Here is a 144,179-nt window from a genome sequence, read left to right on the forward strand (position 1 = left end):
TAGAGCCCGGAGGTAAGGCTGAAAATATAATCATTAAGACTGATACAGAGATGGCAACTGTGCTTTCACAAGCACACACCATGAGCTGTACCTTAGCTGTTTCTTGTCATGACTAGCAGTTTTCATTCTAGTATGTCCAACATATGGGACTGAATCCACGTGGCCACTTTTTTTTTTTTACTAAAGCTCTTCATTTTAACTAAAGCAAATATTGAATAAGTTTAATTAAATACATGTAATAGCTATTATAAAAATGTACTTATACACAAGTAATTCAATTTTTGTTTTATTGCTTACATATGAATTGCACAGTGAATTTTTACATTTGAAAAAAATTACTTCATTACATTTAATACATATATCAGCATGAATAAGACAAATAGTTCCATTTTCAGACAGGAAGAAGAGAAACATTTTGGGTAGGGGGAGTTAATTGCTGGTAAAGTGTAATATTTTAAAAGATAATGAGTTCAGAAGTATTAAGGAAGTATGTGTGTGTGTGCGCACATGTGTATTCAGGTAAACTTCAATGACGATAAAACTCTATATGGGCAGTCACAGACAACACAAGTATAGAAGGAAAATTTAAATGTTAACTGTTCAATGTCAAGAAAAAAAGAATGATATGAATAACTGTATATAGCAAAAAGTGCAAGATTAACAATTTATTAAGAGTTTTCTGTATCTACAAAAATATAGCAGTACAGTGACCTTCAACAAATCCTAAACTTTCAGTATTTGAACTGGCTACAACACAGTATGCAGAACTAGGTCCTACAGAAAGGACCCTCTTTCGACATGGACGGGTTAGCCAGACAAAAGATCCATTTCTTGGGAATCTTTGTCAACAAGACCGGTTCAGTGATCCAGGATATACAGAAGTCTACTGTGATTTAAAACAAAAACAACAAAACCCCCACAAAACCCAAATCAAAGGTTTACAAGGACCAAGAGAAAGGTGTGATAAACATTAAGTGCAATAGTTTTCCTTTACATGCAATACATGCAGTTTTAAATCACTGAAAAACACGAAATTTTGTAGAGCAAAGTTTGTGTTTCACATGAGTGCAAATGAATATATATCTTCTTTTCTTATACTATTAAATTATATTTTTCCATACAAAAGCACACAGTGTTAATCTATAAAATGACATCCAAGTGGATGATGATTGTTTTTGCATGTCCCCCTGCTTAGATTTTTAAAAATGCACAAAAAATTAATAGCCTTCTTTAAAAATACAGAAGGATAAAAGGGAAATTAAAAAAAAAACAAACATAAAACTTGGCTTATTAACTGGTGAAGCGTTTTACCTGATCAAGAGGCAAAGTTCCAGTGACAGCTGGAACCAGTGCAATGGGGCCATTTAGTCCTACAGTGGTGACTCCACTGTCACTCTGAAAACAAGGTCTTTCTTATCTACGTTTAATAAACAGCCCAGTATGTTCTGGTATCATTTTATAGGTTTAAATGATTAGATACTTTTTCAAGATGTTACACTTTGGTTTAAATATTCAAAAGTCTTTGGGTATGCGTGTTTTGTTCTTATTTCCTTACTTTTTTGTTTCTACTAAGGATGCCCAAATAACCACAAATGCAAAGTTAAAACATACCATTCTTGACTGCAATTTTAAAAAAGCAAAACAAACAAACAAAAAAAACAAACCAGAAGCTGAAAACTCAATTGTTTTTTGAGCCACAATTTTTGATATGTATACAGTTTTATGTAAAAAGAAATTGAATTTGAAAATGTATAATTATAAACAGGTGATTTTATAAAAATGTCCTAAGATAATTTTCTAAGAGTCAATAAAGAGAGTTATTCATTTTACCATGTGATGGAATTCACTAAAATGTACATAACTTTGTAAGCCTGTAAGTACATGTGTAGAGTGAACCTGTGAGCTTGGTAAATGAAATCAAAAGCAGCTTAAATTGACAAACCTTAGCACACTTGATTGCTAAAACATAGGCCACTCTTTTCAAATGTAATATAACTAATTCATAACAGAGATACATAAAAGTTATGGTTCAAATCTTACAAATTAAAAAAGTCTATCTGGGGAATTTTTTTGACTATGAGGATCTAAAACTGCACAATATAAAAATGTAAATTAATGTGCTCTCAATAGAAATCAAAATGTACGGATTCCTCACAGGTGAACTAGTAGCTATTTTAAATGTCTTTTTTCCCCTATACTAAATATATATCTCATTTAATTCATGGAGCCACAGCAAAATACTACTATAATTTCAAAGCACAGCCTGTAAACTAATACATCTTATGATGTAAAAAATATTGCACAGTTCGGTTCTCCAAGAGTAAGCTCTATGCCTCTCAAGCAGAATGATCAAACTCTCGGTAGGAAACACATTATTACAAGAACTAGATGCTTTCAGGTATGGCAATTTTTAGGATCATATTGTAGGAATGCTATTCAATAGATGTCTTATTACTGTGAACAAGATGAGGAATGCCTATCACATGTTATTATAGTAAATGAACAGAGGGACACCTATCACAACTTATCCAATGCATGGGGACACAAAGCCATAGAATAGTTTTGCAGGCCCAGGATTAGGAATATATTTGAACATATCTGCTTTTGCAGAGAACCAAAACCAAAAGCAATGCTATTTCTAAGCAGTTGTGTTGATGTTTAAGAAATACAGTAGACACTTGAAACATTTTCAATTCTCTGAAGGCTTACTTTAAAAAAAAAAAAAATTACATTTGTGAAAAGTTTAAAATATACTGTTTAACAAGGGAATAAGATCAATATATATTCAACTTTAAAAGCCAATAGGAACCTCAAAGCAAATTAACATGGCATAAATCTATCTTCAAAAGTACTCTAAAATATATATAGCTCCAAAACTTCTAATATGATATGCCAAGCATTTGGTTTAAAGGTAGGTTCCATCATAATTTTCAAGAAGTATGTTAATATGCATTAAGTAAATCCTGAAAGCTCAGCTTGGCCTTAATTTTAAGAGTTTCAAATCCGATGCTGAGGTCTCCATGAGCCACTCAGTACACACAAAGATCTGGAAACTTCATCTCATAGACTGGGACAGATTGGTATTGGGCATGCCCAGAAGTAATGGTCAGTGTTCCCGATGGACTGGGAGGAGGACTGCGAAAGAAGAACAAGGCATTGTTAATAGGTGTATTTAAAAGCTGTTCATTTTACAGAGCATTCTATCTACTGTCTGAAAACGTCAAAGTTAAGACTCTTTAATTGCAGAAATCAGCACTGTGTAGTTGCTGGTCAGCTACAAGGCTGTTGTCAAATTTACTAGCATAAAATTGTTTATGATATTCCTTTATTACCTGTAGAGAGGTCCCTCTTTCATTTATGATATTGGTAATCAGTGTTCTCTTTTTTTTCCTTGATTACTTTTACTAGAGGCTTATCAATTTTATCAACTTTTTAAAAAATAAACTTTTTGCTTTGTTATTTTTTCCATTGTTTGGTTTCTATTTCATTGATTTTTGCTCTTCATTATTTCTTCTATCTACTTAATTGGGCTTTATGTTGTTCTTCGTTCTCTAATGTCTTACAGAAGTTATTAGTTCACTGCTTTTAGATCTTTCTTCTTTGTAAACATAAGCATATAAAGATATAAATTTCTTCCTGAGAACTGCTTACTGCATCCCATAAAATTCTGATGTGTGCTTTCAGTATAAAATGTTTTCTAATTCCTCCTGTTAATGCGTCTCTGATCTATGGGTTATTTATATGTCTTTTAATTTCCCAATATTTGAAATTTTTCTAGATATATTAATAATTATAATTTCTTGTATAGCCAAAGAACATATTCAACATGTTATCAGTCTCATGACATTTGCTTATACTTGTTGTATAGCCCTACATTAGTCTATTTTTGTGAATGTCGTATGTATACTTGAAAAGAATCTATATTCTGCAGTTTAGTACTGTATTCTCTAAAGGCTATTTAAATATGTTGAAACTGTTCAAATCTTCTATATTCCTTTCTGAATTTTCATTTTCTTGTCGGTTATGCGTTAATACTTTTATGAGAGAAAGGTTAAAAATTTCAATTATAATAATGCAAAGAAATAGGAAACTATAGTGATAATAAATAGGCACCCTCACATATTTTCTCCTAAACTAATTAACATATATATCTTTTCCTTTAAATCCTTGCACATGTGTACGTATATGTCTCTGTGTACATATTGTTTTAAGGGACTAGTGTACCATTTCTAATAACGGGGTCATCTGTGAAGCTATTTATTCTCACTCTGTTTTATTGCTTCTTTGCATTTCTTATAATATTTTTTTTACCATACTCAGATCACAGTAAATGAAAGAACAGTGGGGACTAAAGTATAATATTGTTTGTTTTGTTTCTTTTTGCTGAATACAAACGCTTTCTCTGTCTGATGGTTGGGTAAAGCAAATTAACAATAAGAAACATTATCAGACAGGAACTAAAAACTCTGCAGGCACACTGTGAAGTCTGCTCAGCTTCACTGTATCATGTAAACTAACCCAGGACTGCTACTTCCTAACTAGGTGACCTTGGGAAAGCTACATACTTGTAAAATGAGAATAGTCACTGCATTTTTTTAGGTCTATTGCAGATATTAAATAATGTACTTAGCACAGTGTCTAGAACAACATAAATGTTCAATAAATGTTAATATTAGCAGTAAGTGTTCAATAAATGCTAAGTATGAGTAGTAGTTACAGTACCAAAAAGACAGAATTAGTTATAGTATTTATCCTAAAATATTAAATCTACATAGTTATGTTAGTGTGACTAAATATATAGCATTGGTGATCCCTGGCAACAATCCTTTTAAAAACGTGGTTTATGGATTTGAATTTTGATTTTGCCACTCACTAGCTGTCTGACCTTCAGCAAGTTACTTTACTTCTCTAAGCCTTGGTGTCTTCACCTGGAAAATGAAAAAAATTGCATCTACCTACTTTTCAGGGCTATGATGAGGATTAGCAGAAATAACAGATATAAACCCTACAGTATAAGATCAAGTACACAGTAAACATTTAGTATTACAACTAAGTAAATGCCCATACCCAGCAATTTTCTCTGAATCCCAGGTCTAGCACATTGCATATTTTAGTCTGATTCTCTGTCCTGAAATTTTGTAAATGAGTGATTCTTAATTTAAAGAGGGAAGTGCCTATAATAAGATGTGATACTGATAAAAATGTGCCTTGTGTATGAAAGCAGAAAAAAGGCTGAAATAAAAAGCAAGTAGACTAGAGCATTTTCCTGTCTCCTCCATTTATAAGATCTAGGGGTTGAGGCAAAACAGAATGAATCAATTTAAAGATATAAAAGATACAACTGATGCAGACAAAAATTCCAGAGGCATATATATCTGTGGCTCCTCTACTGGACCACCTTTCCCTAGGGCGATGTCCACAATGAAGTCAATATAATACTATGCAGGTCTTTCTTTAAGTGGAACCTAGAATGTGCCTCTCCCTCTTTCATGTGCTGCATTACTTAATAACAGACACGTGATAATCAAAGTATGTTAGACACCCTGTGTTTTGAAGCATAATAATTCATAACAGGACTCAAATGGATATGATGTAGGAAAGCTAAAGGAATGTTTAAGAATTCAAATGAGCCATCTGCATAGGTAGACTCACTACTATCATAAAAAGAACTAAGAGGCTGAAATGTAGTTTTTGTAGGTCATAACAGTTCAATAAATACAAGTAATTTTCTGGTTAAACTTAACGTTAGAATGTGGGACTTCCAAATTACCCACATGTCCTTATATGACCATTAGGAAAGATAAATGATCTAGAAAAGCTAGAAGACAACTGTACAAAACATGGTATCAGACTCCACCTAGTAAACAGAATGACTACTAAGACAAAGGGTCACCTATGTGATCTTGTGTTTATCCTAAATGAAAAGAACAATTACTTAAACATGATCAGCCACAAATTTACAGTAGTCTAATAGTTTCAATTTTGTTTCCGTTGTGTTACTGCTGTTGTAGTAACAAAACTCTTACCGTATGGTGAGTTCCAATATTTGAGCAAGTCTATCATGAAGCAAATTTGCCTGCAAACAAGGAAAAAAATGTTAATAAAGAATTATTTTCTAAATACCCATATGTAAACATACAAATGTTATTTAAAGGACAAAGCATAAGTGTAATTATAAAGCTGATGAACTATTAAGTACAGAATGCTTTAATGCTGTGGCTTGATCTGTCTCATTGGAATTTAATGTAAGGCTCCTCATTTTTTCCTTTCCTTGTCTCACTGCTAAAATCAAAGTGATAAACACACAAAATACCTGCAGCAAAATCACTGCAAAAAAAAGTATCAAAGCAACAACAATCATTAATATGGGTATCTGCCATTTCTATCAGCTTATATAACATAAAGAAATTATTTAGGTTTCACAGCTATGCCTTCAGAGTTTCCAGTCTCTATTACATTTCCTTCTGTTGAGTTGTCTAGAGCTTAGCTTGGCAACTCAAGCCAACTGATTAGTTGCCTACTAAAATCAATTACCAAGCAAGAGTTTCCATAAAACCATAGTCCTCCCCGACCCATCTTTACCATTTGTTCACTTACTTTGGATTCACACTGTGCTGCTATTTCTTCAAAAGGTGCTTTCTGAAATTTCTCTATCACAAGACGCCTCTTTTCCTTTTCTTGCTCTTCCATGCCATTGGTATCTATATAAATGTTTAAAAACACTTATTAGAAGGAAGACAGAATCTTATAGAATCCTGTTAATGATCGTAAGAGTCAATGATCTGTCAACCAAAACTAAGGGAAATTTACAGGGATACTTTTATAATGAAAAAAATCAAAAGGCATCACATCCTTGAAATGTCTTAAGGCTAGAAAGCACACATATAATAAGCTGAAAATATAAGGATTAAAACTGGACAGCACAAGACCCTCTTTAAGAGTATCTTTGTCTCTCTTACCAAAAAAAAAGCAAAGACAATGGGTAACTTCCTATAATGAAACTACTTTAAGGTCCTTCCTGAAGGATGATTCTTTTATGAATAACTATGCCTTTGCACTTTGTGGTACTAAATAAAATATTTGCTAAACTGAATCTTTATATTGAGTAGAATAATTAAAATACAAATGGGGTCATTTGGAACCATGTTGTCTTAACCTTTTCCAGTTATTTATCACAATTTAAAAAGGGATTTTTTTTGTCTTAATATGTTCTGACCAAAGTCTGTAAGATAGTAAATATGTGTTTTTTTGATAACACTAATATAACTGTGTCTATTTAAGAATATGACTATGATAAGATGACAATTTTAAAAGCCTAAATAATATAGCTAAATAAATGATATTTATATAGAAACAAACAGGGTTTTTTATTTTATTTGATTTGTTTTTTTGCCACGCTGCCTCTACTTATTCTGGCATATAAAGGCGAGTTGGGAGTGCTAAGAAGTGCAAAGTATCTCACCAATTGCTTTCTTCAATGCTTCAAAGGTGATTTCTTCAGTGTTACTAACCTAGAGAAAAGTAATTTAAAGTAAAAAAAAAAAAAAAGAGTTAGGAAAGTCAATATAAATAATACCTTCACCTAGTTATAAGTCATCTAAGAACTTTTACAAATTTGTTTTCTGTTTTATGTTGGCTTGAGTTGTGATTATATTTCACAATATCAAACCTCTACTTTTTTCATTCATTCTAACAATGCCTACTTACAGTGGTTTCCCAAAATAAGCCTATAGCTTAGTGTTAAACTGGCAAAATTAGCATCCCCTAGGCAACAAAACCATCCTTGAATTAGAACTCAGTCCTTAGTCATATGATGTGTAATAAGATTTGAGTCCCACTGACTGAACTATGAAGGCATCATAAGTAAATAATGCTTTGAGACAGTCAAGGCTGAAATTATATACAAATACATTTTAGCCATGTGATAAATAAGAAGTACTTACAGCCTCTATAATTTTGGCATCACATACAGTTTACAAATCAAAAATAAACTAAGATTTTAAATGGTTTAAAAGTAAGAATCATTACTTTGCAGTGTCCAATGAGTGTAGTTCATTAACATCTTAAAATAAGCATATTCTGGATCTTCTAATGTCAACCATTAATTTTTAGTCTCTGAAAATACCCTATAACTTGAGGCTCTCAAATCTCTCTCTTGCTTTGAAATATGTAAAAGGTATGAAATCAACTGGTTTATGATTTTTAAAAAAAGTCAATAATAGTTTTTGTGGCATCAGCATATTTCCAGAAGAAATAATATATCCAGTTACTATAGTATCTCTGAATACAAATTAAGAAACAATATATGAGTACTTGCCTGGAACTCTGGTCATCCCTAATTTTAGCTCATGAGCTTCTTTTGCTAAGCCTAAAGCAGCAAGACTAACGAAAGCAAAAGACTTCATGCTTTGCACCTTAGCTTCTCTGTAATACAAAGGCTTTAGCTGGAAGTCAAGCAGCAAGAGTTCCACTACCTCAGTTTTTCTACTGAGGGTTCATATTTCTAGTTGAAGTCAGATTAAACTTGGGGATCTTCAGTTCCTTTGTTCTAGATATTTGGAGCAGATATACAAGATTAGGCTCTGGCTGGTCAATTATTTGTACCTAGAAGCAATCTAGCACTTCAATGAAAAAAAGAACCTGCTGTTGTTCTTAGAATTGGCTAAGAGCTTTAGACTTTTGGGAAAGAACTACAGTACAGGAGAAAGAACACAAGAGAAGTTACAAAGCCAACATTCTTGTTACATACAATTTTTATTTATTATCTGTTCAATCTTGGGTAAATAAAAAGCTAAAGTGCCTTACCCTACTTACTTTTCTCTGTTTATTCTTATTTTAATTCAGATAATAATGATAGTTTCCTAGCATCAAGAACCTCCAAATCATTCTGCCTGTCTTTATCTAATCAATCATTCTGCCTGTCTTTCTAATCACAGTAGTTGTTATGTCGTGTCCACTGATACTTCAGTAATTGGACAGCATCTAGCACAGCAGGTTGTGACTAATATAGAATGGACGTTAACACACATACAGGTTTCTCTAGTTGTTTTTTGTTGTTGCTGTTTTTTAACCTCCTTTCTCAAATTCCCTGCAAGTCATCTGCTGGTCCTATCCATTCTATTCCTGACTAGTATACTCTTGCCCTCCCTCCAGCCTCGCTGCTGTAGTTTAGAGCCTCATTACATCACTTGTGGACTATTACAAGGATCTCCTAACTGGCCTCCACCTCCAGTTTCTTTGCAATTTAGCCTTGTCACACTCCAGAGATTCCTTTTATGAAAGCATAACTTTGATAATGACACTGCCTGAATTTCAGTGTTTCCCAATCTCCTACCAAATTACATATAAAGCCCTCAGCCTGGTGATAAAACCTTCTAAAATTTGGCCCCAATCTTATTTCCTACTCTTCCCTTTTGTGAATCTTTTTATAAAAAGACCAATTGCTTTATACTAGCATTTAATGATTCATATTTATATAACGCAGCTGCTAAATACAAGCTACCTACTATATTTGGTGTTTACCAAACTATAGTCTGTTCTAGTTCTAGAGGAAAACTTAGTCATGAGGCATTATAGAGAAATGGTGCAAAGACACCATCCTAAAAGACTTTCAACATTCCTTTTACTATCTGTGACTTTTGATTAAAGCATAATTTATGACTCTAACTTAGACTACAGAACACTCTTAGACCTGCATAAAATCTGCTATTCATCTTTTCTAATCAGAGTAGTTGTTATGTCGCGTCCACTGATACCTCAGTAATTGGACAGCATCTAGCACAGCAGGTTGTGACTAATACAGACTGGACGTTAACACACATACAGGTTTCTCTAGTTGTATTTAGGAAAAAGGTAGGAGTAGATATGCATGAAACAAAGGTCTTTTATTTGTTCCAGAATAAACAATCCTTTGCAGCCAATTAGTGACTTAATTTTGCATAAAGAAATTTAACAGGTGCTCCAAATTTAATATATATACCATCCTATCCATATCCCTAAATAATTAAGCACTTACTATACCTTTCAGAGAGGAGAATCATGTGTTGATTTCAGGTTCTACTCATATCTATTATGCTTATATAAGAAATCAAAGAATCACGCCTATAATGTTTTATTCTATTAGTCAAGGTGATAATGTTATCTCAGGAGGCAGGAATACCTCTATTCTATTTAAGCCATTTATCTTCTTAAATACCTTGATTTAATTTAGGTATCTTTTTATATGGAGTATGTGTATATACATGTGTATATGTGCATATGTACATATGCAGTTGACCCTTGAACAACACGGGTTTGAACTGCATAGATACATTTTTATGCAGATTTTCTTCCTTTGCTGCCACCCCTGAGACAGCAAGAACAACCCTCCCTCTTTCTCCTTTTCCTCAGCCTTCTCAGTGTGAAGATGACAAGAATGAAGACCTTTATGATGATCCACTTCCACTTAACAGGAAATATATTTTCTTTATGATTTTCTTAATAACATTTTCTCTTATCTAAGCTTACTTTATTGTGAGAAGAAAGTATGCAATACTTATAGCATACAAAATGTATGTTAGTTGACTATGCTATTGGTAAGGCTTCTGGTCAACAGTAGGCTATTAGTAAAGTTTTGTGGGAGTCAAAAGTTATATGTAGATTTTTGACTATGCACGGGAGTGGGTGGGCAGTGCTCCTAAGTCCTGTGTTGTTCAAGGGTCAACTGTACATGTATATGTACATCTCTTTTTATATACAGCCATTTTTAGAAAAAGTTTACCAAATGATTCTTGGTAGGCTAAGGTATGAATTGTGAATGTAAGAACTGACATACCACAAGTGGACCAGGTACTTCAATAGATTATAGTAACAATTTGAGTCTATCTAGGGAAAATAGAAATTTGTTACGGTCTCTATCTAAACAACCTTTTGACTGTCTTCTCTTTTTGTTAAGTTACAAGCTTTAAAGCAAATATATCTGTGGACAAACTGGGATTATGTATGTAAAATTTCAAATAATTTTGATAAAATAAAAGTAATTTTTATGAGCAATTTTTCTTATCTGATCAATTGTAAGCAAATAGTTTGATATTTTGCTTTTCACCATTAACTGATGAGTACCTCTTGTTCATGCTATGAAATTAATTAGTTTAGCCTAGTAGGTAATGTTATTCTGGTACTTGAACAAATATTTCTAACATGCAAAAGCAGATTCCACAATGGTAAATGAGTTTGAAACTCAAATGTGCTCAAGTAAATGTGACACTAAACTGTACTTAACTTTTCAGATGTTCAGTGTTATGCATATTTAAGTTAGAACTTATAGTAAACAGAAAACAATAGGACTTTAAAAAGTTAATCAATATATTAATAGGCTTTTGATGTAAAATTTGTGTCAAGAATCTTTCTCTTACATTAAGTCTTTATGCAATTGTTTTTGCAGGTCATTTTATCAAAATAGACTGATTCTTTGCAGTAGTTTCAAGTGATATATATATATATATATATATATATATATATATATATTCAAAGAGATAAAACCAGCTAACAAAAGGAGAATGGAAAAATACCAGTCAAAAACATACACTGTACTCTTGACAAAATTAAGTCTATAAACTAAGGCTGGGGATGAATTTCTTCCTTTAAAAGGTAACAGCAAATTCATAATCATTAAAAGACATAACTAGCAAAATACTCTCCTTACTATTAAGAAGTATATAAATTAAAATGGCTTTGAAGAGGTGAATTGAAGAAAGATGGTTTTTAGTAAGACTTAAATTGGTAAGACATTTTAAACCAGACTTAATGCCTTAAGTTTCCAAATGAGCACTAACTGCCTCTTCAACTACTCTTGATGCTCTGCTAATTTCTTGATAAAGAAAGTAAGTAAGTAAGTTGGCTATACCCTGGCCACCAAATAGTTTTAATACCTGAAGACAAATTGGAAGGTGGGAGAAGAAAGAAGGCTGATAAAGCATAAATCCAGACAACTTCTTTTCCCTTTATTCATGCACGTATTCTTTTACTTATTTATATTGTACCAGTGAGAAATAATACCTAGGAAGGCAATAATAGATAAACTAGGAGGTAGGGGTTGACTTGACATGCTGGCATTTTGGCAGTTTTAGTTGATTATCAAAAAATTCTTTGGTGATTTGTGTGGAATAAGTCCTAGAGAATACTGGCTGCTTTTTCTCCCTATTATTCAGGAGGGTACACTCTTGTGCTCTATTGAACCAGGAGGACAGCATTAAATCTATGATGTTTCAAATACACCATGTCTTTAAAGAGTATATAGTTCACCGATATGGCATAAGCTACATCCAATTCATTATATTTACTATTCAAAATGATAAAAACATTTTTCAGAGATGATGTTTTGAAATTTGTGAACATTTGATTTCATAGGTGGGTGTATAATTCCATTATTCCTATAATTTGTGTTTCATAAATTTTTAAAAATAAACAGGATCTAGAGGGCCTGTGAGACATGACAGGTCTCTTGTGTAACATTTCTTACAAAAAAAAATCTTGGTTATGTTTCACAGTTCCTTTGAGTACACTGAATTACAGTGTGAATCTGACAGTATCATAACACATGATGTTTTCAGTACCTTTATAAACAGCTGAAATGAGTTCAGTAAAATAGATTATAAATAAACGCAAGGCTAAATCAGATTAATTTCTACTAACAATTTACTTGATTTAAGGACGATTTAGAGCTGTATTTTCTCCTGTTTTAAAGTGTGCAAGGCAAAACCTTCTTTTAAATGGTATCTATCTCAAGACAGTACTCTACCACAAACTTTCAGCAACTTACCACATCATCAGAAGGAACGCTGTTGGATAAAATATCCACCTGAATGGAGACGGTGTCCACAATACTTTTTCTTCTAGAAAGTCGATCTTCATCTGAAATAAAAATTGTTTCCCCCATTATTTGTTAGAAATGTTATGTTGATTTTCATTTATAGACTCTATTTACTTCAGATTTCAAAATAATTCTGAAAATTAAGACAGTTTGTCATTTTTGCTCTAAATATATAAAGCAGTGTGTTCTCGTATTTTTACATCTCGTGAAGCAGACTGAAAAATAAAATTGATGGGGTAAATTGAAATAAAGTTATCAGTTTCTTACTTTTCTAAAAGGGGCATTTAAAATATCAACATCAATGACCACTACCTAATAGTTGAATAAAAAAAAAGTCAACATAACACTAAAAGGAGGAAATACATAATCTAAATTGGATATAAACAGCCTAACTGAAAGCTTATAATATTGCCCTTATATCTATAATACTTCCATAATCAGGGAAAGCTATTAATTAACTCTGGTTCTAGGATGGTAGTTTGGGAACTAATGTCTAAAAGTGTTCACAGTGTATTAAATTTTGTGTATTGAAATAATTTGCTGCTTTAATAATCTTCTCCACAATCTTTCCAGTCACTCATCTCCAATGGCTTTTGTTCTTCTGCTTTATAATTTGATCACCTGTCCAGAAAAACTTTCTCTTTATCTCCATGATCTAACTAATCTACTTTTCTGCCTTTTTTGCAAACTTGTTTGCATAGTCTGAACCAATGGCTCCGATATTTCACTACCAACTCTTCTGAAGCCCTGCAATTACAACCACTCTTGTAATAGCGTTTTCTCATAAAACTCTATTGTCCGCCAAATCACTACATTCAATAGCTATTCCTAGCCCATTTTCTGCTTAACCACTTCATAGAAATCTAAATTTGTTGATTAAAATGTCCTTCCACATATTCTTTTCTACTTCCACTTTTCTACTCTAGCATTTAATATTCAACAAATCTATTAAGAGACCATGTTAGGTTTAAGGACAGTTGCTGAATACATAGTCCGTACCCTCATGAAGCTCATAGTGTAACAGAAAACAAACAAACAAACAAAAACTATGCAAATAATAAAGTATAGATGGAGAAAGTATAGGGTGCTATGAGAACATCTAATAAACATGGTTACATCAGGAAAAAGGAAGACACTTTATGTATTCCAATACATAGAATTACAGGCTTATTCAAACTTTGGTGAGCTGAGTGAGTTAAAGGTGGCGAGCCATAAGACAGTCTCCTGCAGCACGGAAATGGGTCATGGACAAGAAGCTCTGAGAAGCTTCAAGTTTGGTGTCTGCCCATTTGGATGCCTATACCAGTCTTTGAAGGATAATAGTTTCTCTTCTTCTATTTTCAAAATTTTGTGTGAGTGCTTTTCATTTTAAGTCTCTAACTCAGAACCACATGAAGGAAAGGATTCTGGAAAACACAGTTCCTGATTTTTTCCTCTGTGATGCAGAATAAAATTTAGAAGGAGTGACAATGATGCCAAGCTGGCCCCTGTTCTACTCCCATCCCTGATCTTCCAAATCTCCCAGAGATTTCCCAAGTACTACTGGGGCTGCAACTGGCAACATGCAGGCACTCTAAAAACACTTGTGTCACTGACCAGGAGCAGGATTCTATCACCTCATTTTCTCTTCTGAGCTCCAGTTCAACATTTCCAGTTCCCTATTAATCAAATTAGTATTATTATTTTGTAAACACAGTCTCACTCTGTTGCCCTGGCTAGAGTGCAGTGGCATCATTATCGCTCACTGCAGCCTCGAATTCCTGGGCTCAAGTGATCTCCTGCACTCAGCCCTCTAAGTAGCTAGGTCTACAGGTGCATACTACCACACCTGGCTAATTTTTCTATTTTTAGTAGAGATGGGGTTTCAGGCTGGTCCTGAACTCCTGAGCTCAAGCACTTCTCCCTTCTCAGCCTCCCAGCGTGCTAGGATTACAGGCCCAGGCCACCGCACCCAGCCAATTTTATTTGACATGTTCTAAATCCAAATCCAACATCTCTGATAAGCCCTATTTATGTCCACACTGCCTTGTTTATATTAAGAGTGCCATCATTCAAAACTTTCATCTTTTCTTACCTAAACTTATAGGACTGCTTTCAAACTGGTCTTTCTAACATGCTTCTCCCTTCTATAATGTCATAGTTGTTTCTAAAATAAATCATTTTCAGTCCCAATTATAATTTTTAAACAAATGCAGCCCACTGATTAGACCTGAGTTTCCCTACTGTGAAGGAGACGTCCCTGGGTCAGATTGGCCAAGACCCAAAGTCAGCAGAATGGGAGCACATTGCTTATTCCCGGAATTGGCAAGGTGTGACTTGTTGACCAGCAGAGAGAACTGTTCCTCAGGGCAAACGGTCAAGGACCTGTGGTTTCACATGCGAGCCAAGGTTGTCTGTTATCTGCACACGGTACCAGACGGTAAAGGATAGAATGCAAACATCTTCCTCTCTCATGCTATGCAACCAAGCCAGGCGTCTTGTTATCCGCAAACGGTATCAGACATTAAAGGGCATCTCTTGTGCTATGTCTAGAGGAACAGCTCCTGCTGACATCTGGCAGTCATGTCCTGAGAAAACAGCTGCGGGACGCTTGCCAAATTGAACAGTATAAAAATAAAACGACTGGTGCTTTTTACGCGCCGCAGTCTTACTGTCTTTTGTGTCTGTGTGTTTTTTTGTCTGTCTTTCTGTGTTCATCCCCCGTCCTGCAATTGGGCCATGACACACTGTTTGGGGGAGCATTACAGGTGTGTCTGAGTATTGTTCTCTTTAGCTCTTCAAGTAGCTAGGCAAGGCCTGGGGCAATCTGAGCCTGCAGTATGAGCAGCATCTTCCATTTGTCACTATGTGCCATACATGTTTTATATGTGCAATGATGAGAAAAACTTTGGGAAGTTCTGTATTGATCAGTTCAAGTCTAGAATCTTAGCCTAGTATCATCTGGCAACACTATCTAATCCCATTTTGTGTCTACTGTAATCTTACTTTAGTGAAATGGGAAAGAATGAAGAACTAAGTAGAGAAATCACTGAGAACAAAAAGGAAATATAGTGGGCAGAGATTTAAGAAAAGTAATTAGAAATTTTAAAAGGAAAGAAAATAAAATTCAATGGGAATTTCTACCACTACAGTCTCAGAGCTTTTTCTTCTTCTGACCTACATAAACACTTGCTTAAGTGACTGCAAAAAAGCCCAGGTATGACTATAGTCAGACATCTTGTACATCTACACCAAATTAAAGTTTCTAAAATAGAACTTCCAGAAGATAACATCCCTGTTCCCACAGGCCATCTAGGGCTGTTCCTGATCTGCTTTTCCTCTGTGGGTTACACTGTTCTGGTGGTTCATCACCATCTCAGATGCCTCAGATGCACCCCTTGGGGATACCCTTGCTTCTCTTCTTCAAGTTGGGTTGAGTTAGTTCCAGACAACTAACCTTGCCCTTTCCATTTCCCATCCCTTGTACCTCTCTGCTTCGTATGTCTGCTGTTCACAATGGTAATCATCATTTTTTCTTTTTGTTTTTAACTATGCACAAAGACCTGAATTTTAGAAGCAATACGTCTAAATTAAGGCCGGCATTAGAGCTATGTCTATATTCCTTCAGTGATATTTTGCTGCCACCTGATATATCTGTATATAACATATGGAACTGCATTCAGATGGCCAAAAATAGAGAAAACAGTCTGAACAAAAGTATGGCACAGAGTTACATTAACTGACTACCAACATAAATTTTATACAGCTATCTATAGAAAATAAGATACAGGAACTGACTTAATTGTATATAATAAACATAAATGTATCTGGGGTTACTATACCACCTAGATTCAGTTAAAAAGCTAACCGGGACACAAAGGTGATTTATCCATACACAAAATTCAAAATGTCATGGTATGATGCAGATACTACTCATATAGATATTTTTTGGTCCTATACAAAAAAATTATATAGAGTGCTAATGCATATTTATGAAACAAAAACAAACCAAAACTCATTTTACCATGGAATAAAAAAGTCAGAGTAATACAAAAGAATATCTTTATTTCTTGAACAAATTTAAAAATAGAACCTCTACTACTACCCCCTCCAGAAAGGAGAAGTAGCATATATATGTGAAAATATTTTGATAAGGAATTGGGTAGAAAACAATGGAAGTTTTGATAAATCAGATTAAGGCATCAGTGTGTTATAAATGCTTTTAATCAACAGGACAAATCAACACGATTCAAAAGCTAATTAGAAGATTAAGATGCTGACATAAATATCATTTTTATATTCATATAGGATTTTTTAGTTTTTAAAGTACTTTGATGCATATATTTCATCTGAGCTAAATGGCTTAGGAGCTATGGCCCTTGCTTTCTGTGGGAGGACAAGGGGCCACTGAAAGATTAAGGGGCATGCTCAAGGCCACGCAGCTATGGCAGAGCCAAGTTATAACAAACTTCTGACTCCAAGCCAACATAAATGCAAGTTTTTGTTTCCTGGCTTAGAGGAAAATCAAGTATACTGCTTCACCTACTGCAGATGGTTTTCAATGGCACAAATGGTTGGTTTGGAGATGTGCAAATGGCTGGATTTATATTAATAAATGAACTTATTCGTACTAATTTATGAATTTAGTACAAAAGGACATACTCTCTGTCCTTTGTCAGCATGTGTTTCAAAGACTGAGTTATACTAGTGCCTCCATTTAGCCTCAAGAAAAACAGCAAAAACAGAACAAGCAGCACAATGAAAAATTAAATATATGTATTCTGCTATTCCTTTTCAGCTCATTTTCAAAACTGTTGTCTCATAGGCTATCAATAATCACCTTCTAGGAAAATTCAAAGAAAGGCCTTAATAGTTTTCAATGTCCTTGAAGCTTCAGTAATCTGTGACAAGTTACCTTTTTCCCCTTTCTGAAGCTTCTTCCCTCTACCTGCCTTTCACTACCAACCTCCTAGCAGCCACATGACAAGCACTACCTTACTCTCCTTTTACATTCTAATTGAGACTTTTGGCTTTTAGGCTCTAAACTCCTTCCCAACATACCCTCCCTAAGAAAAAGAGAATTCTTTAAAGCAATTCTATCTTCTTTCTCCTCACATCTTCATTTTGAGAAGTCACTCTCCCTGAGGCTTTAGCAAAATCCCCCATATCACTCATTTCCAAATTCTCACGACAATCTCTCAACTCTCATATAATACCCAGCTCTGACTCCTAACTGCCTACAGGGCACTTTACTTGGATGGTTCATGGTCAGATATTCAATAACAGACTGATCTCTAAAACTAGCCATTCTTTACTATTCATTTTTGTTAATAAATACTCCATCTTTTTGTCATCCCAGATGTAAAATTACTTATACTTTCAGCTGAAATATATATTTCTTTCCTTCTTCACTTAAACCCAGTCATATCACCCATCCCTCCTAAAAACCAAAAACAAACAAATGAAGTGGCAAGTAAACTCTGCTCTTCCTCTAAGTTTTGCACCAACCTCTCAGGTGCCCAAGTCAGAAACCTAGACAAAGTCCCCGGCCTTCTCCTTGTCTCCCCATATCAATAACTGTCTATAGATTCCCTCTTGTAAATTTTTATGGAATCTATCTACTTCCCTGTGTTTTCACTAATACCTCTTTAGTATTTCACTGTCATCTCTCCTGGGATTTCTAAAGAACCTTCTAAAAGGTCACCCCATCTCCAGTTTGCTAAACTAAAACCAGAGTAATATTTCTAAAATGCAACTCTAATGTTATTCCCTGATTAAAATCATTCAGTGCCTCCACGTTACTTTCAGAATAAAGTTTAAACTACTTCACCCTGCTTTATAATTCCTAACACCATTCCCACAAGTCTACCTTCACTCCAGATAGACTAACTTTGTATTAATTCCCAGAAGAAATCATGTTCTGGCTTGCCTCGTTCCTTCACACATGCTGTTAACTTCTGTATGAAACAGTGCACTTGTCTACCAGTTGCTTCAGGGCTCAGCCTAAGAGCTTTTTCCCTCTGGAAAACATCCTTGGCCCATCAAACCTGGATCAAATACTCTCCTAGGTGCTATTAGAGGACCCAAACTTTCCTGATCATAGCATTTAAGGTATATTACAAGTGCCTAGTTATTTGTCTTGTTAGAGACAAATAAATAATAAAATTAACTTCTTTCCTACGCATCTGAATAATACTGGTAAAATGTCTTCTTGGGAGAACTGAAAGAAGAGACGTTTAAATTATCTGTGTTTTGTGGTTGAGATAAAGAACTCAGCTGAGAGACTGTAAGCTTTGTGAAAGCAGGTATCCTACCTGTCTTGTTCATCCTTGCCTCTGCACAGGAGCTAGCATGCAGAAGGTACTCATTAAATACTTCAATAACTGTGTGAGTTTACTGAAGCTACTGGTACCTCTGAATGGTCCAGCTGAGGAATATTACTGTAACTCCCCCCACCCCATAGAATAGCATTTAGCACATGCCTAGATATACACTATTTACTCAAATTCTAGCTTGACTGGAGATAAAAGTAAAATGCAATAATCAGCTAACATTTACTGAGCACTTATTATTATGTTAGACACCAGTAGTTCAATAAACTTTAGGCAGATCATTATTTCATCGTTCATCTGTCTTCCCCACTAGATTTTAATCCTTGAGCATAGGGAATGCATCTTAACATTTTTCTACCCTCCAAAAGTCATTAACAGTGCCTGATATATAGCAGGCATTCAGTAATGGTTTGTGAAATAAATGAAAAAAATCAATCTGGATCATTCCAGATGCCTGAACAATCTTTGAGCCCCTCAAAAATAGTTAGCAAAATCAAGTAATTCATTAGGCACCTAATTGAAGAGGCAGTTAATTCTGGTGGTATCATCAAATCATTTTATTTAATTTCAGCCTCGCTATCTCAATTGTAAACAAAGATAACACTACCTCCCTCACCAAACTATTATAAGGATTAAGTAAGAAAATGAACACAATGTGCTTATCAGAGTGCCTAGCACACAGTGCTAAATGGGAGCTATATTGTGATGATGATGGATATTGCATGATACACAACAAACTAAATATATTTTGCTTTATTTGACAATTGTTCTTAAATCTCTGTAATTTTTAAAACGAAGACCTATGGTTATATAACAAGAGAAAATTTAATAACCAACTGATTTAAACGGTGATTAAATATCACTGTTTCTTCTCACTGCTTCTGCATTAAGGTAGGATATATGTGCCACAGACTGGTTCCAAACCATCAAAGTCTTTATAAATCAGAACAATCTTATTCTAATTAGAGATTTCTATGCAGTTACATAATTAAGTATACACTCAAATATTCAGAATTCTTCCAATCAATGACAGAGGCATTATAGAGAGAATACATCTTTATTAGGAGAGGAATTGGGGAACAACAAACTACCTGTTTAAAAAAAAAATACCAGAGCTTTCATTAAAAAATTGTTAAAAGGAAAAAGGTAAAGGGAACTAACAAAAGGGTAAAATAAACTATGGCTATAAGGAAGACAGAGCAAAGTAATAACTAAACTTGTAACTATATAACATATACAGGCCACTGGCTCCATTCTCTAAAAGGCTCATTACATTAAGCTATTTTCCTAGAAGACAAGTGAGGGAAAGGGCAGGCCAAACTGACAGTTGGATTTACCTTTGTACTTGTGCCTGGGTTTATGAGGTTTTTTGCCTGAAGAAAAGAGAGCTAAATCCAAATTATAAAAGTGAAATATTGTAAATTTCCTCTAAAAAAAACCTTTTACATTACAAAGTTCTACCAGCGTTTTAGTCTTAGCATGTTTATTTCCTCAAGGAATTCCTGAAGAATGGAATCTTTGATAGTATAAAAGTAAAATGCAAAAGCCTTCACTGACATCCTATACTGTTATGAACAACTCTCACTGTAATAACTGTATATATTTTTGATTCACATTATAAAAAAGATATATATTTACAAAGATTGTGCTATTTCTTAGTGACCACTCCAGAAAACTAAGTGAAATCAAATGGTCCTCTTGTAGAGCAGAGTATCCCCAAAGGAAGAACTAGTTCTTCTACCAAATTTCATATGTATATAACCATTCAATGAAAACGAGAGTATAAGACAGAAATTCTTTGGTTTTAGTTTTCAAAGTAAAAATTGGATGTGTTACCATGCAGTTTTGTCTTCAAACACAACAGAATTATTTTGAGCAACAGAAAAATAGGAGGAAATATATAGTTCACAGAGGAAAAAAATATCCCTAACTTAAAAAGTTTTCAGGTTTCCTTATATAGCAACCAGTTTGTACTCTTTCAAATGACAAATGTTTGCTAATTCATTAAGCTTAATCATCACACATCACTAAACAATTTTCAGCAATTTCCACAAGTTAAATATAATCTTGTTTAATGAGAAAAGAGCTCACATGCCTTCTCTGTTTAAAGTATAATATTAAGTAAAATGATATATTAATATAATATTAAGTATAATAATAATAAACACTAAAGGACTTAATTTGCTTATGGTAAAATCTATTATGTCTTCAGAGATTTACTATAGGTTTTTAAGAGCAAAATTTAAAAATAGGAGTATAAACACTTTTAAGTCTTTGACAAAGGCTGTGCTATAGTAACTATATACATCAGAATTAATTTTCATTGGTAATTGGGTAATAGAAGTATTACTAGTATTCTCCTCTTACCTGTCACTTGTGGTACGTATGGCACTGACAATCTCTCAACACTATATCCGCTTCCACCTAGTGACTCTGCAATTTTGTTGGTCAGAAAGTACAAATTTTTTTCATGCTTCTCTAAAGATTTTGGAAGCCTGTCAAGTTGATCAAAACAACAATCATTCAGTATTACTTAAATTAAAAATAAGTTAATATGCAAAGCATTCTAGAGCAAAAGCCTCAACATTCTAAATATACACACAACTTAAACTGTAGTTAAAAACAGAAAAATCAGTATATTTTAGGTGACTAATTTGAGCTCTTTAAAAACACCAAGTAGGTAGGTGGTCCCACATTCTGCTGTGATTCTCCTCCAGGTATGTTCCAATAGTAAATTTGGCCTTAAATCACTCTTGATGTTTACACATTAAATGATGAAGAGCACTAAATTTAGGATTTTTTATGCTGATTAAAAATGAAAATAAAAATGTAGCTTACTGATTGTTAATGAAAACCGCATTAGCCAGCTTTGTATTAGGAAGTACTTGCCTAACCAAATAAGATTTGCTTTTCAAACTGCTTGTTATTTTCTTACATAGATGCTTCTCATATAAACTTTTTTGAGCTCAAACATTTGAATAAATACTCTTCATATACATATTTTTTTCTTTGGAGAGCAAGGAAGAATGTAAGGTATAACATCAATTTTTCTTAATACAACTTTGTCCTGTAATTTTATGAGTACTGTTACATATCATTGAAAGTCTTTAAGAGGATATTGTTTTCTCTTAAAGGAGTTCATTTATATCTGAGAACATAAAAAATGCTATATTTAAGAGACATATCCCATATTTAAAAAAATAGAATACATCTTTTTTTCTTTTTAAAATTTTTTTCTCCTTGTGTCTATAAGTCAACATTTATAATGTGTGAGAAGTTTTACAGCAAGGGAAAAAGTTAAAGGAATTAAATGACAAAAACACAAAACAATAATTAGTACAAAACACCAGAAAATTATTATAATTGTTTACTCCTTTATAATTATTACTGATTGGTTTCTCAAGTTAGTTCCCCTTCTAACATATAAAGAATTAACATACATGCACTTATCTCTGAAAATATGCTCTGGTAGAAAATAAGGGGCTTCCATAGTTCGAATTTCAATAACCTGAAAAATATCCAAAAACAAAAGAAAACAAAAATCAAAAACCTCACCTCTCAAGACCTTCCTATGAAAATTCTGAAAACTTAAAAAAAAAACCTTTTAAACATTTATAATAAATACCATTACTTTAGTTTTTAATTTAAGCTAAAGTTAGAGCTCAAATGCAAAGTTTATTTTATTTTCACATTTATTATTTTAAATATAGCAGATAAAATCATAAAAATATATAAATTAAAAAATGATACATTATATTTGATTAAACCTGCTATGAAGAAGTAAGAACATGTATTTTCTCAAATGCACTATTTCAGAAATCCCCTTACTAATCACCATCATCCATTTTCTGTACTATCTTTTGTAGCCCGTGCACAAGATCTCAACCCACTTGTGAGGTCTGGATCATCTACTGAACTGTGATCAACTTAAAGGGGGTACCCTGCTTTTATGATATTTATAACTCTACTGGTTGGCATCAAATATTCATTCAAATAGTTGTTTAATGAATAAATGAGTTTTATTTCTTAGAATGCACTAAAAACCTATACTTTAGTTAAGGACTAAAAGATGCACTTCTAATTTAATAAAAATGAGGTTCTCTCTTACAGATATCTTTAAAAGTAGACTTCTTCTGCCAGGTAAATTAGGGGCTCTAAAATGTTTCTTAAATCATATAAGTAACTATTTAAGAGTTATTGATGGAAAAAGCTAAATATACTTGAAAAGCATAGAACATATTCAAATTTTGAGATCTGCCTCAAGTAGATTAATGTGAACAAAAATAGCATAATTTAAGAAAATTTAGATATTAAGATTCATAATGGCTCAAAGGAAAAAATTATAGAATAAATCACATGACATATTCTAGAAGAAAACCATATATTATATTCAACCACTACATTAAAAAATTCTAATAAAACAATAGACATCTAAGAAAATATAACATAAAAAACACTAGCTATAATTTTAGCTGTAGTTTCAATTCAGTGGCTGTGTATTTTTATAGAATTATCTTAATGTGATACATAATCATTAAAGTTAACAATAACCATCACTAGAAGAAAATTAGCCATTTTTGTACAAAATTCAAGCTTAAGGACTTTTCTAAATACATTACCTTGCTAACATGCTGGCAAAATGCAGGGACAGCTATCATCTGACTTACAAAGTTGAGGTATGCTGCAACCAGTGCCATGATTCCACAACGATGGAACATTGGCAAATTATCCTCATTGATTATCGCACTGTCCTTTAATGAGAAACAGACATATCCGACAGATCAAGTTTTTATGTTCCATTAGCATTTTCTCTATGATTATACTGGGAAACTGCAGAGAGTTAGCAATGCTAACAAAAATGTTACCCTATCATAAGTTATTTTATATAAGAATTCTGAAAGGAGAATAAATGCCCATTTACCAGAGTTAAATATTTCAACTTAAATGTCTCTTCCTTAGGAAATCCTTTCCTGTTCTCATATATTAATATATACATACATATATATATTGCCATTGACAACTTTTCTATTTTATAACACACAACTCAATTAAACAACTATACATGTAATTATTATTTAATGACTTTCTTCGCCACTAGACTGGAAGTTATGAGTGCAGTGACTGTGTTTGTCTTTTTCATCACAGTATCACCATGGCCTTGAAGGATATTTAGCACACAGTCAATGCGCATTCAATATCCACAGAAAGAATAAATGAACATGATCATAGTCTTGAATATTTCTGATTTACAACCAGACACCTTCCTTTAAAATTCACATCCTTGGATAAAGGCAATAACACTTTAACATCATTGTGTCTGCTTCCTAAAAAATATTTTCTTCTGTGTAAGGTTATGAAAGCATACCTGTAAAGCAATAGCCAATCGAATGAGATCAATAACCACTTCTTCATTGGCCAGTTCAATAGTTATAAGAGCAAGAGAAGTATAAAGTAGCTCATAGTTTTTCTGAACATTGTCTTCCTCTTTACAGCCCAAATATATGTGCCTATATAGCTGTTGCCCATTCTAAGAAGAAACAAAAGGAAAAAAGACATGTATGTCTAAATTGTAATAAAGGCAGACTTCACATATATATATAACCTTCTACAAAGTAACTATCTTATTATACAACTTAACATGGAAGTGAAATTTGAGCTGATGATCAGATGATCAAATTCCAATTATTTACATCAACAAATATGCTAATTACAAATATAAACTAATGTTAGAGTTGAAGACAAACCTTAAATAAAAATAGCAAGTAAGATATAGTTGAAGTTTAAACAATGAAAGTGTTTTTTAGTAATAATTTGAAAATACAAAAGCAAATTATAGATTAATTTAATAAAAAAGTAAAAGAGATGGCACAATTCTAGGAGATATTTTTGCAAAAACAGTCTCAGTAATGGTAAGAAATATTTTGCTGAAGGGAAATGTACTTAGGCTTTCTTGTCTTGGAAACAATCCCTGCACCACAGGTTAGGAGCTGTTCAGAAAAGAGCATTTACAGTTCTGTTATATTTTGGCATGCAGTCGCTAAATGCTAGTCTAAAGCTTATATTTAGGGAAGAGGGTACAGAAACTTACTAGGGATTGCACAGAGGGTTTTCCCAAATCAGACTGACCTAAGTAGGTTAATAAAGGACAATAAAGCCTTTCCTACCTAAAGCATTTCTGGGTATAGAAGCAACAAGTGACAGCTAACAGAAATAAGAGGGTGGTTCCCATTTCCCATTACCATGGAGTCACTAACTTGGTACATTCTCAACTCTGTCAGCTAGAATTATTGGGCAACTGGAATGACCACCAAGCCCCTGCCCTCCCACCTTCTCACCACTGTCCTCCCTCCCATAATATGATTTCATTGGTCAGGAGTAAAGTCCAAGCATCAGGGTTTAAAGTACAAGGCTCTCCAGGTGATTGTAATGTGCAGCCAGGCTTCAGCACAATGGGGGACCACCCATTCACACATAGAGGCACTTTAGCTTAATAATGCAGGCCTGTTTCTCAGCAGGTTCTTCTGATTGATCAATTTAGGAGAAGGAACCCTGCAAGAACAGCACAGACTCTTCTGTTGCCAGCCTGTCTGTAATAACCATGCATTCTGCTCTGTTCTCTAACGGCACTAAGGCCCCATTGCAGTAAGGAGGCCTCTAGTTCTCCAACTGAGACAGTGACTTACTGGTTAAGTCTGTTTAAATCTGTGGCAAAGTGTTAGCAAGCCTTTTTTGGCTACAGATATAGAGCTATGCTCTCCTATCAGATTCCTTTATTTCTGAAGCTATTATTTTGCTTTCCACTTTTCCAAATCCAGAGTTTCTCTGTCTCTCAATGGCTTCTAAACTTGGGTTGGGGAAAAATGGTCTTATGTAGTGGGCCCTCTCAAACTCTAAGAACACTCTTGACTACTATGGTTCCTAAACATCACTGGTAAACATTAAGACAATGCTTACATATGTAGGAGTTTAGGCTTCAGGTTCCTTAATTCCAGTTTATTTTTAAAAATTACCGACAACATATCTACTATATTAGACAAAATTAAAATTTTTTATATATACTGTAACAATGTAGTGTAAATAGGTGTAATGACTTCACAAAGTTGTTTGGCATCATCTAGTGATTTTGAAAACAGAATAACCTATTATTGAGCAATTCCTCTCTTACAAAGGCCTTGACTTTATTTCAAGGTCATAGATCAATTAAAAAAACCACCTAATAATTTACATAGCTATAACTTATATCATACATTTATTTTTTAGATGATCTTACCTTTTTCATGAAACTTGTATCTTGTCTACAAATTTTTTCTCTTTTTATCTTTAGGTCAGCCACATCTGGTATTATTCTAGAGACAATCAATTCATGAGTTTTAATGAATAGCACATTTAGTTACAATATCATCCTACATGGAATATTATATTTATGGTTAGGAGTTTGAACTATTTAACACTCAATTCAATGAGCATATTTAATAAGCCTATACATAATACCATTGAATTACCAAGTTTAAGGGGAATTGTATACAGTAATTTTGACTCTTAATGCCATTCCTAAGTTTAAAGAAAAACAAAAATAAAATCCATGTGGCCGGGCGCTGTGGCTCACGCCTGTAATCCTAGCTCTTGGGAGGCCGAGGCGGGCAGATTGCTCAAGGTCAGGAGTTCAAAACCAGCCTGAGCAAGAGCGAGACCCCGTCTCTACTATAAATAGAAAGAAATTAATTGGCCAACTGATATATATATAAAAAATTAGCCGGGCATAGTGGCGCATGCCTGTAGTCCCAGCTACTCGGGAGGCTGAGGCAGAAGGATCACTGGAGCCCAGGAGTTTGAGGTTGCTGTGAGCTAGGCTGACGCCACGGCACTCACTCTAGCCTGGACAACAAAGCGAGACTCTGTCTCAAAAAAAAAAAAAAAATCCATGTAACTAGTTATTACTAGTAGATGAAATCTCTGACGAGTATATTAAATGACCTCTAAACATTTGCAATCTTAAAATATACAAAGAATTAAATGGTCTCAATATTACTTAAGTAAAAGTCTGGATTTACAAAACCTAAAACTGCTAGACTTTAAAAAAACACAATACTTAACTACACTAATTTAGAAATTTAAAAACATTAATATTAAGGCCTTTTCAAAATGGCATATTACCTGATCCCTCGGAGCTTTGCCCTATTGTCATGGCGATCCATGAGATTGTGCATTACTTCCAAGACTAACTGTCTCAGTTCAGAGTCTTCCATGAGAGACGGTGATAACAAAGGATCCAGAAAAGACCCTGGTAGCGCAGTAACAATTGTCTTTGCTTTGTATCCAGAGGTTACCTAATTATCAGTAGGAAAAAAACCAACCAAGCTTTGTCATGAATCCTTCTTTGGTAAATTCTCACATTGTTTTTTAAGAATCCTAAAATTAGGGAAACAAAGTTATGGACAGAAGCTTGAAGAAAAGACATAAAGTAAATGTGTAGGGTGATGAAAGATTTTACTGAAATTTATAAAACCTTCGTACATAGGGAAAATAAAATAACAGCACATATTTCCCATGTGCTAGTTAAAAATTCTAAGTACTACGTACATATTAACTTTGTTCCCCACATCCCTGAGGTAGGCATTAGGGTATCCCCATTTGATAAGAGAAGACTGAAGCTCAGACAGGTTAAGATTATAAGGAATAGGCAGTCAGTACAAAATAGATACAAGGAAGTTAGGTGGCAAATAGTACAGGTAAGACCTGCAAATTTTTAATTTAAATCTATAAATTATTCTTCCATTTTAAATTAGTCAGTTGGTTAATAGGAATACATTTTCTTTTTGGAAAGTTGTACTTTATTAGTTACTTGATTTGACATTTATGAGTATATCATTGTCTTCTAAATTTAAAGATTTTAAAGAGAATATACTTAAATGTTATTAAACTTTTTAAGCATACCACACAGATACTCATTCAGTTGACTATGTAGCATAATCAGGGTGAGAGGCACAGTAATTTATTTAGGAATTTTGTTAAACATCAATAAAGGCTCAGGACCAAATAAAATTTCAGGTAGGTCATTTCAACATATTTTCAGGATTATAAGCATATATGGAACATTTAACATTTATATTTGGGCACTTATAGGAGGATGGAGGTGATTTTATAAGTTTGTGGGAAAATTGGTAGGACAAGTGTCTACCCATCTAGGAAAATTAAAAATATATTCATAACTCACACTACATACACAAAATAAACTTCAAATTCAAGTTCTAAATGTGGAAAGCCAAATTTTAAAACTCTTATAAGAAAATATAAACAAATGAGTTTATATTATCAGAGTAGATAAAAAAGCACAAAACATATAGGAAAGGACTGACAAGTCTAGCTATATTAGAATTTAAAACTTCTGTATGACAAGCACTATGAACAGAATTAAAAATAAAACCACAGAAGATATTCCCGTACTTATCCTAGGTATGAGACAGTTCTTTAAAAGAAATGGGATCATGTATAACAAAGATTTCCAAAATAAATTTGAAAAACATTGATTTGGAAATGGCATACATTCCAAACAACTAGCCCTTACTTTGTTCTTGGCTTTATGCTAGGAGTAGTTCAATCAAAGATGAATACAATTACTATAAAATAACCAAAAGATCTCTCATTTGGGGTATGCTTTTCCTTTTGAGCTATTTATAGCCACCCCAAATTTAAAATGACAAATTTTCATTTTTATGGATTATTTTCCCAACAAGAAGCCATTATTTAGTCACTATGTAAAAGAAATAGTGTAATATGTTGAAAAGAACTTTGGATTTCAAGTTCTATTCTTTAACTCAGTGACCTAGTGAACCTCCTCTACTCCTTCCACCCAAAGTCTCTGAGCCCAGGTATCTTCACCTGTAAAATGGCAATAGTTTCTACCCTCTGTATGTTTCATCATTATGAGGATCAAACAAAATGCTAGGAGACATGAAGAATAAACAGTAAAAAAAATATACAATAAAAAATTTAAGAGCATAATAAAAAATCAATCATAAATAGTATCTTACTAAATAAGCAAAGGAAGCTGATAATATGAAGCTATCCCTTTAATCTTTTCAATAATTTAAGGTTAAATGTGTTAATCTGTTTTAAATACCTTACCATAAGTAAAGATCTCAGCAACATTATCTGAATCCGCCTGGTTCCCAAATCCCTAAAACACACAAAATGCTGTTATTATTACACTAATTTACATATTTTTTAAAGAGATAGGGTCATACTCTGTCACCCAGGCTGGAGTGCAGTGGCACAATCATAGCTCACTGCAACCTTGAACTCCGAGGCCCATGAGATCCCAAAGTGCTGGGATTCCAGGCCACCACACCTAGCCCTAATTAACATTTATATTACTTCATTTACTTATGTTACTGTTTACTGATTTCAAAACTCTATTTGGATAGACTAAATAGATTTTATTACCTTAATAGTTTAAGTCATGGCTCGCTTTATATGCTAAAGTAAATTTCATATGAATTAAAATATTTATAGGTAAAAAAATCAAATTCAAACAAAAATAAGTAAAGTTATTGGCTGTCAAAGAAAACAGATGTACTAAACACCACAAATTAAAAGGCATTATAAAAAGGAGAAAATTCTTACTACAAACATAGTTGATGAATATAGTATCTCTTTAATATACATCAATAAACAAGAACAGATAATTTTAAAAAGTATTAAAAAATGGAAAAGTGTTAATGATCAAAAAACATAAATCAAATAAGACACTATCAAATTAACAAAACAAAGACTCACGAAAAGCTATGATATGTTATAAAATCAATCCAAATGTATGAAATAAGGGGGCCAGAATACATGATTTTTAAAATCACTCTCAGTTCTAGAATTCTAGGAGTAAGTCAACACTCCTGACACACATTAATTTTTAAAATTTGTATGGGAAACTTGAAGGTTTACTCTAAATGTGTATGCATATACACAAACCTGCCACCTGGTCAGTATATGAGAATATTTGAGAATTTATGATAAGCTGAAAAATTATTTTAAAGGCATACAACTGTTGATTCAATTGCTTAGCAATCTAGTATCATAAAAATACTAACTAACTTCCATAGGACTTTTTATTACTAATGATTAAAAAACCCCAAAACTAACATTTTCTACATTTGTTTAAGATAAAATTTAACCCATGATTAAGTTCAAATTTATAGTCTGAGAACATACCCTAGTTGACTGATATCCAAAATATGGGTAGATGTTCCAAAAACAGGTACTTTACCCATAATGAACATCATGATTTCCGACCTCTGATAATCTGGCAGGTTACTTCCAAAAAATCCTATAAAAATATTAAGATAAAATTTTACAAATTGAAAAAGTTTATTTTTTTCCATATAGTACAAACATTTTTAACCAAAGTTCTCAATATATGGTAAAACAATGACAATCTTTAAGCTACATATAACACTAAAGATATTATAATTTCATTTGCCCAAAATCATTTAGTTATGTTCAATATAAGGCATGTATAATGGGTTAATAGTTAAATAAAATAACAAATATCTAAAAGTCTTTTGCACATAGTTAACAGAAGCAAGCCAGCATTGATTTAACTAGAGTTTTAAAAAAACGGAAAACAAATTTTTGGTAGTAGTTATGATCAAACTCTTGTTCGTATATCGTGAGCCTAAATTCTTACTCAAATAAGGAAGTCACTAAGTAAATGACACTTTGGTAAAGAAGTCAATGATTCAGTTACTATTCTGGCATCCCAGGATTGGCCAAATATTTAAAATGTCATTATAATGGCTAGGTTTACAGTTTAACCCTGTGAGTTAATTCAACATACATAATTCAACTGATGTAAAAAAATAACTTATTTGCTTGTCATTTTTCTCATGTATTCTTGGGTTTTGAGGATATTTTAAATTTATCTGCTGTAGCTTTTGATAGTTTACTTCCTGGTCATAAATAATTTATAACCTTTAATTATCATTTACTCAAGCTTTAAGCTTTCTCATATCTTTAAAAGATCAGAACAGATATTAAATCAGAACAGGTTTCAAATTTGTTCCTTTCTTATAATTCAATGTAATTGTTATAGAAACCTTCTGAATTTTTAATAGCTCTTTAAGAATAAATTGGTTTTTCAATTTAACCCTTCACCTTCTATTATTCGAGTTAATAATCTTATACAAATTCAAACTGTTCTATTCAGCATTTTAATTGGACCTAGAGGTAGAAGTCATTTCCCACAGTCACAGTTTAGCAATCAAAAATCTCATTACCTTAACTATACTCCACCTGCATAAAGTGTATTACTCTAGTTAACACTTATAGAGCACATATTTACGGAATAAGAAACTATTTTATATTTGGATCCTCACAATAACCTTATGAGTCTTGGTACTATTATTTGCATCAGTCTTCTCGTGTGGAATTGAGGATAAGAGAGGTTAAGATGCTTACAAAAAATTACATAGCTCTTATTAAGGCCTGGGGTAAGGGTTACTTATTTCCAAAGCCAATGCTATTATTACTCTATACTTCCTCCATATAAGCTAGTTTTAGCTTTCCAAGTATCCAATTAGATATGTTTCTCATCATTGCACAAAACTGAACACTGATTTTCTGTTCCAAACAAGTCAGTCATTACCATAAGCACATAATGCAACATGCACTTCTGTTTACCACAGCACTTAACAGAAGACTATCCACCTATACACAGAGTGTGGCTAACAGTTTAAAGAGGTAACAAGTACCATCATACTTCCCTGTATTCAACACCGCCTGTATCATTAATTTATGGTCATCCCTCTTGCTTTTCAAAAGTGTGAAATAGTTTACTCTAAGCCAGTGGTTCCCAAACTTTGCTGCATTTTAGAATGACCTGGGGGGAGCTTTTAAAATGCTGATGCACATGTTGAGTCCCACGGTAATTAAGTCATATCTGGGGTGGGAGACCAGGCATCAGAATATTTTTAAGATCCTAAGGTAAATTCAACAGTGCAGTGAGGTTAAAGAACCACTGCCCTAAGGAAAAACTTTTATTTTAGTCTTCCAAGAATATGGTCAACTGAGTCTACCATATCTGGTGTTAATTGGAAACAATAAGTTGCTAACAACCTAAAAATAATAATAGTAGGAAACAAATGCAACTCATTTATGCTTTATAATTGCTTTGATTTTTTAAAATGTAAAACAGGGCTGGAGTCTCCAACATCATCAACTGTAAGGATAGAGTCTTCAAAAGCATTTCATTCTCTATACCCATTGTTTGTATTTGAACTACTGAACAGAAATGCTAATGAGTCCAGAAGAAAAAACACAACAGGGAGCTATGCTCTTGATTATTTTATTTTATTATTATTATTTTTTTGAGACACAGTCTAGCTTTGTTGCCCAGGCTAGAGTGAGTGCCGTGGCGTCAGCCTCACTCACAGCAACCTCAATCTCCTGGGCTCAAGCAATCCTACTGCCTCAGCCTCCTGAGTAGCTAGGATTACAGGCATGCGCCACCATGCCCAGCTAATTTTTTCTATAGTTGGCCAATTAATTTCTTTCTATTAATAGTAGAGAGAGGGTCTCGCTGTTGCTCAGGCTGGTTTCAAACTCCTGACCTTGAGCAATCTGCCCGCCTCAACCTCCCAGAGTGCTAGGATTACAGGCGTGAGCCACCCCGCCTGGCCTCTTGATTATTTTAGAAGAAAGAAAAACTCCACCAACAGCTTCCTAACTTAAAAGTGCAAAAGCTACAATAGCCCTGTGCCATGGCCTATCGACAGGAATACCAACATGATCTGATAACTACCAGAATACTGAGAAATTTAAAAGGAAAATATTAAGGAAACCAGAAATGCGACTTTAAAAAAGAAATCTTACTCACTGTGCCACAATGCATTTCTTTCCTTTCATGTTTTAATTCTCACATGTTATTCTGAATGTGTTATATCACAGAAATATTGCTTGAGTCTGCTGTATTTACATTTTATAATAAAACACTTGAGAAACAATAAATTAAATATTATAGAGTGAAACAGTAACACTGAATTAATTAGGAGTCACTAAAGCAATTTAAATCAATTCTGTGAAAAGAAGATTAGCTGATTTATCATCTTAGAGTATCACAGAAAATCCAAAAATAATCCAAATAAATGTAAAAGTCACCATAGAAGCTAGGTTCACTACATATTAATACTAATTGTTTTAAGCAATAACTAGAATGTCTATGCTTTTTTGTGATTCCATGGTAATGTTGGAGTTTACTACCTTTTGTTTTTTTAGTCAATCCCAAAATCTCAAGCACCTACTATGTGCTACATAGTGTGTTGAATAAGACACTCCTCAGTCTTTCCACTCATGAGGACAATTTCTATGCATGTGATGAGACTGCAACTAGATGAAACAGAGGTACTGCTCTCAGTAGATCAATCAAACGCTTCCACAAGGTGAGAGCCACATGCGTCACGAAGCCCTAGCACAGGAACTCATGTGTGTACATGTCTAGCAAACAGGTATTGCTGGGGATACATAATGGATAATGCATATTTGTAAAACTTTAGACACAAGATGACAAAGATAAATCTGTATTAAATATCCCCATGGATTATTATAAATAAGTAGCCAGCAAGTGGAGAAATTGCCCAGATAAAAGGCATAAGCCAAATTCCAGAATAAACTTACATATGACTCTAGAAACTATTGGTAGATTAGAAACCAGGTACTACTGTAGAGATACAATCCAGTTGGAAAACTATCATAGCAATCATGTAGCTATAATAAATTATGTTCTGCTATTCTAAAGAAAACATTGGGAGAAAAAGGTTAAAGTAGAAGAACAGTTTGCTTGCTTTAATTTGTATTTATATATAGTTAGATTACTTCATTTCCAAAAAAGTAAATTCTCATGACTTTTTAAGGAAGCTCTTTGCCATTTGTACTTTGACCACTGTATTAAAAAGGAAAAAAAATTTTTTTAAAGGTGGGGAGGAAGGAAGAAAGGAAAGGAGAAAGAGAGGGAGGAAGGAAAGAAAGAAAAGGAAAAAAAAAGCATGCATTATTAAAACCCAAGATATCAGCATCAAGATCTTAGTCAGTAATTCCATTCCCCACTAAAAAGAACCACAGTTCCTTGGAAAAATGACTGATTCCAGGATTGGAGCAGAAAGTAAAAAATTAGTCTAGAACAGCTTACCTAAGTAAGGCAGTGCTAACAACAAAAAAAAAACAGTGGGGGTAGATATGTTGAAGGGGTTCCCACTGGTGAAATCTGGGACAATTTGAGCACCAAAATAATACAGCAATGAATTATAAACCATACAAATATAAATCTGTAAGTTTATACCAATAATAAATAAATAAACATATGCATTCCTACATACAAACAAAGGTAAAAAAATGGGATCTTGCTTACAATAGAACACTGAGTGCCAACTAGTAGCTGTGGAGGCGTGCTACAGTTTAAAAAACCATCACTCTACAGCCATCATAGTTAAGACTGGTTTAGGCAAGAATATGAATGGATGCTCAATTTAAGAGGAAGTTTGAATGAAAAGCAGAATATCTGCATGATGTAAAAGTGTCTTCTCAGAGAATGCCTATTACTTATAATGGAAAAAACTGAAATTATACAATGGAGGAATAGGACAATGACATGATTGAGTGATCAAAATTAATGTAACCAACAAGGAATAAGCACACATTGTATACCTCTGGATGTGCTACTTGAGAGGAACATGTCATGTATGTAGTTTCAGCCAGGAGAGTATAATCTGAATTTAACCATGAGGAATCACCAGACAAAACTAAATGAGGAATTTTCTATTTTATTTTATTTTTTTTAAAGGAGAGGAAGATTTTATTCTTAAGAAAAGCTTGCCAGAGACAGAATATGGATTGCCAGTCTTACATCACACTTTCAGTTCCTCCATTTGGAATTCAGAAATAGGAGGGATCCTGAAGAAATCATATGTTAAACATACTTTGACACCTACTGTGTTATAAAGTATGCCTTAAGAATAGTATATGTAAAAAAAGTTGCTAGCTATAGGGGAAAAAAAAAAAGAAATGCTCATGTCATAATGGAAATGTTCCAGACTAATGGAACTAAAGAAATATTACAACTAAATGAAATATATGATCTTATACTGGATGTTGGACCCAAGAAAAAAATGCTAAAAAGGACATTATTGGATCAACTGATAAAACTGAAATATAGAAAACTGATTAAAATACTGTAATGATGTCAAATTTACTGATGTTGATAACTTTACTCTGGTTACATAAAAAAAATCTTTATTCTTTGGGAAAATACATTGAAGTATTTACTGATAAAAGGCCATGATGTATGCAACTTACTATATGGTTTAGAAAAAAATGTATATGTGTGTATGTGTACGTATATTTTTCCACATACATATGCACACATATAGGGGAAAGAGAAAGAAAGAAAGAGAGAAGGGAGAAAGATGGAGAGAGAGGGAGGAAGATCATGTGCAAATGAAAAAGTAAATGGAATAAAATGTTAACACTAGATGAATCTGGGTAAAGGGTATACAGTGTTTGCTGTCCCATTATTATGCTTGTTTATTTTCTAAAAGTAAAGGTTTTTCAGAAGTCTGAGCTATCATTCATCTTTGAGAAGAGACCTTTTTAAACCACTGTTTTACATGATAGTTTTGAAAAGAGAAATGTACTCACCTATTGTTTGGATGATAGCGTTCTGCACAATCTTCTCATCATTGTCTTTGGAACTTGTGCTTAAGTTGCCACTGCCTACAGATCCCCCCTGTAAATAATTTGCTTCAAATTCAACACTGAGACGCAGGTGCTTCAAAAGGGTATTAAAAACTTCCAGCACTGTGGGCCCTGTAAAGAATTACTTATGTGAGCAGATACACTTCTCTAGCATTGCAAACTCAAAATCAATTCTCATTTTTCTCAACAAACATGTTCTGGTTGTTTTCTAAACTGTCAAAAAATCTATAATAATTATTAACTAACCAGTTCATTTTTAAAAATAAGTAAATGAGAAATATTTAAATAAGAAAGTATCCTTATTATGTCAACAAACATTTACTGGGCATCTACCACAAAATGTATATATGCATGTAAGAATTACCAGAAGCTTTCTTGTCTGTTCAAAATAACATATACTGAGACAAAATTTAATCTACTGGGTAAGAATTCCTAAAATTATGATGGTAGCATGAAGATTTATTTTGCATCATTTGAGAATGAAGAAAGAAGAATTTGCCTCAACTATGAGGCAGCAACTACCCAATTTATCAGATTCAGGTTAACTAAATTTTCAGTCTCTTTTTTGTTGTATAAATTGCCTGCACGTTTCTATCACTGCTTCTATCACACTATATTTTCCTTAGTAGGTTTCATTTCTGACTTCTCTTTATTACAAGCTTTTCTAGGACAAGCAGCCATGTTCAAACGCTTCCCTGAATTTACAGAGCCTAGCGCATAGTTCCTAACATGTAGTAGGCATTAATGAGTGTGATGATCCAATGTATCATGTTTCATTTCATATTTCAAATTAAATAGCTTGCCAATTAAGTAACCTGCTTACATCTCTTTGAGGTAAGTTACAATTGTTTCTCAGCCTTTTGGCTAAGATCAGGTGAAGATAAGTTACAACATAAATAATAATGGAAAGTTCATACCTAAAATGCCCACCTTTATCTGACACTGAAAGAATATTAGAATAGAGTCATCCCTCCATATCTGTGGGTTTCATACCAGGGGATTGAAGATCAAAACTGCAGATCAAAAACATTTGGGAAAAAAAAAAAAAAAACAAAATAAAAAATAATACAAATTAAAAAAAACACAATGTAACCACTATTTACATAGTATTACATTGTATTAGGTATTACAAATAATCCAGAGATGATTTAAAGTATATGGGGGATTGTATATAGGTTAATTGCAAATACTACATCATTTTATATAAAGGACTTGAGTATCCCTGGAGTTTGGTATCCACAGGGGTCATGGAACCACTTCCCTGAAGACATGGAGGGATGACTACATTTCATTAGAAACCATGATCAGATTTTCCTCCTAACATCTATATCTCTATTAGGTACCCTTTCCTTTTTCTAATCACATATAAGGTGAAATGTCATCATCTGTGACCTGTGCCTTCTTGTTATCCCTACAATCCTATTGACTTAACATTGCCATTCCTACTATTGCTGTTTAAGGGCAAGTTCTTTTCCTCATGCCTACAACAGTGACAACAGCTTGTGATTTCTCATGTGTCCTACATTTTGCTGCCACGTGAATTATCCTGTAGCCCATCTCTTATAACAATTACTGTAAATCTTTAAAGACTGTCAGTCAACTGTAGAACTATGTTCTACAGTTCTAACTTCTAAACTAACACCACACATTCTAGCCAAAATAAGCCACATAATATTTTGCTCATGCTAATGCATTTTCCCTTCCTTCTCTGAATCCTAGTTTCTTTATGATATGTGGTCAAAGCCTAACCTGTATTACAGCATGAGGTGGAGTCATCTAACTGAAAGTAAACTACCAGTTTCTTATATCTATATTCTCCCAATGTTCAGTATATAATTAATAATCAAAAACCTTTATTAGAAGAAAGGAAAGGAAGGAGAACTTGATTTGAAGGAAAATGCTTAACTGTGTATCAAAGAGGCCTGAAAATAATTACATGAACTCAAATTTCAAGAGAAATTAGAGCACAATTAAAAATGTATAGAAATACTCTTAAAGGAGTGTTTCATACACTGTTATACCTACTGAAAAAACACTCTGAAACAGATTAAAGCATTTTTATTTTTTTCCTGGCACTCACCTATGGAACCTTTAGCAGCAATGGCGACAGCCTCTAACAGAACCTGAATAATACCTGCTCGAACCCGTGGAGAATCATTTTTACGAGCATCAAGGTGCCCTAGAATCTCCTGGATCACATGGTGAGAATACTGAGCCTAAAGGAAACAAATTAGTACAAATGTGTATGAACAAATACATGCATCCTGGAAGAATTCATAAGAATAAAAAAACATGCGATGCTTAAATGACCGCTTATAGGGGACTGGTACGCATGTCATGAGATAATATGTAGCCGTTGAAAACCACTCCTTTGAGGGATAAACAAGGACACTAGAAAATATTTATGGTACCCTGAGTGAAATAAAGCAAATTGCAAAATACTATGTTCAATAAAATTCAATCTAGTTTGTAAAAAGTAAATAAGACTAGAATTATATATAACTAACTATTAACACTGGTCAACTCTGAGAAATTTTCATTCTTTTTAAACATCTCTGTAATTTCACAAAGAACATGTATACATTCTTATAATTTAATAATAGGACAAAATGTTGCTAAAAATAACAGATTATGACATTTGCAGTTCTTCCTTACCTAAAGTAGATAAATACTATTTATTATGGACACCTAACAATGTTAAACAGACAAAACTCTCGTCTAATCAAGAGTCACTTTCAAAATGAAAATCTTATCGATGTGTACCTGACAAAAATCTAAATCAAGGATATATCAGAAGATTTGGAATTTATAAAGGCAATTTTATCACATATAAAAAATTTCATCAATCACAGTGAATGATATTATGACCTAAAACAATAGCAAATAAAGCACAGCTAAAAAAAAATGTTTAACTCCAGTGAATAGAATTTTTTTTTAACATAGTAGCAAGGTTTTATTTTTTTAAAACCTACACCTATACCCATGAGTCATGAGTGGGTCTACTGCTCTGCACCAAGTTTGTTTTCCTTCAGTGAGTCTCCACTGTCCTGTTTTCAGGCTAGTTATCATTCTCTCCTGTGGAACGGGTGGTTTTATAAGCAGCAGCTGTGTCCTGTATATAATGACTACTCTGCCCCAAGCAAAACTTTTCCCCTCCATCTCTATCAACCTAAGAGATTTCATCTTCAGGTTATTTCTAGCATTTCCGTCGTAACATATCTACTTTTATAATATAATACCTAAGGTAAAAACTAAATTTCCATTTTCATCTTTTTTTTTTTTTTTTTGAGACAGAGTCTCGCTTTGTTGTCCAGGCGACAGTGAGTGCTGTGATATCAGCCTAGCTCACAGCAACCTCAAACTCCTGGGCTCAAGCAATCCTGCTGCTTCAGCCTCCCGAGTAGCTGGGACTACAGGCATGCGCCACCACGCCCGGCTAATTTTTTCTATATATATTAGTTGGCCAATTAATTTCTTTCTATTTATAGTAGAGACAGGGTCTCATTCTTGCTCAGGCTGGTTTTGAACTCCTGACCTTGAGCAATCCGCCCGCCTCAGCCTCCCAGAGTGCTAGGATTATAGGTGTGAGCCACCACGCTTGGCCTCTATTTTCATCTTTACTTTGTCTTATCTAAAGCTATGTTAAAATATAAGAATGTTACACAGACAGGCACACACAACACAATCTAAAACTGAACTTCTTGTCCAGGAGGCATGCTTTTGATATGTGAACTTTATGCAACTATTAGAGTCTGCTTTATATGTAAGGTATCCATTTGATTTATTGTCCAAATTGGGATACTTAAGAGAGTAAATCAGGGTTGTTAATAATTACATTTAAAATATAGTTATCCTAAGTAAACCAAGGCATGTGTTCACTCTACCTATAAGGAAAAATTCAAGAATAATATCATGTATAAAAAAAATAATATGGAGTGAAAGAAATGAAACTACAAAGATGTTATACTTTACACTATATGTTAAGTCAGGTTTATTGAGGTTTTATTTACTTATTATAAAATCTACCCTTACACTGAAGTTTAGGGCAACATTAATGGATGAACAGCTTTAACCACTTCGGTACGTGCGTCAACTCTAGTCAACAGCCACAGATGAACGCGCAGAGCCTAGTGTCAACTTTAGCCGACAGCCGTGATATGACTTTTCTAATTTTTCATTTATCAAAAATTGTGAACATTTAAAAATAACGTAATAAAAGCATATATGTATATGTTACCTATTCTCATTTACATTACAAGTAAAGCTGCCTGTAAAGTAAAACAAGCTTTCAGTGCTTTAAAGCTTTCCTCATCACACAAGAGCAAAACGGATTTGTCGTCAATGCACAGCACAGACTGTCGTGCGGACTGTGAGTGCTGGCTGTGGGCAAGGTTTCGTGGCTGGTGAGCAACGTATAGAAGTGGTTAAAAAGCAACATAACATAGTGGTATGTAAGCCTTGGAGTCAAATTTACCCATGTTCAAATTCTGGCTCCATAATTTCATAGCTAAAATAGCTCACAGCCTAAGAGAGAGTTACTCAATCCCTGTTTCCCTCATCTCCAATATTTACACAATAACAAGTTATTTCATAGGATTGCTATAGCAATTAAATGAGTTAATTTGTATAGAGCACCAAAATTGTGTCTATCATGTGAAAAGTGCTCAATAAATATTAGTATTTATTACAGCTATTCAATTGGTGACTCCTGTGGTAATATATGACTATATCATTGAACATAACAACGATGATTACAAAAGGCATTTCATTCAGAAGTAATCAGATGCAGGCACTCTTCTAAGCACTTTATATGGATTATATGCACAAACAGTTCTAGGAGGTGGGTTCCACTCAATTACTTTGTGCCCTTCACAGTGCAAATATAACAGGTTTTAGTCACTTGCCCAAGGCCATGCAGAAACTCTAAGGAATGACATAAAAATGATTCTACTCTGATCTCAGAGCACAGCTTTTAATCACTTTACCATCAACAAATCAATTTTGCACAAAAGATAAGCTTTAGACAAAATATTTTCACTTCACCACAAATGCCCTACTATATTTGAAATTGCATCTATGTGCCCTTACATATATAGATTCTGGTCAAGGCTAGTTTATTTTATGGAGAGAGATTGAAATATTACCTAAAAATGATACCTATATTAATTTTATAGTAAATGGCAATTAAAACAATCAAATCTATCATAAGTTTTTTTTTTGTTTTTTTTTTGAGACAGAGTCTCGCTTTGTTGCCCAGGCTAGTGTGAGTGCCGTGGCGTCAGCCTAGCTCACAGCAACCTCAAACTCCTGGGCTCGAGCGATCCTTCTGTCTCAGCCTCCCAAGTAGCTGGGACTACAGGCATGCGCCACCATGCCCGGCTAATTTTTTATATATATATCAGTTGGCCAATTAGTTTCTTTCTATTTTTATAGTAGAGACGGGGTCTCGCTCTTGCTCAGGCTGGTTTTGAACTCCTGACCTTGAGCAATCCGGCCCGCCTTGGCCTCCCAAAGAGCTAGGATTACAGGCGTGAGCCACCGCGCCCGGCCTATCATAAGTTTTAATTATACCAGGACAGTATAATTAAACAGAAATTCCTGTTTTGGTGTATACTACTATTTAATTCTTGATTAATAGACTTCATAAAACATACATTATAATTAAAACTTTCTTAAGCAATGCTGTGGACCAGAAATAGTTTCATGAACATTTAATCAGCAAATATTTATTGATTCCTAAGTTTTTTCAACTTTGTAATTAACTTTATTAATTTATTTCTTGCAAAGAATGATTTCATCTAGCAACTAAATCTGAATGGAGGGTGAATGAAGGAGAAATACAAGACTGGAAAAGACCAGAACAGCCTTAGATTATGTCCACAGATTACCAGATCTACTTCTCACTTACTAAATTAAAATTAAACTTTAAAAAATTGTTCTTCTGTATCTACACCAGCTTTATAGTAACTATCATTTATTAAAGACCTACTTTATGCTAGGCATGTGATATCAACTTTAACTTAATGTCTAATGTAGACCACGAGTTTTGTAATAAAATTGATCAGAATATGAACCCTGATTTCACTTTCTGTGTGTCTTTGAGTGAATTACCTGACTTCAGGAAAGGTAGGTTTTCTGACTTGGAAAATAGAGATTATACCAATATCCACTTCATAGGGTAATGAGGATTAAATGACATATGGCATTTAAAGTTTTTAGCACAGTCACGAGGCACAGTCAGCACTTGAAAAAACGGTAGCTGCTATTTTAATATATAAATCACTTAATGTATACATTAAAATCTTCTTTACAGAGATGAAGAAACCAGAGCTCAGAGAGACTAAATAATTTTTCCAAGTTCATTCAATCAGTAAACAGCATACCCAGAATACGTATCCTGACATGACCTATATTAAAATCCGTGCTACTTACAATTTTTATCTTCTCTAAAGTAATGATGACTTTTTAGGGCATTAAAAATGTAAATGGTATAAAAAAGACCTGATATCCCTGTTGAATTGGGTCTGTTGAGGTTGTAAGATAAACCAAGGTGGTCCTCTGCAGTAGGTAAGTGTTTTACTTAATGCCCATTGGTAAATATTCAATAAACATGAGCTGTTATTATCAGCTATATGCTGCTATAGTAAATGTGAATTCCAGTACCAGTTCATCACGGAAATATATAATACGTGCACTAAATAAATGCACAATAAAGAGCACCATCATAAAATTATTTAGTTCTATTTATTAGCTATCTTTTCATCTTGGCAAATAAGAAAATAAGTGGTAAATGAAAATGAGACAAAAATAGCTAAATTAAGGGAGGCTGAGGCGGGCGGATTGCTCAAGGTCAGGAGTTCAAAACTAGCCTGAACAAGAGCGAGACCCCGTCTCTACTATAAATAGAAAGAAATTAACTGGCCAACTAATATACATAAAAAAAATTAGCTAGACATGGTGGCACATGCCTGTAGTCCCAGCCACTTGGGAGGCTGAGACAGGATTGCTTGAGACCAGGAGTTTGAAGTTGCTGTGAGCTAGTCTGATGCCACGGCACTCACTCTAACCTGGGCAACAAAGCAAGACTCTGTCTCAAAAAAAAAAAAAAAAAGAATATATTTTATATCCTACATTTTCTGTATCTTTATGATGATGTTCTAATCTATATAGAACCAAAATTACTTATATAAATGTGATAAATAGTTAATGAACCTTACCTGAATGGAATACATTATAATTTTAAAGCAGTGAACTGCAAATTCATTGGGATCCCACAGTTTGTGATGATCTAAATGCCTGCAAATAATAATTAAAAATTATTTTAAGAATTTGCTATTTTTATTACACTTTCTTCCTCTAGAACTCTCAACAATGGAAAAAGCTTAACAGTGAGAATATTATCTAAAAGAAAACCAAGGTTTTAATTTCTAGAAATACAACACACATTTTCCCCAATTGCCAAACTCTGTCATACGACAACAATAAATTATTAGACGACAGTCATCTCTTGGTATTTTGGGGGGATTGGTTCCAGGAACCCCTACCTCCCTGCCCAACCCCCAAGTATACCAAAATCTGTGCAGACTTAAGTCCTCTAATTGGTAAAGAGTCTGGGAAGTTAGCATACTAACTTCTGAGAACCACTGTTCAAGATTTATATACACAATTTATTACTCATAATATATGTTTCTAAAAAAGGTTGAGTGTTTCATATTGAGGGCTCAATGAGGCACAAGGAAGAAAAAGTAGAGCCACAAATTCAATTGGCTGAGTTGTTCAAAAATTTAAAAAATAATAAAATTTTCCCCATGTCTTGAGGAAACTCACACATAAGCATTTTGAAAATGAACTGATGATAACATATACTTAGTTTGAATAAAAATTATTTTAATTCCACAATGTGTATACTAGAGGGACATTTAAGCACAGTAGGACTAAGGGGCCAAATGAGGTCTAAAAATTTCTCCTTACTATTCCTTTGGCTGGAATTTTACTCAGACTTTAGAGGGGGGAAAGATACTTCTTTTTCCTATTTATATAAAAATCATGAAGATAGTATATAATGGTATATAAAATTTCTAGTAATTTATAAAATAAAACATTAGTCTTCAAAGAAATGTCCAGTGTCTTACTTCAGACTAGTTCCTGACAACTAGTGGTCAAACACATGAGTTTACTCTCTTCTACCAACTTTTGTGGAGAAGTTTAAGAAACATGAAGGGCTTTTATCTTTTATCATACATTTGACATCCAGATGTCTAGTGTTGTTTCCAAATGTCAAAGTTTATTTCAACAGGATTTTTAAATGTTGAGAAATAACTTAGAGCTAAGAATTTTCTCATGCAATCTTCAGAGGTACAGAATCAATCAAGGCAGGCCACACCTGATTACAGGTGTGGCTCACACCTGTAATCCTAACACTCTGGGAGGCCGAGGTGGGCAGATTGCTCGAGGTCAGGAGTTTGAAACCAGCCTGAGCAAAAGCGAGATCCCATCTCTACTACAAATAGAAAGAAATTAATTGGCCAACTAATATATATAGAAAAAATTAGCCAGGCATGGTGGCACATGCCTGTAGTCCCAGCTACTCGGGAGGCTGAGGCAGCAGGATTGCTTGAGCCCAGGAGTTTGAGGTTGCTGTGAGCTAGGATGATGCCACGGCACTCACTGTAGCCTGGGCAACAAAGCAAGACTCTGTCTCAATAGATAGATAGATAGATAGATAGATAGATAGATAGATAGATAGATAGATAGACAGACAGACAGACAGACAGACAGACAGACAGACAGATAGATAGGCAGGCAGCAGGATTGCTTGAGCCCAGGAGTTTGAGGTTGCTGTGAGCTAGGATGATGCCATGGCACTCACTGTAGCCTGGGCAACAAAGCAAGACTCTGTCTCAATAAATAGATAGATAGATAGATAGATAGATAGATAGATAGATAGATAGATAGATAGACAGACAGACAGACAGACAGACAAAAAATAAATAGAATCAATCAAGGCAAAGAACTTGTAAAATATGAGTGATAATACCTTCCCTTACAGGGTAACTATACTGAAAGGATTACATGAGATAAAGTAAGTGAAATCAACACACACAGTGTCGGACAATGTACAATGTGAACTCTAATTCAATCTTTCTTTATTCCTCTTTTTCTCTTCTATCCCACTCCCTCAAAATTTTCCCCAGTACTTACAAACACTGATGTGATGTTTATGCTAAAAAATTAGACTAAATTTTGTAGTTTTCAATATACAAAAGGATTTTCCATAGCAAGAGTGACCATAATCCTACTATGATACACCTCTATTTGTTGCATTTTAACTCTATTAAGTTTCTCAAAAGCTGAAATCTTGAACTGAACATATTCCAGTTAACAAAAATCACAACCATAGTTTGCAAAACATAAAATAGGCAGGTCCTTAATAGTCAGATGTTATTTAATAAGAGAAAATGAAAAAGTATCTTACATAGAAAATATATCATGAAAATTACATTTACCTTCACATTAACAATTTTCTTCTTTATTATTAAACTTTATAGTACATGAAAAAGTATATAATAACATTGATACACTAATATGATAATATACAAAGAAATTTTTATTACTATATTGTACTATATACAATGATATAATACATTGTACTATATCTCTTTTTTTATTCAAAGTAAAGATAGTAACTGTGTGGGATACTTTTAAAAATCAGTACCTCATAAAAATCTTCTGGTATTAGTGAGTTCCAAAACAAAAGTGATTCATTTCTAGTTAATGAATGACTATACAAAGTGACTCTTAAAATGGGAAATAAACTACTCTGGAAATTTTATTTGCAAAGAACGCTTTAGTTCAACATTGAAGTAGATTTTTTATTTCAACTATTAACTTGATCTAGTAGAGAAATGATTAAGTAGAAATTTTGAATGTTACATTTTTTATCAACAGTGAGCACGAGATATTTTTCAGTAGCTAAGATTATACAAAAAAGTAATAATTTTTTTCCAAAGAAAGATAAATAGGGAAAACTGTAGGTTTAAACTAAATTAAGGGAGAATTAAGTAGAAAAGAATTTTAAAACCTCCTGAAGTAAATTGGTAAGCATTAAAAGAAGTTGTAAAACTCCCTGAAATTAAAAAGAACTGCTACTCTTCTAGAAAATTCAAAATTCACTCTGCTCTTAAGAGACAGAAAACTAAACTTCATTTACCTCTTCAGGTGTGATACCAATTACAGTTCTTATACTTTTCTGTTGAGAATTTTATTATACTATCTCCTAACATACTGGCCCTGGCTCAAATCCATCCTATATAGCTTTATCTTATTAACTTTATCAAAGGGCAATTCTGGCCATTTGAGCTAAGATGTCCATTATTTACCTACAAATATATAAAATTTTGAGATCTTTACAGTATAAACTTTCTTCCTGTTATCTCATACTAACAACTTAACTGTATCTAGCACTCCGGCGAATATTACCATTGTCTTGTGCTCACTATTAATTAAAAGTGTGATATTCAAAATTTCTTTTGAATCATTTATTTTCTTTACGAGATCAAGTAACAACTGAAATTTAAAACCTACTTCAATGTTGAACAAAAGCATTATTTACAAATAAAATTCCCAGAGCAGTTTTTGATACCTATCTTCATCTATCTCAAAAGATACTGCTCCTAAATTCTCAAATTAGACATGCATTCTTTGTTTTGAACTGCTAGAGCACTTTTTGGCCTCTTCTCATAATCCATATATTATAAATATCATGCATGTGAATCACCCATCAAGTTTGTTATTCATACATATATTCCCCAAATACCTGGTACCTCATCTGCAGAGGGCATTTGATATTTAATTAACTAACTATAATAAATAGCTAATATATAATTATATAATATTTAATTAACTTTTAATTAACTAAATAAAGTGCATTAAGTTCTTTGTAGAAAAGAATACAACCCACTTCAAGCCACTCAAATACAGTTTATTTGGTAACTTCTTTCCTCCGCACTAGCTAGCTCTCTAGATTTTTAAGGCCTTATAGAGTATCTGTCAGTTAATAAGAGTATTAAGATAAAAATTAGAATTCTGATGTTAAGTCAGCATGTCTGGACATTAAAAAATAAATCTGCCTTTAGTATATTTGACATCATTCTGATTATTTTTTAGTAGCATTTCCATAAGCTCAAAGAGTCTCTAAAAAGTAGACCTCAATATTTTTTTTTTGGGGGGGGAGGGAGGATTACAAATCCCTTTGAAAATCTAATGATTCTCTGATTTTTAATATAATTTTGTGGTTTACAGATTCTGTAACTAAAGCTCCACCTTGAACCCTTAGGCCAAGAACATCTGTCCTAAATAAAGAATTCTGGATGTTACCATTAGAATATTTTATATGTGCTACAAAGTCATCATTACAGTCAGAAAGAGAAAAGGGCAAAGTGAATGTTAACAAAAGAAAGACTAGCAAAAATGTCTAGAAATTACACAGAATATTATACTGTAGTCATAGCTGGTGAATAAGTTAGAAACACAAAAGCTTGACAAGGCTTGAGAAAGAAAGTCTATATAGAGAAATTCAAAGTTCATAAAGGCATTTTGTCTGATGAACAGCATATACGCCCCAATGAGATATTTAATATTCTTGGTCTGAAGTAAAAGATGAAATTTACTCAGAGAAGTGAATGTGATCTAAGACAGTTCAGCCATGGCAAAAAGACAGGCAAGAAACAGAAGCCAGGGAATAGGAGGAACTGACACAGAAGTTAGTATAAAAATATACATCATACTGGACACTCAGTTTAATATTTCACTGCACGTACGCATTTCAAGGCTAAATGTTGCACATGATATTAAGCACATTATCACACTTCATTTTAATTTAAAGGGAAAAAACTAGTTCCGTGGTTGAACCAGCACTCAAATGTATGACGTCTGACTCAATTCTGTACTACTTCCACACTGCTTCTATTAATAATACACTCACACAAGTATTTATCCTCTGTAAGTAAATTAACACAGAACTTACATAGCAAAGTTACAAATAACCAGGAAAACACCAATGACTTACGCAAAAACTGGTCTAACAGCATTATTCATATTTCCAAAAGTAGCTCGCCCTAGCAGTTCTCTGAAACAGTTCTCAGCCAGCACAGCAGGATTCTCTTCTTTGTCAGCTGCGGAAGGAGAAGAAGGAGGGCCTATGCGACTGAAAAAGAAAGAGCAATAAAGAAAAACTAATATAAGAATTCTAATATTAGTTCTGAAGAATATACTTTACCTCTCAGGAATGTTAAAATAATATTTTTTATTCCCAAATAACTTTAAAGCTTAATTCTAACTTCATGAATTTACTACCTCCAAAGCTAATCATATAATCTTTCAAACAGAGAGCACTAAATTCAGCTGTTTCAACTTGTTTCTAAGAACATCTTTTACATAAGATACCAGCTTGCTATTTGTTCACTTTCATATAATTTCTCTATATTTACAGCAAAATCTTAATAAGAATGCAGTGCCCAGAGACCACCTTTAGGTATCTCCAGTTTAACTACAAGTGGGCAAAAATACAATAAAGTGGAAAACTAGGACCCTACCTGTAAAGAAGAAATAAATTTTAAAAGCTAATTCAAATACCTATATATGTTGGTATCTTCAGTTCACAGTACAAGATGTGTTTTGTTCACATCTTAAAACATTATTTTAGGCTCACACATTCATGTGAAATAATAATTTAAAAAAGCATATCTGTGGAACTGGGATTACACCATGAGATAATATAGCTTCTTAAGACTTGACAATAAATGATCTATTTCCTATATTTTACTTATGCTGACCCTGGACCATAAGAGCCATACTATGGGACAAATGGGTTCCCAATTAGCTAGTGACCTTCTAAATAGTAAATATTTCAGATAGGGAAACTTTCATCTCAGTTACAGTGCCAAGAGTAGAAAAAATATAAACGGTGCTAAAATATATCAAGTTTCACACTTTTGGAAAAGTTTCCAAAGCTGGAGGCAGTCACATCTAAGGCATTAAGCATAAATCCTTTTTGTAATTATTGTGAATTTAAATGAACATATCAGTGCTACCATAGAAGTTATCAGTCACATCTCATTTCTAGACCACTTTTATTTTGATATTGCACATATAATCATGAAAATTATAAATAAAATTTAAATCTTATAACCAGAATTAAATCCCTTTCAAATTTGATTCAAATTTTCCTCTTCAAACTGCAAGAAACAAGAAGGTAAGGATAATAAACCCAACTGGAGAATCCTGCTTCTGAAGCTTACTCACACATTATCTCTGTGTATGGCAACAAAATTGGGGGGGAGGGACTGAATCAGAAATAAAGGGTCTAATCTTCAATACAGTGAATAGCTATTATTATTATTACTTTGTCTAGTTCTAACTCCCTGTGAAAAAGCATGCTGGATCTCTGAAGAATAACAGAAATTGAGCTATAATTTTTATTTCTCACACTTACAACTTTAAATAGTGTTAATTAAAATAGCAATTTGGATGCTCAGTAATAAACAGCAAGTAAAGTGCAAACTTATTCTGAAAGAAAATAAACGCTTAAGCGTATGAATATTATTCATACGTAACCATGAATCTATGGTTTACTAATGTTTCACTACAAACAATTTTTCCAGAAATATATATATTTTTGAACTCACTCAACTTTACGAAACTACTATTTACACAGTATTAAAGACAAAACTTTCTTACCCTAGCAAGCACACATACAAATATACAAAAATAACACAGGCTAAACCCTAACATCTTATTCAATACCTGTCAACTTCTTCTATCTTTTGCATGTTAAACAGGAGGGATGGAACAATTTTATCCATATGTTGAGGTTCCCAAATGGTAGCCCGAAGTTCATCATTAACTGTTTTGCGAACCACACCTTGGATACCCCTGATTCCAGCAATTCGGATTCTATAAAAAAAGAAATTGAGCTATTAAAATATTTTATTTAAACAAGTCTGTTTGCCTAGCTAAGAGAATGGATGTGAAGTAAATACTGCTATCTTTATAATAAAATAAAACATCTTACAATAACACACTAGTCTAAGAAATTAAATCTCAAAAATTTCAGACAGACACCGAGATATGTCCAAAACAGGATTATCTGAGTAACATCTTTTCAAAATCAGCATTTATATAGTTTAAAAGGACTGTAAAATATAGAATTGCCTAGTCCATGTATTATTTTTCAACAAAAAAATCAAAAGCACAGATTTACTAAGATGATGGTGATGGTGATAATAATTCAAACTAATATGAACTAGATGCTCTGCATTTTCTGCCTAGACATCTCAGAAGCTGAACTGAAACAGGATTTCACTGTTCCTGAACACTCTCCATGTGTCTTCAGACTTCTCTCCCTGTTCCTCCCCTGAGAGCCACTCGCCTCCTTTAAGTTCAACTACACAGAAGACTAAGCTGGTTCTTTTAAAGGCAAGACAAGATCAAAATGGATAACCTCAGCCATATACATACACAGGCATCTACAGACATATATACATTAGCATATAATGTGATCACATGATTTAAAATTTATCAATAAAGAGAATGCTGCCCTATTCTTCCATCCCAACTCATAGTCCCCAACTTTCTTAAGTTCTTCCTCATTCTTCTTTAAAAAAAAAAAAAGGAAAAGAAAAATCTGTAAGTTAAACAATGAGAAGACAAGTAACTAGACAACAGCTCACAAAAGCTATTAAAGAACAGTCTCAAGCAGAGCTAACCCGGTGGCCCATTTGTCTCAAAACATCTTCCTTCTGGCCCAATATGATTGTTACTCCCTTCCTCTTTACCAATTAGGTTTATTCAGTTTACCATTGTCTGACAAAAACTGTAAATAAGTATAAAGAATCAAAGATATGGGAAAGGGAATGATACTGCTTTACAAACCCATGGGGAAATAATGCAGATATTCAGGAGTAGCAGATAGAGAATGGGAGGTGTAAACAATATGACACTAAACAGGTGAGAAAAATGAATTGGAAGATATAAAGACAAAGGCTCCCTGTTTCAAAGCTGTGTCTACACATGCTGCTTTCTAAAACATAAAGAAGTCTTGAGAGACTCTTGTGCAGCTATCACAGTGGGCAAGCCTAACCTTCCTATAAAAGAATGAATTCATTCCCTAACATTCCTGCTTTATATATCTGCCGCTACTCTTTGGGTGAAGAGAAGGCCAAGCACGAGGTGGCACAGAACATATGAACAAACATGTTGACACATGTATCATGCCTTGTGATACAGTAGCCTAAATGCGGTAGCAGCAGCAGAGGGTGGTGCCCTCCTTATGGTGAGGTGGTGGGAGCACGATGGCAGCGACTACCAATAGCTACTACAGCTATACAGCTGGTATCCAATCCAGACCTAGTATCTGGCCTAACCAGCACATTCTAGGCATGACCCCTAAAGGAATTTTACAGTTTCCCCATCAGTAAAATAGAACTGTCATACCTGTGGAATAAAAGTGTTATAAAGACTTAAATGAGTTAATTCATGTAAAATGCTTAAACAAATGATTGGCACACAGTAAGCACTCAGTATTAGCTGCTCCTGCTGTTGTTAACCATGATGATGATGATGATGATGATGATTTCCACCACAGCCTAAGGTTCTTCAGAGTTAGAGCTTAAGACTGATGTATGATTTTACAACTGGGAACAAGTTCTACAAGGCAAATATTTTAAGAAAATCCAAATAGTTACCAGCCCCATCTCCTACTGCCCACATACTAAGTCTATTTGCCAGAGTACTGTGAAAAATAAAAGGATTGCTAATAAGTTAGTTGCTAAGTTAGAATCTAAAAGTGAATATAAATCCACCTGAAGAAAATCAAAGGGGCTTTTATTTAAGGCAAAGCAAAAAAGAAAAAAAAAATTGAAACCTTTAAGTATTTTATAACACTTTTGTTTACTCGTTTGTTTTACAGTGATTCAAATGAAATGTTGGCATTATGGAACTTTAAATAGCATATAATATTGGGGGCTGGGCATGTTGGCCTCATGCCTGTAATTCAAGGTAGGAGGATCGTTTGCAGCCAGGAGTTCGAGACCAGTCTGAGCAGCACAGAAAGACCCCCATGTCTACAAAAAACTGAAAAGTTAGCCGGGCATGATGGCGTGTGCCTGTAGTCCCAGCTACTCAAGAGGCTGAGGTAGAAATATTGCTTTAGGCCAGGAGTTTGAGGTCATGTGAGCTGTGATGATACCACTGCACTGTAGCCTGGGTGACAGAGCAAGATCCTGTCTCAAAAAAAATCATAAAATATTAGACAGACCTAGAATTATGAAAAAATGCTATAATAAGCCTTTTCATTTATATAAAGAAAATTTCCGGCACAGTACCTCATGCCTGTAATCCTAGCACTCTGGGAGGCCTAGGTGGGAGGATTGCTTGAGGTCAGGAGTTCGAAACCAGCCTGAGCAAGAGCGAGACCCCTGTCTCTACTATAAATAGGAAGAAATTAATTGGCCAACTAATATATATAGAAAAAATTAGCCAGGCATGGTGGCGCAGGCCTGTAGTCCCAGCTACTCGGGAGGCTGAGGTAGTAGGATTGCTTGAGCCCAGGAGTTTGAGGTTGCTGTGAGCTAGGCTGACGCCATGGCACTCACTCTAGCCTGGGCAACAAAGCGAGACTCTGTCTCAAAAAAAAAAAAGAAAATTTCAAATTTCTTTTTGTAAACATTAATGAAAAACAGGTGGAAATATGTTTAAGACGATATTTCACTAGGGGGCGATAAATACCTAAAAATAAGATACCTTATGTTAATTTTGAATTTCTTAAATGTATCTTTCATAAACATTATGAGTATTAGAAGTATTTTTCACATACGTTGATTTATATGTGAAATTTACCTTAACCATAATTTGAGAAATGTCTATCTAAAGAAAAGCATACTATTAATACATTCTGGATATCTTCTATATTTTAAAAGAAAGCAAAACTGCTGAAATCTTGGGGAAAACCTGCCATTTTAACTAATTTTTATATATTCTTGCCTCATTAACTTAATATCAGTCTTTGAAGAGAGAGAACAGTTTTTATAAAATATTTTTAAATGTCCTTTAGGGAGAGAAAAAAAGAATTTTAGTAGTAACTGGGACAACAGGAAATTAATTATTATAGTATCTCTACCTCTAAGGCTTTATTTTTCATAATAAAGGAATAATAACAGGACTCTAAATGGACTATAATATTTAACCAAGGAAAAATTATATCAACAGCATCACAGAAAGAAACCGTATCTTTTATCTGAAAACAACTATTAATCGCCTCTCAGCTTTCCTTCTCTAAGCTAAAGTAACTTTTACACTTGTGTTCATTTCATGTAAATTAACACTGTAGCTTGCATGCTCCAACTAAAAGCTAGTTATATTTCTGCATATTCCTTTATTTATTTTAAAAGAAAAGTAAAAACTACAAAACATGGAAAATCTTGATTATCAACTGCCCATAACTGCCTAAATTCAGGTTGATTTCTTGCTTTTTTAGGTGTATAATAGCAACAAACTACTTTCTATATTTACCAAGGTCATTTTGACTTTAATTCTTAATTTTAAAATTTCTCATTTCTATATAGCTATCAACCTATAGATTGTGTTTGCAAATAAAGTATTTAATTCCAGATTTTTACTAGGATACATATACAAGAAATGTTTAAAAATACCCAAAACAGTTGTTATGACAACCTCACACTGAATGATTGGAACACATTCATTCATTCATCCAATTTATCTATTTATTCATTCAAAAAATACTTATTGAGAGCCTACTATGTGCCAGGCACTCTCCAAAGTGCTAGCGACACAGCAGTCCTTGAAGCACAGCACTCGCCCTCCTGGAATTTCTATTCCACAGAGGAGTGAGAAACACAAGAGATATGTAAGAAGGTAAAGGATAACTGCAGGTGGGATGGGAGGGCCGATATTTAATAAATAAAGGGTGGCGAGGGGAGGACTCATATGAAAAGGTGATATCTGAATGAACTGAGGTAACAAGCCACGTGAGCACCTAGGGAACTGTTCTAGGCAGAGAGACTAGTGTGTCCAGAGGACCTGAAGAGATGTGCCTAAAGTGTTCAAGAAACAACAAGGAGACCCACATGCCTGGATTAGAGTGAAAGCCGAAAGAAAGCAGGACAGGCTCTGAGACAGGCAGGGGGAACATGAAGTGACACTGTAGGGTCTGCTAAAGACTGAATTTTGGTGAGTAAGTAAAGAAGCCACTCTCATTTTGCTATTTCAGTCTATAACTTCTAACAGCAAAGGAAAATTATATTGCAGCCATATTCTTATTTCCTTTGGTAATCATTACGTAATATGTGCACATGGTATTCACCCATAAATCATAAAGTAAAATAATACATACTCTGTTCGTATTTCTGGATCACTATGACAGGAGTGACACATGGCACTGAATCGAGATACAAAAAAGTCATAACGTCTGTGATAGGATGGTGTATCTTCTTCAATATTTGCAAATTTAACAAACTAAAAAATAAAAATAACAATATAAGCAATATATATATCACCTTCTTTAAAATGTGGAACAAACACACTTAATTTTCATTAGTTGTTACATTAACTACATCCAAATAAGAAGCAAGTGGAATATCAAATACCACATAAACACAAAAGAAACTTTTTAATAATAAACTTTTAGAAAACAAGAGGAGGAAAGTAAAGAAAGTAATCTATGCTTTCCGTAAGTCTTAATCCACAATAATGACAAGTATTTACATTGCAAAGAACACAAGTTTGGGGGAAAGACAGACCTAGGATTGAATCCCCATGTTATATACAGCATTACTTCACTGTGTCTTTGGACAAGTTATTTAGCTGCAATTCATCATGTAGAAAATGGGAATAATATTCCCAGCTTGAAGGGTTTTTGTGAGAATCATATGACAAAATATATGTCAAATACCTAGCACATACAGTATTATTTCTTTAAAAAAAACCTGAACCAATGTTGCATATTATTAACATATATTACCATTACATATTATTTATAACAAATATATATATAATATATATTATATATAATAATTTATTGATATCTAACATTTTTCTCTTTTGAATCAGTGTGTATACAGGTATATTATATTATGATCAATAGTGTTCTGTATTTGAAACAGTTTAGAATATAAAACAGGCAAAACTTAAGAGTTTTCTAGCACAATTTCTGAAACAAAGGAAAACCTAAATAGTATCTATTAGTGTCATACTGAGTTGGCATCAGCAGGAAGAGGCAAATGTCAACAAATTAAAATCTACAAAGACCATTAATAAATATAAAAATATTAAATCCGTACAGTCATGTTTGACAATATAGGACATTCAGCACCACCAATAAATTAAAATTAGGTCATCAAGGAATACTAGATAAGTAATGTTGGTCAAGATAACATGGCATTTCATTTAACACAATTCACTCAAATCAAAGCAGATAACTGGGGAATTTGGTCTTTTGCCCAAATGACTCATGAAAGTAATCCTAATGGTATTTCTGGCTGCAAGTAAAGAAACTTCTGGGAAAGTACACTAACACTCTTCCACTCAGCTATTAAACCATTTCTCCTAGACCTTTTCCTCATCTAATAATTGTAAAGGAAATAGGAGAAGCCTAATAGCTTCCTTTGTCTGAAACTAAGCTCATCACTATCACCTAATTGCATTTGGAAATATCCAATATTTTCCCTCTTAAACAAAATCATATTAAGGATTTTTGAATGAGGATTTTATTTATATACTCTCACTTTTTTTAAAAAAAGCACTATACTACCAATATTAACTAACAGTGTTCTAAGAGCTTCATATATATTAACTCATGTCACACAACAATCCTATAAGATTGTTACTATTATTATTCTCATTTCACAAATGAAAAATAGAGGCAAGGAGAGGTTAAATAACTTGCCCAAAATAGAAGCTAGATAGGGGTGCAGGCAGAATTCAAACTAGGGCAGTTGGACTCTGAATTCATGCTATCAGCATTTCCTATACTTCCTCTCTCTATACAAGAAAATAATTATCTATAAACAGTATATGTGATATATGATTCTGTCAGCTGTTGATAAAAATCTGAATGGGAACATACAGTATTGATATAGGGTTCAATGCCTTAAACACTGCAGCAGTCCCCAACCTTTTAGGCACCAGGGACCAAAGTGTTTGGAAGACTGAAGATGTACCTTCACGATAAAAATAAATCAAAAAGTGTCAGTGAAATGGCAGAGATATCAACTCAAATTTTAGTGCTTAAGGAAATCAGACATTTCATACTTAATAACCTAATAGATATGCTAATTAAACTTAATATTAGTAAGAGAATAGTTCTTACTCACAGAATTTGTTCCAAGAACTTGAAGCTTTGGTTCCCCTGATTCCAGCAGCTTTGCCACCATATGAAGAAAACTTTCTACAAATGGCTTGATGCTTTGGGAATGGCAAGCCATAAGAAGTTGGTCCAATGCCTCCATAGCAATTAAAACGTACCTAAGTATAAAAGAAAAAGAAAGTCAAAGCATTCTACTTCTTTTAATCCTCCCAAGTACTTTCCATTGAAATAACTTAAATAAGTATATTTAAGAACACAAAGAAAGGCAAATTTAGTAACAGCACTAATGATCTTAGTAAATTATAAAATAATCTTTATGTTGAAGTATACAAAAACTACACTGCACTACTCCATTTTCTCCTTAAAACAATTCTCTCAGAGTTTCTTTAATATTACCTTTGTATTTTGCTTTGCAAATATGGGCATTTTCTGTTTTCCAGACTTTTAACAATATTTATTTGTATCTGACCCAAAATAGTTATTAAAGCAATGTGCTTACATCTCCAAAACAACCTACTTATATTTGTAAATATGAGTAGACAAAATACTATCAGCAACAACAGAATATTACATGGAAATATCTCATAAATTTTACTTTACAGTTCATCAGGCTTTAATTCTTATACTAAAAATTAAAATTCAGTCTTTAGATAACTTACCATCAATAAATCAACTATAAAACCATCTGTGCCATGACTCACTAAAATGTTCTAAGTAGAGGTAGAGAAAGCCAATATATCACTTGGGGACTGGAATATTCTAAGAAACTAGTATCATAAAATGACAATATGAGAAAGTATGTATAATCCAAATTGCAAAGTTACTGCTGTTTAATCTTAGAGAATGGATTAAGATGGTAGACCTTTATTTACAGGTAGGAATATAGCTAGCATAGTTCCAAGTCAGTGTACTTCCATCTTCTGAACCTTACTAGCTAAGCCTAACATGCTTCTCTCTTATGACTCCTCTAAAAGGTAAAACTGAAGCTGTGTGAAAAAAAATCACTTGGTTACCAAAATCATTCCGTTTGTTTTCAATTTAGAGACTGATTTTTAAAATACAGTATTGCACTGACAGACTAACAGAGTTAGTTTCTACTATTTCCCATTAGAGAAGACTCAAAAATTAATGGCTGCTTAAGCTAAAGGTAACTCTGTTAACTAACATGAGTCTATTTATAAAACCTGACCACCAGAAAATAAATAAAAGATATAGTATCTATATGGGTATTCCATATTTCTCTGTATAATATTATAATGTTTTATCCCCCATATATTATCTCTGCCTGACTAGATGACAAAATAATTTATAGGATGATTTAGCCTAGAAAGAATTTCCCAAAGATACATTACTGGCAGCAATTAATTTCCTTACCCAGAACGATGCCTGACAACATCCCTGCTCAACCTTTCTGCCAGGTAAGAACCAATGCGATCCAGTTTCTCTGGAGCAGATACTGCATAAAATGTCAATTTCTCCATATCAGCTTTCACAAGGCCATCCTAAAAAGAACAACAAGATAAATAGGTTATCCATATGCTTACATTTTTGTATTTTGAAATATTGCCTGCTTCATATTTTCCCTTTTTGGATTGGAAATTATAAATTATAATTTTGTATAAATTATAACCATATTTATATAGAACCTTTCTGTATATAACCTCCCTCATGCTAATATTCACCATTATGGATACACAGAACTTTCAAAAACTTACAAAAAACACCCTATTTAGGCAAAGCATTTGCATGTAGCTTCACAAATAATGAATTAGACTCTCATACCTTCCATTATAGAAAAATAGCTCAATTATCTGCAATATATACAGAATAAGATGTATTTTAATGAAAAGATTTTTAAAAAATTTGTTTTGATTAAAAAATATTAAATGTTATACTATTAAGCATACTTTATTCCTTTAGATATACAACGGTGAACAAATGTTTTAATGATTCAGAATTTGCTGATATCATTACAAAGTTATGTTGTAATTAAGAATGAGAAAATATTCAGAACTCAATCAATCTATGCTTATTCAATGTATTCAAAAGCAACAACAGAACCCTGACATGGGATTATAAAACTGTCATTTGTCTCTGTTCTCTAAAAGATGATGTGCAACAGGTCTAATGATTCTTCCCACTCTCATACAATCACAAGTCAACTGCCACCCTAAATTTAGCCATATGTAGTCCAAGTAACTAAATGCTGCTTAGGAATGTTGGAAGAGATGGAAAGAGAGAAAGAAAAACTATGTTAAGATAGTGAATCTACAACTAAAAATTTTATAGATATGTGTTTCAAACTTCAATTTTCTCTATTCTTCTGTTTCCCTAGTGGAGTCACTCTCTCGTATTTTGTACCTATTGTATTTTCCTCAAACTTGCTACTTTACCACCTCTCTTCCCTCTCTGACGGCACATGAGTTCTTTTCCTTGTCATAGAAGGTAGAAGCCATCAGATTAGAATTTAAGGACAAAAACACCCATGCTTTCTCAGTGCCCTCTAGGCTAGTAGATCTCAACTAAGGTAACTAAGCTAACTAAGCCCCATAGGGCAATGTCTGAAATTTTGGGTTGTCACAGCTGGGGGTGGAACTGGGGGAGGGCTCATAGCAGGTAATGGGATCTATTAGGCAGAGGCCAGGCATATTGCTAAACATCCCACAATGCACAGGATAGACTCCCATTGTAAAGAATTATCTGGACCAAAATGTCAACAGAACCTAAGTTGAGAAACCCTGCCCTAGCAAAGTAAGCCCAGTTTTCCTGTCTAGGAGGAACTGCTTTGCCTCTGCTCTAGCTGCCTTTTGCACACAGTCCCAGGATCTGCCTCTTTCAGTTAGCCTTTCTCATTCCTGCTTCTTTCTATCAGTTCTTCTACATCATCATTTAAATATGTCTCATCTACTTTTTTTAATCTCTTATGAATTTCATTGAGGAGTAATTTACATATAATAAACTGCATCTATACAAAGTATACAACTTGAAATGTGAGTTCTATCGATCTGTGAAACCACTACAAACAAGATACAGGTTGAGTATCCCTTATCTGAAATGTTTGGGAACAGAAGTGTTTTGATTTTGGATTTTTGGGGTTTTGGAATATTTATAGATACTTAACCAGATGAAAATCCCTAATCCAACTATGGGCCTGGCACTGTAATAGACAGTAGGAAAGCAACAGTGAGCAAAGGCTTGTATTATTAACTCATTGAGTCCTTGTGAGAAGCTTATGAGATAGGTACTATTTATTATTTCCATTGCACAATGAGAAACTGAGGGACTTGCCCAAGATCATATGGCTAGTAACTATCTATAAGATACTGTTTTTTTCCCTCCTGACATGTATGTATCTGTATTTGAGCACCTACTGTCTGATCCATGTATTTATCTGTATTTGAGCACCTACTGTCTGAAACAAATGAATCACAAGATTCATTTGTTTTAATAAGTTAAAAATGAGAAGTATGGCAAATTGAATAATAGTTACTATATGTATGCCAGTTTCATGTAAATCTTTTCTTTTTTTAAATCTTATTTTACAGATTGCTGTTTTAATAAATCTTATCTAAATCCTTAGCAAAAATAAAGATTCTTTCTGTAACCATTCTCTAATTTATCTGTTGTCACTCCCATGACCAAGTGGTCAATGCATCCTTGCTCTCTACAAATTTAAGTAGGTAAAGTAGATGCCTTGCCTGTTATTCACATTCTTCCATAATCTGGCCTCCACACTACCTTCAGTAACCATATGTCTCAGGAATATCATAATTTAACTATTCAATCTATTGACTGATACATCCAAAGTTTCAAATCATGGTCAACATTATTACCACCCATTACACACTCTAAAATTAGACTACGTGAACCTTCATTTGAAGTCTAATGGATTAACTTGCTCTAGAACTCTAATGTAGCTCTTGCTTTCCCAAGCTTTTTCTCTTTCCCTTCACTTGTAATGAAGAGATTAATTTTTTTCTACCTCTCCAGATGGTATACATCCTTCAAAGGTCAGCAAATCTCATTTCCTCTAAGAATGCTTCCCAGACATTGCCAACTCACAGTGACATCTCCCTGCTTTAGAGGTACCTGATTTACTTCACATTTTACTTCTTGATTTATGCACTATGACTTAATAGTATGTCTTTGCTTTATGTCAGTCAATGGATGGAAAGGTCCTTAAAGACAGGTACCCTACTTAGGGTTTTTAATATGCCACAAATTATCCAGAATATCTGGCAGCCAATAATATTTAATTGATTAATCTCCTCTATATAGCTGAATGTTTAACACATTAACTGCCATGTGAGTTGTACTTAACTCAGGCTGGTTTTGAGCCCGAGGCCTCGTGAAGGAAAACCTGGGCAAAACCCTGGAGTTGGTTCATGAAAATCTCACTTGTTAATGTTCTTATTGTTACAATCAATATTGAAAAATTAATTCTAAAAATATGGATTAAATGAATAGAAGTCAATAAATTTTGTTTTTAATTAAATTAGAAAGGTCATTCTGTTTTTGAAGTTTTTATTCTGTTTTCATAATAAAATACCATGGCCCCAAGAAAAAATCTTTTTGTTCTAGTGTGGCAGTCAATGTGTTAAATAGAAGTGATTCAAAATGAGATACATCAACATTAAGTTAATATTAAGATAACCAAAAGATTTCTACAGTTGGTTTACATTTTAAAATACAGCAAATTCGGAAAGTCAAAACCCATGTAACATTTTTTGTTCATATCCACTTAACACAAGACTAAAGGAGTCTTATAAAGTTTAAGGCAATGTCACAAAATCACTGAAACCCACTTGCTTTGAAACTAGTAATCTTCACAAATAATTTTTATTAAAAAATTAAACAGTATTTAAGTAAAAAGAAAAAAAACCTCTGCCTGGAACAATCTTCCTTTCCCTCTCAAGTCTTCTAAAAACTCTGGGCTCAATAATCTCCATTTATTTTTTGGCTCTTAGCTTAAATTTTATTCCCTCCAGGCATTTCTTTTCTTCAACTAAATTAGATATCACTCCTAGCCACGCCAGAAGCAGTCTATACTTCATTTCTCTATCATAACATTTTTTTCACACAATATTGTAATTACCAATTTACTTATCTATGTGCTTGATGAGAGCAGAAAACCATGTCTGTGTTCACAGTTGTATCCTGAGCATTTAGTATAAATAATCTGGCACTGGTTCATAAATTTTTAATGAGTGTTACTTAGATTAAGCACTAAAAAAGGACATCAACTGTCCATCATTCCAGATTTGTGCCTAATCTATAAAAGGATCTGGAAACCAGAAAAGCAAGCATGGGATATTTAAAAGCAAAAAAAAAAAGAAAAAAAAGAAAAAGAAAAAGAAAAAAAGAGAAGTATATAAATAGTATTCATGGTGAGAGGTAAGGGTAAAAGTAGAGAAATGAAATTAGGGAAACCTTAGGGAGGTCAGCAGGGGGGCAGAATGGGTCAGCAAAGAGAAGGATCAGTAGATGTAGATCAAATTACTTTTGGATCTTCAGGGAATATGTTGTCCACCAGGCGTTTATATCGAGGACGCAAAGCAGAACAGCAGCAACATACTCCTGTTTTAAAAAAAAAGAAAAGTATAGAGAGTATTAATATTATAAACTGACCTAGAAATTCAAGTTTCTGAATATTAATGAACTATTTAAAATAAGAGAAAAAGTTCAAACTGCCACAAATAGAAAAAAGAATACAAATTCAATGTGTGACTAAGAAAAGAGAAAGTTAAATTTCTTATCCCCTTCACAGACATGCAGCTTCTAAGAATTTCTATGTGATACACACACCCCTCAACCAAATTCATCCTATAAAGCAATAATATAGTCTGAACCCCCTTTAGCTCCTTTCTGATCTCATCTCTTATGACTCCCTGTACATCCCCGCCCTCCTGTTCCAATCCACTCCACGCCAGCCCCATGGTCTCCCTGCTAATCCCAATGAGCTAGGCAACCTCCTTTGGATCTTTGTTCTCTGTTCCCCTGGACTGGAACGAGCTCAAAGATCTGCCACACTAACTCTGTCACCTCCTTTAATTCTTCACATGAACCTCTCTAACCAACCCTTACCCTGCTCTACTTTCTTTTTCCCATAGTACTTATCACCGAACATATTAAATACTTTTCCTATGGTACTTATTGGTGTTCATCTCTCTCCTCTCACCAGGACATAAGTTCAGATGGAGGTGGGAATGACTATTTTGCTTACTGATGAATTCCAAGCAATTAGAATAACCTAAAAATACTTCAGATAAATATTATTAGTAACAGAAATAAATGAAAAACAAATATGTATTAAATGGTTATCACACAGGAACAGAGCCAGGTACGATATTGCGATGATGAAAGCAGCTTAGAACCTGAAAAGAAGATTACAGTGAATACGTTGCTAACACTAATACAAGGCCAAATATAGTAAATTCAAATTGTTATCACGGTGAAGACAGCCAGTAGGGTTGAAAAACAAGTCCTAATGCTTTGTCAGAATGGGAAATTTTGTTATTTTTAATAAGAGAAGGTTCTTAATAAGCTATTAAGTTTCATTTACACTGACACTTTCTGATACTATATACTATATATTGCTTTTAGTTTAAAGGAGCCTGAAAAATAAATGAGAAATTGGAACACAAATAGTATCCACTTCTCACTTTCAGGAAGCTTAGGTCTACTGAGGGAGACATAAGCAAGCAGCAAAATGCCAAACAGGTTGCTCCAAGGTAAAGAGGAGGAGAGCTTTGGAGTCAGACAAATGTGAATGCAATCCAAGGTCTTCTACTGTCCAGCTGGGCAGGCAGATTATCTGTGTTACTACACCTATGGTGTCCTCATCAGTAAAAATAGCTGTAATAATGCTTTCATCATAATTATTGTGAATAATAAATAAAATCATATATAAAGTTCTTATTAAGTAAGAACACAATAGAATGGTAGCTATTATTAGAAATGTAGTAAGAGAAGGGTAAGCAGAATGTGATCAACGGCCCTTAAGACAGTATTCCCAACAATGCAAAAACCTTTGCTGTAAACTACTCATTTAAAAATCATAATACATTTCACACACAGTTCACAAAAAGCTTTCAATGAAAGTATCAGTATTAGTAGGGGTAAATGCAATTTTCTGAGCATGACATGCACAGCAATCTACTAAGGACTTCATAACATTATCCATTCACTCCTATAGCAACTGCACGGTTCTTATTATCACCTCCACTGGATAACGAGGAAACAAGCATAGAGAGGCTGATTTTTGCCCAATATCACACAACTGGTAAGGATGTGAGGAGCTGTGATTACAATGCAGATCTCCTAACTTTAGAGGGAACTGTCACACTAAATTCAAGTACCAACATACTGCTGGAAGTCCTAGCCAGAGCAATCAGGTAAGAGAAGGAAATTAAGGGTATCCAAATGAGGAAAGAGGAGGTCAAACTATCACTCTTTGCTGCCGATATAATCTTTTATCTAGGAAACCCCAAAGATTCTGCCAAGAGACTCCTGGAATTGATAAATAAATTCAGTAAAGTCTCAGGCTACAAAATCAATGTACAAAAATCAACAGCATTCCTATACACAAACAACAGTCAAGCTGAGAATCAAATCCAAGACTCAATACCTTTCGCAAAAGCAACAAAGAAAATAAAATACCTAGGAATATATTTAACCAAGGAGGTAAAAGATCTCTGAAAAGAGAAAGAGAAATCACTGAAAAAAGAAATTGCAGATGTTGTTAAAAACATATCATACTCATGGATTGGCAGAATCAACATTGTTAAAATGTCCATACTACCCAAAGTGATTTATAGATTCAATGCAATCCCCATCAAAATACATCATCTTTCGCAGATTTAGAAAAAATAATTCTACACTTCGTTTGGAACCAGAAAAGTACCAGACAATATCTAATTACTTTAAACATTTTAGCTTTCTACAAATCATGACCAAAGAACATGATTGCAGGAATGTGTGTGCCTAACAGATGAGGACTACACTGCCATATAGGGAAATAAAACGATCATAGTGGGTTTTTCAGGAAGGCCCAAAACAAAACAAAAACACCTTCTTGACCATTTATTATAAATGAAAAGCTACCCACTATAAAGCAGACACACAATTTTCAATTTACTCAGGTCTCTATAAAATTATATTGAAGACGATAAAAGGTTGAAATGACTGGCAATAATAATCACAAAAGATATTACTCTATATATTTTAAATAAGAGAGTACTGTATACATGAATATCACAAGTAAAATAAAATCACTGCACCTACTTAAGTATAGAAATGTGGTCGACTCCCTTGTTGAAGTATATTCATAAGGCTTTTCGAGTTCAGCTGCAGGTACCTGAACATAGTCCTTCATGTTGGTGAGAGTATTTTCTAGTGGATCTTTCTGTCTCTAGATCCCTTTACCTACTGTTCAGGAATACCTAGTTCACTTTACTTCTAATTAATTACCAGAGGACACTAAAGTACTGCAACTTATCTAACTTGTCATTGGCATCAAATATAAAGCCATCAAGAACTTGATAATATACATATCAAATTCTGCTAGCAAGGCCAATTAGCTTAAATAAGATACTATTAAAGTATTTGTATTGCTAGTTTAATAAAGTATATTTTCATACAGTTAAAATAAGAAAGTAAGCCTACTTAAACATTTTTTTTCCTTAAAGCATTCCTTTAACCCCTCTTCATCCTAGTTCTGACCCCTTTCAACTAACTCACTTGGGCTCTAATACCATCCTATTTTTGACCTCTTCCCAACTTCCTCTTTTCCAAAAGAAAAAAAGAATGAGCATATCACAGAAAGCCTCAAACAACTGGCAAGTCTAAGCAGTAAGAATTCATTTAAATTTAATTCTACCACATAAAGGAGAAAGTTATCCATTATTCTCCTTCTACAGAATGTAGAATTCAGAACCCTGATTATGATACACAAGGGAAAATGTGAAACAGGAAGGCTTAAGTAGGATAACTATGGGAAAATAGAACTCAGGCACAGAGAAAAATTATGACCAAACAAAAGTGCCAAGCTGATTATCATAGTAGGGTACAGACAAGCTTGGGGCAATCTGTTCCATAAGGCTCTCTGAGCCTTAGTAAGTGAACAGGAAAATCCCACTACGTAACTCTCATGTTTAGGGGTACTAAATTAATAATATAAAAAATACCTGGAATAAGGATGCCCACTCTCACCACTGTTATTCAACATAGTACTGGGAGTTCTAGCTAGAGGAATCAAACAAGATAAGTAAATAAAGGGAATCCAAATTGGAAAGAAAGAAGTCAAATTATCTTTGTTTGTAGATGATATGATCTTATATCTAGAGAAACATAAAGACAGCACAAAAGAACTACTAGAACTGATAAACTCAGTAAAGTTACAGGATACAAAATCAACATACAAAAATCAATAGCATTTCTATACGCCAACAGTAAACAATATGAAAAAGCCACAAAAGTAATCCCATTTACAATAACTACAAATAAAATAAAATATCTAGGAATAAACTTAGCCAAAGAAGTAAAAGATCTCTATAATAAAAACTATAACATATTGATGAAAGAAATGGAAGAGAATACAAAAAAAAAGGAAAGATATTCCATGCTCATGGACTAGAACAATCAATATTCTTAAAATATTCACACTACCCAAAGCAATCTACAGATTCAATGCAATCTCCATTAAAATACCAATGATATTCTTCACAGAAATAGAAAAAAAAAAATTCTAAAGTCTATATGGAACCACAAAAGACCCAGAATAGCCAAAGCCATCCTGAGCAAAAAGAACAAACTGGAGGAATCACAGTACTCAACTTCAAATTATACTACAGAGCTGTAGTAACCACAGCATGGTATTGGCATAAAAACAGACACATAGACCAATGGAACAGAACAGAGAACCCAGAAATAAATCCACACATCTACAGAGAATTATCTTCAACAAAGGTGCCAGGAACATACAGTGGGGAATGGACAGTCTCTTCCATAAATAGTGCTGGGGAAACTGGATCTCCATACGCAGAACAAACATGATATACACAAATCAAATCAAAATGAATTAAAGACTTAAATCTAAGACCTGAAATTATGAAACTACTAAAAGAAACACCACCCCCTCCTGGGGTTCAACTAATTTGCTAGAGAGGCTCACAGAACTTAGGGAAACACTTTGTTTCCCAATTGTGCTGGTTTATCATAAAGCATATTAGGGAAGGATACTGATCCATAGCCAGGTGGAAGAGATGCATGGGGCCAGGTATGGAAGAAGGGCGAATATCTGATTGCTCTCTCCTGCGAGTCACCCTTCAGGAACCTCCACACGTTGAGCTAGCTGGAAGCCCATCCAAACCCAGTGCTTTTGGGGTTTTATGGAGGCTTCCTTATGTAGGCATGGTTGATTAAATCATTGACTTCTGATAACCAACTTAACTATCAGCCCCTTCCCCTCCCTGGAAGTTGTCAGTTCCCTAAGTTCTTTGAGCCACTCTAGCAAATTAGTTGAACTGCAGGAGGGTGTGGTGGGAATACCAATTTATCAGTGGTCTTGAGAAGCACAGATAAAACAACCTGGGGTTTTCAGTCAGCATCAGAAGTGGCGGGCTGATACTATCTCCAGGTAGATAGTGTTAGAACTGAATTAAATTAGAGGACACCCACCTGGAGAATTGCTTGCTTGGTGTGTGGGGAAAATCCCACACACATTTATTTGATCACAGAAGCGTTCTGTGCTGAGAAAGTATAGGAGAAATAGCAGTTTATTTGGGTTTTTTTCTACCCAATACCCCAAGAAAATCTCTTCTTAGCTCCCTAACATCACTCTCATGTGGATTCACCAGTGTCTCTTAGTCCTTACACAGGAGTGAGGTGAATCCATCTCTAGGAAACATCCTTCTCCTTTGATGGTGAGACGTTAATTTCCAACCCACATAGGCTCAAAGAGGCATTCATAGAAGAACTTGAGCTCTACATGGAGAACTTCAAAGCTAAACTGATGGCATGTATCATGTATGCAGGCATACAAAGGTGCTAGAATTCTGCATACTGGGGACCAATATTATAAGTCGCTGGTCCATCACTGAGTACCTCTAGTTTGTGCTAACATTTGTTTTCCTAGGCAAAGTTTGGGGATTTGGGTAATTAAAAAAAGACCCCTTTTAGAATAAGCAACGTTCACATTCGACTGATTATATTACTAAATGATAATTTAAATTAACTGAAAAGATTAATGTCTTCAATATTAAACTAAATGCCACCATGCCACTGAGTACTTGGGGTAAAGCTATCCTCTGAAACAAAAATGCTAAGTTTATAACACTGTCACTAGTGCTGAAGAATGCTTACTACGATTCTAGTATGGAAACTGCCTGTATGACTTTGAATTAGGTTTGTTTCATGATCAAGTAGAAAATAACAGTATTAGAAGCAGAAGTAATAGCACCTTCTATACAGCAATTATATTATCCCATTTAATTCTTATATGTAACATGCTAGAAATTCACTAACATATTTAGGGCCCACTAAATTTCATACTTTTAAATGTCAGTGGCTATGACATTTGGCTATTTGGTCTCTTATGCCCTCACTATATATTTCTGTCACAGTACCTGTAACAATTTATTATACCACATATATATATATGTATGTATGTGTGTGTATATATATATAAATGTTATACACACACACATATATACATACACACACGTTAGAATATGAGTCCCTCAAATGCAAAGCCCATATATCTTACTCATTATTGTGCATATCTGGCATAAAGCAGACATTTACAAAAATGTTTTCCACTATATAAATGAGGACACAAAATTCACTGATGTATAAAATGAGGTTAGCTGGGGGTGGTGGCTCACACCTGTAGCCCATGAATTAGAGCCTACAGTGAGCTATGATCATGCCAATGCACTTCAGCCTGGGGAACAAAGTGAGACCCCATCTCTATTAAAAAACGAAATGGTTTAATATCTGCTCTTATGTGCTATAAAAATCAAATCAAATTATAATGAAGTATACTATTTACCACAAAACACCAAATAAATGTCAGAACAATATGATTTTTCCAACAGATAACAATGTCAACTGAATCACTTTTAACAATTCATGTTTTATTTCGAAGTCTACCAGAGGCCACCAGCAATCATGGTGAAAAGAGACAGATTTTCTATTAGAAGATTTAAAAAAATGCATCACAGCAAAAACTCTAGTGGTATCCAGAAGCACTTAAAAGAGTCTGCCTCACATATATTCCCTTCAAGGTTAAAATTAAAAGTTGTTCATTCAGTTAATGTCAGAAAAAGACGTTTACTTCATTTAATCAGAAAGATCTGATAATATTACAGTCTCACTCACACACACCCTTTCCAAGTACCAAAACACTTTCTATACAACACATATAAAGCCTATAATATGGGTATTATTTGGCGTTCAGGACACTGTACTAAGCTTATTCTACAAGGAATTTAAAAGGTAACTATCTACATACTTGAAAACACAAACGCTTAAAAATTAAGTTTTAAAACAAGATTGGGACATTTTTGGACAAGAGATATCCAATGTCAAATGGACCACGTGGCCACCAGGGCCACAGAGATTCAGAAAAGAGGGAAAACAAACACTTCCAGCTCAAGTGAGGAGAGTTTTACTAAGGATATGGGGCTTGAGCTAGAATGTGGAGGGCTCCCCTAAAGAATGAGCAGGACTGAACTACAGGAATAAAGTGGGAATGTGAAAGACAAACAGAATCAAATGGAACAATGCAAGCACCACTATGGAGGATGGCACTTGGAAAAACCAAAACACATATTCCAGTGACCCAGAGCTTTGAAAGGAATGTGGGGAGCACAAAAAAAGAGTTTGGTGGTTAATTAGTTATGTGGTCAAAGGAAAGGGAACAAAATAGTCTTATCTTCAGGAAAGTGTTCCTTTTAAAAGGAACTTTTAATCCATTAGAGGAGTATTTTATTACATGATTCTTTCCACATGTAATTCTATACCTTCTCTCCTTTCATTCTCAATTTCACCACTTGTTTTTTATTCCCAGGCACACAAACCTTCTGGAAAAGAGAAAGACAACAGAGCAATAAAGAGAATTAAAGCTCCAATTCTGTTTTAAAAGATGGTTTTCCCCTTGCATTGCAATACTTTGCTCTACAATAGGCATAATACAGATAAAACTCTAGTATACTTTTTCAAACTATTTTGGAATACTGCCTGTAGAAAAAAAGAGCACCTTTTTCTATTAGACAACTAGTGATTGGTCTACTCTATATCTGATTTTTTCCACTATTACAATTTTTAATTTTAAAAAGAATTAATTAATTACATTATACTACTTCATGGTAGTCAATTTATAGACTTACACCTAGATTTAACTTTACTGTATACTATCATATGTATCAGAAAAAACTAAATAGCACTCAGCAGTTACCCAAGGACAAAGGCAATAAAATACTGAATAATCCTGGCTTTTAGAAAATATCATTCTGAGAGATTTTATTGAAAAGCTTCTAGAATCATCATTTGGAAAGAAAGCTAAAATATTAAAATCAAAATATAATTGACCATTCATTTCATCTGATGATGGCTTAGCTTGCAAAACAAGTAAAAAAATGATCCAGTGGGTGATATGGAAACCAGAGCTGCAACCGGGAAAGAAAAGTACTCATACCTTTGCCTCACCCCCACAGAACACTGCATGGTTCATCTCTATTTCTAAGGCCATATCCCTGGACCCTGCATGTCACAGATCATTTTCAAATGTGCTCAGAAGGCAGAGTCTGGGCAAGAAGACTACTCCTGTCCCTCAATCTCTGGAGGTAAGCAATCAGATGATATAGAACTAAAAACTGAAATATTATAGTATGTGATTTCCTTTTTTAATATATAAAATATTGACTAATGCCCTCTATAATAATGTCAGTAGTACTGTTAGAATTACAAAAAGGATCAAATGTTCAATGGTTTCAATTATTTTTTTAAAAAAGTATGTTAAGCAGTGACTTTCTTCTTCAGTGCAAACCATCCACAATTAATATATTTTGGAGGAGGGAGGTAATTGTGTAGTGGTCTAAGATAAATGTTAGGGATCTTGATTAAGAGGGAAAAAAACAGAGGAAAGGCAAAAGGCAAATCAGACTATGCAGAATTTATAACAGAACTGAAAGTGCACATAATAGTCCTAAGTACTAATATGTTTTAAGAATCCTACTAAAACACAATCTAACAAAAACACCAGCTGGCAAAAACAAGAACAACAAAAAACCCTATTTAATGTTCAGTTAGGGAAACAATTGGCAAAGTCATGTCATTATAGGGATGGTTTCCACTTCTAAAATATATTTCAACCAATCAATATCTTTGGAGCTTTCTATAGGCACTTAGTTTCTATTTATCAGATCAAATCTTGGTAAATATTGAAAATAACAAAACTAGACAAAAAGTTTAGGAGTATTTTACTTTAAAAAGAAAAGATGTTCTTTAAAAATAAATAAAAACTTGAGATCAGTGTTTTTGGTAACAGTTTCCTTTAATTTGAAACAGGACAAAAGAAACTGATTTCACAACTTTCTCTTCATATAGCCTGCTTATAAGTTGACTATCTCCTGTAAAGGACTCTTAAAAAACCTGAACAAATTTTTATGGAACATTGTTAAATGTCTTTTTGAAAACTGGTTTTTTTTATTTGTTTGTTTTTTGTATCATTGCTTGGACATAAGCTAATGGCCCAGGAATTGTCACTCATTTCAAAACCATTTTGAAAGGCAAACATTTTTTGAGATAGTCAAAATCGTCTATAGTCAAAAATACTATTAAATTAAAAATTTCACATATAAAACTCAAAACTTCTTATCAAAAATAAAGATGTTATTAGTACTACTTGATAGATGACACTCAAAATTAGGAGCCTATAAAATGATTACAATTAGGAATCAAACACAGAAAGAGCTAATAATATTAATATAATGAAAAATAGGATTGTGGAGCCCCTGATGGGGTCCAATGAACAAGTGAAGGCACAAACTCAATTTGCAAATCACTCCTTTAGATGGTTTCAAAGTTTAAAGGTACTTATATAATTTAATATCTTGAGGGTGACTGAGGGTGCTATTTTCAATTATGCCAGGACCAGTGGCATAAACTTTGACCATCCCAAGCAAACCAGGACCCTAGGATTATCCTAATAATTCTCTTGAGTACTGGAGCATGTATAAAGGCATCAAATAAAGTAGTTGTATTTTCAGTTACAGCTACAAAATGAGAAAAAGCAACAATCTAGTCAGGGCAGATAAGAGAAAGGAAAAAAAGAAAGATGGAAGATTATAGAGGGGGAGAAAAAAGAACAAGAAAACAAAAAACCCTAATTAATTTTTCTCATATATAATAATTATAACCATAATGCCGTATATCAAATAATGCAATAATTTTATAAAAAGCTCATTAACTGAACATTTATAATTAAAATGTTTTATAAACTGTCTACTACATTCAAGGTACTAAGATTGGCATTGTGAAATGTGCAAATATTTATAAAACTAGTATCTGACATCAAGACCTTTAAAATATATCAAGATTGTAAGAAATCAATGTGACAGAAAATGAAGTAATTCCTTTACTAAAAACAGATGTAAACAAAACCATAATAATGGCAAAATGACAGAATTCATCCTCGGTGTCTAGGTAGATTTATATAAACCTACTTATACTGATTTGTCTACCAAATTCTTACCATTAACACATCTCTAAGAACAATTACCACCACCACTTCTAATTGCCTAACAAAACCAACATTCATAAAAGTCTACTCCATCTGTATTTATTCTCTTATGGCAAAAGGTCACCTCAGAATAAATCCTATCATGTTTCCACAGTACAATTTTTCTCAAATGGTGACCAAGAGCCTTCTGAAGAATCTCTTGACATATTTTGAAAAGTGAATACTCCCTGGCCCCAGACGTTCTGAATCAATCTCTGAGACAAGATGCCAGAATTTCTATTTGTAAAAATGGAGCCACTGCTCTAGAGAACCACTCCCCCTGTATAACAATATGAAGAATTAAGTGTATGACTTTTTCTTATTGTATACGTTAGGTATTTAGGAGACTATCCTTTTTTTTTTTTTTTAATTTGTTTTCTGAGACAAGGTCTAGCTCTAGCTATATCCTATCTAGAGTACAGTGGCATGATCATAGCACATTAGCAGCCCTAAACTCCTGGGCTCAAGGGATCCTCCTGCCTCAGCCTTCAAGCAGCCAGGACTACAGGCAAGCATCATCGCACATGACTAACCTTTTCTTTCATTTTTCATAGAGACATGGTCTCGCTATGTTGCCCAGGCTGAAACCATCCTTTTATAAAATTAATAAAGGGCCACAAGGTGGGAACTGTTGTAGGGGCCTGAACTCTGTAAAGGTATGAGTGTGTGTGTGTATGTGTACATACACAGATAACATCACCCTTGTGAAACCTAAGGCTACTTTGTGAGATTCCAGACCATTGGCCAGTACCAAGGAACTGACTCAATTGCTCTTGCAACCCCCACCCAGGAACTGACTTAGCACCAGATAATGTCTACACCCCTGTGATTCTACCCTGAACCCAGCCAATCAGCAGATCCAACTGCCTAGTTCTTTACCTGCCAAACTACCTTTAAAAACCCATTCTCCCAAATTCTCAGGGAAATGGATTTGACAATTTCCTTCCATCTCCTCCCATGACACCTGTGAAGTTAAACTCTTTCTCTGCTGTAACCCCTGATGTTTCAGTGTATTGGCTTCCTCTTGAGCAGCAGGCAATGAAAGGAGCTGGGCTGTTAACAAGGCTGGTCTCAAACTCATAACCTCAAGTGGCCTCCTAAAGTGCTGGGATTATAGGCACAACCCACCCCACCCAATTTAGGAGATTACCCTTATCTAAATTATACAATAAATAAAAAGTTATAAGACAGGCTATACCCATAAGATCATCTCATATATTACAAAAACTGAATCATATAAAGCACTATATAGGAGACCAAATGAGTGAAAGAAATTATAAATGCTAAGGTATTCAAAAAATATTTCATAGAAGATGCTGATGTGATAAAGACCTATCACTGGCAACAATACACTGGTACTTGTGGCTGAGATCTCTAGAACGTACCCATTACTTTCAAGTGCTGCCACCACACCTCTCTGGGGAGATTTTCTAAGCAACCTGTATAAATGAATACTTGGCAGACCCATACCAGAAATAAATGAAGATAAAGTATTAAATGGTTTTTAAAGTCCTAAGCCAAGTATTTCAAGTAGAATTAAGGAAAACAGAAATTATCATGGTCAGATTTTTCATTTTTTTCTAAAACTGACCAGACTCTTGAAATTTTCCCTTTTCCTAAGACTGCTCTGATATGCTTCTCTATATTTCATACCATTGTATCTTTAAAAGTATCATAGTCCTCAGGATTTATTTTATATGCAATGGCTAGAAAAATGATTATACCTTTGAAGGAACTATTCTATACTTCTGTTCCTATCTTCCCTAGAGAAGACTTCTGCTATAGTATAAGAGAGGAAGGATGACTTATTTTACTGATGAGTCTGGAAAAAGAACTGAGTATGCCCTAAAACATAAGCTCCAAATCTGTACCTGCAACCCCTATCTACACAGTACCTAGCACATGGTTAAGAGCTCTGCCAAGCTGGGATGTCCCTTACATATACCATTGGAAAGTCTAGATTTAGAGGGAAAGTAGTAGGAAGACTGACAACGGACAGGTCAAGATGCATTCTCTAATGCAGCTTTACTTGTAATAAAACTGAGATTTTGAATTGTATCAGACTGACGTTTACATTTCCATATTTATATTTTTATATTTGTATTGGTTTTAAACTCAGAGGGGACTAAGGTGAGACTACTATCCTCTGTAAATTGACAAACCTGTGTGCTTCAGAAATATATCTGATTGAGAAAAACACTTCATATCCAATCTCATTTATTATTTTAAAGGGTCTAAGGAACCAAGGCAGGAGGACAGCTTAGAACCAGGAGTTCAAGACTAGCCTGGACAATATAGCAAAACCTCACCTCCACAAAAAAATAAAGTAACTAACTAAATAAAAATTAGCAGGGCATGGTGGCATGTGCCTGTATTGTAGTACCAGCTACTTAGGAGGCTGAGACAAGAGGATCGCTTGAGCCAAGGATTTCGTGGCTACAGTGAGCTATGATTGAGCCACTGTACTCCAGCTTGGACAAGAAAGCAAGATCCCGTCTGAAAAAAACAACAACAAACACAAAGATTTAGTAAAGCCTACCATGCCCCCAAGTATTAACTGTATGTAGGGACTACAAATACAAATCACAGTCCCTGGCCTTTAGTAGTTCATAATCTGGTGTGAGAAATAATCACACAAGAATTATAACTATGAGAACAACTATGATAGAACAGGTTGCTATGGGATGACAGCTAGTGGGACACCTTTTCCACAAGAAGTAATAACTAAATTAAGTCTTGAAGCAAAAGTAGGAATTAGGCTGTCAACTAAAGAATGACAAGGTTTAAATTTGGAAAGGAGAGTTTTATTTCTCATAGAAGGATCCAGCCTGCAAGGTGGCCATTCTGACAGACTGGGAGGCATAGCCTTGCACAGAGGCTGAGAACATGTACTTCAAGAGAAATGCAATGGGAACAGGAATTTATGCTGAGCAGGGTGGCCAAATATACATATCTAATATGCTATATGAGTCATGAATATTCATGAAAAAAGAAACATACATATATGCATTTGAGCTTCATGCTACAACATGGGATCCATGTTTGAACAATGGCTGCACTAGCATGATCTGAGGGTGAAGTTTTCAACCCTCTAATGTCCAAAGGTGAAGCAGAGGACACCAAAACCCTCATTTCACTTCCTTCTCAGACTGGGCAGAACCACTGGTGGGTGGCCCCTTATCAGGAAGGAATGCTGGTCAGTGGTAGTGCGTTAGTCAGTTGACTAAAATCAGGGATGAAGCAAGTCTTTTCAAAAGGCTGGAAGAAAGGCTAATAGCAGTCAGTGAGGAAGGGGATATAATGGGCATGTCTGACCTCCGATCACCATCTTGGCCAGGAACTCAGTCTTAAGGTTTCTCTGGGTTCTCTTTGGCCAAGAGGGGGGTCTGTTCAGTTAGCTGAGGGGCTTAGGATTTTTATTTCTCAAGATAAAGAGGAGAGGATTATCATTCCCAGGCAAAAGAGCCATGTATGTTAAGGCTCTTGTGTTAACAAGAAAGTGGTTTTAATTTGTAAATAACCATAAAATTCTGCAACATGAGATAAACTGCTGGACAAACTTGCAGGAAGCAGACATGAAAACAGGCAAGTATACAAGGTACAAAGAGGGAGGAGTCAAAAATAAGGAAGGGTGGGAACAGTAGCTCACATCTGTAATCCTAGCACTTTGAGAGGCCTAGGCAGGAGTAACATTTAAGCCCAAGAGTTCAAGACCAGCCTGAGCAACATAGTGAGACACTGTCTCTACAAAATAATTAGCAGGGCATGGTGGTGTGTGCCTGTTGTCACAGCTACTTGGGAGGCTGGAGGCAGGAGGATTGCTTGAGCCCAGGAGTTTGAGGTTGCAGTGAGCTATGATGATGAGACTACTCCAGCCAGGGCAACAGAGCCAGACTCTGTCTCAATCAATCAATCAATCAATAAATAAATAAATAACAAGGAGGCAGAATAGTTTGCACAACTGGTTTGAGTAGTGGTGTCCCTGACCAACAAGATACACAGAGAATACACTCTGGGGTGAAAGAAAGGTATCAAAGAGAGAAAATGAATTCTATTTTGCACATGTAAAATTTAAGGTAAACCTGAAAGTGGGATATACTATAGTAGGCAAATTGATCTAGACTAGAAATATAAATTTAAGAACCAAAAGCATATAAGTGATAGCAAAAGCAACTAGAGTAGCTGAAATCATCACCAAAGAATAGGAAAGTTAAAGAATTCTGGGGAAAGAAAACATTTAAGGGAGGATCCACAGAGGAGGAAGTGAAAGAGAAGACATCTGAATAAACAGGAAGCTATAAAAAACAAAGTTAGAGAAAACAAAGGAGAATTTTTAAAGTACTGTACTTTTACAAAGAAACCAATTACACAGATGAAAGATATAGGGACTTTAAAAAATGCTTCAGGAATAAGGAAAAGCAGAAAAAGAAACTAAGAGCATTTTAAAATGCAAGTAAAGATGAAAACATGATTTTATATTAATGTAATTTAAAATTTCGAGAAGGACTAAATATTTTGACTAAAAAGAAATCAAAACAGTGGCAATTTCAGAAAACCCACATTGAAAATTACTATTAGATAGACCATATATCTGATGTGAAAAACAAGAGCCTGATCATATAGTTTACAAGATTATAGCTTCTTATTAAAAAGAACAGATAAAATGAAATGTCTTTTACAAGGATCTACTAGTTTATTTTTATTACTATTTTAATCAGCTTTTAGCAAGATAAAATTTAAGATAATTATTTTATAATTTTGAGTAAATGTTAAAGGATAAAATAATTGATTAGACCAAGATAATAACAAAAGGAAAATTTTACTAAAATAAATATCTAAAAAAATGTATAATGTCTGCAGAAACCCCACCCTTCACTTGGCACTTGATGTTGAACATATGATAAAAGCAGAGATTTCTTCTAACAGGATCAAGAATTGGGCACTGGTCTTATTCTAATAATAGATATAGTAACAGAAGTTCCACATTCGAGGAATTCTTCCAAGTTAGACATTCAAAGAACATTTTAACTATTTCATGACTAGTCGATCAATCAAAATAGGTCTATGAGGTACCCACTATATGTAAGGTGCCTGGAATACAAGATACGTCCTCAAAAAGTTCTAAAGCTAGAAAGATAAAACTCAAAAAATTCTAGTGGTCATTGTCAATAGACAATTTTAAGATTGTGAACTAAGATAAAATCTTAAGCTCTCCCTCAGCTGACTGAATGGACCCTCTCTTGGCCAAGGGAACCCCAGAAAAACCTTAAAGCTGAGTTGATGGCCATGAGAAGGAAAGTTAGACACCCCTCATCATGTGTCTTCTTATAACTTCTTATAACTATCCTTTGTAACTCCTTCTTATAACTATCTTTTTAACTCATTAACAGGCCTAAGGCTAAGCAAGACAAATCTGCAGGTCCTCGATTTACATAAAAAATATTACTTGAATCTGGGTATAGTCCAGTGGCTTGTCTCTGATAAACAGGCTTCCTTATCTTAAAATATTGGAAGCCATTAGACAAAACTAAATTTCTCTAACCAATTACATATCAGAGAGTCTTTAAACCCACCAGGCTTTAAACCTGTAAGCCTCCGCTTTGAGATGTTCATCTTTTTGGGCCAAACCAATGTATGCCCTCCATGTATTATGACTTTACCTATAATTCTGGTCTCCCTGAAATGTATAAAACCAAAGGGTAACTGAACCATAGCAAGTCCTCTTGCTCAAGGCTTCTTGGGCATGACTCGAGGTCATGGTCCTCAAATTTGGCTCAGAATAAACCTCTTTAAATTATTTTGTAGAGTTTGGCTTCTTTTTTCGTTGACAAGATTATGGTTGCAAAATTACTGTCAATGATGTTTGGAAAATGATAAACAGGAAGTTCTAAAAGGTTGGGAATTTACAAGGCTTTCAAAGTTTTATAATATTCCATCTGTAACTATTCTTTGTTTCCATGTAGTTTCACAAGGGCAGGGCTTATTCTTATTCAACTTTTTATATGTATAAAGGAAAATAAAAATCTCAGGACCACCTCCCCAAATCCTTATACATAAAAGGAGGTCAAGCCTGGAGGCTGAGTCATGCAAGTTATGTTTTAGCCAGATCTTCACAGAAAGGGAAAAGGCATCAGGCATCTACAAGGACTGGCCCCACAGATCATTCATAAGGGAATTCCTTGCTGACCTTCTATAAACAAGGATATGCAAATTGTAACTTTAGGTCTACATGCTAAGTCGTTGAATGGGACCTCAAATTATTAATATTATATATATTATTTTACAACTGGAATTATTTTGTTAAAGGTCAGATAAATGGGACAAGATCCCGTATGTACAATCTTTCATGCAATTGCATAAAAAAGAGGCCATGTGATAAAACTGAGGAGAGATTAGCCAGGTTGGATCTTATGAACCCACTCCCTTGTCCCCAGCTCCCCACCCACTGTAGAAGGCACTGTGGGCTCAGCCACACTCTTATGTCACCTACCTGAATGCACACATTATGGGCACGGTGCCTGAATGGATTTGATGAGACCTCATTTAAGAGGACCCTATTGCAACAAACTATTTATATGCTCCAAACAATCCAAAGACATAAAAGCAACCTGTTGCACAAGGATCCCAACATGTGGGAACCCACCCTTTCAATGATTGGAAAATTGATTTCTCTCAGATGCTTAAACTTGTATTAATAGATACCTTTACAGGCTGAGTAGAGGCTTATCCTATCCAAACAGAAAGAGTGTCTGAACTTACCAGAATTCTTCTGATGGAAGGGCTCCCTTCCTCCATACAGAGTGATAATGGACCCTCCTTTATATCGGCAGTAAGCCAGCAAGTAAGCAAAGCCCTACATTAATAGAATGGAAATTGTATGTATCCTGGAATTGATGCAGGAAACCCATTTAAAGTGGGATAGAGTGTTGTTACTTGCCCTGCTCTGGATAAGGGTATCTCCTAGAAACAGGCTTAAGCTAAGCCCCTATGAAATAGTTTATGAGAGACCCTTCCTAGCACCCTGAGGTAAGTATGGTAATATAACCATGAGTAAGGTAAGGAAAGCAAAGCAATATGTCAAATGAGTGGGTCAGATACTAACCACTATGCATGAATTTGCCTCTTTCAGGTCCCCATCTTAATCGGAAGCAAGAGAAGTGGAAGGGACCCTGTGAAGTGCCTCTAACAACTCACACCTCATTGATATTGTCAGGAGTAAAACCTTGGGTCCACCATACCAGAATAAAGAGGTGTCCCATGGAAGAGGACCCAAGCCCCCAGTGGTTGGGCCAGCCTTTAGGCCCAACTGGTGGATTTGCTATCACTACTGGATTTGCTATCTGAATTTGCAGAAGCCAGTCTCTCAGATCAACTAATAAATAGCCCTGGGTGCAACTAATAGCCCTGTACTCAGACTTCCCATGTTTCTTTCTTATCCATCCCCGTGTCAGACATTATTATATACAAGGTGACAGGAACTAAGATTCTGAAGGCCTCTGGGCAGACTTCCTGACACCAAGATTCACCATTCCCCACATCCTGCCCCAATGCACAGGGCCCCTTGTTAGTCATACCAGACCTGCCGAAGGCATGTGGCCCCTCCTTTAAAAGCCCATGAGAGACAGATTTGAGGCAGCTTTTCCCATTCTCCCAACAAGATGCCTGTCCTAGTAAAAACTGGCAATCACTCTTGTCTCAATAATTGGTTCTTTGTGAGATGAGTAACTAGACCTAGGCCAAACCCCCCTTGTAATTTTCACAATAGTACAAATGCCAATACTAATATATACTTCTCTCTCTTTTCAAAATTTTAGGCGATCTTGTATACGCACATGGATGTTAAGTTTGGACTTAATCTTGTAGGAAATGTGAACAACTCAAAATGTCTCAGTATAGCAGTAGCATGATGGAAACAAAGTAATTATAAAAGTAGTCAACTGACTGTGTCAAAAGATTAAAATATTACTTGGTGAAAAAATTTAAGATAATTATATTAACAGCTGTAAAGGAAAATGCAGAATCTACAACAAAGAAAGGAATGGAGATCTTTCTATTAAAACATGGTTTTAGACAACTTTACCTAAAAGCATTTAATATACTTAATATAGTATAAATTTTTAAAAATATAATCAGATTTTCAGGTTTCTATTTAAATTGTTTTAATTAGTTTATTTATTAATGTTATTCAGAGTACATAAAATTATTGCAGGGGTATGTGGAAATTATTCCTATGGAATAAAAGGCTAATAATCATACTTGGATAACAAATAATCTCTATACTGGTCCTTAGTTCTCATGAAAAACAATCTAATAAGCATTCTTTTTATGACCTAAAAAGAGGTATCTGAACAGCAACTCTTAGCAAGATACACCAATTACAGTAAAATATTAGGAACTTAGAACAAAAGTTAAATGTCAAAAATGCTAGTCTTTGTGCTGCAGGCTTTGACATTTTAATTACTTAAAAAAAGAAGAAACTAAATCTACCAATGCCAATTTCAAAATCTATTTCATTCATCTTCACTTAGTACCATTACCAGTTCTTTGTAAGCCAAAAGACAATGCCTCCTAACAAAAGCCAAAGAGACTGATGTTGGGGTAAGAAGCAGTTCTTCTCATTGCACACCGGAAAATAAAACGAAGAAGGGGGTTGTGACTTAGTTAACTAATGTTGGTTCCCATTTTTTTCTCATTTTTGTGCTTTGATACTTCCCTTCTGAATTAACTTGCCATGCAGGTGACAAGAAAGTCTACTTGAACTTCCTGATAAACAAAACACTTTATACTAAAACCAGATGAATATTTAAAGTTCATGCACAGACTCATAATAACTTTTTATTCTTCCTGAGAAGCCATATGAATGTGGCATTTCCAATTTGTTAGAGAAAGAAAACAAAAAATTCCTGACATTTACTCAGATGCCTTTGAAAATGCTGTGAAGTTTATATTGGGCAAAAAGAACACACTAGAAGGAATGAGTATAAAACATTTTATTATATGTCATACATATATTGAGAATAAAATAGAAAATGTAATTAATATAGTATCCATAATTAGACAACTTATAAGATAGCTCCTTCAAAGTATATCCACAAAAGCCCAAATCACTTATTTTAAAAAGTATACATGATTAATTGCTTATTTTATCTTTACCTTTATATAAATGCATACACGCATTTTAAAAAGTGAAGTCAGTAATACTTTGCCAAAATAAAGATCACCCCAATCTATTTATGCTTCATTGATAGGCTAGTTTTAGAGATGAACCCAGGTACAATCTCTACCTCTTCAGCCTTACTTCCCAATAAAACATAACACTTTTCACAGCAAAACCTGTGAATACTCACAGTTCTCAAATCAAGCCCCAAACTCTTTTGTTCCAATGCATTTGCTTATACCATTCTGTGTAAAATACCCCTGCCTTAATATAAAGTGGTATAGATAATATGCATACTGTAGTGAGCTCATATGCACTCCAATTATAAAAACCTTCTGGAGGTGAAATCTATTCTAAGTGATAAAATAGTTCAACAATGTCAAATACAACATATAACAGCAAGTTGGTAAAGAAACAAAAAGAACTTCATAATTTCCAACAAACTGCTGGAACAGAAAGAGTCAAAAAATGAAGCATAATTATGTACCTTGAAAACCAAGAATAGGTTAACAATCAGAAAAGTAAAAGAATTCTGAGTTGACAGGACCAAGTACGTTAATATATGGTAACAAAGTTGTCCATTTACTATTCAGGAATAATTGGAGGATTAAAAAGAGAAATTAAAAGTAAAGCTGATCTTTAAAAGCAATGGACAAGTGTTATGGGTTGAACTGTGCTCCCCCAAAAGATATGTTGAAGTCCTAACCTCAGTACAGGTGGAATATACTTTATCAAAAATGCCTGGGACCAGAAGTGTTTCAGATTATAGATTTTTTCAATTTTGGAATATTTGCATAATACTGGTTGAACATCCCTAATCAAAAAATCTGAAATACAAATTGTTCCAGTGAGCATTTTCTTTGAGCACTCAAAAAGGAGCTCAAAAAGTTTTCAATTTCGGAGCATTTCAGATATTCAAATTAGGGAATACTCAACCTGCCATTGTGAGTTTATTTGGAAAAGGGGTCTGTGCAGATGTAGTCAGACTAAGATGAGGTCATACAGAATATGGGGAGGCTCTAAATCCAATGACTGGCATTCTTATGAGGAAAAAGAAAGATATGGAGATGCACAAGAAAGAAAGCCACGTGAAGACAAAGGAAGAGGTTGGAATTATGGTGCCACATCCAAGGAACTCCAAGAATTGCAGCAAATACCAGAAACTAGAAGAGGCAAGGAAAGATTCTTCCCTAAAACCTTCAGGGGAAACATGGTCCTGCCCAAACCTTGACTTCAGATTTCTGGACTCCAGAACTATGAAAGAAAAATACTCTGTCTTAAGCCACCCAATTTTGTGGTACCCTTTTTATGGCAGCGCTAGGAAACTAATACATGTAAGATTTCATATAACACATAGACCAGTAAATTCTATATTCAGTAGATATGTCCCATTCCTGAAATCATTCAAATAGCAAAAAGACTTTAAATCAGCCTCCAGAGAATTTAACTCATCCCTTGATATTTTTAGTAACTCAAATCCAAACATTCCTTCCCCATCCCAATGGCAGTATACAAAAGAACTGAGACAAGGTAATAAAGAATTTCTACTCATTTCTACCAAAGTTTTTCCAAGTGCTAGATACACTTCACTTAAGCCTAGGTAAATAAATGGTTGGTTTCGGTAAAACTAACTATACTATCAGTTTACAACAAAGTATAATAAACAAGCACAATTTAAAAAATGGAAATGTTGTAGGTAAAAATCTGTTTCACTTTCATGTCTCAAATACATCTGTTATGGTTGAATTGTATCTCCCCAAAATTCATTTGCTGACATCCTAACTCTCAGTGCCTCAGAATGTTACCATATTTGGAGATGGGGTCTTTGTAGAAGTAATCATATTAGGATGAAGTCGTTAGGGTAGGTCCTAATCCAATATGGCTGGTATCCTTATAAAAAGGGAAAATTTAGAGACAGACACACATACAAGGAGAACTGCAGGTTGTTGGCCATCTATAAGCCACGGAGAGGCCTGGAACAGACCCTTCCTCCACAGCACTCACACAAGGAACCAACCTTGCCAACGCCTTGATTTCAGTCTTCTACCCACCAGAATTTTGAGACAAAAAATGTCTGTTGTTTAAACCACCCAGTTTGTGGTACTTTGTTAAGGCAGCCCCTGGAAAACTAATAAAACATCAAATACTAAATGCAAGGGTTCCACAAAAGCACAAAATTTGGTTTCATGGACACAGTGCAAAATACAATGGAAAACCAAAAGACTTAACCACACGGCTACAGGACTTAATCTACCCCATGAACTTCCTGCTCCTATCTGCCACTGGTCTCTCAGTCTGATTCTTTCAGGATGTATTCAACAAATGTTTGAGTATTTACTATATGCTAGATTTTATCTTATTTAATCTTCAGAATGACTCTATGAGATAAATACTGACATTTACACTTTACAAATAGGGAATCAGAAAGATAAAATAATTTGTCTAAGATCATATAACCGGAAATGTGGATCCCGTTAAGAGCCTGTACTTTCAACATTTTATATAATATACTGTTTTCCTGAGATAAATCATTTTTAAAAAACATAATCTGAACTGTCTAATTTGGAGACTAAAGCAACACTTCAAAATATTTTGTAGGTGCCAAAAAATTATACAACTATTTTCACTGTTCTCCAAAGATACAAAAATTAAGTCACATGGTAGAGTACACAGAAGTGACACCCTGTCTGAGAATCTGTCATATTACAAAACTCACCACTTCTACAAATTATCTTCTTGTATAGGTTACTCAGAGCTCAAAAATGTCCCTAAGAATACAAGAACATGTATGAAAGAAAAAATGAGAAGCTTTAGTTACATGTTAGAGTGCCTCCACAAGAAGTTACTCATAAACTCCCAGCATAACAGATCATAAGCAAGAGCTCCAAGGAGCTCTTAATCTAACCATTTATGCTCATGTAACTCTTGGGAAAATGAGGAAAGAACTCCTTCACTTTATAAACTCAGTCAAATGGCCATTGCTGTGTAGGGTCTAGGATGTCTTAAAGTATAATGTGCACTGTAGAGGTGTTCTGCTTACAATGACAAAATACTCTGGGCCAAGTGTCCCAAAACTACAAGGAAAATAACGGAAGTACTTCTACATAAACTTTCACAAAATTATAGCAGCAAATTCACCCTTTTTCGGTTTTGAAGCTAAGGCCCATTTTTATTTGTAAAATTAGGAATCCTTTGCTTTACACTAACTTGGAGCATGGAGAAGAAAAGTTCATTTAATTTCCCCTCCATATATCAAAACACTTGCAACTATAGTGATGTGATACTGGCTGCTTTCAGGTTTTTAAATTTAAAAGGAGAGGGGGAGAGAGAGAAAGAGAGAGGGAGAGGAGGGGGAGAAGAGGTGAGAGGGGGTTGAGAGAGGGAGGAGACAGAGAGTGGGGGAGAGAGAGGGAGAAGAGAGGGAGAGAGAGAGGGAAGGGGAGAGGGGGGGGAGGGAGAGGGTAGGGGAGCGAGAGAGGGGGAGAGAGTGAGAGAGAATGTATATATGTAGTAAATTTTAAACTCCGGAAATAAAAACATCTTCTTTACAATTAACAGGTTAAAAGGAACTTGGATTTTGGAATCTTTAATTTTAGCACATCTAATATTTCCCAAAGTGTAAGTCCAACTGAATGGAAATCTGAGGGCTGTGGGAGGAAAGGTGGGACATTTGAGAATTCATATTTGTAAATAACTGTCCAGGTAATTCTTTGGGTTTTCTGTTTAACATAAAAATCAAATCTCTCCATCCATTTAAAGCAGGTAAATTTCATGGTATGCACATTATATCTCAATAAAGCTAGTTTTTAAAAAACAATCAATTCCTTCTTTCTGTATACTTATTGTGACCTTAATATGCATTAGTAACACTAACGTCACAGTTTAAAACCATTACCCTATTGTCCACAATGAAAACCTGAATATGAAAAAGACGATAGGGCTGGGCGGGTGGCTCAAGCCTGTAATCCTAGTACTCTGAGAGGCTGAGGCAGGCGGATTACTCGAGGTCAGGAGTTCGAAACCAGCCTGAGCAAGAGCGAGACCCCGTCTCTACTAAAAAATTGAAAGAAATTAATTGGCCAACTAATATATATAGGAAAAATTAGCCGGGCATGGTGGCACATACCTGCAGCCCCAGCTACTCAGGAGGCTGAGGCAGCAGGATTGCTTGAACCCAGGAGTTTGAGGTTGCTGTGAGCTAAGCTGAAGCCACAGCACTCACTCTAGCCTGGGCAACAAGCGAGACTCTGTCTCAAAAAAATAAAAGAAAAGAAAAGAAAAAAGAAAAAAGATGGGGTGGGGTTTTCTGCAGTTTTTAAGCTAAGCCTAAAAAAGCACTGACAAATCCAGTGTCTGCTTAAATAAACTAAGGCACTATAGCTTAGGAAAATAAGCTCTTAAATCAAAAGATACTCATTTGTCACCATTATGAACATAAAGAATCTATCGGAGGCAATGACTAGGATCTTTTTCAGTTAACTACATTGATTTGGGTTATTTTAATTAAAAGTCCTCTAAATATTTTTACAAGTAGGAAATGAGTTATTTCAAGCAAAATTTGAACCACCTTTAAAATTCCCCAACTATTTAAACTTTAACATATTTTTATTTCCTCATTAGTCATACAGCAACAAAAGTGTTAAATCTGTGGGAGTGTTTGTAACTTTCAAAATTATTTTTAGACAAAATACATTTAATATACCAACAGCATTGATTCTTCTTATGGATTCCACAACACCCACAGCATCTATGCCATATGTTAAAGGTTTTCATTTGAATTGAGATGATTAAATTTTCTGATTACACAGTAACTGAAAAGTAGCACTCTAATTATGTATCTAAATAAAACATACACTTTAGATAATTTTTCTATCCAAAGTTTGAAGATAGCAAAATATAAGATAGATTTGCTAAGCAGGTATAGCTATTAATAAGTAAACATTTAATAAAAAAATTAATTACTATTTTAAATCTTCAAGGTTCAAGCCTGATATACTCTTCCCAAACTTCCAACTAAAACACAGAAACTCTAAACATTCTGTATTCACTCTATACAGAGATTTTAGTAACACAAAGTCAAGAGACTAAGACTTTCTTATGTATTCTTTTAATTTATCACAAACATACACTGTGGTCACAGTATAGAGGAAGTACTGATTTTTATGTTAATCATATGCCTCTAAGATGACAATGAAATCTTTTCTATTCAATATTTCTGAGTCATAAGCTCAAATCTGATGCTACCATAAGAATTCAAGATATTACTAAATGACTGAATTACTTCAAATTAAAATACTACTGATGCATAGGAAAAAAAAAAACAAATTTCTGTAGCACCATACACAAAGAAAGAACATGGAAATCTATATACATTTATAGTACTTATTTAATTACTACAACTATAAAAATAAACTTCCTTTACTCTTAAAAATTAAAAGTATCAATAAAAATTATCTCACCTCTATGCAAATACTCAGAGTTTAACAAGGTTGAATTATCATGCAATTTCAGGTAAAAATATTAAAAATGGTTGAATCAACTGTCATTTTGGCAAAAGCACAGCAGCCAAACTACAGTTATACTTAACCTTCTCTAATGTTCTCGGAACCCCTGTATGATGCACTTTAAAATTTTTCAACCCTTAATCAGCATGTTACTTATCCTATTCAAGGCAGGCTCAACAGAAAAGAATTGCAATACTCCCAAAAGCTAAAAGGAGAGAATAGAGTATGTTTACTGTGTTATACCAAGTAAATGCCCAGAAAGGAATGGATGAGAAGGAAAAGAGAGCAGTATCAGATGTGGAAAGGCAGAAAATCTTACCCAAAATTCCAAGAGCTAACTGATGCTCTCAGGTGACAGCTCAAGTCTCTAAATGCCCCTCAGTACCTTGTTTGAAATAAAGCAGTTCCCCAGCAACTTTACATAAGCATTGAATCTGCTCCCAGCAAATCATTCATTTCTTTCACAAATAAGCATTATAAAAATTCTCAAGACAGCAATAGGATGATAAATTACTAATAGTTTAGTACTACATGATTTTTTTTTAGCTTACGTATGTGGAGCTGCCCTAATTTCTACTTGCAAACTGCACAATTAACAGTTTACATTCTCTCACCCAATTATAATGTGACAATCTCTTTTCCCCCAACTAGGAAGCAGTGACAAGACATTTAAGGCCAGAAGTATAGGATAGAACTACCATGGCTAAGACACAATGATTGTCTTTAAGTCCTAAAGCTTTAAAAAATTTTTCCCTAACACTTCACAAATTATTGTCACAGCATCAGATCAAACTGTAGGAGACCATCCCATTTTTTTTTCTTGTTATATTGGGATATTCAAATGCTACTATAAATAAATGGACTGTCATTTGTGTCTTGCACAGCTCTTATCTTGCAAACATTTGTTGCAGTGGTATTTGTGTTAAAAATGCCCCTCCTGCTGCTTCTTTGGTTCTTGTGCCTCATTCCATCCTTATGAACACATTCCTCAAGAATTTGCCCTCAGCTTCTTCACAACCTTTCCTTTAATAATTTCATCACTATTACCTCCTACAAATGTACTCTGAACACCCTTAAGGCACCACACACTCACCATATTCTAAAATGGACTTGCCTTCCATCTCAATTCCCTCAGACTCTTCCTCCTTCAAAAAGTCCCTGTATCAGGCCTGGCGTGGTGGCTCATGCCTGTAATCCTAGCACTCTGGGAGGATGAAGCAGGCAGATCATTCAAGGTCAGGAGTTCGAAACTAGCCTGAGCAAGAGTGAGACCCTGTCTCTACTAAATAGAAAGAAATTAGCCAGACAACTAAAAATATATAGAAAAAATTAGCCAGGCATGGTGGCGCATGCCTGTAGTCCCAGCTATTCGGGAGGCTGAGCAGAAGGATTGCTTGAGCCCAGGAGTTGGAGATTGCTGTGAGCTAGGCTGAAGCCACAGTGCTCTAGCAGGGGCAACAGAGTGAGACTCTGTCTCAAAAAAAAGTCCTGGTATCAAATCAGAGCCATTCACCCAAATGATAAAGGCCAAACCTGAAAGTGAATCCCGACTCCTCTTTCACCCTCTAACCTTTCATCCAATTAACTCTATCAATTGTACTTCCTTTAAAGTGTTCATATTTGACAACTGCAGTCTATTCCCCACCACCACCCAAGTCCAAAGCCCACCACTCAGACTACTGTACTTTAATAAACTCTAGCTTCTCTCCACTCTCCCTCCAATCTTACTTACATTCTTCCATAGCAACCTGTGTTTCTTTTTTAGTAATACCCATTAACATTATTTTGATTCACTCTACAAATATACACTGAATGTGTACCATGGTCCAGATACTATATACCAAAATTATATATACAGTAGTAAAGGAAACAGATGTGGGCCCTCATAAAGCTCCCTGTCTAGTCAGTGAAATTATGTGCCCGAACCTTTCTTGCCCCATGAGACTAAGCTCCATGAGATTAGGGACAATGTCCACATGTCCAGTATGAGGATACTACTGTATCCACAGTGTTTAGCATAATAAATGCCACATAGTAGGTGTTCAATAAATGTGTTGAATAAAAGACAAAATTACCAAACACACACACACAGACTTAGTGTTTTCCCCTTCCCCAGCACTAATGTCTCACTTCAACTGCCTGCTGGTTATTTCCCACCTGTATGACTCACCTCAAACATTTTCCACAAACTAGCATTTCTCCCATAATCACTAACTCTGTGGTATCATCTAAGGCACTCAGGCTTATGAAGCTATCTTCCACTCATGTTCCCCTTGCCCTCCTCTTCCAATCAGGGATGCAGTCTCTCCCCTGAACTGCACAGCACCGTTATCAAGGCCCTTGCCATTGTCTTCTCTGTTGTTACAGTTGTTCATACCCTTCTATAAATGAGATAAACTTTTTGAAGTGAGGAAATGCTTTATTCACCTCTGAATTCTCCACCTAGTAGTACCTTGCAAATATAGACAATAAAATATTTGCTAAAAGAATGAATCCCTAAGAGAAATCCAACAGGAAAACAAGAAAAGTTTAAAGAGAAAATTTGTGATTCCAAGAGCATGTTGACAATGCCTATGACCAAAATGACTACAAGAAGAGATTATAAACTCTCCAATCCTGGAGATCATGATAGCAAAAAGGTGAGACACAATCAGCTAAATGGCTTTGATTTTTGCCTCTAGGTTTCTGAACTTTTGATTCTAAAACACCTTATGTTCTTTCTTGTCAGAAGGCATACTCTAATGTTGAAAACTATTACTATAACCTTCAAACTTTTAAAAAGTAGCCAACATTATTTCTCTACTGAAATCAAATGCAGAATCTCACAAATAAAAGATATAAAAATAGAGCTACTCCAGTTGAGGCTGATCAGATAGAGAGGGCCACCTGCTCAGTCTCTTCTGCATCCTTCCCATACAATAGTCCTCATTATACTTCCATGAAAGACATTTTGAAAACTTTGGCTCTAAAGGAAGCTCAAAGTTCCCTCATGCCACCCTCCAATGTGGGACAAGAACCACATGGAATCCTCAATAACCAACAAGGAAACCCTGTTTTGGGAGAAGGAGCTTTTGCAAAGGTATTATAAATAAAAATGACCTGGGGCAGAAACCCTCATCCTTGGAAGACCAAGCAAAAAACCAAGACAGAACCAAGGGAAAAGGTGTCATGACAAATCACTTAAGTCTGTTTTTAATCTTGGTTAAGAAATGAAGAAGAAACTGGACCTCTGAAATTCACACAGTACAGCCCAAGAGAACAAAAGAAGCCACAGAGACACAGATCCAGAATCTTAGCTGTTATCTACTTGCCTGGAGTGTCCTCTCCTCTGCAGGTTCCCTTTTGGACACAGCTACAGCAGATGATGGGATGATAATGCAGGAAGCAAGTATCTTGTACTGATAACATGCTGATTCTAATAATATGTTCATAAAGCATTTCTACATCTAAAACACAATTACATCAATTCTATTGCATCTAAATCTCCCGAGGAAATATTATCATCTTCCATTTAGTGGGTTAAACAGCTAGTAAAAATAAGTCATATGTCATACACGGACCATTCTTTTAGCCTGGCACAATCAGTATCTTTTGTAAAGTTTATAAGCTCCTAGGAATTAACAATAGCAAACTTGGACACCTTACATTTCATTTTTTCTGCTGAGCAGGAGTGAAATCCACTTAAAGTTAACTGCAATCACAGTACAGAGAACTTGGTAGCAAACTGCCAAGACAGCTGTTCAAAAATGCCAATTAAATAGCAGGGATGTGGAGAACACTTAGCACTATCCAGAAAACTACTGCAAGCAAAAATACCCTGGAGTTCAGGTAATAAAAAGGTACAGCTGAACAACTCACCATGTAAAAATAAAAACAAAAATAATGGCATTTAGGAGGACAGAACTCCTCTTGAAGGCTGTAGAGAAAAAGATTATGCCTTATTTTCAAATACATCAAACTCTTGACTCAGAGGGACAATGAAAAAAAAAAATCTGACTAGTGATTCCTTCCTTAATAAGAATTAGAATATTATCTAATAACACCTAAAAGTAGAGAGCAATAAATAAATATGCAAAAGAGTATGATACTCTACATGGCAGGAGGAAAAATCATATTATCTTCTGTTTGCTTTAGAATATACTTGAGAGCTGGCTCATTTCAAGAACTGAATAAACCTGGCAAAGAGACAAGAGAGAATTTTGACAGGTTTGACATATTAATCATAAGAGGAACTGCCAACATTCATTTTGTGTTCACACTTCCCTATAATTGTATTCAACTCTACATAGCATGATCACCCCCCTCCCAAAGAAAACTACAAGCTCACAGTAAATTAAACCCCCACATAAAGATTCATTTCAACCTTTCAGGTTTTCATGATTAAAACTGCCACTTAATAATTAGGCAGAAATTATTTCCTCCTCCTGAAAAAAAATACAAGTGATAAGAAAAAATCCCTATCATTTTACTTCCTATTCCAGAACAACATACCAATCAAAGAATCTTATTCACATTCACAGAATCTTATGTGCTAGCAGTCAGAAAGCAAATGCACTGTTTTCCTAAGCCAATATAAATAGTCCAAACGAATTAATCAGTTACTCAAAGTTCTTTTTGACAGGCTAAAGGAAGAACCAGTTCAGTGCAATATTTTAATGTTTTATTTCAGGTTTTTGAAAAAATTATAAAATTTAGTTATAGCCATAAAAACACCTTAAGTATCTTTTTTCTGATTATAGAATGCTAACTATAGAAGGAAAACACAAATTATAAAGAAGAAAATAAAAATAATCACAATCCCAGCACCTTCACAAGTATCATTTTTAATTTGTTGTAAGGATGTTCTATAATTAATTTGTACTGCTTCTCCATTATTAGATATTAAAGTTTATGGGTTTTCACTATTTTATAAATATTACTGTTATAGATACCTTGATACAGAAATCCTGGTACAGTCTGTTTTTAATTATTTCTTTTTTTTTTTTTTTCTTTCTATTTATAGTAGAGACGGGGTCTCGCTCTTGCTCAGGCTGGTTTTGAACTCCTGACCTTGAGCAATCCGCCCGCCTCGGCCTCCCAAGAGCTAGGATTACAGGCGTGAGCCACAGCGCCCGGCCTAATTATTTCTTAAAGATAGATTCCCAAAAGTTAAATAACTGGGTCAATGGGTATAAGAATTATTAGATCATTTGATAATACTGTCAATTACTTTCCAAAAAAGCTGTAGCAATTTAAACTTCTGCCTTTTCTACTGTACCTCATTGCCTTTGCATGTTATTGTTAAAAAGTCTTGTGGCAATCTGACAGACTAAAACATATTATAACTACACAGGATTGGTAGTGTTTTGCTTTCAAATTTGGACTAATAGGTTACACCTATTATGTAACCTCAAAAATGATAAAGACAAGCCTACAAAGAACCTAATCATAAACCATTAATATAAAACTTGCATAACAATGTTTTTATGAAAAAGAAATCAGTTCAAATGATAGTATTCAAAGAATAACTTCTCTGACTCCAGTTAAGATTCAGCCATTCTAGACTGGGGGTGTATGGGGGAGGGAGATGATGAAAAGAGATTGGTTAATGGTACAAACATACAGTTAGATAGAAGGAATAAGTTCTAATGTTCGATAGCAGAATAAGGTGACTATAGTTTAAAACAAGGTACTGTAATTTTTCTTTTTTCTTTTTTTTTTTTTGAGACAAAGTCTCATTCTGTTGCCTGGGATAGAGTGCCATGACATCAGCCTAGCTCACAACAACCTCAAACTCCTAGGCTCAAGGGATCCTCCTGCCTCAGCCTCCCGAGTAGCTGGGACTACAGGCATGCTCCACCATGCTCGGCTCATTTTTTCTATATATATTTTTAGTTGGCCAATTAATTTGTTTCTATTTTTAGTAGAGACGGGGTCTCACTCTTTCTCAGGTTGGTTTCGAACTCCTGACCTTGAGCGATCCACCCGCCTTGGCCTCCCAGAGTGGTAGGATTACAGGTGTGAGCCACTGTGCCTGGCCTCTGTAATTTTCAAAATAGCTAGAAGAGAGGACTTAAAATGTTCTCAACACATAGAAACGATAAATACTCAATGTAACATATATCCTAAATATCCTGATTTGAACCTTACACATTCTATGCATGTAACAAAATATCACATGCACCCTATAAATGCATGCAAATATTATCTACCGATAAAATATTTTTTTAGAAAAGATTCAATATTTCATTTATTAAACATTTACCAAGCACCTATTATGTAACCAGATGGGCATAACAGGGCTAAGCGAAAGGGACAGTGTTAAAAGAAACTGGTAAGATCTGACTGAGCTCCTGCCTGGCCCAGTGCAGTGTAGCGTGAAAAAAGAACTGGGAATTTTAAGTCAGATCCATCTAGTTCCAATGCCAGCTCTACCACTTACTGTCATCAGGCATGTTACTTAACTTTAATGAACCTCAATACAGCCCAAATAAGGCTTCCCTCAAAATGGGAGAGTTGTAAATAAGATAACTCATACAAAGCACAAAGTATACTGCCTGGCACACAATCAGCGTTCAATAATTAATTCCTGTTACTAATAGGAAACTATAAATCTTTTTTTTTTTTTTTGAGACAGAGTCTCACTTTGTTGCCCAGGCTAGAGTGAGTGCTGTGGCGTCAGCCTAGCTCACAGCAACCTCAAACTCCTGGGCTCAAGCAATCCTTCTGCCTCAGCCTCCCTAGTAGCTGGGACTACAGGCATACGCTGCCATGCCCGGCTAATTTTTTCTATATATATTAGTTGGCCAATTAATTTCTTTCTATTTATAGTAGAGACAGGGTCTCGCTCTTGCTCAGGCTGGTTTCGAACTTCTGATCTCGAGCAATCCACCCTCCTCGGCCTCCCAGAGTGTTATAGGATTACAGGTGTGAGCCACTGCGCCCGGCCAGGAAACTATAAATCTTCATGAAGTAATCAAATAAGTTGGAAAATGCTAGTATGCTTGTGAAATAGACAGCCACTATAACTGATTGTGACAGCTTGAACACACTTTCAGGCAAGTTAACTGCTTCACTGCATGCCATATAAAACTCTTCAAATTCTGGTTCCCAACCTTCTCCTATGACATACATAATCTTTAATGCAGCCCTATGTCTCCACAGATGGGGATAGGTTGAAAGATGAGATCTGGACAGCAACCAAAGCAATGTCAAGCCAAAGGTCACTGTGAGAAAGAAAATTTTTCAGCTACAACTCTGGGAGGATACACAGGTGGTGGGCAGAGGGAGGAAGAGAGACTGAGGGAGGACAGAGGAGTTCAGAGAGGAGGAAAAGGAGGATAGGGAAGAGGGCAGAGAAACAATGCAAATATGAATGAATGAATATGAATGAACACAAAAGGCTAACAAGCCATTAATATGAATGTGTAGGTCAAGTTTGCATGTAACATGTCTCTAAAAGGAAAGCATTTCAATGGGCACCCACCCTTTGCTTCACAATTCATTCTGCACTTCCTTCATAAGAATGAATTGAAAAATAAGTTAAATTAACCTCATCAAAGGAAAAACAAAAACACACTGAGTGACCACATTACAATGGCCTAACAAATCTGCACAGAGAGCAATGTCATTATCTAAATGAGAAAAGAAGGCATTAACCACACATGACTACTGAAAGCATAGTTTAATAGCAAACAATGGTTGAGAGCTTTGATTTTCTCTAGCAAATATAACTTTTATATACACAATAAAAGAGCACATTTTACTGGATCTGTTTTGAGGCAAACTGTGAACCAAGAAGCCCCTTCTATATAAGGAGTTTACTGAAAAGTCTGTGCCTATATAATCAACTGCTAACACCAGAATCCACAGCCTCCTTCCCACAGGTTCCTGGGATAAGATAGAAGCAAAGGCATATGTGAAACTTTTTTGTAAGCTCACAGAATTATTTACATTTTGACAGAGCTTATGTTTGTCCTGATGTAACTAACTAAAAGTAAAAAAGAAAAAAAAATGGCTAAACTACTATAAACTTAATGTTAGAGAAAAATAAATGTCATCTATGCTCTTTGTGATTACTGATCATAGGGGCTAGATTGTTAGGGACAGAAAACAAGTGAGAGGTAATAGAAATCAGAAAAACAAAAAGGAGAAAACATTTATAGCAAAACAATAAAGAGGAAATGGTTACAGAAAAATAAAAAGAGGGAACAGTTATTTCAGTCTTAAAGAATAGGGTAATTGGACCATGGACTACCATTCAGAGAATGGAAATGGAACTTTCCCCACAGTATATATAACATAACCTTTAAGTCATATCCAAACATAGAAAGGAATTCAGTCCTAATTACAATTAAGTTTTACCTAAATATAAAACATATAAAAATAAAAACATAGAAGTAGGCAGTGTCTTCCCTTGTGGAAATAGATCCATTTCCCCTTAGGAAATGCACTTTCACTTTGCACCCTTAAATATTCCTTACAATAAATTTTTCACTTATTCTTGCTGAGTGTCTGTCATCTCTCTCTGTGACACAGAACAAGGCTCACGATTCCTCCAAGCTAGGAGCCCAAGAACTGGGGCAACACTTCAAAGTTCAGCTGTGGACTAAACAGTGACAAGATCTATGTTCAAGTCCTGATTCTACTCCACTGAAACTCACAGGAAGCTCAGCCTCCTGACATGCAAATAAAATGACTAAGAAGTTTAACATTCCTTCCAACCCAAATTCTGATTCAGAGTTTGAAAATCTTTAAAATCAAAATGCTTCTTAACAGTCCTTTGGAGAATGAAATAAAGGCTTTTAAAAAAATGATGTGTCAAATTATAGGTGTGTAGGTTTGAAAAGATCATTCAGCAACACAGTCATGAAATCTGTGCCTACAGACTATTTCAAACTACAGGCTGAATACAGAGTGACATGACCACAGAATTGTTACTGAGTCCTAACAGCTTCCTGTCAGGCATCCTTCCAGGTAGTTGTTTTCTCAAAAAGAGGCTATGGATCTCAAAAAACTCTAATGAAACGGCCTTTAATATTCATGAGATATACAATTACTTAGCAGTGGCATACCATACTCAGCTGGATTCTACTTATCAACAGTTTCAATGGCTGAGTACCAGTATTCTAAATAAGCAACAAAATAGCAATAGAAAAGTAACTCTAGAACTTAGGGCAAGGATTGCTTTCAGAATTTTAGATTCTGAGAGACAATATTGATCGCCTTCAATCCTTTGATTTTACAGTTAACTAAAACGCTTAAGGATTAACTGGCTGAGCCTCTCAACCATTTAACATTAAACAAAAACAAAAACAAACAAAACAAAACATCTCACTTTATTTGAACAGGATTCTCTTTCTAAAAGCATTTCTAAAGAAAGTCACAATTTTGCAACCTCTGTGTTGGAAATTTATTCTACAAACAGAATTTCTAAGAAGCACTACTATCCCCTGCACTATCCTGGCAATTTTGGCAGCCATGACTATCAAAGGAGAGAAAAGGCAAATAGGAACATTACTCACTTCACAATCGTCTCCCAATCAATAGTATACTTTTATCCAGTCATAAAAAAATGTACCATAACAAATATTAACAATGACAGATAAAACAATACGTCACTTGTCTGGTCAGGGAGTGAAATTTGCATTCCTAACTATACAAACTGTACCACGGCTTGTCCTAAAATCATTTTGCAGAGTAAATCAAGCATTTGAAAAGAAACCAGTCTCTAAGACTGTATATAACCCTATAACATAACTTAAAATTTGTTTAATTTCATAGGATGCTAATTTTGGCATTTTACCAACAAATTCCCCTTGAAGCCTCAACTTTCAAGAATAGGTGTTTACCTCTTCCCCTTTGCTTTCTCAGAAAGTAAAAGATTAACACAGTGCTAACCTCATTCACTAATAACATGAATATAAATTTAGAATAAAGTGACAATAATGATAACGAAGATGGTGGTAAATGATATTTCTCCAGCCTAAAGGAATAAAATGGAAATAAACTGCAGACATATTTACTGGCTACAAAGTGCAAGAACATGCTTTAAGGACACACAGTATGGTGTAAAGAAGAAAACATCCACAGTACCCACATAGGTATGAAGAGTCAAATTTCTACATGAAGATTATCTAAACGTTTGTCACAGAATTACATAAATCTTTCTAATCTCAGGAAATAACTTCTCTTTTCCCACCACGAGACAAACATGCATTTGAGGCTGACCTGGAAATTCAGTGTCCCACATGTCTACAAAAATAAGGACAATCAGAAGGAGTTAGTTACAAATTCTAAGAAATAATCATATTCACAAGTGTTTAAAGATTCTATGATAGGGAACATAACACCAAAAAAAAGCCCTACTTGAAAAGAATCTCATCAGTCACCTGCATGCTTCCTCTCTATCGAAGATCAGGAGCTTCCCCAGTTTGCTCAAATCCATATGGGCCACTGGGTTTAAAGTCACATTGCAATTATTTGGGTCATTTTAAAATAGGTCATTCGTAGTATTGTACCGCGTATGTCTAAAAGCCTCCAATACCCAGCGATTTTCAAACTTTAGGGTCCCTCGTTAACCCCTAATACAGTAACTAGACAGGCAGATTGGGGCCCAAGCTCCGGAATCTTGTACATTCAACCCGGCTAGGGAGGAGCCTGAAACCGGCATTTTGAATCATCTGCCCAGGCAAATCTGAAGCAGGTGGTCCAAGAGCCACATTTGAAGGCACCTATGCCTAACAAATTCCCAAGACAGCACCTACTTCAACCACCCCGGACGGACGTGTCGCTGATGGCGAGAGTCAAGGCTGCTGGGGACTTTGGAGGTTGGGGAGCACAGGGACGGCCTGGCCTGAGATGAGAAGGCAGTGACGACCGGACCACACGGTTATTTTCAGCACTTCCATAAAGTTCCACTGAACTGTGTGGCGGGCTGGGTAAAAAGCTTGAACTTTGAAGTCCCACGGGTCTAGGTTACCACCAGCCCTGCTAACTACTCAGCAGTGCGTCCCAGCGGCTCCCTTAACGCTCGGGCCTCAGTTTCCTCATCTGTGCAACGGGATCACGCCACCCCCGGAAGGCTAAGCCAAAACGAAACTAACTCGGCTGCCCCCAAGTATTTTCTGGCTCTGCTCAGCCCAGCCCGGCTTCCCCCGCCACCCCGGCCGGACGACCCAGCCAGAGCGGGTCTGGCGGGCTGCCGCCTCCCAACGCCCCCCGCCCGGCCCGGCGCCCGGCCGGCCACTCACGGGTAGGCATGGTGACCCCAAGCCGCGCTCGCCGCCGCACCGAGGCTCAGCGGGGCCGCGCAGGGCGCGCCGACAGCACCATGACGGCCGGCGTCGTGCCGCGGAGGCCGGGATGAGGCGAAGGGCGAAGGGCGGAGGGAGCGGACGTGGTCCCCGCGGCTCACGCAACGAAGCCAGCCACAGCTGCCACCACCGGCCCCGCTGCGCGCCGGACGACGCGCTGGGCGGCCCACGCCCGTGACGTCAACACGCCGCCGACGTCTTGGCCCCGCCCCCGCCGGACCGCCGACCTCTGCCCCAGAGCCCACACCGAGGGGCGGGTGCAGGGGTGGCCTGCAGGGGGCAGGCACGCAGACGTGGCATTTCGGGGTCCTTTTTATTTTGAAATCCTGGTGATTTGCGTGGCATGCGTTTTCCTAAATCCCTACTTGGAGCGCATCCGTTTATAATTGTGAGGGTGACAGCTGTGTGCGCACGGAGGACCCGTCGGTGCGTTCTGCGTTCTCTGGAAGCGTGATTTTTTTGAGACACACGGGGGTTATTTGAGGTGATGGCTGCGCATTTTTGAGAGGACAGAAAATGTAATTTCCTCTTGCTCTTCTGGTGACTTTCAGAGTGATCTTGCCCCTCAGGAGTTAGTCTCCGCTGGAGAGGGAGGTGTTGTCCACGTGGCTGAGCCTCTTTTCTTGACGCTCTGAGCATCATTAATAATTGAAGTATCTAATGGGCACCAAGCTGAGCACTTGGAGCTGAGCATTGAGCAACGCACATATGCTCCGCTGGGCTGAAGAAAGCGCATATAGAGAAATAAAAGCCAGCCGCAGAGGTCTAACCCCTTGTTTCTCAAAGTGGTTCAAGAGCCTTTTCTGCTGGAATCACTTGGGGTTCCTGTTAAAAAGCAGATTCCTAGGTTGTGAGCTAAACTTACTAAATCATATGTGTGGATGATTTAAATACATATTGAAATTTGAGAGCCTTTGTCCTAAAGAGTAGTGCCAACATTGTGATTAAGAAATAATGTCATGCAGTACTGAAAAGAGAAGATAAGAGAAGATCAGAGCCAGGAAGGGCTTGAGGGAAATGAATCTTAAGGTGGACTTGGAAGAAAGCAGAATTTGAATTAGCAATGACCTGGGGAGTCCTTAAAGAGGCTGGGAAGAGGGTGGGACACAATTTAGAGTGAGTCACAGAAGCTGGTAAGAGGAGAGTATGTACCATAGATATAAAAGAGACCGTCCCTTGCTTACAGTAAAGGCCAAACTACCAAGTACTTGGCAAACATTTTCTTATGCTTCAATGCACTGTTGCATATTTTTATCATCTATAAAATTTTTCCTGCTTCCAGTTTTCTCCCCAGCACTTTCACTATGTCTTGATTTGCCTCTACTACAGCGTGAATCCTAATTAAACGATCACAAGTACTTGTATTCTTCGACAGACTATATGGCAAAAACATATTCTATTCATATTTATATATCTGTGCCTGGCATACAGAAAGGGGCTACAGTATGTTATAAATATATAAAATATATTATTCAAGAGTGTGAAAACAAAACAGGTAAAGTAGAACTAGTTTATAAACAATTTTACATTCAAGCTTGAAATGTTTTAAGAAACCTTTCTATGTTGTTGTTTTAATCAGGACAGTAGCATTACATTAGCAGAAGCAAGGCTCTGCAGTAAGAACAGCATGGTAGAGAAAATGTGGAGGTAAGAAGCCAATTGGGAGGCCTTGATACTGATACAGAAGAGTGTGTTAGGTGTTTAGTCTTGGTGATGGCTGTGGAAAAGGAGAGAGCTGAATCTTACTGCAGAGAAAGCAGCCCTGGGATTTGTTGGCTGCTGACTTGGGAGCAATTGAGAGGCATCTGTTAGTTATGTAACTCCAAGGTTGGAACAAGGAAAGCAATGCTGCTGGAGAGCAGTAGACAAGTTGGGAAAGAATTCTGTTTTAGGGAGGGGGTGTGAAGAAAGGATGTGAGTTTCTCTTTGCCACATTGAGCTTGAGATGGCATCCAGGGGAGACATTGGAATGAATAGATCTGAAGGCAGTCGGGCATACCAGACTGAAGGTGGGCTGAGCGATCTAAGGGTGGGAGATTTGGGAATCTCCCAAATCTGTCCCTTTGGCCCAGGGACAGAAGCTGAAGCCAGGTGTCACAGAGCCCTGTGAGGGAGGATGTGGAGCCAGCAAAGGCACAGAGAGAGAGGAGATCCAGAGGGCACAGTGCCCCAGAAGCCAAGGAAAGATACAATTCCAAAAGACAGACATCTCTGCTTACATTAGTCAAAAAGATGCAGATCCCAAAGGCCCTGAAATAGTCTGGCCCATAATGATTTTTTGTAATCCCCTTGGTCTTTTGGTTTTGTATTGTTGCCAGAAATAAAATCAGCAGCCAAAGATTCTGAGGAAGGACAGCTGAAAGTCAGGAATAATGGTGTCATAATGTTTGTTTACCTAGTTTATACACATAGAATTTAGGTAGCAATTTTACCATACAGAGTTCTGCCTGTGTGTTCTCCCCCAGGCCCCACTCCTGAGAGCAAAGATTCTGCCACAGTATTTGATACTTGGTCTAGGAGCATTAGCCTCTTTTGAACCACTTCTTCTGTCCCTTCTTACAAACAGTCATCCACTGTCCTTCCCCTCTGTGCCAGTGCTTCTCTTTTGAAGCCCAATTTCGATTGGTAAAAACTGGATTTAGCCATCTCTGTCAGTCCACACACTGCCCAGCCCTTGTCCTTGCACACTGTGTGTAGTAGAAATGAAGATAAACTACTAGATGCCTCTTCAAGAAAGGATGCACTGCTTTGTTTGACATTTGAGCTACCTTAGTGTTTAAGCTCAGCATTTAGGGTTGTGCTTTTGTCAGGGTACAGGGCAGACAGAGTGCCCTTTCTATAATAACATGCAAATCTGATGTTACTTCTCACCTCCTTAACACTTGTCAATGGCTCAGTGAAGCGTTCAGTCTACAATTCAAACCTCTTAGCTTTGCACAAGAGGCCTATCAAGATTTGGTTTTGACTGGGTGCAGAGGCTCACACCTATAATCCCAGCACTTTGGGAGGTCAAGGCAGGAGGATCACTTGAGGCCAAGAGTTCAAAACCAGCCTGGGCAACATAGCATTACCGCCATCTCTACAAAAAAAAGAAAAGAAAAAGAAAAAATTAGCTGGGCATGGTGACACAGACCTGTAGGTCTAGCTACTTGGGAGACTGAGGCAGGACAATTGCTTGGGTTCAGGAACTCAAGGCTGCAGTGAGCTGTGATTGCACCACTGCAACTCCTGCCTGGGTGACAGAGACAGACCCTGTCTCCAAAAATAATAATATATAATTATTATATATAATATAATATAATTATATATTATATATAAAATTATATATATAATACACACACACACATATATATATATATAGTGAGAGAGAGAGAGAGACCTCTCCAGTTCCCCCACACCATGCCCCATGCTCCACTTTCCCTGGCCCTAATGAACTTACAATCCCCAGAGCTCACCCTGCTGTGGCACTCTTTCATTCTTATGCCCATGCTGTTTGCCCTGCTGGAATGGTCTTTCCTACACGCCTTATTCTCACTAATTTCTGTCCATCCTTACAAACTCCTTGTGAGTGTTTAGTGTAACTAAGTATGCCCTGTGACCTAGTGATGATCCTCCTGGATGTATACACTAGAATATTTCTCACAAGAGTCTGTAAGAAACATGGATGAAGGGGTTCATCAAAGCATTGTTCATGGTAATGGGGAGTTAGAGGCAACCCAGGTGTTTGTCACTTGTAAAATGTGGTGGATTCATAATACTATGGATGCATATCAACAACATAGTTTGATCTTAAAAATATAAAATAATTAAGTATTGATTTATAGCATAGCACTACTGGTGTAAATGTTTTTAAAAACTTATAAAATATAGATTTTTACAATAGTAAATAAAGAGGGGAGGAGAAAGGGAATGGAAACAGGAAAATGAAGAAAAAATTAACAAGGGCTTTGCACAGATAGATGATAATGCACAGTGAATTAGTGTGATTGCCACAGCCTTTGTATCTGGTTTTTTTAAGAAAAATTACTTTCAAGTATCATTAACTCCAAAAAGACCTTCCTAGACCTCTAAGTTGGTTTTAAGGTACCTTTTAAGATCCTAGAGTTAATTTGCAAACTTCCATCCTATCTTTGAAGGAGACCAGTGTCTCTAATGGTGTGTGGCAGGTATCAGGGACTTCCAGAAATAATTGGGGCAGATTCTAAGAAGGGCTTCTGAGGCTCTGCATGAGCATGTAGGGTGAAGAACAGAGGTAACTTGGACATTAACGTGTCCTCATTTATACCTACAGGCTGGTCAAGCCTGGAACATTTGTTGCCTAATGACCTGTACATTAATCATTAATAATAGTACCTGTTTGTATTTATGCTCCTCAAAAACCAATGTTGAGTTCAAATCAAGGAAAACATTTAGTAGCACTTAAATAGGAGAATACTTTCTCTATTGTTTAGTGATACATTTTCAGAATATATGCCATTAAAATTAGAAGTTCTTTGTCTCTTTGGTATTTTATTCCTTCTCAAAAAATAATTAAAAGATCAAAATAATATTAGAAAGGTCATTGTTGACATCCTATTAGAGCATTAGCTTTTAGCTGAAATTGCCCCAAATAGTTCTGCTTGTAGTTTAGTCCAGTATTTGTTCCAATTTCTAAATCCTGCACTGAGATAATTCACTTTTAAATAGCATGCATTTTAGTGCTTCAAAGGTAATTGCCAGCAAATTTACAGTTTATAGGAAATAAGGCTATTTAATTCTCTCAAAAGTATATTCCCAAAGGTCATAATGATGCAACTTGATGTTCTCATTGCTTAGTATTCCTTATAAAATATATCAATAATATGCCTTTTTTATTTTATTTTATTCCATTTCATTTTTTCCATTGCTTAATTGTGACTTGGGGCTTTCCCGTTCATATGTGGCATTACAAAGCAAAGACTTGAAACTTAAAAAACCTTAGTTTGAAGCCTGCCCTCCCTCTTACCTGTTCTGTTTTTTGCATTCAGCATACTATGGGAGTACAAACATTCTGGTTACAAGTAATGCTGTTTGCCCCACCCAAGCCAGGGCTACAAGCATATCCCTCCCCCATATCCCCAAACAGTGCATTCAGCTTCCATTAGTGGTGGGTTTACCCCCACCATCCCTGACTGGCACCCAGTGAGGAATTAAGGGTGTCCAAATGGAGGCAGAAGAGGTCAAACTCTCACTCTTTGCTGACGATATGCTATTATATCTAGAAAATCCCAAGGATTCAGCCAAGAGACACCTGGAATTGATAAATGAATTCAGTAAGTCTCAGGATACAAAATTAATGTACACAAATCAGTGGCATTCATATACACCAATAATAGCCAAGCCGAAAATCAAATCAAAGATGCAACACCTTACCAGGTCTTTTAATAATCTTTTACCTCTCTGGACTTAATTTTCTTCAATTCAAAATGAAGAAACACTCCCTCATGTTGCAATGTTCTGTTAGTCTTCTCAAAAAGGTGGTTCTCAATCTTGACTGAACTTTGGCATCACCAGAGGAACTTTAAAAAATAGCAATGCCTGGCTGGATCCCACTCCCAAGAGTCTGATGTAGTTGGTCTACAGCATGGTCTGGGCATCAGCCTAGTAATTTAAAAGTTGCCTCAGGTATTTCTAGTGCAGCCAAGATTGAGCTCCATGGCCCTTGGGAAGAGTTGGAGCAGAGGAAGCCTTTGATTGAGAGCCTCACCAACCTCATTAGACCATTTTTGTTGCCAGTTAGGCTCCTGCATTTTGACACCACTGCACTCTGAATTCCAGAGTAATTTTCTCACTCATGTGCTAGCCAAATGAATTGGAAACACTCATGACAACAAATGAAGATTAGTCTCATTAAAGTAAATTAAGATGGAGAACAGGTCTGGAGAATCCCTGAGCAGACAGAACCAATTAAGCCCCATAAGTGACCTCAGCCTTGCTTGATTTGCAAACAGAAGCAAAACTCAACTTCAGTTCTTTCTCGTAAATGCCTACATTAAAGAAAAATAGAACTCAAGTTCAAGCAATCAGGGATCACCAACAAACTTATATAACTAGGAACTTGCCAGTGAGATAAACCAAATAAGGCAACTGTATAATTGTAACCAATCAAATATTTTCTTTGCTTTACTTCTGTGTGCATCCTATAGAAACTTCACCTTTGCATTCCCTCAGTGGCATCATGAACTACTTCTGATTTGGAGCTGCCCTATTCATAAATTGTTGTTTGCTCAAATAAATGCTATAAAATTTTTATTGTGCCTTATTTTACCCTTTTAACAGCCACTAATCCAGAAGGTCATTACCCAACCCTTTCTGTGCCATCTAGGACACCGTGCTAGGCAGACAGTTCTGGTCACCCCATGAGCCAAATGTCTCAGTCATATCTGTTTTATAAAGAGAATTAATTACAAATGGATTGGGAGCAAAATCTTGAGATAATAAGGTTAAGGGTTCTTTATTAAATCAGACAAAACAGCTGGAAACCCTTCCTTAGAAACACTATCATTTTAAACAATTAGAGGAAAGCATTAGCTTTCATTGTTTTTTACTAAAATGCTAGCTAGCTTTAGCATTGAATGCAGGGTGTAGCAGAGCTACTAAAAAGAGAAGGAAAAAAGCTCTTTTAAATATAGTGGCATTCTAGGCAATGAGATTGTTTATAAGACTTTTATGACAGCTGGATCAAATCTTATAAATTGCTGTATCCCCTACACATGGAACATATTAAGTGCTTAGTAAATATATGAGGAAGAGTGGAAAATGGAAACAGAGAGGAAGAGAGGAAGGGAGGGAAGAAGAGAGAGAGGGAAAAATATAAACATAAAAGGCACAAAGACTAGAAGCACAAACAAGGTAAATCCAAATATAGGAATAGGCTCTTTGTGATAGATCAGAAAAATGGCCTGAAGGTTTCTTTGCCTAGCTATATCGATACTCTTACAGTTGATGTTGGAGCTCCTCCCCAAAAGGGGTAAATCTTTCTCCATCCTGAATCTGGGCTGATCTCGCAACTTGCTTTGGCCAATGGGACAATGACAAATGTGATGTGAACAGAGACATAGAAAGGGTGAAGAAGCTTAGTCTCCCTGTCGGAAGAGAGAGGCCCCACCCAACCCAACCATCCCAGATGAGGCCACCATGAAACAGCCAGCCAGGCCCTGCTAACCAACCAGCTAAACAGAGAACCAAAAGAGAACCTCATCAAAACCAGCAGAGGCACCACCTGGCTGAGATCAGCCCAAATTGTCAACACACAAGAGCATGAGCTAAAGGAGTTGTTATTTTAAGTCACTAACTTTGGGAGTCGTTAGTTATGCACTCCCTAATCACTATTACTAGTTATCACTGTAACTATAGCTAACTAATCACTAGTATATAAAAATAATCATGGAAAATATAATTTGTCAAGATCTGTGTGCCAAGTACCATGCTAGTTACCTTATATGCATTTTGCAACATAATCCTCATAAAAACTCTTGAGTAGATGAATATGAGCATTCTCTTTGTTTTAATATGAGGGAAGTCAAGCTTAGAGAGATTAAATAGGTTCCTCAAAGTCTCATGGGTAAGTCATGGCCCTAAAATATGAACTCAGGTCCATCTGACCCCAAACCCAAGTTCTTAACTACAGACAGTATGCAGAGTCAACTGAAGAGGAAATTAGAGGGCAAACAGGAGATGCATATTTAGACTATGTGGATTTAGAGGCAATTATTGTCTTTTTTCCAATTTGTTGTGAAGAAAGAATTATCAAGCCCTCCAAAGGAAGAATCATGTTTTCCATCTGTTTCTAATTCCTTTAAAAATGCCAGTAGGCTTTGTATTGATTCTTTTATAGGCTGGAAGTTGAATTAAAATCACCATATAATTGTTTGTTTTCCTCTCACTTGGGAGAAAGATATAAATAAGAAATTGTGACCATTGACTATTGTGTTCAAACTATGGCTATTGTTTCAAACAAGTTCTATTTATATCAATGTTCATCTTAGAAAAATAAATCTTAAAATATTGTATCCAGTCGGACATTCAATACTCATCAAGTTTGCATGAGAAATCTTTATCCATAAATTGTTCTATCTTGTTCTTTAATGTAGCTAGTAAGTGAGCAGGGGAGTACCTGCTTATTAAATTTGCCTCAAATAAGTTAATAGAGTTATGCCTAAATATTATCACTGCTAATCATATTTACCTTTAATCTTGAATAGGTGGGGCCAAGCTGGACAGGGGATGAGGGGAGTGGTTAAAAATAAATCCAGAATATTTTATGCCTTTAAAGCAGAAACCTAGTTCCACCAAATCCTATTTATACCAAATCCCACTTATATTCAATGAAATGGGGAAGAGGGGCGCTATACCTACTTGGAAATACGAAAAAAAAAAAAAAATTCACAAACAAGTGGCTTAAACCAGTATGGGTAATTCTGTCTGTTGTGTAACATTGTTATTTATTAGAGAATCGGGGGGCATTATTATGAAGCGGTCCATAGATTTCTTTGCGTCCTGGACTTTCAACTACAGTATTTGTTTTAGAAGAAGAAGAATTAGACCTAACACAGCGAAAGGAATTCCCAATGTTTTTGGCAAATGCATGAATCAAACTGCCTTGCTATACTCAGAAACATGCACTAAGGTAATATTGGAGTACTGGGAGCATCAGAGACAGTAAACATATCTTCCTATGGAGGTATCTAATATAAAAGCAAGAGATGCTCAGAGCTCAGAGTTAAGCTGTAAAATTAAAACACTAGATTTGCTCATTTCCAACATAGACATTTATTCTCATTTAAATGTTTCTGGAATAAGGATGTACCTAACATATGATGTTAGCTGAAACTTGCCAGCTATAGGAGGAAAGATAGAAGTTTCTACACACTAGTACTGTAGTAGTCACTGTCTGCCTTAACTGTGCCTGGATCCAAGCAATTGTCCCAACAATTATTTTCATTAGTGTGTGAACTAAAATAAAATCCTAAGTTCCCCTGTACCCCACCCCCACTGACTCAACAGATCTCTTCTAAGCCAGAGTAACCCCAGAGAAACCTTAAAACTGAGTTTCCCAGCCATGATATGATGGTTGGTCAGACACACCTCATTATTTATCCCCTCCCTTGCTAAAGGCCATCAGGCTTTTTTCCTTAAAGGATAAACAGAAACCAATCTTGTGATCTACTGCCCACTATTTGCAGTTTTGGCACTACAACTAACTGGCATTCTTTCCTGATAAGAGACCACCAACCATGGAGTGGTGTTAACCAGTCTATGGAGTATACAGAGGTGGTTTTCATGTCCTTGCTTCACCTTTTGATATCAGAGGGCCACTATTTTCTGAACATGGACCCTATAAAGGGGTGTAAAGCTCAATTGCACATGTGCATTTTATCCTTTCATAAATATTCGTGATTCCTCCTATAGTTGAAACATGGGTTTCTGGCTTCTGGCCGGGTCTGTGCTTCCCAGCCTGTCAGAATGGTCATGCACAGCCTTCAGCACTTTACAAGAAATAAAGCTCTCCCTTCCAAATTTATGAACCTCATCATTTTCTTCAGTTAAAAAATAAGACCACGTGTCATTGAACTTTAATGTAAATTTGGATTTCCAATTGGTTCAAAAAGGCTATAATGCAGCATTAAATATAAAAGTTGTTATGTGTGTAGGTAGTGAGACTAAAGGCAGCAGAAATGGTTGATCTCCTCTAAATTATAGATCTATTTACACTATACATAATATGTAATAATAATAGATAATTTTCAAAGCTAGGAAAATTGATGTGACTACATAATAACCCCAAAATTCAGAAGCTTAAAAAACCAACCATTATTATTTCTCGTGAGTTTATATATCAACTGGATAGTTCTACTGATCTGGGCCGGGCTTGACTAAATTTGGCTAGAAACATCCATGCATCTGCATGAACTGGTCTGTTGTCTGGCAACTGGCTAGTTTAGGATGGCCTTGTTTGGGACAACTTGGACCTGATACACATGTTTTCCCATCCTCCACCAGGCTAGCTTGGGCTTGTTTGTATAACAGTGACAGGGTTCCAAGAGAGAAAGTGATAATGTATAAGCACTTTTTCAAGCCTTGACTTGAAAAACCAAGGACCAATGGCCAAAATAAATTGTGTGACAGAGCCCATCATCAGAGTGGAGAAAATGACAAAGTTATTTGCCAAAGGTGTCAAAGGGCAAAGGTGGCAGATTCAGGGAGGTCATTAACTGGGGCCATCAATGCAGTTAGCTTACTGCAGATGGAGTACAAACCCAGTGGACAGGGCACAGTTAAGGTGATTACTGAGTGTGGCTAGTAATTCTCAAAATGGGCTCTAATACAATATCTCATTTATTCCTCATAATCACTCTATGAGATAGTTATTTATTCACTTGTTACAGATGAAGAAATTGAGATATTGTGGGAAGATAAAGGATTATGTATTAAAGCTTAGAGCTGAGTAACACACACACACACACACACACACATTCACACCCCTTTTACAGTACCCTGAATACTGCAAGCTTTTGAATGATTGGAACAAAAAGTGATGAATGGGAGTCTATCAGAAAGGAAGGCGAACGTCAGGGGGACAAAGGTGGAAGCTTCCAGGTCCAAAGCTTCACTTCCATGTGAAGTTTTTCCATCCAAGTGTCAACCACAGAGGATTGAGACTTGCTTTTCTAAGGAGATAGAAATCTCACTAACTTACAGAAGTCTCCAATAAAGAAAGAGATACATTCTTGAGTTTGGTGATTAAATGAACAGTAGAGAGAACACTATTAACTGAGTAGCTTATAAATAAATCAAGAAGAAAAATGGTAGGGAGGAAAGAAAGTTATAGGAATGGAGGTTTAGTAACAAAAGAAAAGGAATTTAATTTCCCAAAGAAGGGAGAAGGGATTAGTTCAAACCCAAAGGATTCAGAAAATATGGCAAATGAAATCCCCCATTTTGCTATTAAACTTAATTTTAAACTAATTGTCCAAAACCACAGTGTGAAGTTTGTACAGTTTTAAATGGTACCACAAAAGGCAAGCTTGGTAAGATGCAGAAGCCTGAACATAAGGGACATTTAGATGACTCAGATAAACAAACACAGCGTGAAGAATGAGCTGTGGAGAAAGAGAAGCAGGGAAAAATGTCATCGATTTCTGTTGATATGACTGTTCATTCACCATGGAGGTAAATTAATACAGTTTATGTAACTAGGCAGATGCCAGCATTTAGACATTTAATAAGTCAGTTCTAAAATTGCCTAATTTAACTACAAATCTTCTAAGAGCAGTTTTTTCCATGGTTATTTATGATTCTATTATTTAACAAAGTTGTTCTTAACATAGTGTGACCTGCATCACTTGTTTTATAACTGCGCTAACAAGAAATGAAAGCATATCTTCTAAATCTTATTAAGACATATTATGTTAATAAATTTAGTGTGATCTCACATAAAGCAACTACAGTTTTCAACTGCATTTATAGTGATTCAGGCTAGTAGAAATCAGTTTGTGATTGCATTATCTAAAAATCGTTGCAGGTTCCAATGATTCTAGCTGGAGAATAAGATACAATATGTCTAATAGAAAAGATATGGTTTTAAAAGCCATCTATGCCATTTGCATGGAATATGAAAAATGCAGAAAAATATAAATAAGAAAATACGACTTAGGTCTAATTCACCTTATTCCTATTCATAATAACATTTTGCCTCTTTCTTTCCAATCTAAATACTTTCCCTTTAGTATCAGGAGAAAGTAATGTCATAGACTTCAAGGAACTATAAATGTAGAAAAGACAACAGAATTAATATCAAATGCATTTTTATTATTATTTGATTAATAGCTCCATCCTAGACTGTAAGTTCCATTTGTGCAGCCACTACATACGCATTTGCTCTCTATTGTATCTGTTATATTTATCTAATAGCACCTAGTGCAATGTCCAGCATATGGTGAGGGGTCAGTTAATATTCATTGAAGGAATGCTATCTATTCATCGGAGTTCTAAATTTCAATCAACAGAAACCAAGTCTGATTGATTTAAGCCAAGAAAAGAATTCAGTAAAAGATAACTGGGTAACTCACGGAGTAGTCAGGAAATCCTGAGGTTTCAGCTCAGTGGCTGTAGTCAAGTTATGTGAAACTGACTTTGTGAATCCTCACTGGGCTGCAACATGACATGACAACACCGTTGTCACTAGCACTGCTCACTGACTTTGGACATTGCTGCAATCGCCTCTGGCTACTCGGGGTGCCCACTGTTGTTGTGGCTGCTTTCTATCACAAGCAGAGATTCAGTGAGATCCCTGCTTTTTTTTTTTTTTTTCATTTTCATCATTACCTTCCTGTTAAAAGTTTAGGGTGGGTACACCTGGTAGGTAAGGTTGAGGTCAAGTACCTAGCTGCAAGAGTAGTGGGAAAACAAATCAATGACATTTTAAGATTATAGTGGGAGATGGCTTTTGCCTTAACAGGGGTTAGATGCTGGGCACTCAAAATCATGACAAGTGCCCCCCATTTGGCTGCTTAGCATCAACATGTCCACTTGGTTTCCCCCACATTCTATTGTCAACAACAACAACAAAAAAACCCACAAAATAAACCAATCAACAGAAGTGTCACCTAGTATGATGCAAATATTCCTCATAAAATTGAAAATATTTTCATTTCCTCCCATGAAGAAGTCAGCACAAAGTCATTGTAGTTGCTAAATCCAACTCTAGGTTTGAGATGTCTGAGAGTTTTCCACTCTTATTCAGTCATGATCCCATGGCAATTTCTATGGAAATGAATACTGAAGTTAATTATCATTCCTATATCTTCTAAAACATAGGATAGAGAAGAAAGAAGAAAATTAGTCAATATATTTGTCTACATGAAAGACAAGGAAAAATAAGTGCCAATAGATGCTGAGTACTAATTACTGTAACTGTTTCTAGGTCCACAGTTGGTATTTTTGAATCTATGGCTTCTCTACTACCTATTTCCTATTGTGTTTGACCTCAGCCAGCTTGTCAACTATTTGAGGTTCTCTATCTGGTTAAGTGACCCAAATTTTCACTCCTGAGGAGTTCTCTGTGTTCTGCCTGCATGGGGTTGTTTTATCTTCCACCAACTTTTACCACTAGACAAGGCAATAGTACTAAGAGGTATCACACATCTCCTGGGTTTTAGCCATAGCCTCCCTTGTCCATTGTGGGGTAAGCAATCCAGCCTCTCTTAGCTTGTAAGAATTAATCACCCCAGCCAACACTTTAACTCTCATTTCCCCCTATTCCACTAGTGGAGAAGCCTGAATAGGCAGGTGGCAGCTCAGCTTTCTATCTAGAGAAAATAGTGTTATGTGCCCTAGAGGAAGCATTGTTCTTTTGGACACTAAATTTCCTAAACCATTAAAGTCCAGAGTTGTGGAAATGTAGTACAATGTACTTTGGCTATAGAAGAAACTGCCTATGTATTATTATCTGGCTCATAGCCATATATCACGTTTTGTATGCATAACTGCCACTTAGTTATAGCCAGGTAGTCCAACTGACATCATAACGGAGTTTTCTAAAAGCCTCCCACTGTTCTGGAAGTCCTCAGGTGACAAGGTATATGACAAGATTAATGAATCTCATGGACTTAAATATCTTACTTTTCTTCTTTCATGGTAAAATGAGATTCTTGTTCAGAAGCAATATCGAGTGTAATACTCTGATGATGAAAATGGCATTTAGAAATTCCATGGACCTGCTGGCAAAACCTTCATGCTCAGGGAAAACTATTATTTCAGATTCCAGAGTGGGGAGGGCCATCTTGGTACAGGGGAAGGTGGAAAAGCAAATTTTTGGCATTTCAGATTCCAGAGTGGAAGGTGGATTCTTCCTCATCTGCGAAGAGGTCAAATATTGGATGGGCAAAGACCAAAGATTGTCTTCTATGGAACAAGGAATTTAACAACTCAAAGCAGCAGAGAAATAAAGGAGGTTAGAACTGAAAGATGATACCTAGATAGCTCATAATCCACCCCTGCCCTGCCCATGACCCCAGGTATACTCTTCCTTTTGCCCCAACGCTCTGGCCCCAGAGCCATGAGACCTTGGACAAGTCCTGACTGATATCCTCCACTGTAAAATGTGTCTAGAGGCTCTGTCTCAGAGATTTTGTGGGTATTAAATATGGAGGAATAGTTCCTGGCACTTAGTAGGTTATAGTGTCATCTCATGAAGTGGCTGGCCATGTTTTACTGTGCCCTCAGTAGAGGTTGCTTTTGTCCCTGTGTGGTCTCATGGAGTCACCTGCATCAGCCACCCCTATTCCTCTGGGGAATAGATCACAGAAGCTATAGAAGCCAGACAAAATCCCGTAATTGAGTGAGCAAGCTGGAGACCCAGGAGAGCCGATGGTGTAAATTTCAGTCCGAGGGCAGGAGAAGATCAGAGTCCCAGCAAAAGCAGTCAGACAGGAGGAGTTCCTACTTAATCTGCCTTTTAGTTCTATTCAGGTCTTCAGCTGATTGCATGGGACCCACTCACATTGGGGAGGGCGACCTACTTTACTCAGTCTCCTGAGTCAAATGTTAATCCCATCCAAACACACCCTCACAGACATACCCAGAATAATGTTTGTCCAAATGTCTGGGCACCCTGTAGCCCAGTCAAGTTGACACATAAAATTAACCATCACACTTGATTTATCGGGATGTGTCGGAGACCCATATGACAGAAAATTAACATGGGGTCCCTAGCCCCAGGAGATGTAAATATTAGGCTATGTAAATACCTGTTCCCAACACATAGCTGTCCCTGAAACATTTCCAGGCAGGACAGGCCCTGGAAGGGGGTCTGTCAATGCATCTTATTTTAAGCACTCATTACTTTTTCTTCTTATATGCTACCAGTGGGGGAGATGATGAATGATTGTCAGATGATATCTTTGGTAACTGGGAATTGGTTATAATTTTCCATATTTTTGCTGTTTTCTCCTATCTAGTCTAAGGTATGCACTAGTCCTCATGCCTGCAGCTAGTGCACCATGAAGTACTAAATAAATGTTGACTGTTATTAGTATTTATTATTGTCAGTATAGTGTTATATATGTCATCATACTATTCTAACACTATGTCTGCACTTGCCTGTAAGATCCTCTGAACAGGGCTGAGGTCATACTTTATGCTTCTGTGAATTATCCTCTCCTTGGCCTCAGCCTCGTGCAGAAGAGAAATTCAGTAAAGTACTGATGAAGGGTGGTGGTGTTCTAGTCAAATAGAGAGGTCAGGCTTCTCTTAGAGAAGGTGACATTTGAGCTAAGAACTGAATGTGTTAAGGAATGAATTCTATGGTAATCAAGGGTAAGAGTATGGATACACAGGGAATTGTAAGTTCATAGACTGTGTTGAGGGGAAGTTGCTTGTGCATTTGAGTGACAGCCAAGGGCTAGGGAGACAAGAGCAGAGAAAGCCAAGTAGAAAGTGGGAGATGGGACCAAGAGATGGACAGGAGCCAGTGTTTGGGGACCTGCTACTCAGGTTGTTCTGGTTATAAGGCCTTCACCTCATATTAATAATATTAAAGCAAGAAAATCTCTTAAAAATAAAGTAAATAATAATTTATAATGGAGAAACTGTAATCTAACAATATCCACTTTGGAAGAAAGTCAGGGAGGAATTTGGGCAGATGTTTGCAGTGGATGAAGAATGAATCCATGAGGGGATAGACTTTGGTTATAGATAAAAGGGGTTATTCTGAACCCAGGATCCTAGAAATTCTTGGCTCTAACACCCCTCTAGCCCCATTTCCCTGGTGTAGTTTCTTGTCAGTATGAATAAAGTAAAATTTGGGCTCCATGGCTTTTGGGAGGGATTTTGGTTACCAGCTGTTATAGGCTGAATTGTGTCCTCACAAAATTCCTATATTAAAGCCCCAGTACTTCAAACTATGATTGTGTTTGCATATAGGGCCTTTAAAGAAGTAATTCAATTAAAATGAGGTCATTGGGATGGGCCCTAATCCAATATGGCTGCTATCCTTATAAGAAGAGGATATTATGACTCAGATATATACAGAGGGAGAACCACGTGTACACAGTGAGAAGGTACCCATTGTTAAGCTCAGGAGAGAGGCCTTCGAAGACACCAAACATGCTGACATGTTGATCTTGAACTTCTAGTCTCCAGAACTATGACATTATAAATTTCTGTTAAGTCATCCAACCTGTGGCACTTGATTATGGCAGCCCTTGCAAACTAATACACCAGCATCTGTGGCAGTCTATAGTCTTTCAAGCATTTCCTGCCACTTTGCTGATTATAGGGAGGCCACTTTAACAAAGGGATTAGAATTAATAGAAGGAGAGAGTCTAAAGTAGCCCATCAACTCATGTGGACTTGTGCCTAGTCCTTGATTTCTGGTTCCTCATTTCCATTCATATTCCCTGGTGGGATTGGTGTTCTGCCATCCTTGGGAAATGTAAGGAATCTAAGGCTCCTGCCCAGCTGATCTGCTGTTACAGCTGACACACCTGCTCCCCTTCACCTTCCACCTGGATTGGAACCCCCCCCCCATGCCCTCACCAGAAGCAGATGCTGGTGTGACACTTCTTGTACCGTCCACAAAACTGTGAGCCAAATAAACCTCTTTTCTTTATAAATTACCCAGCCTAAGGTATTTTCTTTATAGCAGCACAAAAGAGACTGACACAGGGGGTGATTAGGTCATGAGGGTAGAGCCCTCATAAATGGGATTCATGCCCTTAGAGACCGCAGAGAGATTCTTCATCCCTTCTGCCACGTGAGAACGCAATGAGAGGACTGTCCATGAACCAGAAAGCAGGCCCTCACCAAACAGTGAATCTGCCAGTGTCTTGATCTTGGACTTCCCAGCTTCTAGAGCTGAGAAATAAATTTCTGTTGTTTGTAAGCCACGTAGTTGTGGTGTTTTGTATGAATAATAGCATCCCCAATGGAGTAAGTGGGCTGGGCACATTTCAACACAGTAGGATAAAGACAGTGGCAGAGGTGAGCACAGGGTTCCTGAACACAGAGGAGTGAGACTGGCTCCTGGCTGCTGGCTTGTGAAAGAGGCATGCCTGCCAGGGAGAGGGTTCTAGGGAAGCATTAAAGGACACAAAGTAATTGCCCTGTGACAAATATGGAAAAGATATTCCAGGTAGAGAGATGAGCATGTGCAAAGGCAAGGAAGCAAGAGATGTGTAAGAGTCTTAGCTAGGCTGGAGTTCCTGGCCAGGGAGAGAGAGTGGCAGAAGATGAGGCCATGCTCAGGCTGTGCTATGCTGTGAAAGTCATTCTAGGAGCCTGAATTTGACTCCCAAAACCATGGGGAGGCAAGAAAGGGTTTTTGCCAGTGAGGCGTCATGTTCAGATTTGCATTTGGGCAGTGCAGCAGATGGATACTCGTTGGAAGGCAGTTGGAGAAAATGTGGTGAAATGATGGTGGCCTACATGAATGAAGGCAGGAGAGAGAGGACGGAGAGGAGGGGCCAGAGGGAAAGGCCACGGGGAGAAGCGCACCTGCCCTGCTGTCGGTCTATGTGTGGAGAGGGTGTGAAGGATGGCAGCCCCCGTCAGCGAGGTGAGGCCTGAGGAGGGAGATGATGAGTGCAGAGGGTGGAATTGGCTCTGCCTTTCACCGAATGGAACATCGCACAGTGGGCATGTGTGTCTGGAGACAAAGGAAAGATTTCTGAAGCCACAGGAGGCTGAGAACACGCAGGGGGTGAGAAGAGAAAAGAGGAAAGCGGAAAGTGTGGGTGGCTGCTAAGGAGGCAACCATCTGAGAGGAAGGCAGTGATTCTAGACAAATCGCTCTTAACCTTGCATGCACATTGTACTCACCTGGATGGCCTTTCTGTTTTGAACAGTGGGGTAGCTTTTATGTCATACCATGATCCAATATTTGGATTCGAATGGTCTGGGCTGAGGATTGGACATTTGCTTTTTAAAAAGCCTTCCAGGTGAACCTAAAGCACAGCCAGTATAATAAATATAAAGTGAATTGTATATTCATACGGGTGCCGTTCTACTTACTTTATTAGGAAGAAACTCAACTCTCTGATTCATAAAAATTATATGTAATCATATATTCTCATAATAATCACACATCTCTCCCAATGACAGTCATCTGTTTACTTCTTCGTTTCCTCTGCTATACTGTAAACTCTGTGAGGGCTGAAAGCACTGGACAAATGCTGAGCAAATGGGTGAAGAGACTGCATGTTCCCAATATCCATCTTCTAGGGGACAGGTGAACATTTGGGAAAGGACGGCTCTGGAGAGATCTGGAGTACTCTGTCTCCTCTCCCCGCCAAGTGAAAATAACAGATTTAGAATATGAAGCTCTGACGTGTGGCAGGCACTGGAAAAAATGCCTTACAAGGATGGTTGTATTGATTCTTCATAACACCCCTGTGAAGCAGCTACTGCTATTTCCATTTGACAGATGTTCATCTGAGACTTACAGTGTTAAGTAATTTCGCAGTATCCTAGTCCTAGTAAGTGGCAGGTGGAAGCATTTCCGGACAACCCCCACATCCACCTTACCCACCAAAAGCTATTTAGAGCTCTGCTTCAAGACAGCCACCCGAACTGCGCATCAGTGACCTTTTAGATTACCCATCTCCTCTGCTGTCCTCTAAGTTCCATGAGGGCAGGGGCCACATTCGCATCCCCAGCACTTTGCAGCATACTGGGCACAAGGAAAGCATTAAATATGTAATTGTTGAATGAACAAATCTGTTCCCTTAACCATGAGCTATTTTAGGCTCATGATCTCTGTGTTTTCTATTCTCTAGGCATGATCTCTCATTTCCTACTGACATTCCCATTTAGCTTGATTTAATTCTGGCCATCTTCCTCTCTTTTCTTTTCCTCTCCCTCCTCTATCTTCTTCTATCCTTCTCTTGCTTTTCCTTCCCCTGCACCACTTTTTCCTCTTTTTCTTTCTCCTCCCCCTTTTCCTCCTTCTCCTCTTGCAGTGCTATGTTTTGCAGTGTCCTTCTTAAAGCATAGTGCCCAAAGTAGAATGCATTGCTCCCAACTGTTACCCTGGACATGATGATACTCAAAGGTGACATTGACTCAGCACTTTACAAGGAGGCAGACACAGGGCTCAGGGTATTGCCTACATTCTTATCATTTTTAGGCTTTCCAGCAACCCTAGGAGGTGCATACCAACTATTTTGTCTTTGTTTCAGATGAGGTTGCTGAGACTGAAGGAATTTTCCTTGACCTCATTTTCTCACCTTCCTTTTCCAAATTGCTCAAGTACTTCTTACTCCCTGTTATTAGGTCATTATCCCAGGCTCCATGGAGAACAGAGATTTCAGTAAGCCAGACAGGGGGTGGTTGCCTGGAACAGACTTTGCAGTCTGGTTTTCACTTACTACATCTTCTTATAACAATCCTTTCTCTGTAAGTGGCTGGTCTGCTGAATCCTGCCTTGTGAGGTTTTTAAAAATGGGTGGGGAGAAGGGCAGAAAATTGATGCTGTGAGTCCATGTTTTCTGAGCATCTCTGTTGAGGTCTAATCAAATCAAAAAGGCTCCAAATCAACCAAGGAAAGCATCTGTAAGTTTCCAAAGTTCAATTTAAATTGCAACTAAAAGGCATTTGCCGATCCTGAAAAAAGCCTGAAGAATGTGTCTGGATTGCTTTTGTCTTCAAACCTTCAAATTAGTCATCTGTCAGGGGAATGGGCAAGTCAAATCACAGGAGATAGCATGCGCCTCCAGGAACATAATCCAATAATTGTTACATACACAGGCTTAGGCTCCAGAGAAATGGAACAGTGGGTCTCTCCAGATAGCATTTTTTTGTGTGTGCTTACTCATTTGGTTTCAGTCTTTACAATATTCTGTGGATGCTTGTGAAAGAGTTCCCTATGGCCAACAGAGGGAACTCTTAATTATACCATTAAAATAGGAAAAAGGTAGGCACAGAAACCCCAAATGATGTCACCTGAAGCATACATAAGAGCAAAATGCCCAAGGAACCAAGATCAGAGCTTGGAAATAATTTTGAGAAAATAGAACCATCTTGATACTCCCAAGACATAATTCCCTGTGTATTGGCTTTAAACTGTAGGGAAATTATTTGCAGAGTGTGTAAACAAACAGAAGCAAATGCTTTTTAGAAGCAGTTGTTAGATAAAAATATTCAATTTTGTTCGACTGACATGTATTACATCCAATTTGTTGTTTTTGTTTAAACCCCAATCTGTCCAAAAAGAGATTGAAGCAGGAAAATATATTAGCAACTACTCTGTGCAAAAAATAATACCAATTTAAATAGGGTCTTCAGAGATGGAAAGAACCCCCATCTCCCAGGACACTTTCCACCTAGAAAGAGAGGAGAGGTTATATGTATCAGAGTTCTTAGTTGCAGGAGTCAAAGTTATTTGTTATGGTTATTTCTTGCTGTATAATAAACTACCCCGAAATGTAGTGGCTTTGAACAATAATTTGTTATGTCTAATTGTTCCATGGTTGACGGGGCTATGCTGGGTAGTTCTGGCTTGGAGTGTCTCATGTGACTGTGGTCAGATTGTGGCTGGGATGTCCAGGATGGTTCATCCCATGGTCAGCAATCGGTGCTGCTGTCATCTGGGACCTTGGCTGTGCCTGACAACCAGGGCACCTACTGTTGGGGAAAAACAATTTAAAACAGTTTTTCTCCCAATCCAGAAAACCTGTTTGCAAAGGTAGTAGAGAAAGAAAAGTTTTATTATTAAATAAACATGAAACCAGGATGTGACGTGTGTCACAGGCAATGCACTAAGAGATTGCAAAGACAGAAAGAAACCTCACCTTATTATATACAGCCAAGCAGATATCACCCCTTGCATACATGTCTTCAACATAAACAATAACTTGGCAGTGCAGACCATGAGTGGATAACTAAAATGTGGTATATGTTCACAATGGAATATTACTCAATCCTAAGAAACGACAGTGAGCTAGCACCGTTTATGCTATCCTGGATTAAGCTTAAGCCTGTAATACAAAGCGAGATGACACAAGATCTGGAAAACGGGCTACACATCTACTCGCCATCAAATTGGTACTGACTGACTAAAACTATGGTGCTCAAAGAATGGTAGTGTTCAACAGGGATTTTGGGGGTGGGGTAGACCCACATCTTAAGGAAGTGGTGAGCATTGTGGGGGGGGGGAATCACCCTTATCACTTTTTAGGGAGAGGTAAAAATATACATTGTAACCAAAATGTCTGAAAAAAAAATCTGTAATCAGGAAGTGGGCAGGGGGAAGGAGGGAGGAAGGAAGGGTGTGTACTTACACGGTGGGTGCGGTGCGTACCACCTGGAGTCTGGACACGCTAGAAGCTCTGGCATAGCGGGGTGGGGGAGGGAGACAGGGGCAAGATGTGTAACCCTAATAAAATCTGTACCCCCATAATATGAAGTAATAAAAAAAAGATAAACAATAACTGGTTGTCAAGTAAGAGGGCTTGACAACACCATCTGTCAGAGTTCATCCTGACTACCTGGTAATTGGGGTGACCATTTATGTTGGCTACTTGGCTTTTTCCAAGAAAAAACAAATTCCTTATATTAATATCTTTATGACATGAGATAGTGGTAACTTAGAGTAAATTAGGCTCACCAAAATTAGGTTCCTGCCCCCTCACAGAAATTGGGGGATAGGGGTGCTGTCACTCCTTGTAGTGTTACATTTCAAAGAGATGGCTCCCAGGCTTTCAAGAAAGGCATTTTTAGGTCATAATGCTAAAAAAGGCATATCTAGTCTTCAAAAGAATTTACAGACATTTCAAAAGAGGAGAAAGTACTTAAAATTACAAGTTTTCTAAAGTAAATGCTATGAAAGGAAGAATGGAAGAGAAATCTCTTATTTTCAACAGAAAGAATTAGTTATTTTAAAATTGCATTTGTCCTTACACTACACATAACCTCTTTGGTGGCTTAAGTTTCTTCTTTCTTTTTTTAGTTTTATTTTTAATTGGCAAGTAATAATTGAATATTTTGGGGGGATACAATGTGATGTTTTGATAATTGTATATACTATGGAGATCAGATCAGGCTAATTAGCATATCTAAGAATATTTATCGTTTCTAGCGGTGAGGACATTTAAAATCCTGTTTGCTATTTTGAAATACACAATATATTATTCTGTTTTTAATTATTTTTATTTATTTATTTATTTTTATTTCAGCATATTATGGGGGTACCAATTTTAAGATTTCAAATAATGCCCTTGTCCCCCCTCCCCCCACAAGTCTGAGCTTCAAGCATGACCATCCCCCAGACGGTGCACATCTCACTCATTATGTATGTATATACCCGCCCCCTTCCCCCTCCTACCCACCCAATACCCAATTAATGTAGTTCCTATAGGTCCACTTAGGTGCTGCTCAGTTAATACCAGTTTGCTGGTGAGTATATGTGGTGCTTGTTTTTCCATTCTTGGGATACTTCACTTAGTAGTATGGGTTCCAGCTCTATCCAGGAAAATACAAGATGTGCTATATCACTGTTGTTTCTTAGAGCTGAATAGTACTGAGGTATACATATACCTCATTTTATTAATCCTTTTGGATTGATGGGCACTTGGGTTGTTTCTACAGCCTTGAAATTATGAATTGTGCTGCTATAAACATTCGAGAGCAGGTGTCTTTTTCATAGAGTGACTTTTGTTCTTTTGTGTAGATGCCCAGTAATGGCAATGCTGGATCAAATGATAGATCCACTTATATCGCTTTTAGGTATGTCCATATTGCTTTCCATAGAGGTTGAACTAGTTTGCAGTTCCATCAGCAGTGTAAGAGTGTTCCTATCTCTCTGTATCCACGCCAACATCTATTGTTTTGGGACGTTTTGATAAGGGCCATTCTTACTGGAAATAAGTGATATCCCATTGTAGTTTTGATTTTCATTTCCCTGATGATTAGAGATGTTGAGCATCTTTTCATATGTTTGTTAACCATTATTCTGTCTTCTTTAGAAAAGTTTCTGTTCATGTCCTTTGCCCACTTTTTGTTAGGGTTGTTTGATTTTTTTCTTGCTGATTTTCATGAGTTCTAAGTAGATTCTAGTTATCAGCCCCTTATCAGATGTGTAGGATGCAAAAATTTTCTCCCATTCTGTAGGTTGTCTGTTTACTTTCATGACTATTTCTTTGGCTGTGGAGAAGCTTTTTAGTTTGATCACATCCCATTTATTTATTTTTGTTGCTGCTGTGATTGCCTTTGGAGTCTTCATAAATTCTTTGCCTAGGCCAATGTCTAGGAGAGTGTTTTCAACATTTTCCTCTAGAATTCTAATAGTTTCATACCTTAGATTTAAGTCTGTTACCCAGCATGAGTTGATTTTTATGAGAGGTGAAAGGTGTGGGTCCTGCTTCAGTCTTCTACAAGTGGCTATGCAGTTTTCCCAGCACCATTTATTGAAAAGGGATTCTTTTCCACAGTGTATGTTTTTGTCTGCTTTGTCAAAGATTCGATGGCTATATGAGGATGGTTTTATATCAGGGTTCTCAGATCTGTTCCACTGGTCCATATTCCTATTTTTGTGCCAATACCAAATTGATTTTATTACTACAGCTTTGTAGTATAGTTTGATATCTGGCATATTAATACCTTCCGTTTTGTTTTTATTGCCTAGAATTGCTTTTGATATGCGGGGTCTTCTCTGGTTTCAAATGAAGCATAAAATTATTTTTTTCCATATCTGTGAAGAATGATGTTGGGATTTTAATAGGTTTTGAATCTGTAGATCAGTTTGGGTATTATAGACATTTTAACGATGTTGAGTCTGCCGACCCACGAACATGGTATGGATTTCCATCTGTTTACATCCTCTGCTATTTCCTTCCTAGTGTTTCACAGCTCTCCCTGTAGAGGTCATTTACCTCCTTGGTTAAGTATATTCCTAGGTACTTTATATGTTATTATTAACTATAGTCACCATGCTGTGCAATAAAACACCAGAATTTATTCTTCTTATATAATTGAAACTTTGAACTCATTTTTCCAGGAAAAAAACAAATTCCTTATATTAATATCTCTATGACAGGAAGTAGTGGTAACTTGGAACAAGATACCCACCAAAATTAGGCTCCCACCCTCTCCTACTGACTTTCCTTCTTTCCTTGTTCACCCCACCCTACCCCAGCCTCTGGTATGGAAAAGATGAAAGATAACAAGTGTTGAAAAGAGAACCGTTATACACTATTGGTGATATTATAAATTGGTATAGCCATTTTGGAAAACCGTATGGAGGTTCCTAAAAAACTTAAAGATAGAACCACCATATGATCCAGCAATCCCGCTTCTGGGCATACACCCAAAGGAAGTGAAATCAGTTTGTCAAAGAGATGTCTGCACTCTCATGTTCACTGCAGCATTATTCTTGACAGCCAAGATATGGAAACAATCTAAGTTTTCATCAATGGGTGAATGAATTTAAAAATGTGGTATATATACCCAATGAAATACTATTCAGCCTTTAAAAAAAACGAACAATCTGTCATTTGCAACAACATGGATGAACCTAGAGGACATTATGATCAGTGAAACAAGCCAGCTGCAAAAAGACAAATACCGTGTGATTTCACTTAAATGTGGAATCTAAAAAATTAGAACTCCTAAAAGTAGAGAGTAGAATGGTGGCTTAAGTTTCTGACAGTGTGATGATTGGGTTCCAAACAGGAGCTCCCAAGAGCCATCGTCCCAAGCTGCACAGGCAGAAGCTACAAGAATTCTTATGATTTAGTCTTGGAAGTCACACAAGGTCAGTTCACCACGTTCTGTGTGAGTGAGCCACTGGGCCAGCCCAGATGCAATAGGAGGGGCCAGCACAAGGTTGTGGATACTGGATGGTAAGGCTCATAGAGGGGCTGTATTTGGAAACCGAGTACCACATCCTTCTAGCAGGTTTGAAGGGAAAATAAATATATTAAACTAACAAATAACTTAGGAACTCCCAAGAAAACAAAAGAATCAGGCTTGGAAGCTGTTTATTCAGGATCAGTGCCCAAACCACAATGCAAAGCTTACATAGCAGAACCCATTAATGTCATGCCTGGACACTTGCACAGGATGCTAGCCTCTGTGTGTTTGAACCTCTGCTACTTCACGCTCAAACCTCTCTAGGAAAATGAATTCCATGGGTTGGCTGCCCCCTGTCGTTCAGTTTTGAATAGACATCTTGTACTGGGACATCTGATTGGGGAAGCCAAAGTCACGTGGCTGAGTCCTCTCTAAGAAGTACGTTGTCAAAGTGAGATCCCATTGTCTTCCTTGTCCTGATAGTGTGTACCCAGTCACCCATGTCAGATTCCTGGGAGTTTTCGATCTCTGTCTTCTGGCCCCACATCCAGTTTCACAATCAAGTCACATCAATTCTATTGAAAATAAGAGTTTCTGGAGGCCATCCATCCTTCTCATCTCAGCTTCAAAAATCTTTATGCCTGCATGTGTAAAACAAGTCTACTGACTAGGATGGTAGAATTTGACTTTTTAATTTCGTTTATAATTTGCTAATGTATTTTATTGTTTTAACAATTAAAAGTAAAACGGACTTCTTGCCATCTAGTCGGTCCATTCTGGTTATTGAACTTGAGAAAACCCTTCTTTGCTTCAGAACTCCGTTGGTTGAAAAAAATGATATGGATCACATGTCCTCTGAAATCTTCTCCTGCTGTATCGATGAGAGAATATTTTTCTTCAGAAATACCAGTGAAGACAGGAAAAAAAAAACAAGAACTCCATGTCTGCATTCCTAGAGCTGGAATGACCATGAGCTCTCATATGCAGATATTTAGTGTGTTCATCAAGCACTTAATTCCTTTATCACTGAAACTGGAACTGGACACACTTCGACCCTACCAGCTGCAGCTAGGCCTTTCCTGTGCCTTGCAGTGAGTCAGTATTGTCAGAATTTTTGATCACCATAGCCTCCAAAAATATAAGGTAATTATCCTCTTCCCATTCCAGGCTCAAAAAAAAAAAAAAAAATTGGGTCTGATTAAAACTTTATAGAACTCTCTATATCAGGTTTTTTTTTTTTTTTTTTTGAGACGGAATCTTGCTTTGTTGCCCAGGCTAGAGTGAGTGCCGTGACGTTAGCCTAGCTCACAGCAATCTCAAACTCCTGGGCTCAAGCAATCTTTCTGCCTCAGCCTCCTGAGTAGCTGGGACTACAGGCATGTGCCACCATGCCTGGCTAATTTTTTCTATATATATTAGTTGGCCAATTAATTTCTTTCTACTTAGAGTAGAGATGGGGTCTCACTCTTGCTCAGGCTGGTTTCGAACTCCTGACCTTGAGCAATCTGTCCGCCTCGGCCTCCCAGAGTGCTAGGATTACAGGCCTGAGCCACCTTGTCCAGCCAGGGATTTTTGTTAAAGAAGTAGATTTTAGAGGCTCATGTTACACACAAAAAAGGAAGTATGTGAAATGATAGATACATTATTCTGCTTCACTACTGTAACCATTTTACTATCTATATGTGTCCTGTAACATCATGTTGTAAACCTCAAGCATACGCAATAAAATTTATTTTTAAAAAAACTTTATAGGAAATAGAGGGAGCCTTTAGCAATTTTTATCTCTCCCTGAATTTTACTGTCTTTTTCTTCTTTAGTTTTTCTGCACATTTTAGAGATTTTTTTGTGTGTTCTTTAAAATGCAGCCTGCATATTTTATATGAGCTGGTTAGAATTTTAAAAAGATGTTGAAAATCCTTTATTGCCCTGGTGTACTGCAAAAGTTAAGCAACAAAATGTCTTACAATGATTCACTAAAAGTTTCTGAACTCAGTGGGAGCATCTTTGTAAAAGTACAAAGGCCTAAGGACATCTTTGTCATCAATATGTTTTCACCTGTGTGATTAATAAGAAAGAAAACCACAATAATAAGAGTACAACCCCACAGCATTTTTACTTTAAAGATTATCTCAAAGGACACCTTTGACAATATCTCTCCAAACCATGGACAAAGATGTTTTAGACTGTCTATATATATTTGTAGATCTTGTTATAGTATTATTGCACTATAAACAACACAAATGAAATTTGACCATGATTTAACAACAGAAACCTCCAAGAATTTAGTTCAAGAATAAAAATAATCTGCTGAGCATGTGGTTGAGATTTCAGGGATGGTTTTAAAAATGTTTCTTTCTGTTCTCTAAAGGAAGGCTTGACGGTAGGGCTTGTATTGGTGGGAAGAAGGTGTCCCCTCATCCAGAAGTGGTATCAATTGCTTATAGTACAAGTTAGGATCTTAAATAGTTAAGTAATTTTCCAGAAAAACATGTTCAGGATTTTTAACATATGCCAAGTAATCAAATAATTTTTCAAAAAAGCATATTACTTGGGACTAACGGATGGTTCCCTCTGATTCAGGATGGTCAAATCTTTTCAGAAAAATGTATTCTCCTACATTTTTTCTCTGAAAAATACTCGCTGAACACTGACTGTTCTAGACACTGCTCTAGTAGCTGGAGATGCAGGGATCAAGGCAAATGGACATGGTCTCTACCTTCAAGCAGCTGATAGTCTAGGTGAGAAAAATAATATATATATGTAAGCAAATAAGTGAATATGATAATTTCAAATGCTAAGTGCTATTACAAAAAATAAATAAAACATCACGTAATATCTCCATCTGTAAAATGGGTATGTCACTGCCCACTTAAGTGAGTAATATATGTAAAGCACCAGGACATATTAAACAAATAATCACACCCAGTGAGTGTGCCATAAATGTGTATAACACACACACACTTTGTAATAACCAAATTATCTTAGCATGAGATTGAAGCAAAGAGTAGAGAAAGTATAAAATTTTTGCAATTCACCTCTTCTAACAAGATACGAATAGCTGTAATTTGTCAAGAATCTGCTACAGAGGCATAAATGGAAGCACCAGAAATGGCCTTGGTCTCGTGCATAAGAATACTGTCCTCATCACATTTTTCGCCTATGAGGGGACAGGAGATACTAGCCCCTGGATCATGGGCCCAAGGAAGCCACTACTATTCCTGGCTGTCCCACCTGGGGAAAGATAAGGATCTTTTATTGCACATTTACTAAGTGCTGAGCACTATGCTAGGCACTTTACATACATTCTTTCAGTTAATTCTTGCAAGAACCCCTTGAGGTTGGAAATATTAACCTTCTTTTACAGATAAGAACCTTGAAGCTCAGAGGAGTGAGGCCAATGGCTTCAGGCCACACAGATAATGCTTGCCAGTGCTGGGACTAGTGTCCAGGTATGTCTAACTCCAAAGCTAAGTGCTTTGTCCAGGCCAAGGGCATAGAACAGCCAAAAAGAACATCTAGAGCAAGAATCCTGGGACTCTGGCAAGATGAATACAAATGGAATAGGTTTTTAATCTATTACCTTACTGATTCAAGATTCTTAAGTCTAAAATACAGTTGTCAAGGGGACTAGCAGGTTTTTAATAGATACAATAGGCACTAGAATGATCTGAATCTTTCCACACCTTGCCATAGTGAAAGCATGTTCCATTAGGGCAGTTCTAAGGCAGTCCTAGTGGAGAGAAGATTGGCTCTGAAGACTAATAATTGTGGATTTGAAATCCAGTTTACTGTTTTCTTGCTGAGTAACATTTTCACACTCTTAATTGGAGATTCTGTTTGCTTCTTTGTAAACTGGAGTTCTGAATGTCTGCCTCCCATAATGGTTATGAAAATTAACGATATTGTCTGTGAATCATCATTCATGTTCATTTCTTCATTTCATACATATCTATTCAGAACTAGTACATTGCAGACATTATTCAAGGGGCTGGGGATACACAGGGAAAACAAATTTCTGTCCTTGGGGAGCTTACATCCTAGGGGGAAGACAGATAAAAAACGAATTAGTGAAAACGTATTTAGATGATAGGAAGTGCTATGGAGAAGCAGGAAAGGGATAGGGAGGTCCTGGGATCATGCATGATTTCAATTTTAATTTGGGGGATGAGGGAAAACCTCCCTAAGAAGGGTATCTTTCAACAAAGATTTGGGTGTAAGGGTGTGATCCAAGTGAATACCTATGGAAGAATTCCAGGCCAGAGGAAATAGCAACAGGAAACACTTAAGGCAGGAGTGTCCATGCATGCTCTGGAGTGGCCGGGAGACTGGGCGGCTGGATGGAGAGAATAACAGGAGGAATAGGAAGAGACGCGGTCAGAGGATGGCCATGGGCCAGATGGCACAAGGCCTGGTAGGCCACTATGATAACTGAAGTTGATGATGAGTGAGATTGGAGGCTGGTGCAGATGTTGGGATGGAAGAGTGACGTGATCTGACTTGTTTTATCACAGTTTCAGACATCTAGTAGGTGATTGGTGAATGCTCATGGTTTTATATCAAAATCTTTTTTAACGAAATGTATTGCTTGTATTCAATGTTTTGAATCAGAGTCAAGTGCTAGTGGTTGGAGAAGGGGTGAGCTGCAGGGATAGTGTAGAGGTCAGAGCAGAGGTCACACATAAAGTAGAGGCAGGATTCAGAGCTAATAGAGGCTAAAGCCCTAGCATGATCAATCTGGGATGGCATAACTAAGTGCCGCAGACTGGGTGGCTTCTAAACAACTGTAATTTATTTTAGACAGTTCTGGAGCCCAGAAGTCACAGATCAGGGTGCCAGAATACTGGTCTCTCATTGGATCCTCAAGTGGCATAAAAAGGGCAAAAGAGCTCTCTGGGGTCCCTCTTATTAGGGCACTAATTCCTCTACCCTCATGATGCAATCACCTCCCCAGGGGGCCACTTCCTAATACCATCACACTAGGGGGTTAGGATTTCAACGTATACATTTTGGACGAACACAAACATTCAGGCCCTTGGATATGGTCGCAAGGGTTGTGGACTGGGAGGAAGAAGGGTGGTGAGCCAGGGGAGAGACCACTGCGGAGAATCTGGCGGGGCCTCTGCTGTGTTTGCATCTGGTTTGACTCCCAGGCTTCCTGGTTATTAACAATCACTAATGCTAGATACATTTCCTATAGAAAGTTTGGAAATACAGTAAGGCATATGGGAGAGCCACTGATTAGAGTCTATTTGTCTCCTCTTTGCATGTGTGCATGTCGTTTAACAGAATGGTACCCCCGTTGCTGTCTTTGTAAAGGTACTCCCGTTAACCTTTCAAAAATTTAAACAAAAAAGGAATATATACATACTCATTATAGAAAAAATATAAACAACAACAACAAAAAAAAGAAAATGAAACCATCTATAACTCTGCAGCCCAGAAATAAATATTGTTAAAATTTATAGTCTTCCAGAATTCTGTGGTCATAAGATTCCTCTACATATATTTTTTTAAAACCTCATGTATTGTGAACAGCTTTCTAAGACAATAAAATCATCATATATCATAATTTTTGTTCATAGAGATAGAGCTGGGGATCAAAAGTTATCACATTTTTATGTTGTTTGTGGATTAATTGTCAAATTGACTTTCAGAAAGCTTGTGGTAATTTATACTTCCATCAACATTATGTGACAATCCAGTTTCCCTACATCTTTAACAATACTATATCTTTTATTTTGCTTTTTGATTGGTCACAAATATTTATAGTTTTGATTTGCATGTGTTGCTTCCTTGTGAGGCTGAACCTTAATTTTTAAAAATCTGTTTATAGTCCACATGCAGAGTCTGTTCATATTCTTTGCTTATACTCTCTTTTGAAGAGTTTGTTTTTTTCCCATAGATTTGTAAAATAATCCTTTTTTTTGAGACAGGATCTCACTTTGTCGTTCAGGCTGGAGGGCGGTGGTGTAATCACAGCTCACTGTAACCTTGAACTCCTGAGCTCAGGCTATTCTCCTGCCTCAGCCTCCCCACTAGCTAGGAGGACTACAGGTGTGTGCCACCATGCCCAGTTAATTTTTCTTTTTTCTTTTGTTTTGGTAGAGACAGGATCTTGCTATGTTGCCCAGACTGGTCTCAAACTCCCATCCTCAAGTAATCCTCTTGCTTCAGCCTCCCAAAGTTCTGGGATTAAAGGCATGAGCCACCAGGCCTGGCTGACCCATTTCTTAAATATCTAATATTTGTAGCATATCTGAGTCTTGAGCATATGTCTAACAGCCAGAGAAAGAGGTGAAATCAGAGGCTCTAGAAAATAAAACACTTTGGCAGGGCACACATGCTGATGACATGCTGATATGTGGCATGAAATTGTGAGCTCAGCAACCCCAGAGTTGTTTTCCAAAAGGTTCATCCGTGGTACCATCCTGTGTGGAATTCCACTGTTTCCTGCACAATGCTTCTTTGCTGGATCTGGAGTCTGTCTCTCTGATCCATTTTGTCTTTGCTCTGCTGAAGAAAGATCCCCTTAAGCAAAGTGAAGCAGAACTGGTTCAATAACTCTACCCTTAAAAGAGAAGATAAATGGGATCTGCTTGTCTTGTTCTTATACTTTACTGATTTAAAAGGGCACAAAAAGTTGTTCTGTAATTTTGCTACCAAAAGAGATAAACCACATTTACATAAACAGAAACAATGTCTGGTGATTGCTATTAATGCGCCTGAGCTATTTATAAGAATTGCTATCCTAGTTGCCTAGCTCCTATGTTATCATTTAAATGCAATGGTAGGGCAGGAAGGGTAAAATTAGGAAGAACAAAATCATTTCAGTAAGGCTCACCAACTACTATAGGGAGTCCAATTTCACTTTTCCAACTCATCTTGAGTCTCCAGTAGGTGTCTCCTGAGTGCTCACAAATGCAGTCATCTCAAAGACCACAGGTGTCAGTCATGTTTCTTTCCTCTGCTCTACCCATGGGCAATGCCTGTATCCAAGGCTTTTAGTGCAACCACTGAGCCTGGAATGTTGACATCCATCTACCATTTATCGTAAACCATTTGGCTCGGATGAAGCCACGCCTTTGTGTTATAGCCATCTGCCTCTCAGGGATCTCAAAGTTAGGTTGGGATGAAAAAAATTAGAGAGTAAAAAGATTATATGACCCAGAGAAAAATATGGCCGCAAGAACATATTTGAGGTTGTTAATTTGCCATATGTTGGGTGTGAGGGAGGAGGTGAGACAAGCCCTAGGAAAAACAAAGGGAAAAGAAAATAATACCAAAAAAACCCTCCTCAAAACAAAACAAACCCCCAATCCTAAACAATAAAAAACAAATTATATCCCCCCAGTCCTAAGCATGTATATGATTATATTTATGTAAAATTATATTTATGTACATTCATTAAGAAATTAGAAAATAGATGTAATTAGATTGATTTCAACTGGTTTTTAGCAATATATATCCACACTTTTTGTGACAAGAGAAGATTGCAGAATAACTAGTATAGTATGATTTCATTTTGATAACAACAAACATAGATCATTGATTATGTGTAGATATGTTGTAGGTATATGTAAAAGCAAGGAGACATGCGTGGAAAGATATACATCTGTATTAGTTTTCTAGGGCTGCCACAACAAAGCACCACAAACTTCATGGCTTAAGCACTGTCTGGGGGTTGGGCACGCTTGTAGCTCTGACTCAAGCAGTGCAAAGGCAATTTGTGTAACCAAAGTGTTTGTATCCCTGTAATATTCTGAAATTAAAAAATAAATTAAATTTAAAAAATCCTGAAATTTATTTCTCACAATATGGAGGCCAGAAATCTCAGATCAGTGGGTTTCATGGTCAAATTCTTGGTGAGGGTGAGGGTCTGTTTCCTGGTTTACAGACAGCTGTCTTGAAGCTATATTCTCACATGGGAGTGGGGGGAGACAGGCGAAGAGAAAGAGAGAGAAGAGAGCCAGAGCATGAGCAGGAGAGCGAGCTCTAGGCTCTTTTAAGGTCACTAATCCCATGCTGATGGCCTCACCCTCAGGACCTCATCTAAACCTAATTACCTCTCTAAGGCCCCACCTCCAAATACCATCATATTGGAGATGAGGTTCAGCATATGCATTGGGGAAGACACAAATTTTCAGTCTATAGCAGTGGTTTAAACAACACAAATTTATTTTCTCACAGTTCTGGAGGCTGGAAATCCAAGATTGGGTGTGTGCAGGGCTGGTGTTCTGAGGCCTCTCTCCTTGGCTTGTGATGGCTGTCTTCTACCTGTGTCCTCACATGTTCCTCCCTTGGTGTCTGTGTCCTAATCTGTCCTAATCTCCTCTTCTGGTAAGGATACTAGTCATATTGGATTAGGGTCCACCCTAATGACCTCATTTTAACCTAATTATTTCTTTAAAAGCCCTATCTTCAAATCCAATCACATTCTGAGGTACTAGAGGTTAGAACTTCAACATATGAATGTTGGGTGGACACAATTCAGCCCCTAACAACAACCATCTGTTAATATTGGATATTTTAGAGGGTGGGAAGGGAAGGAATATGGAAGAAGCTGGTTAGCTTTCTCTTATATGTGTTATATTATTTTTATTTGCCTTTTATTATTTCTCATGCTTCAACAAACATTACTTTTATAGGTTGAAAAATATAAAACTAGTTTAATACATCAAGGTAGTGTATTGACTTATAAAATGGAAAAGGTCAGACATTGAGCTTCAGGCACACTTGGATCCAGAGGTTCCTGATGTCATCAGGGCAGGTGTCTAGACTCTGCCATTCTCTATGTGTTGTTTTCACATCCTCATGTCACCTTGTACTATTAACCATTTAGCTTACAGTAGCAAGCATTAGCTGCAACAGTTCTAGAACACACAGCTGTCCAGAGCAATGTCTTTTCTTCTGGCTCCCATGGCAAAGAGACACTTTTTCTTCTCTTAAACGCAAACAAATGTCTCCTCCTACCTTACTGGTTTGAACTGAGTCACATGCTCTTCTGAAAACCAGTGTCATTGACCAAAAGGTCACATGCTGATTGCGTAGGTCTGTTGAGTCCCACCCCTAGAGCTGAAGGTGGGGTCACTTCTGTCCAAACTATTTTGCTGAAAAAGTGGGGGGAAAGTAGTTCTTCAAAGAAAAATCTGTGTGCAGTTGTTTGGGAAATGGTTTGGGTGCCGGGGAAGCAACCAACCAAAGCCTACAGCTCACCAGGCCTTCTGAAGTGATTCTTAATTTCAGCTCCTGTCTTAATCTTCAGGTCCAGCAACACTTCAATGCAGGTCCTGTCCATTTCTGAGTTTGAGTTCTCCAATTCATACTTAACAAAAATCTCCCATTAGCACTCTTTGGACCTTCTTTACAACCTGATCACATACTTAGTTACTCTGTACTTTAATTGTCTGTTTGGAAGTTAGCTCTTTGAAGGCAAAAATCGTGCTGTCTTTGGCACTACAGTATCCCCAGCACCTAGCAATCGCAGGCCTTTAAGTAGATGCTCAGTTATTTTCATATTGAATTATGTTTAATTTTGACACATTTACACATTTATTCCTCTGCTCTGATGTCTCTTCTTGCCCTCCTAACTAGAATAAAAAATACCTCTGGGGTTGAGTGTGTCACTTTCACTTCTTTGGCATATTCTGGTGCCTTGCATGGTACTGGTCTCTATTTTTCTTGGTTGCCAAAGTGAAGGTGAAAGAGCATCGAATTTGTAAGACGCCTAAAGTAAAGATATCTCCTGCATAGGAAAGGACTTGCTTCAGAACGTTAGGTGGTGCTGTAAGCGAGGCATAACGACGTTTTATTCCACTTAGCTGTGTGTGGAGAAAGGAGCCTTTTCATTTTCACAATAGATAGCTATTTCCTCTCACCTGAAGTGTTGCTGTGATTGTTGATCGGGACTTGGAGGAATCTGTGAATTCCAGTGTTAGAGCTGAGAAACATTTAAATATAGGTTGCTCACCAACTAGGAAAACATTGGCATTTCTGAGAATCAGTATTTTCAGACTAGAATAAGCCTAATCAACAAAGCCTTCTGAATCCATTAGCAGAAAAGCAGAAGATTACCATCCTACAGTACAAGAATAACCTTGCTTGTTGTCCTTAACAAATATCTCCCTGTCCTGCAGGTTTCAGCCACAACTTACGCGTCTGCATGGAAGCAGCCCCAGATGGAAGACTTCAATCTCCAACTGCACCTCTGCAGGAGAGGGTGTTTGGGAATTGGGAGTTTGCTCCATTTTTAGTCTTCCTCCACCTGGTGATAACCTTGTACATCCTCTGGGATGTCTGGGTGACCTGCCTATTACAGCTGTCCCCACTGATCCCTTGGAATGGGTCACTTAATCTGGCTGGAGGGACAGCTGCAGGAGTCCTCACGGCTCCATGTGCACCTATCTTGAGCTAGTCCCTTAATTAAGGAGGGTAACAGTTCTTTAGCCAAAAAAGTGGGAGTTCTATTTCTTTGGAGTTTAGCTCAAAAGTTGCTTTTCCAGTGAAATCTTTCCTGAAGTTTCTTCTATAACAGGAAACTGCATTTAGTGAATATTTGTAGGTTCTGGGCATTGTGTTAGGCTCTTTCAAATACATTCAATTATTTAATCTTTCTTGCAGTGTGGTACAGTCATTATTACCATTCCCATTTTCACAGAGGAAGCTGAGACTCAGAGAGATTTGAGGTAACTTTTCTTAGGACCCACAGTGAGAAAATAGTAGCTGGGATTAGGACCCTGTGTTCCAGCATCTTAATCTTTCTATTATATTTGTCAAATTAACTGTACCCTCCTCTGTTCCCACCGACCTTGACATTCACTGCTATTGTGGGGCTTGTCACATATCTTCCGCTGTGCCCTCTGTGCTTTGGCACCATTAGTAGCTTAGTGTACACCTTCAGTTTGTTCTTGCCCAGTTGAATGATAGTCCTCTACAAAATTAGAAGCCTTTGAGACCAACTCTCTGTTGATCGCCTCCTCCTGCCGTTTCTGCAGGCCTGTATCCTGGTACATAATTGGGACACCCATCATCACCTTTCTCTCTTTCCATTATCTATCCTCCCCCTTTCAAAGCATAAAATGAATGACTGCATCATTTACATTTGGCAATGAATCAACCGGAAGTACTTTAGTTCAAAGTATGTTTTAGCTGAAAGAAATTCTCAAATTCCTTTAGTCAGGAAGAATGATAAAAGTTGGACAGATGCAATCTTAAGAACACTGGGTGGCACTGTTCCTCTTCAATCATGGCATTGATGAACATGCATCGGGCTCATTTTCTGCACCATGCTAAGTCGTGAGACCCGCCCCCAGTATCCCATGGAGTTTGTTCACCTTGTAAATGCAGACATTTCTGCTGGGACAGAGGTGACTCACTGATGAATGGGCAGTCCTCCTCCTGTTTAAATGACATCCCTGTGGCCCTTCCCAGGGGGATCTAATGTCTATGGAGCTATCCGTTGCCCTCAGCATTTACCATCCTTGCTCTAAAAGCATCTGCCAATTCCATACTGATAGTTTTCTTATTTCATGGAGCTTGGGGCACATTTATCATCTTTTTTTCTCCTTATGGACTTCTCTGTTTTCTTTTTGCCCTGTGAATTTTCTTATTTTTGTTAGAATTCTTCTCCAGCTTTCTCCTCTGGCCTCCGTTCATTTTCTAGGGCTGTCTCCACTCAATCAGTTTTTAAATTCTGTTCTTCTCCATAGCACATTCTTAAACCTCAGTGACCAACTGTAGGAAAGAGATGTAGGAAGTATCAAGGGACTCAAGAGGGAGAGTGTCAGTGTTGTTGGAGAAACAGGTAAAGCCCCCATGGAGATGATGGAGGGTATGTACCTGGTCCTTAAAGGAAGCGAATTCTTTCTTCTGTGACTCTTTCCCTTCTAAAATCCTTGTTGTGCCTTTTTATTTTTACAGATGAGAACATTGAGACCCAGAGAGGTTGAAAACATTACTTAATGCTGTGAAGTTAAGAGGTAGCAAAACTACTGATTATATGTTTAGTGAGTTCTTTCCACCATTCACTCACCTATCTATCCATCCATCCATCGTTCATTCATTCATTTATCAAATATTTGTTGAGAACCTTCTATGTGCTGCTACTATACTGTGTACTAGATATATATTAATAACAGCGAATGAAAAACTAAGTCTTGGGGGGTTTCATTTTATAATATGAGGAGGAGAGGACAGACAGCAAACAACACCACAAAAATACATAGTGCAACAGGGGGATGATGATATAGCACAGATGAGTGTGTGTGTGTGTGTGTGTGTGTGTGTGTGTGCTATCTGGGGGGTGTCAAGGAAGTTGGGGCAGGAGAGACAAACAAATGCACCAATAATTATAATCATGTCACTTTCTTTATTATCATGATTCCTTTTGTTGAACTGCTTTTCCCTTCTTTCCTATCCCCTACACTCCAGAGAATTAAAGGTACAGGTGAAGTTATTAAGCTGTGAACAGGCATTTTTTTTCCTGGTCAAATGCTGGGAAGTAAAACGGAGAGCGTGGCCAGTATAGCTCTGCGGTAGTCAGGGGATTGTTTAACCTGCACTGCTTTCAGAGAAGAACCTGGAATTATTAAAAAAAAAAAAAACCTGGAATGTATTAAAAGCAACTTCCCTGATATGGGCTCCCTCCCATCCCTTCCCAACTCTCCTCCTCTTTTGCTTTAGCATGAAGCAGAAAAAATTCTGAGAATTTTGCCAGCAGGTTCTCGTTAAGATTTCAGTGTGCCTTGCCAAGAACATGCTCTCATAAAGGACCACATTAGAGAGTGGGGAAAGCGAGGGCAAGGAGCATCACTGGAGAAGAAAACAAATTTGTGGGGAAAAAGTCAGTGCAGTTACAGGAAGCGAGACACCGGCATCAAAGTGGTAGACAGGAAGGATGGTGATCCTGGGGCCGTAACGCTGGGAAGTCCTTTGTGGCACTCTAAGGCAACCAGAAGTCATTGGTTGTTTTTAACTTGGGTAGTGACATGTTATGTAGGTGGATAATGAATGCTGGAGTCACTGTGGAGGGCGGGTTGGGAGAGGACAAGAAGGAAGGAAATAAGAAGATGGAGTGGTGGGAACACACATAAAAGATAGTTAAGCAGTGAGGTTAGCAGAGTGTGTTCACTGACCGAATGAATAGCTAGAATGTGTTGAGGAATTGTTGTGTTTTAGCTACTGTTTAAAGTGCTTTCCTCATGTTAACTCATATAATCCTTGGAATAACCCCATGAGATAGCTACTATTATAATTTCCACTTACAGATACTGAAACAGAGTTTTGGAGAAGTTAAACAAATTGCCCAAGAATTCTCAGCTAGGAGATGGAATTGCTGGGAATCAAAGTGGGAGAGCTGGGGCCAGTGCTGCTAACTTAACTGCTTCTGTTCTTCTGCCTCCCAGTATTGAATGTGGGTTGGAGGAGAGAGGAGGTGGGGAACAATCTCAGGTTTTGAGTTTAAGACACAAGGACCACCGATAGATACAAATTCTAGGATAGTGATGCCCATAGCTGACATCCTACACTTTAGATCCTAGCTGATATTTAAAATATAATCAGCATTAATACGCACAAGTCTTCTGCTTTCCTCCTGAAACTCAGTTTAAGTCACCCGCCAAAGGTTATCTAAGTCCTTCATCTTACAGTCTGTGGTCAGTTCTCTGCTTCCCCCAAACATTCTGCTAATTTCTAGAGACTTTCTTCTTGGTCATTTCTGCCTCTGAGTTTTTGTTCTTGGAGAACTGTTGGTCTCTAAATCAGAGCTTCATGTTCTGTCCTTGTTCTTTACTGTCTACCCGATGCTGATTCAGATTTCCACAAATGTACAACCGAGTCTCTGAGGTCATTTGTGTGACTGGAGGATGGAGACTGTTCCAGTTATTATTGCTGCGTTAACAAACTTCCTGGAACTTAGTGACATAAAATAACAATCATTTTATGATGCTCACTTATTTTTTTGGTCAAGAATTCAAACAAATGCACGGTGGCCATGCTGTCTCTACTCCCTAATATCTGGCACCTCAAAAGAGGGTGACTCAATCTGCAGAAGGCTGAATCATCTGGGGGCGTCTTCACTCACATGTGTGACTCAAAGGCGTGTGCCCAGCTGGGACTGTCAACTGGACACCTACACATGGCCTCTCAGTGCGGTTTGCGCTTCTCACAGCATGGAGCCTGGATCCCAAGAGGGAGTGTCTCCAGAGCAAGCATCCAAGAGAAACAGGGTCAGAAGCTGCAGGATCTTTTCTATTCAGCCTCAAAAGACCCATAGCCTCACTCCTGCTGAACTGTACTGACTGGAGTACTTATCCAAGAAGAGAAAACATAGACTTCCACCTCTCAATGAAAGAAGGGTTAAAGAATTTGTGGAAGTTTTAAAAACACACCAGAGAAAGGGCTGTAGTGCAATGATGCAAACAATAGAACATTTTATCTTATATACCTTTGTTCTTAAAAGTCTTTTGGTTTCTCTACTCCCAGGCATTTCTCCCTGGATATTTTTCTCCACAGGCTCCTACTTCATTGCTGTTCCCATTACACACACATTTCTATGTGTATTTATTTCTGCACCTGTGAGTTCATTCTTGTATTCAACAATGCAATGCATGCAAAAGTCTTGCAATCAGAAAATTATTATTAAATGCCTAATATATGCTAGGCAGAGCTTTAAGTTCTTGGGATACATCAGCAAACAAAACATACTAGAATTATTTTTCTTTTAGAGCTTATATTCCAGTGAGAGGGAAATAAAATAAATAATAAACATAAGTGAATTTTACAAAATGTAAGGCAATAGTGCTACAGAAAAAAATAAAATGTAGAGCATGGTAAGGGAATTTGAAGGGGATAGGTGTCATTTTAAAGAGAGTGGCCAGCGTAAGCCTCATTATGAGGGTGGTAATGGAATAAAGACATGCAGGAGGTAAGGGACTGAGCCATGCACTTGTCTGGGGGAGAATAATCCAGGTAGAGGGAGCAGCTGCTACAAAGGCCCAAGGTGGGAGCAGGTCTGGTATATTTAAAGAAGAGCAAAGAGGTTGTGGTGGCTGTAATAGAAAGAACAAAAAAGAGAGTAGCAGGAAACAAGATCAAGGAAGTGGCCCAGATCAGGTAGGACCTTGTAGAATGCTATTGCAAAGAATTACAAGGAGTTCTAAAATTGGGATCCAGAAGAGGGTTTTGAGCAGAGGAGAGATTTAATGTGACTTAATATATAAAAGGATCCCTCTGTATCCTGTGTTGAGGGCAGACTGTAGGACATCACATGCAGAAGAAGGGAGTTGAGTTAGGGAGCTATCATAGGCATCTAGGTATATGATGATGGTGGTGCAGACAGGATGGTAGTGGTGAAGTTGGTTAGAAATGATAAGATGTTAGATATGTTTTGAAAGCAGAGTTAATAAGGCTTACCGACAATGGATGTCATAGAAGGGCAAAAGGAAGAAGTCATGGGCAACTTCAATGTTATTGGTCTGAGAAACTGAAATGATGAAGTTGCTATTGATTGAGATAAAGAAAGCTATGGAGGGAAGAAAACATTTTTTGGGTGAGTGGGAAAGATTAGAAATCGAGTTTTAGACATGTTGAGTTGGAGAAGTCTATTAGACAAATCAGTGCAGATTTTAAGTTGGAAATACAAGTCTAGTGTTCAGAAGTTTAGACTGGACACATAAACTTGTGAGTTATGGGCATACAGTTGGCATTTAAAGCCATGAGACAGGATGGGATTGGCATGGGAGTGAATATATAGAGAGGAGACAAAAGGACCATGGTCCAAATGCAAGGACACTCCAGTCAGAAGAAGTTGGGGAGCAATAAGCAAAGAAGACTGAGAGGAAACATTCACCAATGCAGGCAGAAATGCAGCAGTGTGGAAGTCCTGGAAGTCAAATGCATAAACAGGTATCAAGGTCAAGAAGGAAGGAGTGAACCAACTGTGTCAAAAGTTGGTTCATTTAGCTGATGGGTCAGGTAAAAAGAGGACTGAGAACTGACCACTGGATTTTAGTAAGGTAGGTGTTTTTGTGTAATCTTTAAAAGAACACTTTTGAGGGGGAGTGAATGTGAAAACTTAATGGGAATGGATTAAGGAGGAACTATAAGAAGAGAAAATGAGGCCTTACTACAAAAGAAAACAACTAAATAAAATATTAGCTATCACGGGATGTAGGATATAGAGGAGGTTTATTTAATTTTTTAAAGTAAACATGGGATAGACATCATGTATGTGTGCTGATGGAAGTAGCCTAAAATAGAGGAAGAAATTGTAGGAGAGAGAATAGTTGGAGCAGTGCTGTTGAGGAGGAAAGAGGGATGGGATCTAGAATGTGAAAGGAGGAAGAATTGTCTTTAGAAAGGAGCATAGAAAGTCCATCTGTGGTCACAGACAAGGAGGAGATGTAGATGGGTGGGAGGGTATGGGGATTCTCATCTCATTACTCCCATTTTTTCAACATAGAAAGCAAGGTTATCCACTGAAATGAATTTAGGAGGGGCAATGTCAAACATTTGATGAGAGAGGAAAAGTTACAATAGCGATTTCAGAATGTGGCAGAGTGCATAGGCTAGGGAAGTGTAAGACAATTGCTGAGCAGTTTTCAGGGCCCTCCTGAGTTCCTAGAAGTAAATTTAAATTGATATTAGTCACAATGGTTTGGTGTTTATATCTAGGCATGCTTACCTGCTCAAGGGCAAGCATGGATGGGTGGAGAGTTGATTTAACTAGGTTGTTGTCTATCTATTGAGAAAAATGAAATAAAGGAGTGACAGTGGAATCAAGGAAATCAAGGGTCTATGCTAATTGGACATGGAATTTAAGATGGTTTGGGAAGGAGAGAAAGCATCAGGGTTGAAGGTCAGTGGAAGGACAGTGAAGTGGAGATTTTTGGAGTGAGAGTACTGAGAAAGTGAGTGAAAGGTAGAAGGTGGTTGTCAGAGCGTGGGAGACATGACATGACTAGAGTTGTCATTATGGGTAGTGATGAGGTCCAGGATAAACTGGTAGGATTGGGTAACTGAGATAGAATTGGGGACAAAGTCATTGGAGGTGAGGATTTCAGAGAACTATGAGGCCAGTATGGTGGAAGGATCATCTGAATGATATACTGAAAGTATCAAGAGTTAACGTTCTTTATCCTACAGCCACATTTCTCACCATTATTTATTTTACAATAAATGTTCTAGACATAATCTTTTTATCTTATTGTTCTACTTATCTAGGTACTTGATACATGTCTGGTGAGTTGAAAGAAATGAACTATGCTCGGTCAACCAACAGTTGGCTATTTTTAGTCTTGAACATGTGTAATCACAGATGCTCTCCACTAGAGGGTCCAATTTGCTTGTTGGAGCCAATTCCCTCATCCATCCCCCTTTTTCAAATTTGTTCATATCTATTTAAAAGTGAACCTCCTGAAGTTTCTCTGTTTTTCTCTTTAAGTGAATTTACCTCAAATAAATTTAACTTGAAGATGTCATTTGCACACTTGAAGCAGAACTATAGGTTTGGAGACCAAAGAGAAAACCTGCTGAGATCTAATAGGATTTTCTCACCCACTTCTTCTTCCATTGGAACTCAACACAAATGGCACACTTTCAAGTTTCTTACTAAATTTACTCTATACTACTACTAAGATAATTGAAAGGTTGTGAGATTGTTTTCAGGTTATATCAATATCTAGGTTCAGTAGCTAATATGTAACAGCAAATATTTCATGCTTTATAAACCTGTCTTGTCAATTAGCAGCACCATTAAATAATTTGGATTTAGTCAAAGGTGATATGGAGCATTGTTTTACTCCACTAATACTTTTGTGTGCATCTACTATGTGCTCACTACTAAGCTAAGAGTCCAATTTGCTTATCCTCAGGAGATCACAGTGGGATGGGAGTACAGATATAATATCTGCCATTTTGTGTCTATCATTCTTTCTTTTTGAAAATAACCCCTTTTTCAGTCTATGTAATTCCGTGGGGCTTCCAATTTGGGAGTCTAACTCCTCTGTTGCAGGAGTGGATAGGCCTATGACTAAGGCTAGGTAATCACTACATTGCACACATTCCCCTTGGATATAGTGATTCATCCAGGAGGACCAATTAGAGTTCTTACGGGGGGACCAAAAGGATGTGTGGTTGAGCATGGGCCTCTCCTTCTGAAATGAAAAGCTAGAAAACTTTTTAAGCCTAGACTTGATGGACTTTCTTTTCCACCAGAAAGAGAAAGCCTCCAAAGCTCTTAGAGGAAGCATAACTAAAGATGGAGAGGGAGAGAGAGAAGAAGGGAGAAAGGGAGGGAAGAAGGGAGGGAAGGGGATAGATGGAGGAAGAGGGAGAGAGAGAGAGAGAGAGAGAGAGAGAGAGAGAGAAAGACCATATAATTTGAGTACCCAAATTTAGCTTTGCTTGAAGTCAACTTTCATGGACTTTCCATATTGAGAGCTAATACATTCAGTTTATCCTTAAGCTAACTCATACGTATCACATATACTCTGACTATATGATAAATAATAACAGTCTAAGAGGATAAAACTGTCATGGAAGAATGCACACAGGACAAGGGAGAGACAGTAACCTTTGCCTGGACAATACCAAGTGATAACAACAAATACAACATTTTATTACTTCAAAAATGATTATGTATTTATTACCTTATTTGATCCCTATGCCATTATAAGAAAATAATTTGCATTATGCTTCTTGTCAAAATGTTAATGATTATAATTATCCAAAGGGTAGGAAAAGGAGGGCAGAAAGCAAAAGAAGTTTGAAAACTCCAAACTTTCTACACAAAATTACAACTGCTGTAAGATGAGTTTTAATACCACTCTCAAACCAGCATTGCAAAGGTATTTCTCGAGATATAATGCCTTTCCACAAACTATTCTCTTGCTTTATATTACCATTAACATCTACATCTTCGTAAAAAGAAGTTTTGTGATGTTTTTGTGGGTCTTAAAAAAAAACCCACACATACAGCTAGACACTGAAATGATAAACATAAAAAATGTAGAATAAGCTCAAAAGTCTGTGAAGCTTTGCAAGAACCTGATGTAATGAGCCAAAATGACCTTCCTCATTTTCTATCATTTCTCCCAAGATGCTAACATTTTAGATCTATGTGTAAATGTTACATGGGCTGTGTCATTAGGCAGATATTTGCTCCTGGATGATAAAAAGGTAAATTTTTTCTCTCAAATTTAATTCGATTCTGTTGCAACTGTGGCCAATGAGGAATAGTCTTTGGAGACAGGTGTTGCTGAGTGTTCTTATGAATGTGACATCTTGTTATATGGAAAAAATTGCTAGCAGCCTTAAAAGTATAGACTCAGAAGGGAAAATGTTAAGAGCTATTTCTCAGACTGCAGTATTTATTGGTAAATCTCAGACTTTTATTGCTTGGAAAGCTGCATACTCCATTCTCTGGTTCTCTTTAGTAGCTTACAAAGCCTTTTTTAAATGTTTAGCTTTCTCATACATATATATTCAGGCCCAGATGTATAAAAAACTTTTCATCTGCCATTCTCGATGACCAAGAAGATATGTCCATCCTGCCTTTAAATGACCTCTTGTTCTATACAAATATATGATTGGGAGATAACTCCATGTTTTCTCTATGTTCCTGTGTACCAGTGATCAAAGCCACTACAAAGGCAGTGGTCAACTATAGTTTTTCTTTCTTCCTTAGTGTGTCTGAGACTATGCCATGTATTCAGCCAAAACTGTTTCATTTCCTTCTAGAGCACACAGGATGACCATATTTTCACATTTCCCTTGCAATTAGCCTGAGGCTGTGTGACTGAGTTGAAATGGTAATGCAAGGTGAAGGTGGGTCATCGATGGCTGAGGAAACCACAGCACAAGTTATTTTTGGTGAACATTTAGTTTTTCTTTGTTACGAATGTTTTACTAATCGAAAGAGGTACACCTTCTTTTCTCTAAGTAACAGTTGGTTAGGATTGCTACATTTTCTTCTGGCAAACTCCATAGAGAAGATGCAAACCCTCTTGGTCTGGAGATGGGGAAGAAGCTAAATATAAAGCTATAGTCATAAGCCTTAGCAGCCACAAATAGGTATATCCTCCTACCACCACCCTTCCCTAATCCTTCACCTTGTGATCCCAGAATACCCAAGTACTTGGAGCTCCCCAAAAACAGCCTGGGCTGCAAACTTTGGGATCTTACCTTGTGATTGTCTCTGGCCTCAGCATTCTCCATCCTGAACCACCAGCGAGCGAGGCCTCTTTGCCTTTCAGCACTCAACTTTAGCATTTTCTCCTTCAGGGAGTCTTTTCTGATCCCTGAACTCACAAAATTCTTTCTCTTTGTACTTCCAAGGCACCTATATTTAATGTCATAAAATTCATCAACTGCATGGTAAAAACTTATTTGAGTAGAGGCTTTCTGTTTTATTTATCTCTGCATCTCTAGGACTGGCAAATACCTGGCATATTTGAGGTGCTCAATAAGTTCTTCTTGAATTTAATTGAACTGAGTAGGTAACAAAAGTCTCAGAAACAGAAAAATGTTAAACGTCTTGTATACTCTATGGACAGGGCAACATACAGGATGGGGAAATAGGAAAACACAATGTAGAGGTATAGCTGCTAGTTTTCTTTCTATTATTTAATTTAAAGAGGGTCTTAGCTCGGTCCCAATATGTTGCCCTATGATGTAGATATGTTTGGGTATGTCTAAGGGCCATGTGAACATACCCACAAGCACTCTATTGTCATGATGGACTAGGAATCTCTTGGGGAAGACATCATTCTGAGCAAAGATTTTGGACAAATAATTTTGTCTAGAAAAAAATAGTTTGCATAGGAATTTAGGGTCATTCTCAGTAGCACCTAGCGTCTGCCACTCAGCTTGTTCATGGCCGAACTAGTACACTCTTGCCTGATCTAAGGGAGAGAGGACTGAAAGAGCTGTTTTCGCGAAAGCACGGTAAGATGCTGAGTCCATGTGGCAGTGCTGCTATGACTGAGAGCTGTGCAGAGGGATTGGGGAGCTAGCTGAACTAGCCTCTATCTCAAATAAAGAAGTGGTAGCAGATGTCACTCTTTAGTAGGTGCTAACAGAACCACAGTGACAAAAGGCAGCTTCATGATGGTTTCATGGCCAGCAACAACAGGACACATCAAAGCTGGGGAGCAGGAGAGGAGGGACATGGTGGATCCCAGAGGATTTATTTGCAAACTCTGTGACATCCTCAGTGACCTCCTGGAATATTATGTGGGGAGGAATTTCAATCAGACGGAAGTCTCATAATAGTTTGTGAGGAGGAAGCAGAAATATACTATTTTATTAGTGTTAAGAAAACCCTGTTTTTAACCACTATGCTGAAGTGATTGGGGAAATCTTGGTT

General features: G+C 36.5%; 1 protein-coding gene across 2 annotated transcripts; it reads right to left on the reverse strand.

Annotated features, from left to right (window-relative positions):
• Positions 1-270: 270 nt before the first annotated feature.
• On the reverse strand, positions 271-98,171 carry EFR3A (EFR3 homolog A). 2 transcript variants are annotated; one of them, XM_012785414.3, is made up of 23 exons: positions 97,952-98,171; positions 61,779-61,855; positions 57,653-57,780; positions 56,286-56,436; positions 54,308-54,429; positions 49,702-49,851; positions 47,966-48,103; positions 43,116-43,194; positions 37,979-38,114; positions 35,842-36,009; positions 30,367-30,481; positions 29,287-29,338; positions 27,316-27,488; positions 26,432-26,507; positions 24,527-24,688; positions 23,781-23,912; positions 22,602-22,669; positions 21,529-21,656; positions 12,800-12,891; positions 7,463-7,511; positions 6,598-6,701; positions 6,027-6,076; positions 271-3,135 (listed from the first exon to the last, which is right to left on the reverse strand). In XM_012785414.3, exons 1-23 carry the CDS (start codon positions 97,959-97,961, stop codon positions 3,030-3,032), a joined length of 2,466 nt encoding a protein of 821 aa, XP_012640868.1. In that variant the 5' UTR covers positions 97,962-98,171; the 3' UTR covers positions 271-3,029. The 2 variants fall into 2 exon arrangements, with proteins under 2 accessions (XP_012640868.1, XP_012640869.1); XM_012785415.3 differs by having other exon boundaries at positions 61,709-61,855.
• Positions 98,172-144,179: the final 46,008 nt, after the last annotated feature.

Source organism: Microcebus murinus, chromosome 7 (genome assembly GCF_040939455.1).
Source record: "Microcebus murinus isolate Inina chromosome 7, M.murinus_Inina_mat1.0, whole genome shotgun sequence".
NCBI classification, from domain to species: Eukaryota; Metazoa; Chordata; class Mammalia; order Primates; family Cheirogaleidae; genus Microcebus; species Microcebus murinus.

What these genes read in the sequence shown, in the direction of transcription:
- EFR3A (XM_012785414.3), bottom strand. An exon ending in TGCTGAGATCTTTACTTATG is followed by an intron (nt 27,489 to 29,286) that starts GTAAGGTATTTA and finishes ACTGATAATTAG; the next exon opens with GTAACCTCTGGATACAAAGC. An exon ending in GATTGGCTATTGCTTTACAG is followed by an intron (nt 23,913 to 24,526) that starts GTATGCTTTCAT and finishes TTCTCATTAAAG; the next exon opens with GACAGTGCGATAATCAATGA.